At 44.3% G+C, this 121,192-nt stretch overlaps 1 protein-coding gene across 5 annotated transcripts; it reads left to right on the top strand.

Moving 5' to 3' along the window:
- The first annotated feature begins 20,360 nt into the window (after window positions 1-20,360).
- On the top strand, window positions 20,361-81,843 carry TFAP2B (transcription factor AP-2 beta). Of its 5 annotated transcripts, XM_028721937.2 has the most exons (10): window positions 20,361-20,451; window positions 24,885-25,343; window positions 32,667-32,727; window positions 43,964-44,026; window positions 50,190-50,409; window positions 55,435-55,553; window positions 59,947-60,088; window positions 71,579-71,838; window positions 73,580-73,642; window positions 81,683-81,843. In XM_028721937.2, the coding sequence occupies exons 1-9, from the start codon at window positions 20,371-20,373 to the stop codon at window positions 73,618-73,620; spliced, it is 1,446 nt and encodes a 481-aa protein (XP_028577770.1). In that variant the 5' UTR covers window positions 20,361-20,370; the 3' UTR covers window positions 73,621-73,642; window positions 81,683-81,843. The 5 variants fall into 5 exon arrangements, with proteins under 5 accessions (XP_028577770.1, XP_028577769.1, XP_028577775.1 ...); XM_028721936.2 differs by having other exon boundaries at window positions 73,580-81,843; XM_028721942.2 differs by lacking the exon at window positions 43,964-44,026 and having other exon boundaries at window positions 73,580-81,843.
- Window positions 81,844-121,192: the final 39,349 nt, after the last annotated feature.

The following is a 121,192-nucleotide window of genomic DNA, read 5'->3' as shown; positions in this document are numbered from 1 at the left end:
TCTGCTTTACTGCTGAACAGCTCTTAATGTCAGAATTTCCCCCCAAATGTTTAGTCGGACTCCTTTCCTGTAACTTGAAGCCACTGTTTCGAGTCCTACCTTCCAGAGGAGGAGAAAACAAGCTTGGTCCACCTTCCATGTGACAGCCCTTGAGATATTTGAAGATGGCTATCATATCTCCTCTCAGACCCACCTTTCCAGGCTAAAAATACCCAGCTCCTTCAACCATTCCTTATAAGTCTTGGCTTCTAGATCTTTGATCATCTTCGTTGCCCTCCTCTGCACATGATCCAACTTGTCAACATCCTTCCTAATTTGTGATGCCCAGAACTGGACACAGTCTTCCAGGTGTGGTCTGACCAAGGCAAAATAGAGTGGTACTATTACTTCACTTGACCTGGACACTATCCTTCTGTTGATTCAGCCTAAAATATTGTTAGCGTTTTTTGATTCTGCAGCATGACCCCGTTGACTCATGTTAAGCTTGTGGTCCACCAAGACCCCTAGATCTTTTTCACATGTACAGCAAGTAAGCCAGATGTTCCCCGTCCTATATTTTTGCATCTGGTGATTCCTGCCTTATATTTAGCTCTATTGAAATTCATGTTGTTACCTTGCACCCAGTTCTCCAATCTGTTACGGTCATTTTTAATTTTGATTCTGTCTTCTGCGGCATTAAGTACCCCTCCCAGTTTGGTGTCACCTGCAAATTTGATGAGCATCCCCCCCAATTCCTTCGTCCAAATCATTTATAAAGACGCTGAACAACAATGGATCCAGGACGGAACCCTGCGGCACCCCTTTTTCCCATGATGATGAGGAATCATGAATGAGCATAGCTGTCAACTTTTCCCTTTTCTTGTGAGGAATCCTATTCGGAATAAGGACATTTTCCTTTAAAAAAGGAAAACATTGACAGCTATGTGAATAAGTACTCTTTGGGTTTGGTGAGTCTGCCAGCTACAAATCCACCTACCAGTTACCTCATTCATCCCACATTTTACCAGCTTCCTCACAAGAATAACATGGGGGACTTTGTCAAAAACCTTATTGAAATCAAGATACACTATGTCCACAGCATTCCCCTGATCCACCAGCCTTGTAACTATCAAAAAAAGAACTGAGATTTTCTGGCATGACTTACTTTTTAGAAATCTATGCTGTGTCTTAATAATCACAACATCCTTTTCTATATGCTCACAGACCGACTGTTGAATTCTCTGCTCTTGGACTTTTCCTGGTATCAATGTCAAGCTCACAGGTTGGTAGTTACCTGGGTCTTCTTTTTCCTCTTTTTGAAGATGGGGACAACATTTGCCTGCCTCCAGTCTGCAGGAACCTCACCTGTTCTCCAAGAATTCTCAAAGATCATAGATAAATGCGCTGAAATTACATCTGCAAGCTCCTTTAGTACCCTTGGGTGCAGCTCATCAGGCCCTGGAGATTTGAATTCATTTAAAGTACGTAGCTAGGTGTTCCCTTACTACCGGCTGCAGCTCGTTCACATTATTTATTCTGTTATCACCAGGTTGGGCATCACTTTCCTTATGGGCGAAGACAGAGGCAAAGTAGGTCTTGAAAGGTTCTGCCTTCTCTCCGACACACAATAGCTTTTCTCTGTCTTCTCCGTGCAGAGAACCTACCACTTGCTTATTCTTCCTCTTACTTTGGACATTGCCAAAGAAACCTTTTTTATTTCAAGGTAGACCGACAACATGACTGGACTAATGAGCCATATTTTAGTTTGTAGGTTAGAGGTAAGCAGGCTCTTTTCTTGCAAATGCCACAATCTCCTCAATTTCCCTATTGCAGGTTTACATGGATTTACAACATGGTGTTTATAATTAGCCATAGCTGAGGTAGCTTACAGTGCAACTGAATTGATTTCTAAATCAACCGCATATGAAGGTCTCTGCTCTCCTATAGCACCAAAACACACATTATCGGCCTCGTTTTCCAACACCTCATTATAAGATGGCTATGATCATTTGCTCACTTTCTTCTCCACTACAGTATGCAGTCTTGAAGGAGAACACTGCATGTACTACTGCCCTCTACTGGAATATATAAACCACAACAGCTCACCTATACAGTATTGTCTGCAAGAACACTGCAAGTACACAGGCTCAGAAATAATAAGGCAAAGCACTCATCATTGGCTTTAAATAAGGATCAGAACTTTGTTTAACTGCCTTCAGTGATCTGAAACTGTAGAAGCACATTTAGTTTCTCACAGGGCAGGCAATCCCCTAGCTGAGGCTGCTGAGGTTGCATTTAAAGGCATAGTTTGGCTGAGGCTGAGATGAAATATAAACTGTATGATGAACTATACAGAAAATCTCCAAGCTGCCAATGGATCTTGCATATATGCATACCCACACATAGAGATGAAAAGCAGCTTAAGCACTTCACCTTCTGCTAGTAATTGCAATATGTAGTAAAGGTAAAGGTACCCCTGCCCGTACGGGCCAGTCTTGACAGACTCTAGGGTTGTGCGCCCATCTCACTTAAGAGGCCGGGGGCCAGCGCTGTCCGGAGACACTTCCGGGTCACGTGGCCAGTGTGACATCGCTGCTCTGGCGAGCCAGAGCCGCACACGGAAACACCGTTTACCTTCCCGCTAGTAAGCGGTCCCTATTTATCTACTTGCACCCGGGAGTGCTTTCAAACTGCTAGGTTGGCAGGCGCTGGGACCGAACAACGGGAGCGCACCCCGCCGCGGGGATTCGAACCGCCGACCTTTCGATCGGCAAGCCCTAGGCGCTGAGGCTTTTACCCACAGCGCCACCCGCGTCCCATGCAATTGCAATATGTAACTCTTGTCTTTTTTTGGTTTTGTGTTTCAGAGATAGTTGGATGAAAGTTCGCAAGCCTACTGGTAAAGAACTACCAGTTAACAACTTCTTTTGCTAAAGATCAAAGCAAGTTTGGTAGCTTGTCAAAAACAAAACAAGAAATCAGCCTTTCCTGCCCCTATTGCTTCAAGACAGGAGTGGGGCAGCTTGTCCAGTCTGAGGAGCAAATTCCCTCACTGGGAACTTTCCATGGTCTGTGTGCCAGTGGCCAGAGGCAAACATTGGTGGAGAAACGGATGTGACTCTGACCTTTGTATTATATAGACTATATTGCAGGGCTGAGGTTTCTACACAACCATAGGCATAGCCAAGGGGCAGCTGCCCCCCTAAATTAAGCAAATCAATAAAAATACTTAACTGAGGTTCTGCTCCCCCCCCAACATGAAGTCTGCCCCCTAACATAAATCCTTGCTTCACCCATGTACACAATATAGGGAAGCACAGCACATTTCATTAGAGTGTGTACGATTTTTGTTTATTTGCTTATTTATTTCAATGTGAAGGAAGTCGCAAGGGGAGAAATCAACAAGACAAACAAATAAGGACAAAATTTTAAAAATCCTTCCAGTAGCACCTTAGAGACCAACTTAGTTTGTTATTGGTATGAGCTTCCGTGTGCCAATCACCCATTCCCACTACCCTTCTGAGTAATACCCCTCCCCACCCTCTCACTATATATAAGGGTCTGGTGACTTCTGTTTCAGTGTATCTGAAGAAGTGTGCATGCACACGAAAGCTCATACCAATAACAAATTTAGTTGGTCTCTAAGGTGCTACTGGGACGTGGGTGGCGCTGTGGGTAAAAGCCTCAGCGCCTAGGGCTTGCCGATCGAAAGGTCGGCGGTTCGAATCCCCGCGGTGGGGTGCGCTCCCGTCGTTCGGTCCCAGTGCCTGCCAACCTAGCAGTTCGAAAGCACCTTCCAGGTGCAAGTAGATAAATAGGGACCGCTTACCAGCGGGAAGGTAAACGGCGTTCCGTGTGCTGCGCTGGCTCGCCAGATGCAGCTTTGTCACGCTGGCCACGTGACCCGGAAGTGTCTTCGGACAGCGCTGGCCCCTGGCCTCTTGAGTGAGATGAGCGCACAACCCCAGAGTCTGTCAAGACTGCCCCGTACGGGCAGGGGTACCTTTCAGCGGCGTAGCGTGGGTTGTCAGCACCCAGGGCAAGGCAAGTAATTTGCGCCCCCTAACCTGTGGATTTGCGCCCCCTAACCTGTGGATTTGCCCTAACCCCAGATGTTGCGCCCGGTGCGGCCGGCCCCCCCTGCACCCCCCACGCTACGCCACTGGTACCTTTACCTTTAACTTTAAGGTGCTACTGGAAGGAATTTTTTAATTTTATTTTGACTACAGCAGACCAACACGGCTACCTACCTGTAACTAGAAATAAGGACAAGGAAGAGGTAAAGAGGCAAAAAACTAACATACCAACTACAAGTGGTCAGGGATCCAAAGCAAGATATTCTTTCTTACCAATAAAAAGACCTGTGTCCATAGGCATAGCCAGAATTTATTTTAGGGGGGCAGACTTTATGTGGGGGGTTGGGCAGAAACAAGTTATCTGTGACACAACTGGTCAGTTAGTTAATTATTTTTATTTATTGATCGGGGGGGGGGGGAGCTGGCTATGCCCATGCCTGTGCCAGTGTGCCAAGCTGATGAGATGCAGGGCAGTGGCGTAGCGTGGGGGGTGCAGGGGGGGCCGGCCGCACTGGGCGCAACATCTGGGGTTAGGGCAAATCCACAGGTTAGGGGGCGCAAATCCACGGGTTAGGGGGCGCAAATCCATGGGTTAGGGGGCGCAAATCCACGGGTTAGGGGGCGCAAATTACTTGCCTTGCCCCGGGTGCTGACAACCCACACTACGCCACTGATGCAGGGCACATCTGGAGAGTCAAGGGCAGGATGGCTCCCCTTCCTCCTCACTTGTGCTCCACAAATTAATATTAATATTTTAAAGTTTACTTCAGTTATGCAAAATAAAGTGAAAAAAGAAAAAAAGTGCAACATATGCTATTATATATATGACTCTTACATATGCTAATACATATGATTATATTCTGTATAAACTCATTCCAAATATCAATATATCTACCCAAACAATGTCTAATCTCTAAGCAGTCTGTTCATATGCTGTGAGTGCTGCCATGTCTCCAGTCCATTGATTAAAGGGGAGTATATCTCTGTTCTTCCAGTTCATCAATCCCAGTCTTTTGGCCATTATTAGGGCACATAGAATCCATTATCGCACTGCAGTTGTCAACTTCCATATAATAGGTAGATGATTCAAAAAATAGTTTCCTCTGAAATTTTTATATTTTCCTGTACAGTACAGTCAAGTTTACACAGTTCAACACTTTCTTCCAAAACTTAGTAAGAATAGGACACTGTAAGCATGGGTGTAGCCAGATGGGGGGGGGGGGGCAGATGATGGCAGCTGCCCCCATCAAGTAAATAAATAAAAATACTTAAGTAACTGACCAATTGCGTCACAGATAACTCATCTGATGCATCTGAGAAATTATATTTATCTCCTAAAACACTACACGTATAAAATTCATCTTTTGCTGACTGGGAGCAGTTGTGGACCACTTGGATTAAATTCATGGCATGTAATGCCCTGAGAGAGAATATTATGAAAATGATGTACAGGTGGTACAGGACCCCTTGTTAGCTAGCAAAAATCTATCATTTGCCCGATAATAAATGTTGGAAATGCAAAGAAATTGAAGGGACATTCTTTCACCTTTGGTGGACGTGCCCGAGGATTAAGGCTTTCTGGGAGATGATTTATAATGAAATGAAAAAGGTACTCAGATACACTTTCGTGAAGAAACCAGAGGGCTTTCTCCTGGGCATAGTTGGCCAATTGGTGTCAAAGAAGGATAGAACTTTCTTTATGTATGCTACGGCAGCAGCAAAAATACTCATCGCAAAGCATTGGAAGACACAAGATCTACCCATCTTGGAAGAATGGCAGATGCAAGTAATTGACTACATGGAAATGGCGGAGATGACTGGCAGAATCCGAGACCAGGGAGAAGAGTCGGTGGAAGAAGATTGGAGGAAATTTAAAATCTATTTACAGAAATATTGCAAAATGTATGAATGCTGATGACATTGAAATGAAATGAAGGGGTTCTAGTAATAAGATAGATAGAAATTACAAATTACAAATTTGGAATTTAATATAAGTAAGGATAAATGTAATAGGGTATGAATTTGCTGAACCAATTGTTAAAAAGGGATACAAAAAAGGGAGGTGTGAGGAAGTCGGGAAAATAAGTTATCAAAGATAAGAAAATAGAAAAGAGTGATTTGTGTTTTACCTTTTTGTGTGTGTATTGATTTTTTCTTTTTCCCTTGTTAGTTTAAATGTTTGTAGTTTTGTATTGGGAAATTTTGTATGTTTTATATTGTTTTTGTGAATGTTCTTTTTTTTTCTATTGCCAAACTTAATAAAATATTAATTTTTTTTAAAAAAATCATCTTTCTCATCTATCAGTTGATCCGAAGTCAATATGCCCTCTTCCATCCAATTTTTCCAAATTACCATCTTTTTTCCAGTTTATAAAATTGGGTTTCCCCACAAGGTCAATTTACTGTGTGAAAATGGATCAAACTGGTTTTTATTAGACATTATGTTCGATATCTTTCTGGCTTGTCTCAACAGTCTCCCAAATTTTCAAATATCTTGATCCTAGTATTGTCCAACCAACTAAAGGTGCTGTATGTGTGTGTTCTAAAGTTGCCCAAGTTGCACAGTTAACACCAGATACAGTGAAACCTCAGCTGTCAAACGCAATCCGTTCCGGAAGACTGTTCGACTTCCGAAATGTTCGACAACCAAGGTGCGGCTTCCGATTGGTTGCAAGAGCTTCTTGCACTCAAGCAGAAGCTGCGTCGGACATTCAAGTTCTGAAAAAACATTTGAAAACCGGAACATTTAATTCCAAGTTTTTGGCATTCAGGAGCCTAAACGCACCATAACAAAGGCATTCGGGAACCGAGGTTTGACTGTAGTAGGTTTCCAATATTTAGTATTTGACAATAAATAAGCACAATGGTCTAGTTCCAAATTCGGAATACCAAATCCACCTCCATTAATTTGTACAGTGGTTTCATTTTTTACAGGGATATTCTTGGAGTCATGTGAAGCATCCTACTAAAAGAACATATACATTTTTCTCAAGGGTCCATCAAAAAATGTTCTGCTGTCAGGGACCATGCTGAGGAAGGCTGCACTGAGGAAGAAGGGTGGGAGCCACCCCCTCCCCCTGATCCTGATCCTGAATTTCCCAGGAGCAGGAGGACAGTATAGATTTGGAACAGTGGTTTGCAGAGGGGCATAGTTCAGAAGGCAGAAGTTGGGAAATACTGGAGGGGAAACAGCTAGGAGAAGAAACACTGGGAGAGAGAGAGTTAACAGATTCACAGTCTCTGGACAGCATTCCTTCACCACCCTCTCCAAGGTCAAGAAGAGCTCAGAAAGTCTCAGAACAGAAAGCGCTGAGATTACAAACTCAGATTACAAACCGTAGGAGTGACATAGATTAATAGGGACGGAGGGAGGGTGCCTTAACTGGGAGCACCGCCATTCTAGGTAGACTGGTTCTTTGTCTCTCACTGTGATTATTAAAGAATCTAACTGTTAAGACATTCCTTTTGTTCGATCTCTTCTTATTTACTGCCACGGGAGAGGAAGCCGATTCCCCAAAGCCTAAAATCTGCCTAGATTATTTTCTAATACCATTTTTGCTATATCACCAATATTGTAGCATTGATATTAGTTATGCATCAGATCTTAGTGCAATTATTTTTATTATTTGTAATGCCTAATAAAGGTTTGGTGAAACAAGTAAGCAATTATCTTGAATTGTGTGTTTCATAAATTGGATAAGGCATTGAGAAATTAGTATTTTAATGTTTCCTTATTTAATGATAATTAATTTCTACAACAAATGTGGGCAGAGACCCTACAATATTTTGAATTTAATTTCAAGACATCATCTGCCTGAATATTTGAATGGGAAGCATATAAAACATATACTTGGGGCCAAATAATTGCACACTCATCATAAAAAATAGACTTTAAAATAAGAGGGAAAATACGTTGAGAGATGAATTGAAAGACCTATGGGTGCAAATGGTTAGGAATCCAACTGCTGCATTGTATAACGAAATACAAAAAGGAAATATGAATTAAACAATAGATTATCTCAGCAAATAGAATGTATGCTCATCTGTGTAAGTAAGACAGAGATATTGGGAGAATGGTGAACAGCCAGGTAAAAGTTTGGCTAATTGATTAAAACAAAAGAAAGATAAGGCAATGATCCCAGGAGGGGAAGATGAAGTCTATAAAAGCTCAAAAGATATTAATGATCTTTTTTATGTAAAAATGGAATTACTGGTATATACCATACCAAAAGGGGATGCGGGTGGCGCTGTGGGTTAAACCACAGAGCCTAGGACTTGCTGATCAGAAGGTTGGCGGTTCGAATTCCCGCGACAGGATGAGATCCCGTTGCTCGGTCCCAGCTCCTGCCCACCTAGCAGTTCGAAAGCACGTCAAAGTGCAAGTAGATAAATAGGTACCACTCCGGCGGGAAGGAAAACGACATTTCCGTGCTCTGCTCTGGTTTCGCTTAGTCCTGGATTCAGGCTTAGTCCTGCTGGCCACATGACCTGGAAGCTGCCTGCGGACAAACGCCGGTTCCCTTGGCCAATAAAGTGAGATGAGCGTGCAACCCCAGAGTCGGTCACGACTGGACCTAACGGTCAGGGGTCCCTTTACCTTTACCTTTTACCATACCAAAAAATGTAGTGGATGGTGATATAGAAGCTTTTTAAATTAAATTAATCTACCACATCTAGATGATACACAAAAACAAATGTTAGTTGCACCAATATCAGAAGCAGAGATTAAGCAAATAGTTTTTAAAATGACAAGTGGTTTTGAAATAAATAAAAGAATGTCATCAGCAAATAAAATCAATTTATATTCAACTGAATTGTAAATTACTCCGTAGATCTTGCTATGTTGTCTACTAGAACAAGCCAGGGGTTCTAAGCAAATATTCAAAAACAACAAGAAGGGTGACAAAGGAAGTTTTCTAAAGCAAGCCAAATTGCCAGAGCACTACACATTTCACACCAAAGCATATTTTAAGTTTGCTTAAAATACCAGGACCAAGTGCATAAGTTCAAGGTCCCTGAAAATGCAGAAGCCTATCTAGTTGGGATCAAATCTACAGAGGGCTAAGCATATGTACAGGTGGAAAGAAGAAACATGAAGGCTTTGAGGAACACCCCCCACAGCAACCGCCCTCCTCTTTGCAGTTTTGTTTGGTTGATTTTTTTTGTTAGCTTGCCTCTGCCACTAAAGCACACTAGCTATTTAGGCATTTGGAGAAGGATGCCAGGTGAACATTCCTTTGCTCCCTCTTAAAGACTCAGTCTGATAAGCTTCTTAATTTACTGCCAACGCGGGTGGCGCTATGGATAAAACCTCAGTGCCTAGGACTTGCTGATCGTATGGGCGGCGGTTCGAATCCCCGCGGCGGGGTGAGCTCCCATCGTTCGGTCCCAGCTCCTGCCCACCTAGCAGTTCGAAAGCACCCCTAAGTGCAAGTAGATAAATAGGGACCGCTTACCAGCGGGAAGGTAAACGGCGTTCCGTGTGCTGCGCTGGTGCTGGCTCGCCAGAGCAGCTTCGTCACGCTGGCCACGTGACCCGGAAGTGTCTTCGGGCGGCGCCGGCCCCTGGCCTCTTCAGTGAGATGAGCGCACAACCCTAGAGTCGGTCACGACAGGCCCGTACGCGCAGGGGTACCGTTACCTTTACCTTAGAAAACATTTTGCTGTTAAACGCTCAGAAGAAGCGTTCTGAAAACTTTCACAGTGTAGAGAGAACCTTTTTTTGTGATGCTGACACATTCAGGAAGTCATATTTTTCCTTTTTTATGGTATTTTGCTTACTATTTTTATTAATTGTTGCACTTTCCTATTTCTTCTAATTTTAGGTTTTTTCTATTTTTCTTTATTTTTCTTTTGTTTGCTTTTTAATCTTTTAAGTTCTTTTTTATATTTATACTTTCCTTTAGTATTTTTTTATATCACATAATCATGCCCCCCCTTTTGTTATTGTGGATATATATATATATATATATATATATATATATATATATATGTATTGCATTTACACAATAGGCTAAACATCAATAGAAGACATATATCTATAAGCAGTGTTTTTTTCTGGGGGGACGCAGGAGTACGCATACCCCTAAACATTTTGTGAATCTAAGTTTGGCCTCATTGAGGGGCAGTACTTCAATATGAGTAGGAAAATGAGAGTACCCCTAAACATTTTTCTTAGAAAAAAAAGCACTGTCTATAAGTGATACCATTAAATCCCTCCTTTTTTGGCCAAATCATTTTTATTAGTTTTCCCAATTTTACCAAATCAGCCACGAATTAAGACAAATTTAATACAATATCTCCAAAAACTGGTTTCCTGCACTCCATTCTTGATGTGTCCAAACTTTCCTCTTGATGATGCTTTATTTTCCTAGTTGTTTCTAATTGACATTACATTCCTTACAGTTAACATCATATTCCAATAGTTTTTCGTTGTTTTAGATTTTAGTTATCCTTAACCATCAGTCATCTTTGTGCTCTGCTTCTGCCACCAAAGTAGCAGGTTGGATAGAGATGTTGGGTCTTGAACTCTCCGTCGCAGAGACAACAGCCAGCAATAATCCACTCTGTCCCACTGGTATATCACAGAACTTCCCCAGCTGAAAAGAAAATGGCAAGGAGTGGGCTGTTTTCAAGCAAAGCACGCCGATGATTAAATACTCCTTTTCAGCTCACAAGAGCCCCTGTTGCCTTTTTTCCACACCCCAGAATTTCCTTTGATCTTTACATCTAAGATTTATTCAATTTAAATTACATTCCAAGTCTTCTTCCTTTCCCTCTTGTTTTATAGAAAATGGAGAGTAGGGGATTGGCTCTATATTTCCAACATAATCCATTCAAAAATCAGAGTTTTTCCCCTCCCCCCCTACTTCATTTCAAATCACACACAGTCTCCATTGTTGCTATTTGTAATCTCATGTTACGCCCACTTCTTCCATCCTCACTCCTCTCTCTCTCTCCCTAACTTCCAATCTGCCAAATAATAAATGTAGAGAAGAAACTTAGTGGGCTTTCCTCTCCCCAACCAACTTTCCAGAGCACATGCAGGTGAAATCCCATTCCTACCATGCCCCAAGAAGAATTCAGAGAATGGTTTAGCCCCCACCATTCTCTTTATCTGCGTCTCCCTGCAATGTCGAGGGAGTCGTCCATTCCTGGCACAGACCAGAAATGGAAGCCCGAAGATAGATAGTCGTAATGTGAAATGGCTGCGAGAACCCAAGAAGCAGAATGTAATCCTAGTATATTTAAAGTCACTGAGAGCAAATATGGTTTTCTCCAAGAAATTCATCTAATGGATCAAGATAAAACAAGTAACAGAATGAGAGAAGTATATGTGACAAATAACTCAATCAATACTTTAAAAATAACACCTGTTTTTCTTGGGGGGGGGATGCTAATGGAGTGACTTTCTTGGTGCAGAAAGGATTTTCAGTGGATGTACAATGGACCATCACTGATGATAATGGGTGCTATTTAATTGTATGTGCTAAAATAGCAGGAAATGTAATGGCTATGGTCAATATTTATGGACCTAATATGGGTTCTCCTGATATGTTCTATGAATGTTTTAGAAATTTAGAATGAGTGCCTCCTTCCCTTCAAATAAAAAAGTCTTAGAGCAACCCTGAAAATCACACTTTTGAGTCTCATATATCAGCTGTTCCTGGACCAGTATTAGTTTTGAGTTTTCCACACACACCACAAACTTGAGGGGCAAGGCAGAAACATTGTTAGTCCTCATTTTAAAGTAGGAAAGTGTAAGTAATTTTCGGGGGGGGGGGCATTATCTTGGGCCTATTATACAGTCTACATTTGCACATACCTACTTTCTCCTTTTTATACTCTGTCCTTTACCACAGTACTAATATGGACATAACGGGACGCGGGTGACACTGTGGTCTAAACCATTGAGCCTACGGCTTGCCCATCGGAAGGTCGGCAGTTCGGATCCCCACGACGGGGTGAGCTCCTGTTGCTCGGTCCCAACTCCTGACAACCTAGCAGTTTTGAAAGCACGTCAAAGTGCATGTAAATAAATAGGTACCGCTCCGGTGGGAAGGTAAACGGCATTTCCGTGTGCTGCTCTGGTTTGCCAGAAGCGGCTTAGTCATGCTGGCCACATGACCCAGAAAAACTGTCTGCAGACAAACGTCGGCTCCCTCAGCCAGTAAAGCAAGATGAGTGCCACAACCCCAGAGTCGTTTGCGACTGGGCATAACTGTCAGGGGTCCTTGACCTTTACCTTTTTAATGAGGACATACTAATTTCTGACCTCCTTTTTGGGAGTTCTCCAGTGCTCCCTACTGGTAACTTTGCACTTCTTTACAGTATCAACTGCTTTTTAATTAAATTCACAAACTCCTTCTTCTTCTTCTTCTTCTTCTTCTTCTTCTTCTTCTTCTTCTTCTTCTTCTTCTTCGGTGATCACTCTTAGCTGAGTAAGATTGTCTTGCATGAGCATGTTCTTAACAATGAGTCCATAAGTGACTGTGGAGGCCAATTCTGGATCCACGCATCCTTTGACAGTGGGGACACAGGTTTCCAGGTGGGAGTTGATCATGGGGTGAGGGTTTGCCAAATGTGCCTTCCTCTTCAGCTCAACTATACTGTAGTCCACAAACTAGAGGTGTGTGGGTGCTATGACTGAGGCTGCTTTCTATTAATATCATCCATGCTCACTTTTTATTCATCACAGAAACTTGGCAGCTGCTATCTGTTCATATCTGAGAAGCAACTGCTGTAGTGAACTCCCTGGAAATAGGACTTGGATTCTGTAGGCTATGGAAGAGAACCTGCTCCATTCTTTCTGCGCATCTTCAACTGCTGGCTTCCAAATTCCATTCAAGGGACTGCTTAGCATCTCTAAAGCCAAGTGCCTCTTGAGCTGGCACTTCTGACATGGGTTGACCCTAGTGGTAGAAGTTCCAAATTTTGAAAGCAACCTGGTGTGCAGTGGAAGCTTATGCATGTCTACTCAAAGGTAAGCTATACTGAGTTCAATAGGACTTGCTCCCAGGTAAGTAGGTATAGAATTTTAGCCAAACAGCACAATCCAATCCATCTCTCCCTCTGCTGCAAAGAGATGGCCTGTCTCTGCCTTGTTAAGGGAGGGAAGAGCCCAGTGGTTTTTACAAAATCTTTTTTTTTATTCTTTAAAAATTCTTTTTAAAAGCACTATCCTATGCATGTCTAACTGGAGTGGGGCTTACTCCCAGGTAAGTGGGTATAGGATTTAAGCCTAAGTTCTACACCTTAATTTCTAAGAACATCATTTGAAGTTATCAGACAGGTTCTTTTGCAGAAAGTAGAAGTCTGAGAAAAACAGAAAGGAAGCTTGTAAAAAAATTTATCATCGGTCATAATCATTTTTCTGCATAGGTTACTTCAAGATTATATGGATTGATTGATTGATTCCACTTACTCATCAGTCAGGCCACTTGCTGCTATTGGTACATGCAGATCTGTTGAATTCTGAGTAAATGAACTCCTAAGAGAGAGGAATGTATGTATAATAGAATTATTTCATTTCCCCTCTTGGAGTTTCTGCTGGTTTTGTGTAAAATGTTTTGCTGTTAAGAATGGGTTTCTGTTGTTTTCAGATGAGGTAAGTTAACTGAAATGACATAAGTCATGAGAAAATTTGGCAGCTTGAGCTTGAAAATCAGATCTGCAGCTGAACTTTGTTTTTCATGTGGAAAATGTTAAATATTATTCAAGAATGGAAGTTATAAAGTACATCTTGGACAAAATGAAACAAGGTTGTATTTTAAACTATCAAACAAACAGATCACACAACTATGTGAGAGAGGCCAACTGCCTGAACCTATGCATTCTTAAACTAAGTTCAACTGAATTCAATGTTCTGAATGAACAGGCCCAGGACTAGATTGTAAACATACTTGCTTGAAAACAGGGCTCAATGACAGCCAGGCCCAGAATACATTTTCTTAGTGCCAGAATTTAGCAAATGGCACCTATGTGTGAATAATTAAATGAGTGCTTTTGAACATGCACAGAGTGCGTTCCTTTATTTTTAATTAACAGGATTTACATACCAGTTAATAACCAAAGATCTGTAAGTAGTTTACATAAAAAGATATAGGTTAGTCAATAAAAATGCCAGGTAAAATCAAGTGTTATCAACAAGTTAGTTGACCTAAAAGTCATCAAAATATAAATAAAATCAGTTTGAAACAAATTTTCATAATACATAATAAAATAACATTATATGTTGAAATCCCATGTCTGGGTGGGCTTGCCTAAACAAACAAGGTTGTCACTTTGAATCCACGTGAGGGGATGAGCTCCTACTGCTCTGTCCCAGCTCCTGCCAACCTAGCAGTTCAAAAGCATACCAGCATGAGTAGATAAACAAGTACCGCTGCAGCGGGAAGGTAAACGGCGTTTCCGTGCGCTCTGACACTCGTCACAGTCCTCTGTGCGCCAGAAGCGGTTTAGTCATGCTGATCACATGACCCTGAAAGCTGTCTGCAGACAAACTCCGCCTCCCTCAGCCTGAAAGCAGTGATGAGCACCACATCCCATAACTGAATTTGACGGGACTTAACCATCTGGGGTTCTTTACATTTACCTTGAACTATTAATGGGCAGGGAGTTCCAGAGAACAGGTGCTGCCGCCCCAATGAAGTATTGATTCCTTACAAGTGCAAAATGAAGATTCTTAAATGTCCCAGTTTTGCAGATTGAGGCAGTGAAGTGGGCACCTATGGGGTTAGGCGATCCGTCAAGCATACCGGTCTCAAATACCGTATTTTTTGCTCTATAAGACTCACTTTTTCCCTCCTAAAAAGTAAGGGGAAATGTGTGTGCGTCTTATGGAGCGAATGCAGGCTGCACAGCTATCCCAGAAGCCAGAACAGCAAGAGGGATTTCTACTTTCGCTGTGCAGAGATCCCTCTTGTTGTTCTGGCTTCTGAGATTCGGAATATTTTTTTTCTTGTTTTCCTCCTCCAAAAACTAGGTGCGTCTGGTGGTCTGGTGCATCATATAGAGCGAAAAATACGGTAGTTGGCATCTTATATACTAATGATAATATCTTCAACTGCACACCACTAACAAATCAGGCAGCCAGTGCAGATCTCAGAGCAGGCATGTAACAGGACATCTTTCCTGTCAGCCGTCATCCTGCAGCATTCTGCACTAACTGCAGTTTCCAGATCAAGCAAAAGGGAAGCCCCACATAGAGAGCATTGCAGCAACCCAGTCTTAAAGTTGCCAGTGCCTAGACTACTCTAGTCAAACTCTCCAAGAACAGCTTCTGCTGTTGTGGCAGCTGAAGTTAATAAAAGATGCTTCTAGTCACTGAGGCCACCTGGGCCTCCAAGGACAAATCTGGATTCAGAAGCACCCCCAGACTGCATACCTGCTCCTTCCAGAGGAGGCAATTGTCCAGGGCAGGCAATTGTCTGATTTCTCAGACATGGAAATGACTCATCTAACGTGCTTCTGACTTGCCCACGATTCCCTCATCCTGTTCAGCACTGCATCCAAGCCCTGACCCAGGGCTTGCCAGGCTCTTCTGATTCAGATGTTATGGAGAAATTGAGCTGAGTGACCTCAGCATACTAATGACTCCTTGCCCCCAGATCCCTGAATGATCATTCCCAATGCCTTCATATAGATATGAAATAGCATTAGGGATAGACAGTGCCCTGCGGCAGCCCATATTCCACATTTCTGGGATTACATAGAAGTGAGGGCTTTCAGAGTAGAAGCTTTCTTTTATATAAAAAAAGGTTTTGATCCCCCACACCTCTCATTTTAGAAGATAAGGCTTCCTTGGATATAAGATGCATTGAAACCAATGAAACACGGTTCTAGTTAGGAAGTTTAATCATTTCGACCAGTATTGTCTGTTTCTCTAAGGCAGAATTTTTCAACCCTTTTGAGTCCATGGTTCCCTTATCCAAGTACATTCTTTCTGGAGCACCCCTGTGGGGCTCTCAGGAGCCCAGTTATGACACCCCTTGCCTGCAGAACTGGCAGCTCCTCACCCCTTTTCGAAGACCCTCCCTTGTGGAGTGTTCCCTCAGCCTCCTCTCCTCTCCCCTCTCCTTGGGAGGCCTTTGGGCAGCTGCCGCTGCCATCCCTGGTCTCTGAGCTGCCCCCCCCCCACTCCCAAAAGAGAGGTGCCTCCCAGAGGCAACATTCACAATAAACAGCTGTGAAAGCCTTTGGGAGGCAGAAACACCAGAAGGCATCAGAGGAGGGAGGGAAGGAAAGACAGACAATGCCAGTGTTGCCCTGACCATCATTCAAGGCACCCCAGGGTGTCAAGGCACACTGGTTGAAAACCACTGCTCTACGGGTTAGATTGTGGTTGCAAAATATGTACAATCTGTGACATGATGATAATGATGATGATGTATTTCTAAAAATCACTAAAAACATCTGGAAAATGTTGCTAAATAGGATTCAGTTGTAAAGGACTTGTCAGGTGTCGATTCTGAATGTAATAAAATGAAAAGAGAGAAATTCAAGGCATACACAAAATTACAGTGGGAGGGCACTAAGTCAGGCATCCCCAACCTGAGGCCCTCCAGATGTTTTGGCCTACAACTCCCATGGTCCCTAGCTAACAGGACCAGTGGTCAGGGATGATGGGAATTGTAGTACAAAACGTCTGGAGGTCCGAAGGTTGGGGATGCCTGCACTAAGCATTAAAATTATGGTGCTAACGTTTTATGTGACTACCAGCAGAGGGCGCCGGAATAAATCGTTGAAAAAAGCCAAGAAGACAGCCTAATTCCAACACCTGCCATCCCTAGTTATATAGATACACTTTGGCTTTAGCAGCGCGCGCGTGCACGCGCACACAAAGAGTGCGTGAGAGAGACCGAGACTGAGTGACTCAACACAACTGAATGAGTATGCAACATCTCAACGAGACCTTGCAAGAACAAAGTGTTCTACTGGAAACAATATATTTACCTATTTATTTATTAAGTTTTATTTTTTTAAAGCTGATGGAGCAGACGACGGTGAGGACGATGTCTGTAGTTGCACCCGCCCCATGAGTATTACGGCTGTGTGTGGACCTGCCATCAGCTTTGAGTAAAGCCTTCTTTTATACATCAGGCTAGTAACACTTAATCAACATATAAATGAAAACAAGCCTAAATCTCTGTATAATATTTGCAAAAGAAAGATGTACGACTCCATAGTTGCTCACTTTATTTTCACTTGGTAATTTCTTTGAAGCGATGCGTGGGACAACTCTTTATAGCTTACTGCTTATTCATCACAAAAGTCCTCATTCTTTTTTAATAAATTGAAAGACTAATTTTAATTATACTTGTATCAACACTAAAGGGAAGAGCGGTTTCGCCGCGGCCACCGCAAAATATCAGTGTCCTACAGAGGGCGCTGTTACTCTGCTGAATGATCGTTTTCAGCCGTTCTCTTGCAAGCCTTCCATTAATAAGGGTTTTAGGGTCTCTATAAGCCGTCGAAAGGCAGCTCCCCTCGACTGCAGTTCTTCCAAAATGCTGAATGTTCCTGCTTGGGCAAGTCAGTTAAAAGTTACGTACACGCGATCCTAAAACAAAGCTCTCTTATGCGCCAGCCCTAAACACCATTCCTTAGGCAGAAGTCTGCAATTTGCCTGGACTCGCTTGCCAAGGCATAGGCTTGAGGCGGGAACTCTTAGGCCTCAAATAACTTGTTCAAATATTTTCCCGTGATATCAAATTTGCGCAGTTTGCGAATCAGTCTTGCCTATAAAAGCGCGGTTCTTTCAAAAGGAAACCTGCTCATTTGCGTGGCGAGGGCTGCCTCCTCGTGAAAAATGTTCAGATCCCGCCACCCGCCAATTAAAGCCTCAATTTCCAAAGTCTCTATAGCTGTAAAGAGAAAAGATGATCGTGATGTTTTACCGGCAATTGCTCTTCTTGCACTTCTTTAGCTATAATAATAATAATAATAATAATAATAATAATAATAATAATAATAATACGACTTTTAACTTATTCAGCGCCACAAGAACTTCGCCAAGTTCACTTGGTGAGTTGTGCATGAAGAGGAAGACTGTTCCTTGGGTCTGATGCGTAACCCTTGTGGTGAGGCTTTATTTTGACATCGCTAAGCGCGCCAGAAGCTCAGGCTCTTTAGTCGCGAAGGGGGTTCTTTCCTGCAGCTCAAGAGAACGTGGAAAGCCCTTAAGCTGCAGGCATAGAAGTGAGTGAGTTTGTGCGGGTAGGCTTCCTTATATATGGTGAAGCCAACTCTACGGCCAACAAGGGGTTGTTGGTGAATCGACCACCGGCCCCTCTTTCCACGCGTGGCATTTCCATCACATCAGAGCCCAAAGTGGCAGCGCGCAAGAGCGCAGCCGAGAGAGGGCGAGGAGTGGAAGCCAGCGGCCAAGCCCCGAGTCCCAGAAACGTGGGCGTCAGATCCATCCCAAGCCCGCCACGGAACTCGCTTCCGAGTCAGAAGGGCCGGCAATCTTCGGCCCACTTGAATCGGGAGGAGGAGATTCTACTGAGCACACAGCGAAAGGGACCTCCGTCGGATTGAGATGAGGCTCCATTTGTGTGAAAAGTGCCCCCCCTGTCAGATTAAGGAGGAAAGGGTAGGTGGGTGGGTGGAGTGCGCGCGCACCCACACCAATGAATATGCACAGCTCCCAAGAATGCATCCCGTTCTGTTTTGATTTCCCTTCCCTGGGCTCATTCTGCATTCGCTGCTCTGCCTGTGTAGGAAGGCTCCTTCCTAATGCTCTAAGATGCGGTTGCCCTTTCTTCCTCCTCCTTCTCCTCCTCCTTCTCCTCCTCCTCGTATGCCTCTCCCCCTTGTCCTCCTCCACACACACCCCGCCACCATCACCGCTCAGCAACGCATATAAGACAACCTTTGCTGCGAATTCCTCTTACCAGCCATTCTAACTTCCAAGCAAACGCCAACTTGCCTGACTCCTCTCCTAAGACCAGCCTACGTTCTGCGCCTTCCCTGGAGGAAGACCCCCGTCTCTCCAGCTCCTGCTGGAAACGGGGGTTAGCGAGGAATGAGGAAGAGGAAAAGTTGGTTGTTCCCCTTTATTTGGTGGCCAAGGAAGCCCAGGGGCAGTTCTCACCTCCCGCCCTGCCTCAGGTCCAAACGATCGATTTATTTCTCGATATTGCAAAGAAACTCTAGGGATATATATACATATTCTCCTACAAGGTCACATGGAGAGGTAGCCAAACATGCGTTGGAGGGGCGGGGGTGCGCTTTTAAAGAGAGCCTGAGATTCTAAGGCAAAGGCCTCCACATCAGAGGCTTTTATAAAATCTTTCCAAGGGGCAGAAAAATCGGTCTTGCCTGTTTGATCAAACTTGCTTTGAAATCCTGATTGCAAAATAATATTGAGCAGGGAAGAGCGAAGTCGTAGCTCAAACGGACAGACCGGCGCAAAAAAAGAACCAAAACTATTCACAACCAGGGTATTTTAAAGTGTTTGTTGTCTGTTAAATACATCCAAATCGAGATGTTCCTAAATCTTTGGATTGCTTCGGTTTTAGATCCGTGGGGGCGGGGGGGGGGCTCGTCTAAAATTGCCGAAATTAAACTCGTATGTTCCAAATGTACATGATCAGGTTTAATATTCTCTAACGTCCTGGTCTCCCTCTCTCTGCGTTTATCAATGAATCGGTAGAGGATCTGTAAATCTCTACACGTCCCTCTTCGGGGTGGGAAAGCATCTTCCCTCATCTCTCATTACAAATAATTAATACTCCTAAAGGGTAGGTTGGTTGGTGTATTTCCCCCCCTTTTATTGAGCCTAGTCTTAAGGAACCTATTCATGCACAAATCTGTGTATATCTGCATATAGCAGCATATATTTCTACTAGTGTATCTATTTTAATAATAGCAGACATGTAAACAAATCAATACCTATAGCTATCTATTTTGCAATGCATGCTCGTCCTGATCAAAAAGTCCACATTAACATTGACTCACTTTCTTATATGCATATACGGATGTGTGGCTGTATATTGATATATTTATATTTATCATGGGTGCGTGCGGCTGTGTGTGCCAATATAGAGTTGTGTGTGCATCAGGGGTGTGTAATTATATGCATAATATATGTGTGTTCAATATGTCTATGTGTTCTATATAAACTGTGTAGATGGGAATGATTTTCCTATCTGGCTGAGGTTTACTTCTCCAGCCTATTGTTTCAGACAACAGATATAAGTTGCGATGGGAGAGGAACGTCGGGTTTGGTGTCTGTCCCCCATTTCCAATTATAGATGGATCATTACAGACAGAGAAGTACTGAGAATCCAGACATCTGCTCTTCACATGAATGCACTCACCTCCTAGAGAACAGCCCGCCATCATGCTCTGGAAACTGGTCGAAAATGTCAAGTATGAAGATATCTACGAGGTAAGTATAGAGATAAGAAGCATGTTTTTGGTGAAAAGAAGGAACCTTAGATTTAGAGAAGTGGGGAAGTGCCCGCTTATACGTTTGGATTTATTTCTGAGAGAGATTCTGATGCAGGCGGGCGCCCGGACGCAGACACACGAGCCGCGTTCAGGGGCGACAGGACTTGGAGAGGCTGGTTTTACGCCGTGTTTGTTGTCAAAGGGAGCTGCTTTTTTTTTTCAAAAGAAGAAGCCGAAAAAGAAGCCGAAGAAGAAGCAGACGAGATTTAGACATCAAAGCACGGAATGATCTGGGGGATGACAGAAAGCAACTTAAACGCTGCAGTTTGTTTAGATCTGGAAGTCGGTGTAATTCGATTAGATGCAGCCTAATGCCGTTCATTACATATATAATAGGATAGGCTTTCATTTTCTTCTTTAGTTTTCATCCCATCTTTTCAGTTCCTCAGTGGGGAGACCACCTAAACTGGCCCCTTCTGTAGGACTCTGCACAAGCCCAGATGCAGAAAGACTCTGGAGAAGAGAAGCGGTGGTGCTGGTGGAAGGTGTTCGCTCTGCTTTGGGGTTTTTTTTCTCGTGAGAACGGTACACGAGGAGAAAAAATCTTTCTTTCTTTCTTTCTCTTTCTCTCTCTCTTTCTTTCTTTCTCTCCCTCCCTCCCTCTTGCGTCTAGAAACATCGGGGATCCCCTCAGCTTCTCTTAAAATCGATGCTTGGCTCTCTTTTCTAGTTTTTGCTTTCCATGGGAGGTGGACTGCCCTCTTTCCGAAATATCCGGGCTCCCTCCTAGCTGAGTTCCAGAGCAGGTTAAGGGAGAATTTAGTGGCGCGCTGGTCTCTCTTTTTTTCCCCTGCCAGTGGAAGGAGACGAGGGAGAGAACACCGTCTTTCCCTTTCCGCCGTGGAAGTTTGGGCTGCAAGCGGGGGTTGTGGAGCAGCCTGTCCCCCCTTTCCCGACCCGGGCAGGGTTACTGGAGTGTGGGCCAGGAGGGCGGGCGGGCGAGCAGAGCCGCCGGCCGGTCTGCGGAGTTTCCAACTCGATTAAGAAAGCCAAGAGCCGCGTTTTGCCGGCGATGAGTTAATATTTAAAAGTGCAGCCGTCTGCGGAGGAGAAGGGTGGAAGGGAGACGCCAGGGCAGGCGAGGCGGGAGGCTACTGCCAGAGAGGGCGCCGGGGGGATCCCGGTGGGTAGCCTGCGTCCGACGACGAGCAACGTCTCCGGGGCTGTGTAAAGCTCCTGTCGGGGTAATTATCTACTGAGCGCCGGCAAAATCCAGCCCGGTGTGGGGATTTGCAGCGCCCTCCTCCTCGGGTCCCATTTCTCCCTTCCAGCTCACAGAGCTCGGACCTCTCTTGCGCGCCCTACTCTCCCCTTCTCCCCAAACGCATTTCCAGTGATTCCCTTCAGGGCGAGCTCAGGGCGCCCTGGGGGGACCGAGACCTGCCTCGGAATCTGGCCCCTCTCGAGTGAAAGGGCGGCAGGGTCTCCTCTGTGAAATGGTAACGCTGAGCCTAAGTTGTGGCTCGCAAAGGGGGTCCTCGGCTTCTTACTGCGCTTTGACCGCTGGACTCCGGGCAGAAATTCACGCCTTGGGAAATTCGTGGCTAGGAATCGAAATCCCAGGATTTGTCTCCGAATCCTGCGGGAAATATGCGATAGACCCGCTCCCAAGGCAGCTATATAGATCTGCGTGGATATATATATATATATATATATATATATATATATCCTTTTCTATCTTAAAATAAAAATAAAAAGCCTAAAAGGTGAAGGAACACACGTCCACCCATTAGATCGGATCGTTTTGATAACTGTAAACATATATATATATATAAATGCGACTTTTCCCCCTCAAAGAGACGCCGCTGCTGAGAAGGCAGGGAGCGCAGCGCAGCGCGGCCAAGTGAGAGTGGATTTAGGCAGGAACGTTAAGTTGAACTTTAACTGAAATGGCAGTCAGGCCAGTCGAACGGGTTCTGGGAACATCAAAAAGGTTCTTAATCGCCTCTGGCTTCGCCTAAGAACTATAAATCTAGTATCCTTGCAAATTCATTGCGTAGATTTTACATCTAGGTGGAAATAGAACGCTTTTTTGGCACAGCCAAAGGAAAGCTGTCTATACGTTTGAGATGTGTGTGTGTGTGTGTGTGCGCGCGCGCGTGTGTCACACACACAAATAATGACAGGCTAAATAGAAGCCAAGTGCTCTGCACCCTCTCTGTATAGCTTTTCAAAACGAGGGCAGTCTGTAATAACTGGTAGTATTTTAAGTGCTTTAATTACTTCTGTAAACAAACAAATCTCGCTGGCTGACTTAAAAAAAAAACACTGCCGGATTAGAGAAGCCCTTTTATTATTTGCTTTAAAAATTAGAACAAAAGCACCAAGGGCAATCGATTTTCTTTCGTATTTGGAATGTATAATTAAATGTAAAAGAAGGAAATATGATTTCCCCCTCCCCTCTTTAGCCCCTGGCGCGGCTCCAGATCACTTCCTAGCTCCAAATCAGCAGTGCCTCGTTTACACGTCTTCCTCTGCTCGAGTTAATTGAAGTTCTGCCTCTTCCTCGCTCAACTTTTTTTTTGTCCCTTCCCTCTCCCCCAACTCTGCCTCCGCCAGCCCCCTCGTCTGATTACATCTAGTAATTCTCCACTGAATGAACGTCATTTACAATACTAGGGGAGCTCTCGAGCTGCCTGCAAAGCCTTCACGCTCCATTTGGTCCTGCATTCTCCCTTTAAAGTAGTCGTGTAATATTAATAGTCATGAATATCAATTATTATGAGGCGTTGTAGGGAAGGAAAAGGAGAAAGGGGCGCCGGAGCAGTCTGAACCTCGCCTTGGGTTGAAGAGGATTGCATTTGGAAGCTCAAAGGGCCGGGAGGGGGGACAAGAGAGCGGAGCCTTTTTAATACACACACGCACACACACACACACACACATACATACACACACACACACAGCTTTTGGGGCACTGGCTTTTTTTCCTTCTTCGAATTTTTGTTTTGATGGATAGACTCGGAAATACCTCCAGCGGCTCTCCTGGGTGCTCCGCGTTCCCTTGCAGATCTCCTTGATACGTCCCCTCCCGTTGATACTGTTATTCTATCGCTATTTTATTTTTAGCTGTTTCCAGACTTTTTTTCCCCTCCAGATGTTAGTCCACACCTATTCCGCCATGGTGAGTTGGCTCTGTGTTGTGATTTAAAATTGCCCTCTTCTCTCTCCCTCTCCCTCTCTCTCTCAGTCCCTCTCTCCCTCTCTCTCTCTCTTTCTTCCTTTCTCTCTTTGAACGCCTTTGGCTTGGTAATTTAGCACAATAATTGGAGGAACCTCGCAGCTGCTTCTTCGGTTTTGCATTGTGTTCTCGGTCTGAGCTAGGGGGGTGAGGAGGGGGGCAGAGCGAGGGGAAACTTTTTATAAAACAAAATTGCTGTCGGGGATTTGAACGACTTTTTTTCTGGAATAGATTTTGTGCGTGTGTGTGTGTGTGCGTGCGTGTAAAATCACAGCTTCACTTCGAATATAGAATCCAGGATTCAGAAGAATATTGATTTGGATTGTGACTCTTTTTTTTAAAAAAAAAAAAATTAAATAGTGTTTTGTTTTTTACAAAAACTTTTATTCATTATAACGCCAAAAACATTTTTGTTAATTTTCTTTTTACAGGCGTGAATCAAATATTAGAAAAATATTAATAAATTATATTCTGAAGGCCCCCGCTTCACTGGCTTAATCCTAACTTTTTTCCTCCGATTTTGAGATCGATTTTAATAGGAGAAATGTTGTTTCATATTATTTTCCATACAATCTTCCAGAACGAACCTAGAATCGCATCTTTCCAGTTCTGCCACGGGCAAACGAGCGGGTGGCATGTTTATTTGTTTTCATCAAAAGCTCTTCCTAAAGCCATACAGTGTTGAATAAATGTATATTTGTTCGTGCTCTTGCGAGATTATTCGTGGGGAAGAACCATGGAATGGGTGGAGAAATTCACCCCAGTCCTTCGTGGTTAGAGTTAAGGGGTTTTTTTAATTCCTCCACTCTCTTTTAAAACCAGACTTTTTATTTCATTTATTTTTTGCCATTGTCGCTTGCAGTCGAGAAGTTCGTGGGAAGTTTTGGAACTTAAGGAAAGGAGACAGGAGTTATTCTTCCGTTTTCCTAATTTGTTGATTTTTCATTCTGCTTTCAATTATACACAAACCATAAGAGAAGCTTTATGAAACGCCGGGCAGTCTCTTCGGCGCTGAAAACGAGCGGTGCCGAGGGGTGATTAATCTGAATAGGAGCCGTTTGGATAGGCACCTTTTAAACTGTATTTTTTTGAGAATAATAAATTGGGTGTTAAAATCCCTTTCCCAATCTCTCTCTCTCTCTCCTCTCTCTTTTCTCCTTCCTCTCCCCTCCCTCCGGTTGTCCACCTTCCAGGACCGCCACGATGGCGTGCCCAGTCACAGCTCTCGGCTGTCCCAGCTGGGCTCGGTCTCGCAGGGACCCTACTCGAGCGCCCCTCCGCTGTCTCACACCCCGTCCTCGGACTTCCAGCCGCCCTACTTCCCGCCGCCCTACCAGCCGCTCCCCTATCACCAGAGCCAGGACCCTTACTCCCATGTCAATGACCCCTACTCCCTGAACCCTCTGCACCAGCCCCAGCAGCACCCTTGGGGGCAGAGACAGAGGCAGGAGGTGGGCTCGGAGACCGGCTCGCTGCTGCCCCAGCCGCGGGCGTCGCTGCCTCAGCTCTCGGGACTGGACCCCAGGCGGGACTACCACTCGGTCAGGCGGCCAGACGTCCTGCTCCACTCGGCTCACCACGGCCTGGACTCCGGCATGGGCGACGCGCTTTCTCTCCACGGCATCGGGCACCCGGGGATGGAGGACGTCCAGGTAATGCGCTCGGGAAGGAGCACCCAGCTCCCACGCACACATGCGGGGGTCGCGGGCGGGGGGCGTGCGCGGATGGTTTTGCTGTGCTATAGAACCTTTCCCAGGATCATTGCGAATGTGATCGACCTCTACTCAAGGTCTGTTTTGGAATAGTGCGCCCCCCCCCAACCCCAGGAGGCTTGCATGTTTAGCAATCTCTGGGGCTTTTGTTTTCTGGAAGACGGAACACACCCAGAGTTTATTCCACTCCTTTCTGTCTCTGGTAATACGTTCCCGGCTGCTTCAAAGGACTTGAAACAAACTCTGTCTTGCAACTTCCCTGCGCGTTGCTTGGAAGTCAATGAGTTGTGAGTTGCAGCCATCAATGATCAGCTGAAGGTTGCAGCCCCAAGCTGCCAGACAGCCAGGGGCAGCGAGAGGCAGACTTCTCTGGGATGAAAGTCCCACCGAAATCAATGGAATTTATTTCCGTGTAGACAGCAAGGGGGGCAGCTGGGGGAGCCCCAAGAACTTCGATGGAAGTCATGTGAGTTCCCAGGATACGCACCCCGCCCTCCTCTTTGCAAAAGTTGAAGAAAAATTCAGAGACATGTGCTAGACAGAAAGTTGGAAATAAATCCACGCACACAATGCACTGCTCTAGATTTTATTTTATTTTATTAATAATACTAAATTCTAAACTAAAATACTAAACATGTGTTTCAGAGAACTGGATGACGCGCTAAATTTCTTTTCTCCTCCAGTTCGACAGTCAAACGATCAAGGGCTACTTTTTTGTTTAAGACAAAAGCCTCGCACAGTGTCTTGAAAAGAGGTGGCAGTGGCCTATAGGATTAGTTATTTGGGGGGCTACATTCTCTTCCGGCGGGTGGGCGTTCTTTTCTGCAGATGCCATCGTTTCTACTAGTGCATTTATTTTATTTTGCACTGAAGACAGATCCTCTGAACGCAGAGTTATCTCTGTCGTGAACCTACGTGATTTCTGAATTTATTCCAAGAGAACCTAACTCTAATCAACGATTTTCCATTATAGTAAATAATGACAGTACAGAAATTGCTCCAGAACGAAGTACCGTAATTGTTGGTATATAGAGTGAACGAAATCCGTTGGGTGTTTCGTTAGGAACTCCCCAATTGCACGAAAGCATGATGGAGCAGAGAGGGTTAAAACGCATCTGATTATTTTGGGCGGTTTGCGTTTATTGCCAGCCTTTATGAACTAAGGCAGAGGGGGCGTCAGATTCCGCGCGCATCAAGCGTTTATGTGCATGACGCAAACGATCCGGAGGAGGAGAGGGACTTGGCAGGCCCGATCCTGCGTTTTTCACTTAAGCGACTCTCCCTCCAAATACGGTCACTGAGGGGGCAGAATGTATGAGTTTGTGTCCAGTGACCAATGGAGAACGAATTAGAGAATCTGGGCTGAATGGAGAAATTTCATGGCGTGATCCGTATTCTGCTTTGAAAATGGGGTGGTGATGGGGGCCAAACATTTATTTGAAAATGGCTCCTCTGAATTCGAATGCAAAGGAATGGGAACTCGGGGCAAATCGCTCAGCTATGTGAAAACAAAGGAAAAATGCAGAGCATCAGTCATAGGGAAGGTTATGGCCCAGGTTTTAGCTGAAGGAAATGTGCTAGGTGTGCGGATTGTTTTGTTCCAAAACAAACCTATTCTAGGCTAGGAACCAGCTCCCTTGAAACCGCCTAAGAGGCAACAGCTATTCTGAGTTATGAATCTTGTGAGTAATGTGCAGTTTTTGGGAGACAGAAAAAGGCAGGTGGAGCAGAAGCAAGCGACCCTGATGGGGAGGAACTTTGTTTTATTTGAAATGCATTTGCTTCTAAGGGAGAGAGAGGGAGGAATTGTCCAGTCTCCTTCCATTATAACTTACTCTTATTTGGGATGGGGGATACACCATAGAATTCATTCTAAACTTTGTAAGAATAATCCAGTTTACCTTGTACACAAATCCAGACGTTTACAAAAAAATCACACGCATCGGTTTCATTCAGTTTCTCGAATAACAAGAAAAGGGTTATGCAGAGGGGAAACGGTGCCTGCGTCCCGCCTCCCAATTTCTTAAGCTGTCTGGACAAAAATGTGGTTGACTATAACTGGGGGGAAATAAGGCAAGTAGAGACAGAAAGAAATTAGGGAGAAAATATATAATTATAGAAATACAAACCGAAGCCATGTGTAATCCATTGTTCATGGACAGAATGAAGCGTTTCTTGTAACTGGAGAGTTTTCTGTTGCAGTGCTGTAAACATGTTGCTGTCCTTGGGAGCCTTAAATTCTGCACTTGGTCACGTGCGGCCCGATTCTATGGGTGTTTGCTCTGAAGCAAGTAAATGGTCCTCAAGAGAGGAGCCACGCAAAGGGTAGAGCATGTGGGCGGGCAATTGATGTAGTCCACAACTTTTACATGAACACCTCTCTAGTAAAGGGAGGGAGCGTGCCACCTCCGCCATAACGAATGACTAACTATATGGGAAGATTTCCAGACTGTCCTTAAAAGTTCAGCCTGCTCATATATTCTGGGAAGTTCTGCTGAAATCAGTAGGGCTTGACTTCCAAGGGGAAGTGTTTAGGATCTAGGGACCAGTGACTGAAGGCAGGGGTGGCAGGGTAGCTGAATAGTGAGTGGATGCTGGTAACCTTTGTCTACTGCAAAGATTTATTTAGGAAGATGGGGGATCCATCAAACTGCGTGGGCGTTCTTCCAAATCCTGGCACATTTAGGCAGTTTTAAGTCCCTTGACTTCAGTGCGAGGGGTGAGAGTACATCTTTGCATCAATCCCACTGGAATCAGCAGAAGTTCTGCTTAATTGTAGCTGGATCGTAGGTGTATATATTGTTAAAGGGCGTGCAAGAGTGCTCAATAAATCCATTTCCTCTTAAGTAATCCTATTAGATGTGAATGTTATGGAATAAGTGAAGAATGTTCTGCAACGTATATGCTTAATGGCATGTTTGGAAAGGTTGCACATCTTAGCGTGCGAGTCTACATGAAATTGATATCTGGCTTATTTGAATTAATGGAATCTACTAGAGCTAGATAGATACGTCCACGAAATTTTGATTCTTCGTTTCCTTGGTGATGCATTTCCTTGATAAATAGCACCATTGAGAAACTATTTCCTCAGGAATACTTTATGAATTATTAGCAGCCATTATCTATTATTAGAGCGAGGATACTTTCATTTGGTACGTTCTGTGTACATGTGCAATTAATGTTTACTGCAGTGTAACTAAGGTATCAGGTGGATGATAAGAAATTTGTTTCTTCTTAATGTCCTTAATAAATTAAGATTAGACAGAGAGATCGATGAAGAAATAGTTATGATATATTCACGGCTATATGCCATTAATATGTCTGCAGTTGCTCCCTATCTTTAATTGAAACTCGAGTATTCGTGATACCAAGTATGATATATTGCAGCGCTTTATTTTTCATCCCCAGCAATATATTACGGGTTAATATTTGATGTAATGTTTTCTTGAAATACCTTATTGTTCTCTCATTAAGCACATCAGTTCAGGTGTTCGCAGGCGAGCAAACTCACAGTCCTGCGAATCCAAAGTATTCGGATTTATGCAGTTTAAACGCTGCTATCGTAAATCAAACTGAAATCAACCAGAATTGCTTACAAAGTCGTGTTAATCGGAACAGGGGTGCTTCGCTTGGAATTGGTGGCTCTGAAGCCTTTTCAATAAGATTGCTTCGGCTTAACTGGTTTCTATATCAGATTTGCTTCAGGGTTTAAGATTCAAAACTACTTTTCCTCCCAGCATTCCTGAAGGCAATCCTGTATCCTTCTTACGCCTCTGTGCGCAGGAGCCAGCCCCTTGAGTTTAGTGGGACTTTTCCAGTTAAGTAAGTGCACGCAGGCAGAGTTACACGGAAACCGGCCCCATTGTTAATGGACGGGACTGACTTCCGAGGCACGTATTAAAGGCAGATCCCGGTCTCGCTGAAATCAATGCGCATTCGTTCCCCGTAAATCCCTTTCGAACTGAAGTGAGACCTGCACTACTAGGCTTTTCTTCCCTCCCACCGCCTCCGTTTATTGCTCTCGATATGTCAGGCGGCGATTGGAAAGTGTTAGCTTTTTTTATTTAAAATAAATAAATAAATGTGTGCACTTTATAGCGGGGAATGTCCAAGACTGAATTCCACCCCCACCGTCTCTTCTGAGAGGCGCTGGGGATCCGAAGTTAACTTTGCACCCATGCAAAGTAACCCCTGGTATCACTTTTAACTAAAGAAGTCTAGTAATTAAAAGTCTGAGTTGTGTGTGAGTGTGCGTGTGCGTGTTTCCGCATGCAGTCCTAATTAAATCTTTACGATCCTCTCTGTGACTATTAACTGCCAGCATGCTGCGCGAATATCCTGTACAAAAACCCAGCAGGCGGCCGTAATTAGATCGAAAATCAGACAAGACTCTTCTCATTAACTACAACAGCTCAGGCGCGCTGCTGATGAGGAGGCGAGCAGCGGAGGGTGCGAGGAACAGGTTTCCAGGAGGAGCCCCGCCACCGCCACCACCCACCGCGCCTCCCAGGAACTGCGCCCCTAGAGCACAGGCACGCCCTTCGGGGGCACTTAATCCGGATCAACGCCAAGCCCGCCCCTTTACCTGAGCGAAAGAGGATTAGAATCCCCATCCCTTGCAAGAGCTGCGGATGAGCACCAGGGGGTGGGCGCTGCCTCTAATGTTCTGCTCGCGAGCTTCCCAGGAAAATCAAGCATGGCCACTTTTTTGGGGGGCGGGTGTGTGTTCTTAGACGTCCAGCCGGGGTTGTTCAGGTGGGGAAGAACCGTTCCGAGCTAATTATTTTTTTGTTTAGCGATTAGGGGCTTGTGACACCCTTCCCTTGCCCCCAATAAGGACGGAGAACGTGCCCCGGCAGGTATTTATTCCCGCTGGTTGCGTCTGTAAGGTGAGAGACGCGGTCCAGCCGCTTGCTTTTTTACAGAGCCATCCTCGACGCGTTTTACTTTGAAGTAAAGGCACTAAACACAAAGCGAGATTTATGCCCGAGTAAGCGTGCGTAGGCTTGCCGCTTGGAAAAGGGGGCGAAAGGAAGAAGAAGGACCCTCCCTCTCCTTTTGTCTAGTGCTCTGCCCTGCGGCTACTTTTGAAGCTGAGGGCTAGCGGACGCTTCTCTGGCAAGCTCTCAGTGCCATGACCACTCGCGAGGACCCTAATTCCAAGTAAACGCGCTTAGCACTGTAGTCAGAGTGGCTGGCAAGAGACCGCTTGACCCAGTTACGCAGAAGCCCTTGAATGAAATCCTTCGCTGAGGCCATCCTCAGCAGAAGAGTGGGAAATGTTTGTTAGGTCGGTCACTGTTGCTTAGGGATAGAGTGCCCTGGCTTCTGTTCGCTCTAGACACCCTAGCCTAGACTCAACATGGTCCTCATTGGGAGAGCAAGTGAAATCATCGAGTTAGGCAGCATCAGCGCCGCTGAATTCAATAGGTCATACATCCGAATAGACCTAGGCAGTACGCTGGTAAAACTTTGGGGGAAACATCGGCATTTAAACCCAGACTCTGTGAAGTGAGAGGGAGAGAATGCAGGGAGGCAACCTCAGCCCAGTTTTGCTATACATTTTATATGAAATGATGCAAATTTATTTCCTTTCATTTGTCTTGGAAACCTAATGGTTTTTGTTCGTCTGAGTAACGGTGAAGGAGGGGAGGAATCCTTTTCCTTCATAAGGAGTTTGAAACGCCTTATAGGACTCCCTTTATCCCATGGACTGACTTGTGGGCGCGCATCGCGGTAGCTGTGATGAGGAGGAACTCCTCTGCTTTTTTGAAGATTATGACAATATTTCCACTTACTAAGACTTACTAGGGTTGGACAACAGGTGAAATTATCTTCAATGGGATGGGGAAATAAAGGCTGCGCCGCCATGCATGCTAACTGGGAAGGAAATCCCGTTAAACTGAGGCCCATCTTTCATAATACAGAGGACAAAGTCGGAGGCCTGGTCGTGCCTTGGACCGTACCACTTCAGGCTGCGGGGGGGGGGGCGGTGTTGCTATCCTGAAGAGCAATTCCCGCAGATAAATCTGTGCAGTGGAGAAGGATTCCAAGGTAGTCGTCTCCCCTCTGTGCTAGTTTTCTACGTCCGGGGACTTTTTCTAATGAAGGGACTTTAACCATGCGGCACACCGCTACCACCTGTTGCCTTAAAGAGGTATGGTCCAAACACGGAGTTGGCACTCTTATTCCAGAGAACCAGGCCAGGGTAGGATTTGCTTCCGAGCAAGCAGTAAGCAAAACCCAACCTTTTCTCCCCTTTGAGCCCTAATCAGAACATGCAGCCACACAATACAAGAGCCTTCTGCAGTACCTCCTCTGTGTCCAACCATGCTCGCTCCTGGGCCAGAAGATTGTTTTTTTAGTTGAAGAAAGACGTGCTATGATTACAGGTGTGGCTCCTAGATCATAGCGGGAAGGAGAAGGCTAGAGGGCCATAAAAAGAATTGGCTTCGGTAGACAATCTATTTTAATCGCCTATCAGAGTATCAGTAAGTTGTTGTTTCCCGCCCCACCCTCGTTTCCTTCTCTCTCCCCCCCCCCCCCAATATACGGAAATAAATGCGAGTTGCCCTTCTCCTCCTGCACAGGTAAGGAAGTTGTTCCAAAAGAAGAACGATAGAAAGCGAAGATCTTGACAGCGTGGGCTTTACATTAAACTTACTTTGTGCTTTACTGATGGCGCTCATCCTTTACTTAAACTGGCAACCTAAAGCACGCTTGCTCGGAAGTAAGCCCAATTGGGTTCAATACCATTTACTTATAAGTAAACATATAAGATCGGGTTGTTTCGAGATCGTCGACTTGGCTAAAATAGACCCACTCGGAGTGTGTATTCCTAAATTCCAAGCAAACTCGCATAGAATTATTATATTGTGAATGTGCGCTATTTCAAATGGTCTTATTGTCTAGCTAGGACAAATAAAGGAAATTTTAGAAGCTTGAAGGAATAAAGTCGGTGTATAATTTAGCTCCTTTTTTTTTAAGCAATAAAGAAGACAAAAAAGCCCAGGTGTTTTGCACCTCTTTCTATTAGATCCTCTAATCTGGGAGCGCTTCATTGCCCTGTCGATTTAATAAGGAACGCCTCTCCTTCCCTAGTGAATTAATATAAATGGTAATAACAGGAATTCCAGATCCTGGGCTGACGTGATGTCGTGCGCGCGCGCGAGTGCATATGTTTATACCTACGTGTACGTTGTACTCTGCCGGCCAGTCAATTTGAATAGTGATACCCCCTCCCCTTCTTTTTTGTATTCATAGTCAGTAGAAGATGCCAATAACAGCGGCATGAACTTGTTGGACCAGTCTGTCATCAAAAAAGGTATGGAAAACATTTCAATACTGTGTGTACGCGCGCGTATGTGTGGCATTTGTTTCACAGTTTGGGGACAATCGATAGTCCTTCCAAGTAATGAATATCCTTTTTCTACCTACTTGGAAGTACTTATTCCACTGGGGCTTACTCCCGAGTAAACGTGGATAGGCTTGAATTGCACGTTTCACGTGGAAGAGACAAGAATACGTCAGTAAGAAACAAAGAGAACAGAGGGATTAATAAAGGCAGATAAAGGAGGGAGGGTAACGGAAGCAAAACTCCCTAATGATCATGTGGACCACACTTGTAATCAATGAAATTTGCTTCCTGGGAACCACAGCTGTGATCCTAAGAACACGTCATGAGCCTAGGAATGTGCCTGGGAAGCAACCAGTTTAATTGCGCAATGGGGCTTGTTCTCCAGTATGTCTACGAAGAATCCTAGCCTCGAGCTCTGTGCACATTAAGTTGGGAGTGAGCCCCATTGTAGCCATCGAAACTTCCGTCCCGGTAAGCATTCATAAGACCTGACTGTTGATTGGCTGCATCTCTGAAATTTCATGGAACCATTTTGTAGGCAAACGTTTTGAGGATTGTGATGTAAAAGCGGAATGAACGGATCTTGCATCTAAGTGAGGTTACTTCCCTTGGTGTGGGAATGAAAGGTTTCCTAATTCTGGAATGTATCCCCCCCTCCTCCACTCAGTAAGGGAAAGTCCAGTTGTGAAACGGCCGCAAATCATTTCATAGCTTCCACCCCCCACGTCAATTCTCGTTTTGCGTAGAACAATGGCTCTGGCTAAATAACAAAATTCCCATGATCCTTGGCGGTTGCGATTCGGGCCCCTTGTTTATGTTGCCTCCATGCTGCTTGCCCAATGGCAGCCTTGATTTTGAGGCTGAGCCTTGTGCACAATTCACTTGGGAGTAAGCCTCATTGAACCGAGCGGACAACTCCTGAGTAAACGTGCACGGGTGTGGCAAGAGCTTGGTTGTAAGGGGTTTTCCCAGCCTGTGGACACACACACACGCACACACACGCACGCACGCCTGTCCTTCGGGAAAACATGGGATGGGGAGGGTTACGAATCGCACATGCTCCATTAAAAAACAAATCTACACATGCAAACATGATTTAGTGTAAGTGTAGCTTCGCCCCATACTGTTAGAGGGAATGTGATATTAACAAATGTTTGCAATCTCTTGTACAGCTGTAAGCAAAATAATTAACTAATTAAACTAATTAAATGTAATTACAATAACTCATTTTGGGCGTATTGCAGCTGCTTCACCCTTTCCCCAGCTTCCCCCGCCCCCCGTTTGAATTTCCCTGACAGACTCTTGAAAACGTGGGACGATTACGGCGGCAATAGACATTGAGCAGACCCTACTCCACGAAGAGAGGCGTGCTAGATTTAACGATCTCCGGAATTACTATTGCTAGATCCAGTTCTGAACTGCGCAGGATGGGCGTGGTAGCACTGGCTCTTCGGCGTCCTAAATGGCAGCCCCAATTGCCGGGGCTCGCCTTACTATTAAGAACCGCTCCGGCGAGCTCCCTAACAAAGCTCCCCCAGCCCTGAGCGGAAAGGGAAACAAAAAGCTGTCTTTAGACCCCGATTTTGAGAGTTCCTCTGAAACTCAAGGCTCCCGTCCCAAAATCTGCTTCTATAATCAAGGGAAAGGCGGCTTAAGGAACTAAGTTTAGGAGGAAGTATTTACACGTGCTGAACGTGGTATCCCACTGAAGAAAGCTGAGTGGAAAGGACGTGATTTGTTTCCTTAAAATCAAATCTGTGTGGCTCCAAGGTGGAGGTGGATTAGCGGCGGAGAGAAGAGCTTCGGGCCCTGTAATTTCTGCTGCTTTCATCATGGTGCAAGGCTGCGTGTGGGCGCAGTCTCCCCGGCTTAGGAGCCAACTCTGAGGGTCTTCGGCCCCCACAATAAAATATTTGAGGGGTCGGGGCCCCACAAAGTTGATGGGCATTCCTATTCAAATGGTGTGTGTGCACTGCATTACATGGTCGATTATGTGGGGCGGGGCTTAGCTGGGCCCCCACAACATTTTATTCAAGTTGGCACCCCTGCTCTCCAGTAAGTCAAAATCCCGATGGGACGGGATCCTGCTGGTTTTAGTGCAGGTGACTTTTACCCAGTTACATAGAACTCAGCCCCACAGATGTGGGCGGGACCTGCTCCCGAGTAAACGTCCGTAGAATTACTGCTGCCTTTATGGGAAATCCTAAACTGGAATGAAGCGAAAAGGAAGGGCACAGTTCTGTTCATGATTGGGATCAGAGCAGGCAGCCCTCTTCAGCTGACTGGCTTGGGCAGGAAAGGTAGATTGCACGTAGATTGGTCTGCCACCATGGAGCTCATAAGCGCGTTGCTTTTTCTCGGGTCCTCTTCGTTAACTGATAGCCCAGCTTCGAAAACGTGGCCTCAGCCTTGGCGCACTTTGCTTGCGGGAGCAGGGTACTTGCCCCCTTCAGCCCGTGCGCTCTTCCCTTGCCTTGAATGGCAGTAGGATCTCTCCTGGGTTGCACCGTTACAGCCCAGTCTTATAGCACAAGTCTCTTCCGAAGGCAGAGTACTTATTAATAACTTGCTCGGGAGGGAAGTAACTGCATATTTTATAGAACGGCGTCGTATAAATTTCGATAATGAGCAAGCCAATCAATTTAAGGCCGCGGCGCTAAACAACCGAAGCCAATGAAACAACTAAGTAAGTGTGATTGAGGTTGAGGAATGAGGATGAGACTATATATCCTCCAAATGTTGTTGGATTCCCTTTCGCATCGGCCCCAGCCAGAATGGCCAATGTCTAGAGATGATCATCATCATTTATGACTTGTACCGCTGCGAATTGGAGTCCGGCGGCATCCGCGGACACCACGTTGACAACCCCGGCTATTGTCGCCTTTTGCTAGCGAAGTCAGTCCAGTCGAACTTAGTCCTAAGGAGTCCTTCCCTCCTGCCCCGGTGTGTTTGTTTGTGTGTGTGTGTGTGTGTCTAACAAATCTCTCTACATAGGAGCAAACTCCTAGAGGTCAACGAGTATTTGCCCCCTGCCCCCCAAGTTGATTGGCATTGCTTTTCAAATGGTGTGATCGATTATGCAGGGCGGGGCTTACCTGCCCCCCCAATATATTTTATTCAAGTTGATTACTCGTAGCACGATCTTAAGTATTTTTGGTTATATTGCCTTCCTTGTCACCTCTACTGAGAAGTGAGCTTCTTGAGTTCAATGGGGCTTACTCTCAAGTAAGTTATATAGGATTGCAAGCATAGATGCCAATTGTATAGTATGCAGAATCCGCTAACCCAGAAATATTACCTCAGGTTAAGAACTTTGCTTCAGGATGAGAACAGAAATCGTGCTCTGGCGGCGCAGCTGCAGCAGGAGCCCCTTTAGCTAAAGTGGTGCTTCAGGTTAAGAACAGTTTCAGGTTAAGAACAGACCTCCAGAACGAATTAAGTTCTTAACTAGAGGTACAACTGTATAAAGGAGTGGGGTATCTGTTCCATTGGAAGCCATAGTAACTGCGTTAGAATCACTGCCCAGAATCGCATTCACTACTCTTAGAAAAGCGTCCTGTTTTTAAAATCAGATGTGTGGACGACTCCCCACACCTTCTGCACACACAATTCAAAAGTCTTGGGAATTCAATGTTTTCCTTCCAGTGAGCCTTGTCTGAAATCCCTTCCGAGAAATATGGCTGGACAGGTTTCTAGTAGCAAAACAACGAAAGGCCTAGGGGCATCTGTGGCTGCCTGTCCTTAAGCAGATCCTAAGAAGAGGGAAGCTGCAGGGGCCGCGAGGTGTTTGCGCAGATAGTTGCAGGATCTGTGGCAGGGAGAAGGCCGCTCTCTTTCTTCTGGCTGGAACCTAATGCCAAAGGGATCGTTGCAGCTGCAACCCTCTCTGCTACGTGTGAACGGATAGAAAAGTGGAGTGACGCTTCCTATTTCACACAGAGCGGTGCCCATTTTTCTAGGCAAAAATATCCCAGTGACAAAGGAGATGCGATATGGAGATAAATTATTAACACATTCAGCTCATCCCTTAGCGCCCATGTCTTACGATCTTTGAGGCCTATGAAAGTAATGGCGATATCTGTCATCTTTTATTGCCACGCTGGTCCCAGTGTGTGACACTCCCCCCTTTTTTTCTTAGCGTGAGAGGGAGGAGAGGAAAGACTACACGGTAACCCTCTTCATTCCCTCTAGTCTGTTTAAAACCTTGGTACCAACCAGAATAAAATTCAGTTCACATCTCCACCTTGCACACATCCGGCTGGTGGCAAGCTTCACTGGAACTGGGTGGCTAAGAGATGAGGTTCGCATGTGCGTGCTTGATTCTGAACTGCTGGGAGGCCTGGTGGAAGAAGCCCCTGCGGACAAATGGCGCATCTCACCCGCAAACACGCAGTTCCGTTTCAATTCAGACAGTTCACACGTGCAGCTGCAATAATAATAATAATAATAATAATTAATAATTAATAATAATAATTTATTATTTCTATGCCGCCCATCTGACTGGGTTGCCTCAGCCACTCTGGGCAGTTCCCAACAACAAACAGTAAAAGCTCAATACAACACACACTAAAAACTTCCCTGAACAGGGCTGCAAGGCAGAAAGCGTGGCGTGAATAATCAAGCAATGTATTTGAACGAATAAATCAGTCCTCAATACCCAATAAACCTGCTTTCGGATCTGGGTGCGAAACTCTCTGCCTGCCTGTCTAGTTTCTTTTGAAGCAGTAGCAGCGGCAGCAACAAAAACCAAACCTGACCTGCGTGTGCTGTGGAGCCTCTGTTGTGTTACGTACTTCAGAGTCCGATGGCTGGTTCTGCTGAAGGCCCCGTGAATTTAATTTAATTTGCAATCCTAACCCCGTTTGCCCGGCTGAATTCAGTAGGAAGTAGTAGACATCCTCGCTTCCATAGGGACTTCAGCCTTAAGCAAACTTACTAGAGCGCGAATCCCACTGAGTTTAGTAGGAGCTTACTTTGTAGTAAAAGTGCGTTGGGTCGAATTGTTAATTTAACCTAAGACTACTTTTCATAGTCAAGTTCTGTCTTCCTCGCGTGTCGTCTTTTAATTGTTTATTTTTATTTCGTCCTTCCTTCCTTCTCCATCTACTCATCTCGAACTGAAGTAAACAGATGGGTTGTCTATACTCCTCTCTCTCCCCCAGACCTCGCTGTTTCCTGGCTGAGGCGCTTGACTCCGTCGCAGAAACACAATATGTTGTGAGCTGCACACTGTCTCCCTCCCTCCCTCCCTCCCCTCTCGTTATGTTTGCGATCTGGGCTTCCTTGACATTTCTGAGGTAATTTAGTTAAGAGGAAATGAGTTGTTCCCAGTAGAGAGAGCAAACGAGTGGAGTGGAGGTAGCCAGCGTGATAAATGGCTCTTTCATTTGGAGATCTCCAGAGCTCGTTTAAGGCTAATTTTCTGTATTAGCCCCCTTTGAGCTATTAATGCAATAGGCAGGGACCGTGGCCCCTTGTCTCGGAGCTGCCCCATTAGAGCCAGCATTAAGCTGCGAAGCCGGATCTCCGTTGCTGGGGTGCGGGTGAGGCTATAATGAAAGGTGCTTTTTGAAAGAAAAAAAAAAGGAAAAGAAAAGAAAGACAAAAATGAAGAAAACGGGGGGAGGGAGAAGCAGTTCCTAATCTAAAGTGGCAGAGGGTGGTTAATACGATTTGAAGGGGGCTGGTCAATGAGCAATCAATAAAGTAATAATGAGAGGGATGCGCTACATTAACAGGCTAAAAATCCAACGAGACATTAAAAAATCATTCGTAACTCTTATTTCCATTAAGGCAGGCGGAGGGAGGCGGCGGCGGCAGTCCCAGCTTTAGAGAGCACTAAGCGCAAAGGGTGACAACGCAGAATCTCCTCCACCAAAGTGGAGTTTGGGATTCCGTCGCGCCCTGCGATGTTCTGCAGTCAAATCCTCAGCAGAAAACCCTGTTGCTAACGAAGGGAGGCATTCCCAAGTCACACACTTCGGGACTGCAGCTTTTGCGACCTCATGGCAGCCCCTCCCACCCCCCCCTCAGAGGTGAAATGCGGATTAGAGGCCATTCAAGTCCAACTCTAGAACAAGCAACCCTGGAACACCCCTGAGCAAACTTCACCGCGTCTTTTAACTTGTTTTACTTTATAGCGAACCTAATTGTTTCTCAGTCGAGCTTACTTCTGATTTGGAGACTACTTCCCTAAGGTTAAGAGTAACTAAGCATTGCAGAGGGTTGGACTAGATGACACTTGGGAGTCCCTTCCAAACGCTTATGATTCGATAATCCGGGTTACCTGAGTTGCCAGATCGTACGCTTTCATTTGCGGGGGGGGGGAGGGGGGGAGATGTATGAACCCTTCGCCCGGGCAGACATTAAATATTAGCAACGGCCAACGCGGAGCAGGACCCCCCCCCCCAGCGGCTGGAATGGCTTTTCAAACACCGGCATTGAGGGTGGGGCACGTTGGCTAAAAGGCTGGATGAAACGATGGTTTGATTATGCACGGAGCGGTAAAGCGGGGGCGAGGAGACTCCCTGTCCCGGTCGCCTCTGGGTGGAGTCTGCCGGAAGTGCGGAGCCGCGTTGAGGGAGACTCGCTGCAAGGCTTTCCTAAAGGAACACGTCGCGTGATATGGATTCTCTCCCATCTCTGCAGACTTCATGGCTGGTGGCTGGTCCACCCTCAACCCGAGGGCTTGGTAGTTTATTAGGCTGTTTTGGATGTGGCTCGTAGGAAGCCCTCTCCCACTTGAAATTGTCACTGGCAGTTACTTCGGGATCAATATGTAGATAATTGGACCTCAAAGCGGCAAACGCATCCCAGCAGCAAATGCGCGGGATCGTATCCTGACTCCCCACTGTGGGCAAACCCCTGGGAACCCAACGGGGAACTGTCCGCCACCCTGCTCGCATTTTCTTCCTCTGCGTGGCGAGCGCAATTGTAGTTTTAAAACACAGAGACACATATAACCAACGTACCTTCAATGCACGCAAGAATCCTGGCAACCTTAGACTTACAATTCCCGGTACCGATACCAAACCATAGTTCCCAGGATTCTTTGAGGAAAGTCGCGCCCTCTAAATGTGCGTTGGCTGTGCTTGATTTATGGTGTAAAGCGCAGGAAGGGGCCAATACGAGGGACCTGAGCAGTTGGAAGCCATTCTAAGAAGTAGTGTACAGGGATGGACCCTGTGGTTGGTTCAGCAGTGGTCAAGACTCTCACGAAAGAAGCCCACACGTTATATGTATAGATAAGATTAGATACCATTTTGCAAGGAACGGTGAAGGGAAAATACCTTTCTGGGCCATCGGCTAGTATTAATTCTCCTTCGAGAAAAATCGCTTTTGAATGCAGCGGGGCAGGTACGGCGGGTCAAAGCTTAACTCTTTTTGCCCGGGAGACATTCTAAGGCTGCCTTTTGGGATCCAGTTGAATGCAGCGCTTTCTGTTGACGCCCTTGTCCAACCCGTGTGAAAAGGGCAAGGGGCGTCTTGAACTTGCCGAGTGTAGCGATTTATGACTTGATATCCCCCCCCCCCCACACACACAGGAGCAGGGAGGCGGGTTTGTAGGCCTGCTTGAAACCTGTTTGCAGGAGTAGCACCACGCCTGCCCAAAGCCCAGAGCTAAAGGAACTTGCTGCCAGCTAAGAGAAGGGACAGGCAAATCTGGAATACAGTAGAGAGAGAGGGACAGAGAGAGCTGACCGCATCGGGCAAATATTTGCTAAAATCGCTTGAGCTTTTGCCAGTCATTTCAACGAAACTCACAACATGCAAAAACTGAGCTGAGTCGAGAAGGAACTTCCTCCTTTTTCTTCCAGCTGTTGAGTAGTGCGGTTTAAGGTTGCGTGAGATCCTCGGCAGGTCTTTACAGAGGGCTAAATCCCGTTGCGATATTCTAGGCAAGTCTTTTAGGATGGCACTATAAACTGCTTAAATCGAAATACCAACTGGATAGATGAATTCGAGAGCGTGTAGGATTCCATTCAGTGAAAATGGGTTTAACATTAAAGTTTCCCGGAACTGAAGCTTTGTAGCCTTCCACGACTGGACACATACTTTTTTTTGGTCCTAGAAGAGACACAATAATATAAAATAGGGAAAGAAAGCTCTCTGTGTCGTTAGCGGTTGATGTGAAGAAACCTGCCAGCAGATTTACAAAGGGAAGCAGGGTCGTCGGGTATGGTTTCAGATTGGATGGGGAACCGTGTGTGGATGTTCCTGCACCACAGGGGCTGGGCCAGATGACCTCTGGAGTCCCTTCCAACGCTGTGATTCTAGATTTATGTGTTTTTGCAGCTTGGCTTGGAAGTAAATGTTTATTTACACCGAAGAAATGCTTTCCACCAGGGCTGTTTAGCACGTGCCCTCCAGAGGCTCCCAGCACCCTCAGCCGTGGTGGCCCGTGGTCGGGTCTGCTGGGATTTGTGGCCCACAGCCTTCGGAGGGCACAGCCTTGGTTTCCTTGGGCCTTGCTGGAATATTTTCTTCCGAGAAATGTGTGCGCCACGTGGGATTGAAGGCCAAGCCGTTGCTGCACCTTCGAACACTTAACTGGTCGTTGAAACCCGCGGGACTCACTTTTCAGCAAGTATCCAAAGATCTCCAAGTACACTTGTCTATTAAAAAGAGGGAAACTTTCGAATTATTGCGCGATCATTACTTGACACAAACAGATTTTAATGAGACTTCCGGATAAATTAGCACAATCCGCTTGCTGGCTACTGGTCCGATTTATTTTAAGAGGATTCCTCGGGAGCAAATGGGTCGTGGCTTTGGGTGTTGCTCCAGAAAACACCCACATTACATAAGAACAATTCCACGATTCCCAACCCTAATTGTGCGTGTATTTTTTTTTTACGTATGATTAATATATAAAACGAAAATAAACAGAAACTCAGAAGCGCCATAAATCTAGGCTTGTGATCCTATCACAAGGTATTTGGGTGCCCCGTTGCTCCGGAATCGCCCCCTTTTAGTTTGTTTGTTTGTTTGTTTGTTTGTTTGCTTTCTGTTGTGTGGGAACAACCCAATGCAGAACCGATTTTCTTTTCTCCCTGCCCGCCCAGCCTTAATATATGCGTGGAAAATGGTAAACATGTAAAGAAGCGAAAGTTTCACGCTGGGTTGCTGCACGCTCCATTTCCTTGCCGTTTCCTGCTGTCGTTTCAAAGCGATCTTGCTCGACTAAGAGCTCCCGTTTTCGGGAACAGGATTGTCGTTCATAATTACTAGCAAACCAAGCGGCTACTGCGGCTCCCTCGCTCCTATTGATAAGCTCAAGAGAAAGGGAGGAGGGGAGGGAGGAAGAGGGGGAGCGAAGCGGGGAGGGCGGTCCCTCCCTTCTGTTAGAAATTAAAACAAAAGCACCCACCTCGGTTATAATATTACATCGGAGTGGCAGCGGGTGCGGGAGGAAGCGCTCTCAAGGAGACGAGAGAGGAAAAGGCTCTTGGGTTTGAGAGAGGAGCTGGGGGGGGGGGTGTCTCTTCCCCGGTACAGCAGCCGAAGCAAAGGATGTAGGGGCTGTAAATCGCCTTGAGACCTTGTCAGGGAAAAAGGCGGGGTATAAATAAATATGTGATAATGATAATACGTGGAAGAAAAGCAGCAATTACTTAACTCCCCTTTCCCCATCCGCTCCCCAATCTTAGTGACTTTTACTTGGGAGTAAATCCCATTGACTTATAAAGAAAGTAGATGACTAGCCAGGAACGTGGATTTGCTCGGACGGAAAGACCCCGCTGAGTTCTGTGGGGGCAAAGTGTGTCTGGGTTGATGGCCTTACGGAATGGGGTGGCGGATTCAACTGGGGAGTTGCAGGTTAGGGTCACGTTTCCGGACGCCGCTTTGGTGGCCTGCACAGTTCCCTGCCGTTAATAATGTTGGCGCTGAGGAAAGAGGCTGTGCAGAACCTTTTCTCTCTCTCGTGTGCTAGTTTACCCAATTCAGAGCCATGGGGTTACTTTGGGGAGCATTCAGAAACGGCACACCCAGCCACACTTCGGCAATTGAAATGATACCAGTCCGGAATTCCAGTTCTTCCCTCCATATAAAGTGAAGAACGATCCTTAATATTTTATGGGAAGTAAATTCTATTGCATTCAATGGCTACAGAGAAGTAAAACAGATGTTAATAGCGAGGAGCCAACTGAGCTCTGTCCATGCTCAGAGTCACTCTGCCTCTGAAAAGTTTCGGGGCTGAGCGCTAGAATCAGAAACAGTCAGTAGTTTGAGCTAACAGAAGAGCCCTGCTGGATCGGGCCCAAGGCCGGCCCAGTCCGTTATCCTGTTCTCATGCTAGCCAACCAGATGCCTATGGGAAGCCGTCGAGGAGGACCAGAGCACAACAGGTCCCTCCCCATTTGTGGTTCCCTGCAACTGGTGTTCAGGGACAGTGGAGGTACCATGGCTGGGAGAGTAAAATCGTTGCTACGCTGAACTCAAGAACAAAATAAAGCTCCTCTGGATCATCGTAATCATCAATAACAACAATAAATGGAGGAGGCATTTAGGTTAAAATTCATCATGAGCTGTGTGCTTTCTCTGTTCGTTGTGCTGCGTACGCCCCCGCTCTTCTGGGGGGGACCTAACTGAAATCTCCAAATTGCATTACATTTTGCAATAGCTTTAATATAAAAGTAATTATACAGCTCTGGATAACTCGATCCCTATAGTTTCTTCCATGGGAGGCTCACTTTTTCCTTTCCTTTCCTTTTACCCCTTCAAAAAGAGAGAGAAGAATTAGGTAATTTACAAAAGATGGACCTGGAGATTAGAGCGCACATCTCCGGAGCTATGAAATTGCAATGGATACGGTTATGTAGAAGTTTGCGGGAGCTCTCCGTGTATTTGGAAACGTTTGCCCAAGTCATCTTGCCCTTTACTAAAGGGCTGCTTCTTTCAAAGGGACTGTAGCAATAACAAGAAGCAGCAGACAGGCGCCATAATACCTGTTAGACGGTACCTACATGGGAAAATGCTATGAAATGCATTCGCTTCAGTTATATAAGCGGGCAAAGCGACAAGTGCAATATCTGTTTAAACTCCCCTTGCACGATCAGATCTACTTAGAGGCAAGTTCCGTTCATTTTAATGAGGGTCCCTCTTGTGACTTAGGATCGCAGCCTCTGACTCAGATGAATATTTTCTTTACATCAAGTAGAGTGTGTGTGTTCTTGTTTTGTTTTTTCCCCCTCATGTCCAGCCCGATCCTATGTATGTTTACTCGGAAGTAAGTCCCAGTGTGTTCAACGGCGCTTACTCCCAGGTAAGTATGCACAGGGTTGCAGCCTGAATGGTCTACTTACTTGGAGGATGGGTTTGATGAGACACTGGCATCCAGATCCACCGCCCAGTTGGCTGCAGGACTCGCGCTCCGACCTCAACACATTTAATTGGAAGCACATCCCCACGTAAGGAAAGGGTGAAAAGGATCCTGGACGTGAGAATGGTCCCAACCAAATTAAGCAACTGGGGAGAAAGTGCGGTTGGGGTTAGGGTGGGGTCAGGGCGCCTTTTGGAGCCCTTGCTCCCCGGAGACAACTTTAGGATGCAGGCTGCTGGACCCTTGGATCTGGTCTCCTGGTCACTATTTTAATTTAACCGCCCCCACCCCGCAAAGTAAGTCCCATTGTCTTGGACTGACTTCCAGGTAAGGCTGCAATCCTGTGCATGCTTCTCTGGTAGCAAGTCCTATCGAACGTGGTGGGACTTGCTTCCGAGTAAATATGTATAGGGATCAGGCTTCGTAAGAGTACTCAGTTCCAACGCAAGTCCTCTTAAAGCTGGAAAAAAACCCGTTTCCTGAATGTATTCCTTCAGCCACAACCCAAGAAATGTAGGATACCTGCTGCTAACAATTATGGCAAGATACTTCCAGATTTCACAATGCAGGAAAGATGAGCAGCGTTAGGAATAGGGCATCTTTCTAGTTTTGCTATGGTCTTATTGTAAACCGCCCTGTGATCCTCGGATGAAGGGCGGTATAGAAATTTAAACAAACCAACGGACCCCACCAGCAGCGCCCTCGTAGTAGTGGCAGTCCTGGAGACAGGCAACCTCTTTCTGCTGAAGACAAGGGGGCAGAACTGCATCGCAGGCTCTTTCATTTACATCCCTGTCCTTCCAAAACTCTTCGGGGCAGACGAATGGTTTGTTGGCAAGCGCGTCTGAGAGCATTGCGGCTCAGACCTATGGCTGCGATTCCAGCTGTAAATATGTTTCAGCGCCTATTAAAAATGCTTCTCGATCGATAAAAGGGAGGGGGCGCTGCCACTTGTAGAATAAGGTTGAGACCCCCCGCCGAGGCTTGCTTCGGAGTAAATCTGTGTAGACCTGCCCTGTAAGCGTGCAGTTTCCTCGCGTGAGGATGCAACTAAAAAGCAAGTGGTGTGTAAGGGGATCGTCTTCGTTTTAAAAATGTGACCCCTTTCTCTTGGCGTGACCATGTTGTTGCGTTGCCAGTGAGAGCTGCTATGACGTCCTCGCTAAGCCAGTTAAGCGGCCGGGGGCGGCAGAGGCTGAAGGCGGTTTAGGATGGGGGTCTTTGCAGAGGACGGCCAGCCAAACTCACCCCCAGACTTATTTTAGGCCTGGTCAGCCGAGATCCCAAGGCTGCTGCTCCCACTCTGTTTGATGAGATTGGACCTTTTTCGTTTCTTTCTAATTAAATGCCTTCTGTGATTTGATATTTTATTTTCTGGTCATGGAAGGCGTTCAGGAGCCTTGATAGACTGAGGAGCTAATATAAAAATTTCTAAAATACAGAGTAGGGGTGGTAAAAAGGAGGGAAGGGAGATTCATTCTAAATACATCTCTCGGAAGGAAGGTCTGGTGAGGACTTAAAGAATCTTAGTAAAAATCAAGTTTAGGATCCAGCTGAAAGATTTATGAGACCCCTAGAACTTGTTTTACAAAGCCGATAATAAGGTCTAGAAGATGCAGATTAATAATAAAGATAGTCCCTTTGAGCATGTGCAGAGTGCATTCACCTTATCCACAGGGCGCAGTTAAGCCACAACTGAGTCACTCAATTGGGATTGATTTCACAGATAAGCCTCTGCAACACCTTGCCCTAGACGAGTCATAGATCGATCAGATAGATAGATAAATAAATAAATAAATATCTATGGACTTTTAAATGGGGGCGGGGCGGTTTACTGTTTTAGTTTGTTACTATGTTATGTATTTTTGTGTTTTTATATTGTAAACCGCCCTCGGAAGAAGGGCGATATAGATATATATTTAAAAAAATAATATAAATAATAAATCGAACTGCGTGAAATAAGGAAGATAAAATATATGAGCGAGAAGAGCAAACGGAAGCCGAGCCAGCTTTCGCTTCCCATGAGGCAAAACCACTCAGTCGTTTACTTTGAAACCTCCGTCCAATCCGCACCAAGCAGCACGGATCTATGAAATCTAACACGGGCTTGGGACTTCTGTAGTTGTTACAGCGCTTTAGTGTGGGATTCTGGTGTGGTGGAAGGAAATATTTTGTAATAAAACCTGGACGAAGGCTTGTTCGGTCTACTCCTTCCCTTGAGGTTATTGACTTGCCAATTTCCTTGGTAAGCCAGTTAAGACACTCGATTTTACACGTTTGGGAAGCTCGGGAGATTATGTGTATATAATTAATATATATGCAACGCGCGCACACCATACTCCCGCCCCTTTTGCCACTAAAGAGTATTTTCATGAATGGGACAACAATCCTTTTCCTAGGGATACAAAGCTGGAAATAAAGAATCCCGTTGAAATAGCTCAGATTGTACTTCACACCTGGCTGAAACTCTAGCGCCAGTATATGATGATATTAAGAATCCTTAAGGAGTTCTTAAAAGTTGGCTTTCCTCTCTCCTAACCAATTATAGATGCGATTCATTTTGAGGCATGAAAGTGTCATAGAAAGCGGAGACCTGGTTCTCACAAATAATAGTTGTGGTAGCCTCCTTACAGGAGTGTACCACTTCAGATTGCAGGCGGGCGGCTCAAGCGGTGCAGTGTTTTGCCTTTGGATAACATCCCTAAGTGTAAGAAATCTAGCATATCAGGAAAATGGCTAGGTTCCTCTGACATTTAGTTTCCTATATCCAGAAATCACCCCCCCCCCCCAAAAAAAAACAAGCATTCACCTACAATCTGAAGTGGGACAGTCCCGACACAGGTTTACCATTTCATCTGCTCTATATAAGAACGAGTGTAAGGTACAGAATCTGGACTTGCCATATATTTGGCTTCCTGCAGGGCATGTTTGGAGAATCCAAATGTCTCCTTCCCTCCCTTTCGGAACTTGAGAACTCGCTTTGTCTATTAAGGTAACACCAGCCTGCAGTGATCTCAAGGAAGCAGCAATAGCAGCAGCTGTCAGCCCTTATTAACTCTTGCATGAAGCGCACCTTAAGTATGGTTTGTTCTCAATTACAGGCAGCAAATGAAACAACTGGGGGAGGGATGCAGTAAGTCTCTGTATAAATTACAGTGATTGGTTGATTGATCAGCGCACCTGCTGCAAATCAGAGGGATTTTTAAAAAAGTTTAGTAGCAAGCAAAATATATCATTAATAATTTCCTTCTATTTGTTTTTTTTTTTGGGGTGTGTGTGTGCCCTGTTTAATAACTTTATACCCAAGTCTACTTATAGTTGGTGAATTTGCTCTAATTCTCTTAAAACAGCACTCATTCTTGAAATAAATTGTTTGAGCAACTTGGAATCTTAGGGAAAAGCAGCTTTTCAGTAGTGAGCTCGATTTTCATTTGGAATTAGAATGATTTGCTTTTTCTACACACCCAGCCCTCCCAGTATGTCTGTTAAATAAAAAATAATGTTTTCATCAATTCCAAGCCAGGATAAAGGGTTAAAAACCCCAAAATATACAAGTTTTTATGAAACCAGTGCAAAAATGATCCAGCTGCTAAGCTTACCAGTTTAGCAATTTATTGGATTCCTTTCCTTTTTCTATTTGTGAATCAGTACTAAAAAATAATGAAACAAATATTTATGAGTAATAAGTATTTATTTATACGGTGCACAAAGTGTCTTACAGTTTATATGTAGAGAGAGAAGCTACTGACCAATCCAAACTCTGAGTGCCCATTCTAGCAAACAGGAAATGCTGGACTTGACTGCTCTTTCTGGATATCCCACAAATATTATTAAGAACACTGATATTTTTTTCTTTGGCTTGTCCATTATAATCTACGGAGCTACACTAAACAGCTCAAAAGCTTACTTCCCTCTTTTTAAAAACTGTATTTATAGATGTGATCCAGGAACAAGTTAAACCAAAATGTTTCTTTTGAATGTGATGTCCCAATCACTTCACGGTGCCTCAATGAGCTTTCCATACAAGTTTCTCTGGCTCAATGGGTTAGTGGGTCAGGCTGTGAATCTCTAATTGCCCTTGTTTCATATTCTGTTTTACCATGTGGTTGTAGTAAAGGCCGCCTGCTGTCTCCAACTTCTACATAATTACAAATATACTTAGAAACACCAGGGCAACTTCCCCAGAGATAAGGAAGAATCTATGAAGGGTTAATTGGAGTATTGTTGCAACTACCCTGGGGTTAAACTAATAGATTCATGGGTTGGTGTTCTAAATATCTAATCTGTGAAAAAGCTTGAAACAGTCACTGGCCCAGAGAAAGATATACAATTGTTGGTTTGAGATTTGGAGAGACAACTGGGTGACTAAATACAACAGGGATAGTCTTCCCCACCCTAAATATCGTGCAGAAAATTAGCTTCAGCAGGTGTGGCCTAACATGCTATTTAGCCCGGAAAAGACAATTAAGAGGTGGTGATATGACAAGCATCTTAAAACATGGAGCTAATTTATTTTCTGATGCTTTAGGAAAGGACCTGAAGCAGTGGGTTGAAATTACAATATTGGTGATTTTGACAAAGTGTTAGGGAAACTCCCTTAGAAGATGGAGGCCTCTCCTTCATTGGAGGTTTTCAAAGCTTAATTGCCACCTATCCAAGATGCTGTAGCAACAGCAGCAGATTAGATGACCTTTCTGGTCCCTCCCACTCTATAAATCTAGTGAAATGCCCTTCCCACTCCATTTAAGGGTTTAGGGCATAGGCTCCATGTCACCTTAAAAGAGAGAGTGGAAACTCAGAGTTCATGAACTAATTAAGATGAACACAGATTTTAAAATTAAAGAAAATGGGACACAACAGCTGTACTCTGCTGAACTCAAGTTGACCAATAGAAGCTGGCTCCCTTCATAGACATCCACCTGTTAAACCTGGCTTCTCAGTGATGAGAGGGGTTCCTCACCCCCCTCCACCTTCCATTCCTGTGCCTATTGTGGATTATGAATAATTAAGCAAATGAGTAAGTAAAACTAGCACCCAATAGGTAGATATAAAATGATCGAAATCTTTCCCTGGCATGGGGCAGCGTGTGTGTGGGGGGGCACCCTTAATCTATTGCATTTCTGACTATTATGTAGGTATTTACTAGGAGTTGTGCAAGAAAACTAGTTGGCAGCTTCTGCTGCTGGAGAAGGCTTTCCAGCCCAACCCCATGGCAGCCGAATGTTTTCTGATAGACATGTAAAGGCAGTATGCCAACTTTCAGTGCACCCCTTCCTTCTTCTGAGTTTTTAGGTGATCTCTTTTGGAGAGCTTAGAATGACCCACCTTTGTATTATACTGGAGACTTAGTATCCAGGAGCACAAAATATGTGAGCTATCAATTGCATAGGAAACAGTAATGTTACGTCTGGTAGTATTGTAGGTATTGACTTATTCCATATGGGTTGTGTTCCCTTCCCTTCCTAGTTCACCTTGTTGTCCTGGGACCATTGCAGCATGTCTCCTTTCACTACTTCCATGGAAAGAATTTGCCATTTGGTCCTTTTCCATGGAGCCTGAGGCAATATGGGACTCTTGCCAACATCACCTTCAGCAATGTGGCTTCTTTCTGTGTTGTAGGAAATGCCTAATGTCCGAGACTGACTCCTCATTATTATGCCACAGTTGCTCCTTCCTGAAAGAAGAGTCTCACTGTCCTGGAAAGGAGCTCCTCTGCCCACAGCTTAGTCTTAGAGTGACTTCCAAGAATTACTGTGAGCCGTAAAGGGTGGAGTCAGGCTGCATGGCAGCTGCTCCCACTCTGTTCACTGTCATTCTGGATGGGGTCCTTTGGCCCCTCTCAGTTTAGCAGCTCTCATGTTCCGAGGATAATGCCCAAAGGGTCTTTCTATGTGAAACACTGCTAATGTGTCATTGGGGCCTGTCATGGCAGCTCTATAAAAACCATCCCTGTGATGGGATCCCCCAAATGACTCTGAGCAGTAAGCCATCCAAACAAAAGGTGCTGAATCAATGGGACTGACTTCTGGTTGAGCAAATGTGGTCTTATGACTGAGCCAGTCCCTGAAGTGTGCTTTTTCCCACACCTACTTTTCTGTCTCCCCAGTTCCAGTTCCTCCAAAATCTGTAACTTCCCTGATGATGAACAAAGACGGCTTCCTTGGTGGCATGTCTGTGAACACAGGCGAAGTATTTTGTTCAGTACCTGGGCGGCTCTCCTTGCTCAGCTCAACTTCCAAGTACAAAGTAACTGTTGGAGAAGTTCAAAGGCGCCTCTCACCCCCAGAATGTTTGAATGCCTCGCTTCTTGGAGGAGTACTTAGAAGGTAAGGCCTTGGAATAGGTATATGTGTGCTTATGTGTGAGATTTATTACGTGGTGTTACAGGGATCAGCTCTGTGCGTATCTGTTGATGTTGATGCATGTAGAAGACCTCATAGGACATATACTTAACAGTCTGGCTACCACTATGCATGCATGGGCCTCTGAGGACTTCTTGGAAAAAACCAGTTGGCTGCAAGGCTTTTGACTGGGACTGGTCATGTGCAACACATCTCACCAGTTCTTAAAGGACTACATTGACACTGCTTTTCAGAGCACAATTCAAAGTTCAGGAGCATATCTGTCAGGGGCAATGTACTGCTTGGGACTCAGGTTCTTCAAATGCTCCCAAATGAATCTACCCAAATGTTAAGATCATCTTCTGGGCCTGGGTGGCTGTGCCTTTGGAGATGAGGTACGTAGCAACTGAGAAAAACTCTTTTCAGCTGTGGCACCCCATCTTTGGTGTTCCCCCAGTGAGGCTTGCCTATGAGCGAGTCTCTCATGTCCTTTTGGGACCTTGTCCTGCTCAGGTGCCCTTTGATTTTTGTTTCCTGTGATATGTTAATTTGTTGTTGTTGTTGTTGTTATCAATAACCATGAAGCATAGAATCATTGGGTTGGAAAGGGTACCAAGAGTCATCTAGTCAATTCCCCTGCAATGCTGAAAACTCAAATGTCCTATTTTTGCTTTGATCTATTTTTTAAACATTGTTTTAAGTAAGTTTTACTTGAAGGGTAGGGATGATATGATAATGTATGCATATTCAGCACTTTAGCTGTTGTACTGTAATAGCCTGGAGTTAAGTTCTAGTTACAGGTAGGTAGCCGTGGTGGTCTGCCATAGTCAAAACAAAATTTTAAAAATCCTTCCAGTAGCCCCTTAGAGACAAACTAAGTTTGTTATTGCTATGATCTTTCGTGTGCACACACACTTCTTCACTGAAGTGAAGAAGTCACCAGACCCTTATATATAGTGAGAGGGTGTGTGTGTGTGTGTGGGGGGTCTGTTGACTTCTGTTTCAGTGTATCTGAAGAAGTGTGCATGCACACGAAAGATCATACCAATAGCAAACTTAGTTGGTCTCTAAGGTGCTACTGGAAGGAATTTTTTTATGGAGTTAAGTTGTGAGCCAGGCATTCTAGGGGTCAAAATACATTAGGTGGTTTTAGGCCAGGAGTGGTTAGCCTGGGCTCTTCCAGATGTTGCTGAGCTATGAGCATAGCTGTCAACGTTTTCCTTTTTTAAAGGGAAATTCCCTTATTCCGAATAGGATTCCTCGCAAGGAAAGGGAAAAGTTGACAGCTATGGCTCTGAGTTCTATCATCCTTGAACATTGGCTATGTTGGCAAGGGCTGATGGGAGTTGGAGTACAACAACATGCTGAGTGCTGTCGGTTAGCCATCTCTTTTAGGCAAAGCACTCACTTTCAACCTTAACTTCCCCCTCCATGAATTCATAATGCTGGCTTATTTTAAAAGGTTGTTGTAAGAATTGCTAAGGCACATGGCTGACCCAAGACATTTTGTCACACAACCACAAAATGCTGCTTCCCCCCTCCTGCCAGGGAAGAAGGAATGAGTGATGATCTACCAGCGGTGAAGGGTGCTCCCACTGCTCCTGGGGTGGACACATGTCCCCTTGTGGGGGGGGATGCAGGGGGGGCACAGAGGGTGAAGGAGCCCACTGTGTCTGGCCATCCCTCACTCCCAAAGCAACACCAGCCATTGGAATGACACTGCTTGGGGCTGGTATCACTTCAGTGGTGAGGGCTGGCCTGCCACAGTTGGCTCCGTTCACTCTCCACACCACTCCACGGAAACACACCAAAGCTGCTTGAAGAGTGTTTCCATGGTGGGGTGTGTTGCTCCAGTGGCAAGGGCTGGCCTGGTGCAGGGGCTGCATTTGCTGTTCACACCCCACCATGGAAACACTCCTTACTTTCAGCTAATGTGGTACATCTCTTCAGTAAGGGCTTCATTTGAGCCTGAACTCTGGTTCTTTGAGAATTCCATTGAATAAGTGTATAGTGGTGACCTGGTAGATATTGCGTAACTCTAGCAGCCATGGAATCGGAGGATGGGTCCTCTGATGGTACCTGCTTAGAGAACAGGAAGCAGAGAATAAGAATAAATAGATAGTCCTCATAGTGGACTATGAGGTGTATACATAGGTGTATAAGACCTCACAGGTATCTGCATAGGGTCTGGATTATTTTTTTTAATGGTTCATAAATGATTTGGAGTTAGAAGTGAGCAGTGAGGTGGCCATGTTTGCTGATGGCAATGAGATTGCAAGGAAAGAGCAACCCAAATGATCACTGGGTCACAGCAACTCACCTGGGAGGAAATGATACCGTGTTTGGGGATTTTTAGTTTAGAAAAGGGTGAGTAACGAGCAATATGAGAGAGGTGTTCACAAATATTTATGATGTGGAGATAGTGGATAGAGATGTGTTTTCGCCTTTCCCATGGTACTCAAACAAAATGAAGCAAGGTTCAGGCAGACAAAAGGAAGTCATTCTTCACACAGGGCATACTGAAGCGACGGAATTCACTGCCACAATATGTGGTGATGATTTTAAAAGGGGATGAGACCAATTCATGGAGGGCAGGCCTATCAGTGGCTACAATACATGATGCCTCTAAAGAACAGTTATGGGGAAACAACCAGAGGGAGAGGGCTATTGGCCTTGTCTGCTGCTTATGTACTTTTGATTGGCATCTGGTTCACCACTTTGTGAAATGGGGTGCCTAAGTATATAGGCCAGGAGTCAGCAAAGTGGTGGGCCGTAGTGTGTGTGTGCATGCGCACACACGCATGTGCAAAGACTATTTCCGGGGCTCCTTCTGGCGCAGAGGAGGCATGTGCAGCTTCCCATTGGCTGCAGGAGTTTCCTGTAGCCAATGAGAAGCCGGCCAGCGTTGTGGATGGTGGTCGCTGCTCTGCTCCGCGCCGGTTTAGCGCGGCGCACTGGAGCCAACCAAGCAGGCGGCAGGGGTCCCTTAGGGGGCGGCGGGGGTCCATGGGCCAGTAAAACGACCCCCATGGGCTGCTTGTGGCCCATGGGCCTTAGGTTGCCGACCCCTGATATAGGCCTTTGGCCAGACTCCACAGTGCTGCTTTTGCAACTGAAGCCTAACATGGTGCCATCTGGATGTTGCTAGACTACAACACCCACCATCCCTGACACATCATGCTGGCTGGGACTGATGGAAGTTATAGTCCAACATCTGGAGGGCACCACACCAGCTAATATTAAAACCTAATTTGACTTCAGGAAAAGGAATAAGCACCCATGAGCATGCAGACAACCTTCTAGCTTTTCTGATAGGTCTTCTCAAGCTGGCCTAGGATCCTAACATCTCTTTCTTTACATGTAAAGAAAGGGTGTGGAGCTCTGTTCTACAGGATGGCTGGTATGTCTTTCAGAAGAGAGGGTGGGAAACAGTGCAGAAATCACATCTCTAATGTAAGATATTCACAGTTGTAGAGTAAGCCCTTTCCTTCTTATCCCCCCCCCCCCCGACTTTTTTCCCTGTAGTATGAGACAATGTGTCATTTCTAGGTGGGTTAATAGCCATGGATATTAAAGGTAAAACTGGGGCCTCCTCAGCCTGTGTGAAGCTTGGGCATGTGGTCTTCAGCATGCATCCATCTATGCTCATATGCACACATGCATCCTGGCCAATGGTTGCCATTTGGTTGATGAAGAAGTGAAGTCCAGAAGTAGAGGTGGGGTCTTCCTCTGTCATTGCAAGTCGAATCTGTTGCTATTGTCAAATGAATGGAAAGCAGCAATCTTTTAATTGCTAGATCAACTAGTGAAAGCTTCCATTCCTTCAGTGGGACCCACTTTTAATTGGAGAGGACTCATTTTTAAAAAAGCAAGGCTGCTAGTTCTGTGGGCTTTTTTGATTTGTGGTATGTTGCGGAAATGGATAAGAGGTCTTTTTCTAAAAGGAATGGTAGATATTGTTAAAATGTGCCTGCAATACTGAGATTTCAATAATAGGCAAATATATTTAAATTGGTCAAAAGGTTGTCAGCTGCAATTAAAAGGCACACACTCAGAATCAATACTAAACTCTTCACGTTGCTGAGGGCAGTTGTACAAGCCGTCACTCGCCTCTCCACAGCCACCTGTATCCTGGAAGTCTTGATCTCCTACTTCTCTGACCTTTCCACCTTTCCAGTTTTATGGTCACGGAGGTGTTTCTCAAGGCTAGACATTTGCTTTCCTTCAAAACTAATAATCTATCCCACGAGCGTAGCCAGGATTTTTGTTAAGGGGGGAGGCAAGCCTTTTGCTGGGGTGGAGCAGAACCGCAGTTAGCTATGTATTTTTTTATTGATTTTTATTGATTGGGGGGCAGCTGCCCACCAGCCCCCTGCCTCCCTTGGCTATGCACATGGTCTACCCATTTACTAGGAGCAAGCCACAATGAAACCAGTGCTCAAATAAAAACTCATGGAATCGGGCTGCTGCTGCTGCCTTGGTTGGGCGCTACCAGACCCCATCTCCTTTTGCTTTCCTGGTGCAGAGTCCAACCAGTACCAGTGAGTCATGTGTTTCGGGGGGGGGTTGGACTAGATGACCCTTTGGGACACCTTCCTACTCTACAAATCTGTGATCCCTCAGCATAACTCTTCCTCGGGAATCATTATGTCTCCCTCCCCTCTCCTTTCTCCCCCTCCTCAATGCCCATCTCTCGATCTGTCTGTCTCATTGCTTCTCTCCCTCCCCCCACTCTCCCCTCCTTCTCTCTCTCTCTCTCCTTCCTCGTTACCTGTCTGTCTCTCATTACTTCTCTCTCTCTCCCTCCCCCCTCCCCGTTTCTCAATTTTGTCTGCTAGAACTTCCTCAGTCAGCTGCAATTCAGACACAGTCACGCGCGCTAAAGCCCCTTCCAGCTCCGGGGATCTGCCTCATAGTCGCTCCCCCCCCCCAAAAAAAAAGTTTCTTTCCTGGGAACATTCCTTCAGCTTCGAATCAGCACCTTCTTTTCCCCCCATTTTGCCATTGCAGAGCCAAATCGAAAAACGGGGGCAGATCGTTGCGAGAGAGGCTAGAAAAAATCGGCTTGAATTTGCCAGCCGGCCGGCGCAAAGCGGCAAATGTCACCTTACTCACCTCCCTGGTGGAAGGTAAGCAGACGCGGCCGGCGCGGATCTCCCCCGCGGCGCCCCCGGGCGGCTCTCGAGGGCGGGGGAGCGGGGACATTGCGCACGAGGCTCGTGCATTGAGTGGAAATCGTTGCCGGGGTAGCACCGAAGCTCCGGCGCGCAGGAAGCAGGAGTGTTGAATAAAGAACAAAGACCTCAAGCGTCATGAAGCTCGGCCCATATCTCCACTCTGGGGCGCGTGTAGATCTCGCCATCCGAAATGGCTTGACTTCAGCCTGTGCTTCGGAGTGAGTCCCACTGAGGACAGCGAGACGTGCTTTGGAATCAGCACGCCTCTGATCGGACCAGCCTAGGGGTCACAACCGAATTCACCCTAAGATGCAACTGCACAGACTCAAGAACAGTAAATTAATATACCAAGAGGTGCTGTGTGAGCGTTGGGGTTAAGCAGCAACTCTTCCTTGGGATGGAGGAGATTGGAGAATATAAAAACAGAAATTTTAAACATGGGTGGATTTTTTTGGGAGGGGAGGGTGGGGGAAGGTTGGCTGCTTGCATTGTCTTATTATGAAGGTAATACCAATGGAACTCCATTGATGCTAGTGGGAGGTTTCTATTGCAATTGCGCTCTGTGTGTGTGTGTGTTTGTAGGGGTATTTTTTCAGGGTTGCAGAGGAGGAAGGGGAGTTGCTGCTAGATTCCAGACTAAGCTCCCAATCCTATGCATATTTACTTGCAAGTAATCCCTTCAGTGTTCAGTGGCTGGGCCCCAGTCAATGTGGATAGAACTGTGGAAAATTTAGTTCTGGGTTATAGAGAGGCATGCTGGCTCAGAGAAGAATTGGAGGCTTCCCCTTGACAAATACTTGCATCTGACACTAATAAGGACTCACAGGATTCTTTCAAAAGCAGAATTAAAAAAACACCACTGGGTATCATTAGTATACTATATGTAATTATTGACTTCAGGGTTCCAAAATCTGGTTATTTGAATGTGATTAAGCTGTAAACCTGAATGAAGCCATTAGAAAAGTCAGCATACCTACTTCAGGAATAAATGTATTGGTACCAGAGGCCTTTGCTAGTTACTTGACAAAATTCTGCTTCTGTTTGGATCTGCAAGATATCACTCAATTTCCTGGTTCCTAAGTTATTGTTAAAAGAATAATGATGATGAAGGTCCATTTCAGGAGAGACATTTAATGAGAAGTGAAGATATTTTAAAGTTTATAAAGTACGGTAAATAGGAAATGATCGCAGAAAATGGAGAGGAGAGGGATGAGCTGCTTGCTGAGGAAAGCAGCCCAAAGGTCCCTTAAGACTGAGATGGACAGCAAACTTGCACATAATAAACTGCTGATACTGTATGATTACAGTCCATCATGCATTACTCAGGTGTCATTTCTGTGTTGGACCACGATGTAAGAGTATAACTCCACCCAAACCCTATTCAAGTGCTTCAGGAATTCTCCAAGTTAACCGGGAACTAGAACTGTGCATGCAACTATTAGAGTGAGATGCATTTGTGTTTGTGAATATTGGAGTGAGATGCATTACAAAATATACAAAATTGTTGCTGAGCAAGCCAAACAGTTTCCCTTAAAGAACTATCTCTTGGCCTATCCTACTGAATTAGCAGCTGCTTCAGCAATATCCCACTCTCTTCCACTGCTCTTCCATTTTATTGCCTGTGGCAAAAATGTTTCATTCATCATTGTTCAGGATTCACAAGGGGCAGGGAGTCTGGTCTTTATCTTGTAAGTTTCATAAGGAGAATTAAACATCCATGGTGAATGGAGATTGGATGAAGGTCATCTTTCTCTCCCACTTCCTTTCCTTTTCAAAATAATATGTCATTAGGATTATTAGACATATTTGTTTTTATAGGTAACAGTCTCTGGGGTTGCCTTGATCCTCCTCCTCCTCCTCCACTAGGTTTAAACTACAGTGTGGTATCAGTAATCAGAAAAGGGGCAGGTATTTAAATTTTACAATAACTTATTTTGTAATATTATAATTACCCCCAGTACCATAGCTATAATCCACACTGACTGTGGTTGGACTTAAGGATTGTTTGTAAAACAGAACATTCCCAATTAAATGATGGTATTTTGATTAGGACAGCATTGTGCAGATGTTGTAAAGCTTGCATCCACAAGCAGCAACAAATCCACTATAAATTCCCATGTCAACAAGCCCTTACTGTTCCTGAACACATGTACACAGAATTTTATCTTACATGCTACGTTTTGAGGGAGATGTAGTGAGTGAAGGTATCTATTTTTTATTTTTCGGTGGCAAAGGGATAAATTTCAGTGGGATGCAAGCACTAACACATGATGTTTTATACTGGAACACAGTCAAAAATATCAAAATACAAAATGAGAACACAAAATACATAACAAGCAACAACAACAAAATGTATACATGTGTTGATTGTCTGCTGTTGTATTTTTTGGTGGCCTGTTTAGGGGTTCAGTTCTGTTTAGGAACCCAGCCTGAGACTTGCACTCTACTTCCTTAGGGTAGGGCTCAGTCATGTTAACGGGGTGCTTTTGGACTTCTGTTGTGTTGAACAGAAGGTTTGGAGAACTTTGTACTATCCATTCCTGCATATCAACAGAATGCCCAAATTTACTTGCAACAAGGGAGGAAAAATGCATGCTACAAATGCCCGAGGCACAGTCTTGTCCATTTTTCATGTAGTTCAGGACTGAGCATTTGTGCTTGGAGGCTAGACAAGACTTAGCTCAACTTGGAGTCCTAATATAATGCTAGCATCCAATGATCTAAAGCTCCTGAGTCCTTATTCTTCCTAACTGCAACTCAGTCTGTAACTTCTTACAATAGCAATACATTGCTTTGTATTTATGACAGGCTGGATGTCCTGAATGTTCTCCAAGTTGTGAATGTTAAGTGAGGCTTTGCTCAGTCAGTATCCAGGCCTTCTACCACAGGGGAAGAAGGAACTCCTTTCTTTGCTTGAATTTCTCTGCCAGCTTTACTTATTAGAGAACCTACAATGCTATGAGAGTCTAGAACACTGTTTTTCGCTTCCTGGACTCTGGCCTATTGAAAGAAGGTCTTACAACAAGTGTGTAAGCCTGTTTGTTTTTAATTGTTTGCCAATTAATTTTATGGGAAGGTAGAGAAAGTAGTCTGAAGAAAGTGTACATGAAGAGCTCAAAAATAGCTCTTGGGAAAGAGAATAATAAAACCCAACTGTATTTTCCCCCAGCATTGTACTCCAAAGGTACAATTCAGTCAAAAGTAAGCGCTATAAAATTGGACTGCTCTCAATAGAAGAAATAAGTGTGCATGTCAGTCTCTCCCATTGAAATAAATGGGGCTTCAAAGTGCTTAGCTGAACAGCTCTTTCCACAATATTGCCAGCACAACCTTGGGGAGTAAAACTACTTCTTATCTCAGTCTTAGTGTAAGGCTGACCCCACGACTAAGTGATATCATTATTATGGCACTTAACAGTCACAGCTTCCTTCAAAGAATTCTGGGAACTGTAGATTTATTAGGAATCTTTAGATTCCCATCATAGAACACCTTTCAGGGGATGGAATTGTCGGGTTGGCCAGGGGCATGGACAACCCCCAGGCAAATGACAGGAATGTTTCCAGCCTGTCTCTCCCCCCCCCCCATCAGCGTGCAGCTGTAGGGAGTTCCAACAGCCTTCCCCGACAATTTATAGTGACTCAGGTCTTGGAGACATTGAGCACACATCCAGAGTCCAGCAGAGATAAAACCCAGTCAGAGCTAGGCTGAGGTTGTGAGCATGAAGCTGCTTTATTAATCATAAGGCAGAACAAAATTAAACATGTCTCCTCTCTCTGGTCTTCCTTGGAGAGAAGTCAGAAGTGGAAGCAAAAACAAACGGAAACAGAGTACATGTAAAACATCCGCAGCCGTGATTCCAACAGTCGGTGCTGGAACGCATAACACAGACATGTGATGAACCAATCCTAAACAATATCTGCACATTGAGAGGAATAGAAACCCAACAGGAATAACTAATTCAGGTTTGCTGTGTAGACATGCACAATGTGCATTTCCTTGTTTGTGTGATTCAACTTGCTTGCTAACAGCTTCAGCCAGCATCTAGTTGAGCTGATGTGGTTATATTGGTTACCCTTTCATAGCCCAGGTCGCAGACATTTAATGCTCTAGAACTCTACTACGTTCAGTATGACCAATGGCTTAATGCAAAGCTAAGGATGAAGGTGCAGGACTTCTGCAAATGACTGAAGAAGAAGATTGTGATAACTGAAAAATTAGTTTTTGGTCTGACAGATCTAAGGATCTGACTATATGCCAGTCTCACTCAGTTAGTATTCACTTGGCTAAGAAGGATTGTGTCAATGTGGTCGACCTGTGATGATCAAAGCTGCTCATCTTTCCCCAGGAGAAGCTGTACATTTAGCTCGGGATTTTGGATACATCTGTGAAACTGAGTTCCCAGCCAAAGCTGTTTCTGAGTACCTGAACAGACAGCACACAGACCCTACTGATCTCCACTCCAGGAAGAATATGCTGCTTGCCACAAAGTGAGTAGGAATGACCCTATAATATACTTTGCTTTCAACATTCTGGCCCTGAAACTGATAGTTTCATGTTGATACTTTAGCAGGTTGTTTTCGTGGGATCAGTAGATCTTAAATTACAAAACAGATCACACTGTCACAACTTTTGCTCCCTGTGGATTTTATCCCCTTGGTATAATTTTCAGATTAACAGATACGTTGTGGTAGTGTTCACATATCAAGCTCAGTTCAGATTTGTCTACTGCTGGGTTATTTATTACATTTGATATATTGCTTTCACTCCAAAGAGCTCCAAGTGGCTTATATATGGTATCCAGGAGGTCTCTCATTCAGGAAGCACCCAAGGCGGAACAATATTTTATGTTACAGCAAAGTAGTAGCGAAGTATCAGCATGAAGGCATCCCCTCCAAAACATGAAAGGTGGTGTGGCCAGGACTCTGGGAACATGGTCTCGCTTTCATTATTAGAATCCTACTGGGGTTGAAGGCCTGAATAGGAAGGCCTGAGTAGGAAGGCTCTTGTGACTTAATGAGCATGCGTATTGTGTACAGTACCATGTGGACTCATGAAGACATCTGAAGGCAGCCCTGTATTGGGAAGCTTTTAAAGTCTGCTGATTTTTTTGTGTTCGTTTATATTCTGTTGGAAGTCACTCAGAGTGGCTGGGGCAACCCGGTCAGATGAGTGGGATACAACCAACAAACACAAACAAACAATTTTCTGTAATACAATCCAAATGTATTGTAGCGTTTTGTTTGCTTAGACATTCTTTTCCGTTCTAAAGTGGTTGGCTGAGGTGCTCTAGTGCTGGCCGGGGGTGGAGGTGGAAGGAAGGCACAAAGCCAGTCAGAAGGGTCTCTATAGTAGCAATTGACTGACTTTCTCTGGTTCTAGATAGAAGCAGGGTTTTCACAAACCAGAGGAATTAAGGGAGAGTCAGAATGAACAAAAAGGTAAAACCGGAAAGGCAAAAAGCTGCAGAAGAGAGGTTCCTAAGACCCGGAGCACCCTATTAATGTGAAATAACCAGCAACATCTTTGCCTTCAGGTTTATAGGTTTATAGTATTTTTGCATTACGGAAGCTATCAACATTCAAAACAGTTGGCCACAGGCTCATTGCAGTGCATCAGACAACTTTTTCTGTGTGTGTTTTGTTTAAGAAGGTTGTGTGGATTGATTAAAGTAGCGTGGATAAAATTGTACATAGTGAGTTGCTGTATGCAGATGTCTCTCTCTTGAAGGCAGCTTCTGTGATTTGAAAAGATGTTTTCATGTGGAAGCCATATTTTGGTTTTGGTTAGTGTTGTCTCCAGCTTTTAGAACTGACATTAAATCCAGGGTGCTTTTCTTTGACCCAATTCTGATCTTTAGCGTATTTACTTAGAAACAAGCCCCTTTGATTTCAGGGGAGATGATATATGGTATACCCAAAACTTGAAAGGTCCAGATGTGAAGCCCTTTCAACTGGATAGCTCAGTTGGTTAGATGGTGGTTCTGATAACACCAAGGTTGCAGGTTTGATCCCCGTCTGGGACAGCTGCATATTCCTGCATTGCAGGGGGTTGGACTAGATGATCCTCAGGGTCCCTCCCAACTCAACAATTCTATGATTCTACCCCAAAGTGCTGTATAAATGTTTAACTTCTGAGGACTTGACTTTGTGAATCAACACAGTTGGTCTTCCATATTTAACAATTAGTTTCAGGCAACACAACATTTTGACAGATGGGATCATTTCCCATTCATCCCACCCCCAGAAATACATGGAAAACCAATTCCAGTGGGCCTTCCCCACACATGCTTATGAAATCACTTCCAAAAGTCATACTATTTACCCCCGAATTCTCAATGGGTGTTAGATACAGTATTCTCTGTACTAATTTGCAATTTCTTTAACAACCCACCTATACTTCCGTATTCCTTGGGCTCTAATAATTTGAATCTTCAATTCTGTGAGTGGGTGTATCACTACAGTGATTTTGTAGCTGTTGCTTTGCTTAATTTCCCCCTCCTGATGTGGTCCAAAATAACAAAAAATCAATTAATATTTTTGCAATAGCTTCAATGAGATTTGATTCCTGTGCTTCCAAATTTCTTCTGGGTGACTCTGGTGTTATCTGCATGTGTACATTTTCCCATTTCATCTGTGTTCAGATATAGTTAATTCAGGATGGTGTTGCACATCCTTGCTGTTTCGTCCTGCTCTGCTTGGTTGTGCAGATCTGTCCACCTGGAGATGTGTGTCACTTGCTTCTTTAGAATTGTGATGCTGTTAACTGGGTGGGCCTAGTAGTTGTGTAGCCATGGTGAAAGCGATTGTGTGAGGGCTAGACACAGTCCTTTTCCTGTGGTGAAAAAAACTAAGGACTGACTGTTTCTGTATCAATGCATTAGTCACTTCCTAGTAGCCTCTTCTCTTGCTGTTCTAGAAATATGTGTGGGCAAGACCCACACATATTGCTATCTTTCTTGTCTGATTGATATTGATATTTGCTTTCTTGTCTGATTGATATTTGGGTTAGAAGGAAACAAATAATTGGTGTGCCACAGTTCCTGCATCCAGGCATTGTCAGATCCATGTCGATGGGGGATAAAAGTTGAAGATGGTGCCAGCCATGTGGTTTGTGTATAGGGTTCCTACAGTGGTTACTTCCTACAATGGTGGGGAAGCTGTGGCCCTCCAAATGTTGGGCTCAAGTTTCCATGAGTCCCTGCTAGCATGGCCAATAGTTGGGGATCATAGGAGACATAGTCCAGCAACATCTAGAGGGTTACAAGTTCCCCAGGGACGTCCCTTCTTGTCACTGTAAGAGGCTGAGCCGATGACATTAAGGTCCAGGTGCAGTATAGTGTGGACAAGGATGTGTCCAAAGCTTGCCTTCTGGGGTTTTGGCCTTGATGAAGGAGCTGGCATTGGATTGTGCTGTCACTTCAACCTGAGCAAAATACACAATTCAGCTCACACTTATTGCATGGCTGCAAGGTTGCTTAATGGTGTGGGAGGAAATGTCAGTTTAGAAATGTCAGTTGTGATGAATCAAATGGTAAAACTGCATTACCATTCTCATGCCAACAGATGAAATGCACTCGTTGCATTAATTTTTGCAAAATTGGTTTGCCAAAATTGGCATAACATGACCCTCTTCTTTGTCAACCCATCTTTCCCTATGAAGGGTGACCTTGGGCCTAACCCCCTGTCAGCAGAAAATTCTTAAGTTGATTTCCATAGGATTCTTGGCTATCCATCCAAGATGACAAAAAATAAATTTCACCCCACGCCTTCCAATGTTTACTGTTAATCATCCATATATCTGACGCTTTTACAGCAGCAGCTTGGGGGGCAGCAGGGGGGTGGAATATTAAATCTGCTGCTATATTTAGATGTCTCTCTCTAGCTCATTGAAACTTTTACAATAGCTTTTCTATTTGTTTGATTTATGCCTCCCTTTGGCTCCTGTGCCATATTGTTTGGTGTTTTATGGCAGGCTTAGGCCTTTGGTAGTGTAGGGCTGCCTGTTTCCCCCCCCACACGTTCTTTCTTGCAGGCAGGCCTCAAACAGATCTCATTTATTTCGTGCCCTAGGATGTGGCTTTCTCCGTTGACAGCGTAATTTAAAGAAATATATGGATGGCTGAAAAATCATTTGCTCAAATTTGTCCAGATGTTTTTTAGACGTGATTGGAATTTGATTGCCCTTTTCCGCAGGGTCAAAAGATATTAATGTCCCAGAACTTTAATTGCTCACAGAGCCTTTGCTCTTTGAAGATGGAAAAATATTTGGCCTGCAAATTTGACATTTCTACTTTTTTCTCCTTTTGTTTCCTAATGGATAAGACTCACATACAAGAACTTTCTCCATCATCTGAAACATTTGATCTGCTTTCAGTTTCAGGACTGCAGAGCTGGACCATCCTATTAAAATATGGCTTTGTGCCTAACATAACTACCTGACTACTTCACACCATTTATGTCTCATTGTGAACTCTTATCTCATTTGTCATGAATTGGGGCAAATGTTTTTTGTTTAATCATACAACATTTCTTGGCTTAGCAACGGTAAGAAATTTGTGTTAGCAACAGACTTTTTTGTGAATGGCTGCTGTCAATTATCACAATCTTTATTTTCTGCATTTCCCCCGTTTTGACACGAATGTTTACAATTCCACCCCACTACTCCACTTGTGTATGTATACTTCAGGATAACCCTTAGTTAGTGCATCTGGTGAAGTGGACTGGTGCCCATAAAACCTTTTCCCATGATGAATTTATTAGTTTTAAAGTGCCACAAGATTTGCTGTTCATCTTGTTCTGTTTAGAAGGTGCAATATGTATTCATCACTCCTGCACCTTATTTCTAACCGTTTGTATGATAAATAGATTTGGGTGAAATCCATGGGCTTTAAAGGATCATGGTGTGGGAATGTTAAGGAAGGTAGGAGAGGATATATTGTTTTGATATTATTCCTCCTCACTCACACTAGTGAGTAAACAGCAGAGCACATTCCCTTTGCAACTTATTGAAAGCAAGTTGATGATTCGTTAGAATCCTTTAATTAAGCAATCCAGTTTGGTTTGTCCAGTCTGGATTGTTCCTGGTAAGTTTCTCATTTATTTCCCTCTTAAAATAATAATAACACATTACAGTCTTCTTTAAAAGTAAGAATAAAGTTTTACTCACATTCAGTTCACAGCAGTAATCCGAAGGCAGACTTTATCATGTGGTTACAGTGAAAAGAAGTCTGAGCTGCATCTCAGACTTTCTTCTTGTGGGCTCCATCCTATGTGAAGGTCGAGCCATGCACTGGCTAAGAGCCAGAAGAGCGAAAGTCCAAGAGTAAGAGTAAGAGAGTGCGAGTCCAAGAGAGAGATGGCTGCGCAGCCAGCCCTTTTATCTGGTCAGCTAGGGCCCTGCCCATCTGCCTGGTCCACACACAGGGGAGGAGAATCCAGAGCAGGTATGACAGGAAGTCCTTCTTGTCTGGAGCCACATTCCCCTGTGTGTCCATTCTAGGCAACAGGAAAATATGGAACTTGACTGCTCTGGCAATAATACACCCCACACATGGTACCCTACCTCAGTAAATAAATTAGATGGGCTTTCACTCCAGATTGTAGATTGCATCCATTTGTCTGCTTTAATCAAACATGTGTCATATATTCGCGAGCTGTATTGCATTTAGAAAAAGGGTTTAACTTTACTTGTCACACACTTTGCTACTTTACCTGAAGTGGAGCGTTGTCAGTGGAATGTTAATGAGCAAAAAGGGCTGGTATTCATCCTCCAGGCCCCAATGTGGCCAAATAGTGGTGTATAGAAAGGCAAGCTTGTAAACATCTGTGTGCCTACCTATCTGCTAGCGGAGCCTTAGAAACAGGGGATGGAAACTAGGATTGTAATTTCGGCAGAGGTGAGGATTTTTTCCTCCTATATGACAAATAAATGAATAAATAAAATGTGCCCACCTTTCCATTAAAGGTATGGAAACGTAGCACTATAAATAATGTTTTTCCTTGAATGTTCTTTGGTGTTTTTGGCTTTGGAACAGCAAAATGATGGTATTCAGAACATGTATTACTATGGCAAATGCAGCAGACGGTCCAATTTGATGAGGGATTTGTACTCTTGCCCCCCACCCTGTCACCCCACATTTGCCATATTTTTATGGGGCTGCTTCCTATTATACCATAGAAGTCTTATACAATAGAAGAGCTTACCATTCTGAACATGTTTAATTATCTTCCCATCACCTTGCCCATAACTGATCAGTGAATAAAATATCCCCATGGTTTTAAAATCTTTTTTCATCATGCGCTAAAGCATTCTTCCTGGTTTATCCTGGTGTGGTTTTTGCTTTCATGCTCTATGGTGGTCTGTGTTGTAGCACATAATGTTCACCACATTGGACTTCAACTGTGTCCTGAGCTGTGTTGGGCATTGAGCCACATCAGAGTTAGCTCTGCTGTTTTACTTATTTGCGTGTGTTTAGTTTCTCAGAGACAGAAGAAAAATAGTTGGAGTAGGGAAGAGAGGAAAAGTAATGAAAGATAGATGTGTAGTGGTACAAATGTAAAAGCAAAATGTAAATGTAAAAAGGAAATGTAAAAGTGTTTCCTGTCAACAGACTGTAACTGGAGCTCACCAGGGATCTCAGGTTGATGTACAATGATGCTGGATATAAAACACCTGTCCCAAGACTCGGGGTCCTGGGACGGACCCTTAAAATAAAGTCTGAGCAAAGTTGGTGAAGCAGCAAAGGTTCATTAATTACTTGCAAGGATGGGTGTCCAAAGCAGGCACACCCAAATTCAGCAAAACACAAGTTTATATCACCTTCCTTTGAGCGAAAAGTTCCCTCCCCTGTCCTCCACTGGGTTACAGCCTATCACAAGCTCCTAATTAAAATACTAAAATCTCCTCCCCTGTTGGCATCTCCCATTCCCCTGAATTCAGGGACCATTACCCTTAATTACTTTTGCTGAAATAAGGAAGTGTGTTCCTATGCTCTCACAGATCTACCCAAGCAATAAAGCCACATCCTGACCACCCCTTAGGCGTACACGAGTCCTACCCTGCTGAAGCGTCTAGATAAACCACATTCTAGCAGCAAGCCGCCCTGTTTTCCCATCCCTATCACCTGAACCAGTGCCTATCCGCAACCGTACAAGTTGTGACGATTTGCTACACGGCAGACGAAAACCCAAATGGCAAGAGCCAATCAGCCAAGTGGGGAAAATTCCTGCTGTGCCCCTGTCCCAATGACAGACGACACACAACGGCATAGCAAGGTCAATCGCAAAATTGCTCTAAAAGTAGGGAGAGGTGGGTGGGTGTTCCGATGCACGCACCGAAAGAGGAAGCTCTGGGTCACGTGCATAGGTATATATAGGTCCCTCGATCTGTTTGGACTGTGCCCCATTGGCCAGATTGAACCCAACATCGAGGGACCTACCAATGGGGTGCTGTGGCTGTCCAATCTCACCCACCCACAACACAGGAGTTTGGTCTCCAGGTCTCACCGCAGTACGTGCCCTCTTTTAGGAAGGACACGGTTTATTGATTTTATACCACTTAATATATAAGAATATCTCTATGTGGTGTACAGAAAATCAAAGCAACAACATACAACTTAAGCAACAACAAATTTTACAATATAAAAATGTTACCTTGGTACAAAATTACTAATACTATAAACTGATGTCTTCTCCTCTCTCAGATTTCTGGCTCTCACCCAGGGCCCATTGCCTAGTCTTTTAGGCTTGTTTTCTATGGGCAGGCCCAAGGTGGATGAAGCATCCTCAGGCTGCCCACAACCGTATCCTTTTCAGCAGCCAGCTGTCCTCTCCACACCCAGTTCCAAGTACAGCAGCTTTATGAGTTTCCAAGGGTGAGAAAAGGATGCTTTCCCACTCACCGTTCTTTTTCCAGCCTTTCCCCTCTTCTCCTTCTGCTGCTTTTTAAACTAAGCTTATAAACTATGCAAATTACAATGCTTCTGAGTTCAATGGGAGATGAATAGCAACTTATGATTGCAGTTCTGAGGATAGGATACAGGGAACCAGGCCTTCTTGGTAGTGGCAGCCATCCTGTGGAACACCCTCCCGCCAGATGTCAAAGAGAACAACAACTACCAGACTTTTAGGAGACATGTGAAAGCAGCCCTGTTTAGGGAAGCTTTTAATGTTTGATGCATTACTGTATTTTAATATTTTGTTGGAAGCCACCCAGAGTGGCTGGGGAAGCCCAGCCAGATGGGTGGGGTATAAATAATAAATTATTATTATTATTATTACTACTACTACTACTACTACTACTACTACTATGTGTGGCAGCATGAGTCAGGGTATGGCGTCAAAAGAGAGTGTCAAAAGAGGTACATTCATTTAAATATACCTGAGTGTACCAAAAGCTCCTTAGACTTTGAAACTACAGTTCTAAAGATGAGAGAGGGTGCACACACACTCCAAGTGTGTATCTGTTTGCTACTTGCCTTCTTTTTTTCTCCTGGCATCACAGCAGATAATCATAAAGGGCCAACCAATAAACAGAACCACATAAAGGTCTGGTGAGACAGAATGGATCCCTGTGGGTTAGACCTGCTAGTGTTCAGCTTCTGTAACCTGTCACCCTCATGTGCTTCCTTGACTATATGCCCAGAATTCCACACCTGGAGGCATGTCTGTCACAATTCTCCCCTCCCCTTTGAAATCTGTCTACCCCTGGAAGATATTTCATGTTAGGTCTTGCACTACTGGGCTGCTATGGAAGTAATTATAAATTACTACCTCCCATTATATTAGATCAGGCATGTCCAAAGTCTGTTTCGGGGGCCTAATCTGGCCCGCCGGTCAGTTTAATCCGGCTCCCACAGGCAGTTTCTTCCCGGGGTTCTTAAAAAAAAAGTCAACAACTTTGGGGTAACATCCTAAAAAGGTCAACAACTTCTTTGGTCGGCCCTCATGCATGTTCACTTCATAAAATCTGGCCCTCTTTGGAAAAAGTTTGGACACCCCTGTGTTAGATTAACACTAGTGAGAGATCAACAAATCCCAGGCTCAATGTGTGGATAAGCCCTGTTGTCACACACAACAAACGTGGTGATGAGTTTTACCACTTCTGACTGCAGGCCTAGGCTTCCTTCACCTTGGGCATTTCTGCTCACAAAGGGTTAGCTAGTCAGAAAGAAGGCTAAGTAGAATGGTTTGCTCCCTAGTTTCCGCACCACCAACAAATGCACAGAAGACAGTGAGATTCTGTAACTTGTTGCACTTAATGTGTAGTCCATGACCCTTGTGCTAATTTGATAATGCATTTTTGAAAAGAATGGGTTGGGAACAGCAATTAAAACAATTTGATTTGCTAAGACTCCTCTGCTGGCATGGTAACTCCAGCTGAGCAGAATGGATCCGGTCTGTGATGTCATGTGAAGGAAGCATTGTGAGCTACTGCTCTGCTTCCCTAAGGTTGGTGTTTATTTCAGATATATGTGGCTAGCTACTTGGGTTCATTCCGTGGTCCTTCCCAGTTCAGCTGTGTGTGTGTGATATTTTGACTGGGACAGATTTGACCAGGAGACAGACTCCTTGCTTACTCCATTCTATGAGTCAGTTGATCTATAATGCCTATGTGGCAACCATTATACTCCCCCCCCCTGCAGACTTTGAATTTATTTGGGGCACCTCACCTCCTACCATGTGGTAGGTTATCCTTCTTTTGCTCTGACTGCCCTGAAATTTGAATGAGAGATACCACTCATGCAGTTTAGGAATGTTTTTATTGAATTAGGGAGGTTCACTGCTGCAGACTTTGAGAATCCATTGCATTTTATGTTCTGAGATCTATGGAGGAAGGGAGGTATACAAAATTAAATAATAATCATTGTAATAGATAAGAGTAGCTGCTGTATTCAAACTACTGCTCAGCCATGGGCATCTTGGGTAAGCTTGTACAAATCTGTGTTCCTGATCTGTAAAATAAAAACTATAGTGGCTTCTCTCTCTGAGGGTTTGTTTTGATGATCAATCATCCTGAAAATTATTCCTCCTCCTCCTCCTCCTCCTCCTCCTCCTCTTCTTCTTCTTCTTCTTCTTCTTCTTCTTCTTCTTCTTCTTCTTCTTCTTCTTCTTCCATTAAATCCATTGTAGTTTAGTACCATAACCACTGCTCAGCATGTGTGTGCATGGCTTGCTTTCTCAATAAGTTTAAGAATTTTGAGGAGGGGAGGGATTATGTGTAAGGAACATATCAGTTCCAGTGCATGGCTTGATTTTTCTCACTAATATTATCTTCAGATACCTTTCCCTGGTGTGTGAGTGGTGTTGCCTTGAGGAAACTATTTGACGAAGTTTATTTTATTTAATCCATTTCATCACACACACACACACACACACACACACACACACACACACACACACACACATCCAGTCTTTGCTCTGGGGGCTTTTGGCCCCTTCTAGCAATGGATTCCCCTTCTAGCAGAAGCTCTGTGAAATGTACTGGAGTTGACATAGAGCTCTGGATCAAATGGTATAACTCCAGCACCTGCTAGAAAATGCTGCATATTTGCAAGTTCAGGTGAAATATTGGCAATGACACTTGTAATGATCACATACAATGCAAAAAGGGGAAAAAGAACAAGTCTGTGTTTTGAAATGACTATAAAATGCAGGTGTGTAAATCCTTCAGGATATGTCAGACAGCGGATAACTGCTGCAAGCAGAAAGCCAGCAGGCAATAGCTCTTTCCCCTTAGAACAAACAAGCCCCCTGAGGACTGGTGTGGCAGAGTGGACTGCGTGTGGGCATGGAGAGGGCCTGGTTCAGATCCCACAAGGAATCCTGGGCTTAGCAATTTCACTTGTTTATTTGTTGATATTATTGTATGGTTGGATGTTTAAGACGTAAGGCACCTTGGCAGAGTATCACTTGGAAAGGCAGCTTATACATGTTTCTTTAAACCCAATCAATTCCCTGGTATGCATGAGGCTCACTGTGGGTGGTGGACAGTCCTGGATCTCCTGCCTTTTAATCTGCCTATAGAGCCATTGAGTCTCCCACAATCTTCATTTGCCCAGAGACCCTTGACTTAATATAAGCAGCAGTTTTTGCTAACAGACTGCAGGCCCAGGGCATCCTGTCTTTACCCCACAGCCCTGACAGCAAGTTCTTATTGTACTTTTATTTGATCTTTATTTGTATTAATAAGTTGTTTGGTTCTTTGGTGGACTTTGGACCAAAATGTGGCCCTCTGCATGTCTGCCTATATGTACCTCTATAGTATACATATAAATACATATGCAGGTGTTATGTCTATGCCACTGAATGCCAGTAGCCAGAAAACGCAGGTGGAGAGAGTACTGTTGTGCTGAGGTCCTACTTTTAGTCTTCTCAGGAACATCTGGCTGACCATGGTAAGAACAGGATGATGGGCTAGATGGACTTTTGCCTGGTCCAGGAGGGCTTTTTCTTGTATGTTCTATGGCAGGGGTGTCCAACAGGCCGGCTGCGATCTACCTGTCAATGGCGTGATGTACCTGGTCGATACTGGTTGATCGCAGGACCCTGATTGTCCCCCAAAGAAAGCTCAACAACTCTGGTCAATCCAATGGGTAGATCACTGCCAGTTTATTTATAGTGGGAGTAGATCACAGTCTCTTGGAAGTTGGACACACCTGTTCTATGGAGTTTAAATATATAAATTATAAATATATAAATTAATGTGTGCTGCTTGCATCATGGGCCTCTGCCCAGAGCCATATTTTAAGCAGCTAATAAGGCCCCTGTCAGTCTCTCAACCTGGATTGTTTGAGGTTAAAATAGGACTCTCCAGCTCCTGAGCTGCTCAGTGGAAGAACATTTCCCTTACATGTTGAGAATTATTTTTATAATTGTAAGGTTGTGCTAAACATGTCTTACAAAGTGTTGAAAATGAAATGGTCTGATCCTGACCAACCTTGGCTCTTGCCATCTGCTCTTTGTCTTCCTCCTCTGCAGGCAACTTTGTAAAGAATTTACGGATCTCTTGGCCCAGGACAGGACACCCATTGGCAATAGCAGGCCCAGCCCCATTTTGGAACCTGGGATTCAGAGCTGCTTGACTCACTTCAGCCTCATCACTCATGGCTTTGGGTCCCCAGCCATATGCGCTGCCCTGACTGCTCTCCAGAACTACCTGACTGAAGCTCTCAAAGGCATGGACAAGATGTTCTTGAACAACAACTCTGCTAACAGGCACACTTCTGGGGAAGGACCAGGTAGTAAAACTGGAGACAAGGAAGAGAAGCACAGAAAATGAAACAAAAACAAAAAACAAGGAAGCTAATGAAATTAGGGGAAAAATAAATAAAAGGAAAAGCAGAGAGAGAAATCTTTTTAAACAAACATTTTAATTTTAGCTTTAAAATATTGGATTGGGCTTTGGAAGAATTATACTAGGTAGGTCACACCCACATTATTTTATTTTAAAGGAAGTAAGGTCAGAGACGCACAATGGAAACAGGAACACAGAGGCTCAGTGGCTTTTGCAAAGGAACTTTTGAAGACAACTTCAAGGAATTTCCACTTCTGTTCTCCTGCAATCTTTTTGTGATAATTGGGGAGGGTGTGTGTGAAAAATGTCAATAGTAGGTAAAAACAATCAATAACTTATTGGAAGAATCTTTTTGATAATGTTGATATGTTGGCTGAGATACATAGTCTGTTTCTGTATAATTGTTATTTTTCAAAAAAAAAAGTCTATCTAAAGTAGAAAAATCAAAAAAACTAAGGGATAGATTTATTTTATATGGGACTGTCCCATTCAGAGCAAAGTGTCCTGTTTTCAGCTCAGACCAACTGTAGCCCCCTGACTTGGGTGATGTCTTGCCATTGCCACTCTGTGTCATCAGAATACCCAGGCCTAAGCTCTACCAATAGTCTCCGGCTTGCAGATTTCTTCACAGTGGGTTGAGGTAGCAGGAAATGAGAGCTCTGGGTCTGTTTAGACTAGAAACCATTATGGGGAAACCTAAAGCAGTGCATTTGCCTCTAACAAGTTCACATTCTGATGAAGTTAAAACGATACTTACTTGGAAGAGTATTTCAAATAAGGTTAGCTAAAAAGACAGTTATCGAGTGTCCCTATTTCAATGCAAACTACCTAAATTTCTGGGCTTACTGAAAACTAGATACTTTACATATTTATTCCTAAAATTCTGAAGCTGCAACTTTGCAAGTTTCACTGGCTGTTAGGATGTGTAAAGTTTGCATACAGGATCCAATGAGATTTTGATAACAAGGCGGTGAACTAACTTGGAATTAGGTGGTAACCTCCAGCATAACCTTTTTTTTAAAAAATGGAGATGTACATGTGAAAAAACGTTATACAGGAATGCAAAAGCTCTGAACACAAGAGGGGAAGCAAACTACATTCTCCTGCTTCTGGGTGATTCTTTTTAAAACCAATATGCACATTTTGCATTCATATATAACTTTTTTTATGTATTTATTCTCCATGAAGGTCAAATGCTACATCAGAACTGATCCTATGTTTGACCTATTTCCAAGTCCAGTTGCTGCAGTCTGACAATCCCTTGTAGATGCAGGACTTCAGATGTACACACAAATCTCTCCTGTTTGCAAGAGTTTCCTTTGCATTGCAATGAAACCACCTATCTCATTTGAGCAGATAGCTCAGTGGGCCCCACGAGAGTTGTACATGGAGGTGTGCCACTGAAGTGAACGGGAGCTTCTTGTGTGCATTCAAGTGCAGAGAACTGGCTGTTCTAAGACTGGGAACAATATGCTTAAGACAGAGGTGCCAGTCTGCTAATTGTTACTCTGAATGGATATTGGCTAATTCTCAACAATTCAGTTTGCTCTTTTTAATATGTCTCAGACTGCTCTCTCTCTCTCTCTCTCTTTTTAAAGAAGTATTAGTAACAGGAATGTCTTGATGAGTATGTGATTTCCTTCTCAGGAGTATGTACCCTTTTTATTTTCTTCTGTTTCCCAAAGCTTTGCCCGCTTGGCTTATGAGCTTCTTCAAAGAGGACTAGAACTCCCTACACATTTCATCAGGTACAGAGATGAAAATCCACAATTCTGACACTTTTCTTTTCAAATCAAAGCCAGTTGTTTTGGAATTCTGCAGGTGTACTTCTTTAAAGAAGCTCAAAGGGAATAGATTAAGCAAGGCAAAGGCAACTGAATGGGCAATGTCATATTGATAGGCAAATGCTAATTTATCCAATATATAGAAAAGATTTGGGGAGGGCCGATAATATTTGATGCACAGAATAACACAGGTTTGCTAAGTGTCTTTAGAGGAGAAGGAGGGGACTGAAGGTAAAGAGGATTCTTGAGCAATTTCCAGTAGCTTTGTTTAAGGAAATCTCTTTCCCCCAGGTTATTAAATGAGTTTTGCCGTTCTTGGTTTAGAAAAAAAACACATGTCTTGGGATGAGGGAAATCAACCAAATTCCAAGCATTTGCAGAAATTTAAGTGCATTACAGTATATTTTTAAAAGCTCCCCCCCCCCCCTTGTTTGGAATACCTACTAAAGTTATACTTCAGTGAAAGAAGATGAATTTTACCTTGCATGTTATCAGCTTGGAAATACCTTGTTGACTTGATAATGGCTATGGTGTTCCATGCATTTTGAAAAATCATTTCCCTTTTGTCACAGCAGCTTATGTCTATACATCATTTTGACTTAACATACTGAATTCATGCTAGGAGACGAGAATAGGATAAACACATTACCATGGCTGTAACTTCCATTATTTTTGGTAGAACTTCGTTCTACTTAAGCGAACACTTATGGATGGGGTCCATCTGTTTCACAGGGTAGTGTTTTACATTTGGAATTCAGTTTTCAAAAGCAATTTGGGTCCATGCAGTTTCTAATTTTAAAAATATGAAGGGTTATTTCTCACAATGTAAACTTTAAGAGTACAAGAAGTGACCAGTGCCCTAATTGAAATGGCTGCACATGTCTGTTTCACCATGTGTATAAATATTCAACACATATTCAGCATATAGCAGAACCATGCAGCCAACTGGGGTTCTGTACGGCATATACACACAGTGAAATATGCATGTGTAGTTGCTTGAAACATGAAGACATACATTCTGAATTCATCACCTCCTGTGTTCCAAACAGTATCATGCACAATGCAACTGCTGAATTATGTACACTGTGTTTTAGAACTGGTCCCTAAGATCTTATTTCCAACCTTTATAAACCATAAAGTACTTGAAATTAAGCCAATACTTTCCCATTGGATATTTCTGCCTGCACCGTGAAGTAAACTGTGTGTTGTTATTTGTAATCAGACATATTCAGAAGGTGATTAACTTGGAGTAGCTGTATATTGGATGTGATCAATTATCTAGGAAGCAAGTTTAATCAAAATGAGTAGAACTTCCAATGGGCCTTGGTCTAAATCGAAGTATTTCAGTTCAGCTGTGAGTGGAGCTTTACACACTGATCCTAAATGCACACCTGTATGCATGGGGATTTGCAACATTGCCAAGTTATGGTGCTGGTCCTCAAGTTGCTAATTTTAGAATGTCACTAGAACAAATTATGCAGGAGAGATTGGGCATAGTATTCTACAGCAGTATTGGAACCCAGACTGTCATACAATTCATGAAATGAGTTGATTAATCATATGAGTTTTAGTTGATTCATTGATTAAATGTTGGCCAAAACAATTGCCATGAAGCAAGAAGCATAGGTTTGCTTTTAGATAGTGGACACCATCTTATCTGATGCATTTTCTCCTATTTGAGAGAAAAGCAAGAATTAAGATGATGTTTAATATGGTGTATTGTTTTAATACTTTCCAAAGAATCAGGAAACGTTTAAAATATTAATTGATTAAATTCAGGCCCCCTAGTTGGAACTACTATTAGTGGGGCTGCTTTAGTTCAATAACTTCAGGCACATCCAACCAAAGTTGGTCCCATTTAGTTTTGGGGAGAATCAAGCATATGTTTAACTTGTTCCTATTGAAATCAATGGGACTGTAATGTGCTTAACGTTGACTAAACCTCACCCCATACTTTTTTGCTTCCTATATTTCTGAAATCTACATTCTGTACACTATACCATCTCAAAAGAGGGAGGAAGAAAGTAAACACACCTTTATTTGCAGTTGTTACCCTAAAGGGCACTTTTGAGGAGCTGAAGACAGCTGTGATAGTAATTAATGCTTTCCTGTTCTCATATTTGTTAGGTCTGACTCCGTACACTATCTTGGACAATTTATAAATGTAACAAAATCACCTTTATGCATCACAAGAATAATTTACTATGTTTCAGTCCACTGATCTGAACAAGAAAGAACCCAAACTTAATATCTTTAAAAAGGCCACCTGAAGAAATATTTCAGTGACTAAAAATAAAATAAAATAAAATCTAGGATAATTATTAACACTGAACTGAGGGAAACATTGTGGCACAAAAAGCAGAAAATCTACAAAGTTAAATGAGGAGATGTTTTGTCCTAATTGTAGTCAAACTGTCCTTAGGATGTAGGTACTGAGGCGGCCCCTGTGGTGTCCCCTCCAGATGCTGTTGGACTGCAACTCCCATCAGTCCTGATCACTGGCCATGTGGAGTAGGGCTGGTTGGTTTAGTAGTCTAGCCACAGCTGGGAGGCACCATGTTGGCTGCTCAGTGGTTACAACACATCACAAGACGGAAGCAAATCTCAGGGTTCTCCTGCCTCCTCTTCATTTGTCATTTTCCCCAGTTAAAGCGTCTGTGTTTACAAATTCTTCCTTAGCATTGACACTAGAATGGAGCTTAGAATCCTAAAATCATGGAGCAGTGTGCACATGCTGACCGAAAACCATAGGGCTGGGGTTGCCAACATGGCACAGAAGTGCCCTTAAGAATAGCCAGTGGCACTCACAAAGTCTCTGAGACCCCTCCCCCACTGACTGACTGTCCTCTTTGTCATTAGGTGGCATAGCTTATTACCTCCCCCCGCCACTTGAAAAGCCTATAGAGGAAGGAGGATGTTGGAAGAGCCTTAGCTCTTTCCTATTTCTGTTTCAGCTCCATGTGCTTCTTAAGGCTCAGGTCAACATGTGAACAAAAAGTCGAGCAACCAAGAAGGCAGGAGGGACAGGAGAGCCATCTAGGAGACGGGGGCAGGAAAGGAGAATAGCCAGAGGGGATAAAGTGGTGCACCACAGGAACTGGGAGAGAAAATGCCACAGCATGAAAGCATGGACCCTAGGCATGGATACTCATATTTTTACACCTTTCAAAATGTGTCCACAGCTGTGTTCGGTGATTTGGGTGTGTTTGTTGGCATCCTGTGTAAAAACCGTGAAGATCTGTGCCTTCGATGTTTTTGTAGTGCTGGAAAGTACCGGATCTGTAATTTTTTTTACTGTGTAGTCTGCCACTGTAAGCTTTCATTTCTTGACTGTGCTTTTTGTTGGGAGGGGGTACACAGGGTAAATTCATGGAAATTCAAGAGGCCCTTTAAAAATTCTGCTGGAACCAACTTTAACTCTCACCTGGAAAGACTGAACCAGGGAGGGAAGGAGAGAAGCAGCCACAGAGGATGTTGCCCACAGAACTCTCTCAAAATCCCCAATATGCCTGTGGACCCAAAAATCTTGGTGATGCCTGCCCATAGGGACATATACCAATTCTGAGCATTACTCCATTTAACTCACTACTGTCTATAGCAGCTTTCCCAAAACTAGTGCCCTCCAGCTGTTGTTGAACTATAATCACATCAGTCCTCACCGTCAGCCATACTGGCTGGGGCTGATGGAGAGTGGAGTCCTACAACATTTGAAGGACACCAGGTGAGGCAATACTGAACTGCACGGACTGGCAGTCTCCAATGTTTCCGATAGGATTCTTTCCCAGCCTTCCTGAAGATGACTGGGATGGAACCTGGGACCTTTTGTGTGCACCCAGCATGCACTACCAGTGAGCTACATCTCTTCCCTACACTTTATAATAGTTTTAATCCTTATTTCCAGTGTGCACTCAGTTGTCTCTGCTGCTAAAAGCTGATAATCTGACTCCTCTTTCTCTAAAAGCTATGTATGTTGTTTTTCCTCAAAGAAACCATATTTATCCAGTTTCATAGATACCTTGAGTATGTGGAGAGTCTATATAGTACCAGAAATTTAAAGGGTCACATTATATATACCCTGGCCTGGCTTGCTGCAACAGCAGCATTTTAAAATAATGACCATCTACATACCTGGGGGTAAATGGATGCCATCTTAAAGTCATTCATGAATAAATTCCATTGGTCTAAATGAGATTTATTCATGGATAAATGATAACTCTTGGTACTTTTTTATTAAAAAGACAAGCAAAAAAACCAACAACCCATGAAGTGAATTTAAGCATCTCCAGTCTCTGCAAACAACATGGCACCTAAGCACAGCCTTTACAGTTCTGCTGACCACCTAAAAGGATTTACATAGCATCACCAATTCTTGGGTCTTGCTTCCTACATTTCAAGGGATGTTGCTAAACCATTCATTTGGGTACCTCCATAAATTGCATTTATGGCATCTAGTGGCGGTGGAGGAGGAGCATAAGAAGTTGCCTCTTCCACTATCGTCCAGGCAGCTGGAAAAACTTGAACATTTTCATTTTAGAGTGGAGAACCTAACTTTGATTGCCAGCAACGTCCACCAAAACATTAAGTTCTAGACAGAGATGCCAACTGAGCAGAACCCCCCAAAACTACTCTGACCTGCTTGTGAATCTGCAACAGCCACCTGGTATGCAGGAATTGCGAGAAGTGTGAGAAGATGAAACATATCGCTTATTCATTCTCACATATTAAGTTGCTACTAAAGGCACAAGTACCAGGGCTGGTACAAAAGCTGGCAACCCTAGTCCCAGATAATCATTTCTACTTAAAAGTAATGGAATTTAAAGCTATGATTTACACACACACACACACACACACACACACACACTGTGGGGATGGCTGGTAGTAGCAGATAGCCACTGATAACCTTGCTGAATTTGTATACAACCTTTTTAATGGCAGAGCTCCTGTGCCTGTTGATTAATGGAAATCCAGAATGGGAAGTTTTCCCTTTGCTGCAGCTGCCTGCTGGGGATACTTTACCTGTTCAATTTCTACCTGCCTCTATCATTAATGGGGCTATTAAAGGAAGGGGTGGGGAGAGCTGACCAGGTAAGCTTCTTATAAATTTTCATATTTATCCAGGGCCTGTAGACACCTACGTTTCTCATGAGGTGTACATCTAAGAAACAGGTTTTGTCCCTCACTGGAGAGCCAGAGTTAATCTCAGTGGCAAAATTGTTTTTATTGTTGAGTAACAGGTAAAATGGCTCCTAGTTTCCAAAACTTGAAAGTGCTGCATAACTATTAGTAGTGCAATCTTACACATGTCTACTAAGAAGTAAGTTGCACTGAGCTCAATGGGACTTGATCCCAGTTACATATGTATAGGATTGCAGCTGAAATTACCATGCATTTCCAATGTCCTTTTTACACTCCCTCCCCCACAACTCCTGGTAAACAATTTCCACTGTCCCTTCTTCATTTCATTATCCTCTGACTTCCTTATTCATTCCGTCTCCTCCGAAACGAGCACACACACACACCTGCCATTTTAGGCTTATGCTCCATGCATTTGACAAAGTGAAATTTAGCCCATGAAAGCTCATGCCATTAAAAGAAAGCTGGCCTTTAGGATGCCACAAGATCCTTCATTCTTTTTGCAACTCAGTAGAGGACACTTTTGCTATCACTGCTGGAAAAAGCTGTGCTGGTTAGGTTTTTGCCAGTTAAAGAACTGTCAAATGTACAAAGACTCCATACTATGGGAAGGACCCTAGTGATCAAGATTGCCCTGCTGTCATATTGGAAGCAAATGGATAAATTGTGCCTTTTTAAACAATGAGAAGTAAGGTTGTACTGTTACTTTTGCATCCAGTCCTAAACACCTTTCACTTGGGAGGGATTTGGTTTAAATAAAAATTCATTTCAAGGCTATGCATTTAGGGTCATGATGTGCTCATGGACAATAGTGCAGTGATCCTGATCTTAGTAATCAAACTACCTATTATATGCAGGCAGTATGATTTCTTACCCTCCACCCCAAACTTTAAAAAGAGAGAAAGAAAAGGGAAATCAGTAATCTTATGGGGAGGGGGTGAATAGAAAGGGACCATTTAACCCTTTGCTCTCATGACAATTTCCCATTCAAAATTGCCCCACTCAAGTGTCTCTCCAATGTTAATTACCGGTAGGTAGTCTCCATTCTTCACTAGGGAAAGAAGTCAGAGAAGTAATTGCTTGCCCCAAGGCCAGAATGAAGGAAGTTGAACTTGCACCTCTCACCTTTTCTGCTTTCCTGCTCAGCCCTTTTCTCCTCCTCTTCTTGGCACCTTCCATTAATACATCTCTCTAGTGCCATCTTTGCCAATCTGGATTTCTCCAGATGTTCTGAACTACAGATCTGGGCCACCACAGCCTGGGGCAGATGGAAGCCGTAGCCTGAATTATCTGGAGAGCACCAGGTTGGGGAAGGGTGCTCTAGGAGGAGAGGCCTTGCAAATAGTTGGAGAAACAAAGAACCCTTGAAGGAGAAGTGCATATGCCCTTGGCAATGCCATTTGCCCCTTTAGGAACAGATACAAGAACAGCCAAGCGCCAGTGTCCATTCAACTTTCCTTTTTGCTAGATTATCAGTTAGGCTGCAGCCTTATGCCTGCTTTCCCTGGGAGTGATCTACTTGCATTTAACTGAGCAGGATTTACTTCTGGCTAGGCATGTATACAGTTAGATTGTTAGTTCACAGAGCACCAGTTCAGGGCTGAGCATTACCAATCCTGTGTCTGGTTGCTAAGTGACTTGCTCTCTTAGGAGTGTGCAGGATTGCAGCTAAACATCTGAATAAACACACTTTTAGTTGATTGCCTAAGGTGTTTTCTTGACTGTTTGGCCAACGTCCACCACCAGCCTCCCTCTGAGAACAATGTAGGCCTCCCTATGTGTCTAATCAAATGCAATTTTTCTCTTCTGAGTCATGATGAAAATAATTTCTATTCCTCTTTTTTGGAGGGAGGGGTGTTCTTAAAACCCGTCTTGTTGAATCAATGCATGTACATAGTTTGTTTTGGGATTTTTTATTTTTATTTTGAGGCCATCAGCACTGAATACCCTTTTCTGAAGGACAGCTCTGATTAAAATCAATCTTCTACTCTTAACATTTCAATATATGCAATTAATGAATTAATGTTTTAATTGCACTGATGAATGTTCTTGGCCATGTTTATAAAATATTATTTCTCCTGGTTGACGTTTATTCCAATATTATATCATGCTCATGTGTTGTTGTTTTTTTTAAAAAAGTTTAAAACAATCATGTGACTTAGAGAACTGCAGATGGCTAAAGTCAACCTTCATAGTGTAACCCTTTGTGTGCCAGCGTGTCTATCGCCACTCTATTAAGCTCATTTATGTGACAGTAAATCACGTTGCATTCAGTGGGTTACACATTCCAGCAATGAGTTTTAGGAAGCAAGGTTTGAAGCTGAAATTATAAGACAAATAGATATACCGAATATAGGAGTGTGAAATCTACAGTCTCTCCTTTCTATGCCAAAATCGAGTCCTTTATTTAAATCAAAGCAAAACCAACATCTACTCTTCTTGAATAGTCTTTCCATAAAAATGAAAAAATGTCATCGGTTTTAGTGACTCTTAGAAAAGAAGGGGGGGGCAAACGCGGAGAGGCATTCAATGATGAGTTTGTATATATTTATTTATGCTTAATTTAACGGGATTGTGTAAATATGGCGAGCAAGTAGTTTTGGGGTTATTTATCTGTGACTATACCTCTGTGAATGGGTGGGGAATTTAAACCAAGAAGAAGAAAAACGATCAAAAAGACAAAAAAAAATTACAAACGCTTGACTCTAGATAGTACCCAATCTGATCTTTTTTCTGTTCTTTATAGACAAGCTGTTATGGTAATGGGTAGAAATTGGTTTCTTGTCCAGTGATGACCTGATTTACATAAATAATAATAATACGAATTTTAAAAAAAAAGATTGTTGTGTTTTGTTGTATTTTCCTCTTCAGATATTTTTTCCCCTTTTTTAAAAACTATGTTGGTGCTGCTTCATTTCTGAAGATGGATTTACTTCCGCAGCCAAGACAAAATCTTTTCTTTCCCAGTCTGGACTTTGGGAAATTCAGGACCCGGTTCTACAGTGGAAAGAAATAAACGTTGCTTCTCAGAAGTGCTGCCCCGTTGACTGTGTCTGATTCCTCTCCCAAGTCGCCTGCGACCCTAGGCCGCTGCCCCCCTCCCGCCTCGCCCCACACCTCGGCTTTGCTGTCGCCTCCGCAGCGCAGACTTGCCTGGAAGGCGGCTCTTCGCGAGCGCGTTGCCTTCCAGGGATCCCGGGGAACTCCGGTCCTCGCTCGCTCCAGGCTCGGGGCGCGGCGGACTCCAGCTGCGCTTTGGACGCGCGCTGGGCAGAAGCCGGCGGCGCCCGCGAACTCCTTTGGCAAAGGAGCAGGCCGGCTCGCTCCCGCCCAAAGAGCTGCTTCCAGTCTAATGGACACATGCTCGGCCTCTTCATCCTCACCAGCCAACGAAAGCACCGCAGATTAGGAAGGCAAGCCTTCCAACACACACAGCCGGCCCACCCCGAGGCAAGGTGAGGCAAGCGCCTTAGGCGGCAGCAGTTTGAGCCTCCAATGAATGCATGGCCTCCTACCACTGCCCTTAGGGCAGCAACAGCTGAGGGGGGCTTCTTGGAGGCCGGATTCCTTCGCAGCCCCTCACCCCCCTGCTGCCTCTACAGCGCCTCTTGGCGAAGAGGAGCCACTGCCAGTCTCCTCCCACCCTGGTTCCAGAAGTGGATCTTCACTCCTTCTTCCCTGGTAGGGGAGAAGCGCACCATTTTGCGGTTTGCCACACGGCCACGCCCCCTCTCCCCCTCTCCCTCCCCACACAGAAGAAAGCCTACTCCGAAGCAAGTCCCATTGAGTTCAATGGAATTTACCCCAAGTCAGAGTTTCTGCATTGCAGCATTAGTTTCCTAAACGCTCCATTCTTCATCAGGCCTAAAAGAACAAACTGTAAACACAAACACACAGGGATACCTATAACCATACAAACAGCACCCCCCACTCCCAGTCCAGTGTAAAAGGATTGGTCAATCCAAACAGAAATATTCTCGGAACTCCACTCCGGGCCCTAAACATTCTGAAATAGAGGTCCAATAGTCTTATATTGTTTCAAAGTACGCTACTCAGTTCAGTTTGTTGGCCTGATGGCACAATCGCCTGAGCAGTTGCTCACCCCTTTTGCCATTAAAGTAGCTTGAATATACTGCAGCCTCGTCCACGTTCTGGAAAAGGTTCACACGGTCGGTCTAGATTCAGCGAAGCCTGCTCACCCCTCATTCGGTCCCGTTCAGTTTTAGAGCCAGTCAAGTTAAGGGAAGGTTAGAGAATTGATTGAAAGCGTTACCATTTTCCAGCCCACGAAGAAACTCTCTCCCTCCCCCCCCTTAATATTCTCCATTATTCTGTAGGATGACTTTATTGCTCAATATTCAAAATATCACGCAGAGAGAGGAGGGTCGGGGGGATTCTCTCCAGTTTTATGAGACTGAATCCGAGCAACGGTTTTTTGTTGTTGTTCTGTCCCCGCCAAACATCCCCGCGGCTGGTGTCACGACGTGACCTACTTTGAAGCCTCTGGAAAGGGCCACGTTTGCATTTTACAGCTGCAATAAAGAAGGCACATATTGGGAAGAATCCTGTATAGTAGACAGTGGAAGGGAGCGATTACTAGGCGAAGGTAACCAGGTGAAGCTCAAATATTTGGACTTAGATCCATGTGCATCCCGATTCTAAACACATTTGCCAGGAAATGCGATCGATTTCCATGTCAATGCTTAGAATCAGAGAGAGGGAAAGGCGTCTAGTCTAACCCGATGCAGGAAATCCGCTCTGAAAGATGTTGACCACCCAACCCCCGAAGCAGAGTTCTCCACCGTCCGAGGCAGTTTGGCCCACAAACACAAATACCCGCCTAGGAAAGGCTAACGCAGGTTCCTGAATCTTTCTGATTTCTGTTACATTGTAAATGCGTTTCCTCTTTGCTAGTCTCCGCAGAGCGTCCTTCCAAATACGGTTGGTTTCCTAGGCAGCGGCCTGGAAAGGCTGAGATGCATCCTAACCCTGCCGTGCCGGCCTCTACTATCGGCGCGAGACTTGTTGCCAAGGGCTTCAGGCGCCCCAGTTTAGGGGCAAGGGATGCGCTCTCCTTTTTAGGCTGAGCTGTAAGGGCTGGGTATACACGACCTTCAGAACACATTCCAAGCACACTGGAAGAGTTCTGGGTACTGTAGTTTAGCCTACACAGAGTTCCAATTCGCAGCAACCCTTAACAGGCTACAGCGCGCAGAATTCTCTGATGGGCTCCGAATGCGCTTTAAAGGCATCGTGTGTCCGCAGCAAGGAAAACAGCCGATGGCGTCGCCCGCAAAAGCGAGAGACTCAGGCGTCCTTTCTCACCCCTGTTTCCCGCCTTGCAGCAGGAATGGTTCTGAAGGGAACTTTCTGAATGGAAAGCCCCCAAAGGACGCCGCGCTCCGATTGGCTGGCAAGCACGAAGGGAAGTTTGGTTTGAGAGCCAGTGTGGTGTAGTGGTTAAGAGCGGTAGTCTTGCAATCTGGGGAACCGGGTTCGCGTCTCCGCTCCTCCACATGCAGCTGCTGGGTGACCTTGGGCCAGTCACACTTCTCTGAAGTCTCTCAGCCCCACTCACCTCACAGAGTGTTTGTTGTGGGGGAGGAAGGGAAAGGAGAATGTTAGCCGCTTTGAGACTCCTTAAAGGAAGTGAAAGGCGGGATATCAAATCCAAACTCTTCTTCTCTTGTGAGCAAGGGAAGGGGTAAAAAGCGAAAGCAGTGAATGAGCTGCCCAGTCCTCTGTCGTCCCTCCACTCTGAAAGAAAAAGGGCGCAGCCGATTTAGAGAGGAGAGGAGACCCATAGAAACCCATAGGCTTAAGCTGGTCGCGATGAAGCGACTCTCCTTAGATTGCATCGCAATAACAATTTAATAGCGCCGGCACGGAGAGGGGAATATTCTTCCTCGGGGTTTTGTCCCCCACACTGCCCCACGGTTACACTAAAGTTGGTGGGAACCTGATCCTCGGCACCACCATCAGAAGTACCTCATAAATGCGCATATCTGCGCATCAGTAAACGCCTCTCATTTTAGAGTGACTAGCCTAGCCGCCTAGACGGGTGGGCGGATAATAAGTCTGAAAAAGTAATTGAATAATAATAAAAAAAAGTGTCATGACTAATTTTGAGGGATCTGGGCCACCAGTGTATGAGAGTTAGGAGAACTGGGTTTTCAGCTCTTTCTTTCTTTCTTTCTTTCTTTCTTTCTTTCTTTCTTTCTTTCTTTCTTCCTTCCTTCCTTCCTTCCTTCCTTCCTTCCTTCCTTCCTTCCTTCCTTCCTTCCTTCCTTCTTCTTTTCTTTTTAAAAAAAGTTCTTGAAAAAGTATGAAGGTATTTTCTTATTTTAACCTGGCAGTACGTTCCACTGAAATAAAACAAAAGGCCCCGATCTAGCCATTATTTGTGACCCGAGTCCTATCGGAAGCAATGGAGACCAGCAAGTTCCTGGCAGCCGGCTTTGCCGCATTGTTTTCTATGGGACGGTCACGACTAACTTAAGTGGACTGGAGCTACGTGTTTAGGATCCGGATGTAGGATCAACATTGGAATGAAACGTAGAGGTGAGCCGCCCTTCTCTTAATAGGAAATCCAATCTTCCTTTTCATCCTTACGGCTCTGTCCCGTTCGTTTTATGTTATGTTGATAGAACCCCACCAATAACTTACCTTTGTCCGGAATTGTTTTCGGGACTGTACTAAATTTCTAATCTATTTTCCACACTGTCCCCATAAAAGATCATTTATTTTCTCTGTTCTGAATTAGCAACTGGCAGCGCAGGCCTAACCACGTCTACTCGGAGGTAAGTCCTACTGAATTCAACGGGGCTTACTCCCAGGGTAAACGGGCTTAAGACTGCCACCTCAGACGTTTTCCTATAGCGAGCCTTCATCTTGATTCCTGCGGTATAAACAACGTATTGTGCCGCCGGTTTGAAACACATCTGGCGTTCTGCTTCTCTCTGAATTTCTGACTCCGTCTATTTGCATACTCTTTGACTGAGTGGCCCATCCTCGGGAACTGGGTAGCAGTCAAATCGATGGCAATGTTGATGCGTTTGGGACGCGGGTGAGAGATCCTAAGCCTGACTTCTTGTCATTTGATTAAAGAATTCTCCGAAGAGCCAAGCTGATTTTTAAAACCGATTAATAGGTTCAATTGAAATGCACCTGCTTATTAGGAAAACCTAAATTTATGTTTTCTTCATTCTCCCCCAAAGGTATGAAAGTAACACCTTTTCGAGAGAATGAAGAAAATGTACTCCTAGGAGTAAAAGGGGTCGGGATAGTGTTTAGCCTCACTCATTAAAATTGCCCTCCACTGATTAATCAACCAAAATGTATCCATAATTTCGAACATATAACTCTCCCTTCCTCCCCAAGAGGAGCCCATGGCGGTTCACAATAGACACATTAAAACAATTTAAAACGACACTATGACGTAATGATTACAGACAGCAGTGAAAACCAGCAGTGTAAAACCAACACTAGTTGCCTATTACCCTCCCAAATGAAAGGACTCCAGCTTGCAACTGTAAAACAACAACAACAACACAACAACACCCTTCAGGTGTAAATCAGCCGTGAGCCTCACACTCGAATGTCCTCGTGGCCACTAAGTCACTTCTAAAAGGTAGATTGGCCCCATTAATGCTTTTCAGCTGCAACTACCCCACAGCCCCGGAACGCATTGGCTTCATTCAGGCAGCGATAAGTGCAAGAAGGGGCTGGTGGATCTCGGGGCGCCATCCCAGCCCACGATAGACTGTGGGCGGACACCTCTGCTCCGTCTCCGGGCTCTGTGGTAGACACAGTATGCTTCAAAGCACACTTGGTGGCACATTCTTTCCCTAGAATTCTGGTCGCTGTAGTCTACCCTCCACAGAGTTACCCTTCCCAGAAGCCCTTAACAAACTGCAGTGCCCAGAATTCTTTGGGGGAGAGAAAGCGCGTCGAATGTGCCTTATAAAGGCTGGATCTGGGTGACTATTTAAAACTAGCTGAGAACACAGAGACATTCAGGATCCCATGCGAGGTGCCTGGGAAGCCAGAACCATCACTTCCACTTCCGTGTGGAACAAAGCCAAACAATGAGAACAGAAATCAGCTATAAACAAGCTTGCTAGTAGCTGGCCCCTTTGGAGCAGGGCTGGGGAGGCTGTAGCTCCCCAGATGGGGCCCCACTGGCCGGGTTGGTTGGGGCTGATAGTTGGTTGGGGCGGTAGTTCTGTCCTCCTGCAACGACCGATGCATGTTTCCTGCATTGCAAAGGGTTGGACTAGATGACCCTCAGGGTATCTTCTAACTTTATGATTCTATGATCGAACTGCCCGCTCCAGGTTTAGCTCCTGGTCTGCAGGGACAGCCTGGAAAGTGTCGCACTTCCGGGTAATGCTTCCTGCATGCCAGTTCAGCAACTCTCATAATTGCGAGCGAGAGATATTAATTTGTCTGGAAATTCTATTTGATTTCCACGGAGAGAGAGAGACGTAACACCATTTAGAGATGTATCATCCCAGGTAAAATCTGTTTTTGGGGGGGACTCGCAGACGATTCTTTTAACGAATGCAAGCGAACGTCGGGAACTGCGGAGTAATTACTGTTGAGGTTTCTAATTGCAGCGGATAATACACTCTTTAAATGCTTCAGGCACTAATAAAACGGCCTGCAAGACAATTAAGACGGTCCTTGGATTTTTTAAACCTAAATCCCATTTGATTTCCCGGAAAGCCTGCTTCACGCTAAGCAGCTGGGTATACTTCACGTCAGCGTGTTTAGGGTCTAGGTGCAAATCCAGTTAAAATAATCTCCACATCCGAAACTCACAAGGTAGTGGGATTTGCTTCTAACTAATGCGATAAGGAGGAGGAGGCGCGTATTAGTTGAAATCGAGATGAAGAAGCTTAAGTGGCTGGAGGATCCATGCAGATTTCAACTCCCCACCCCCCTTCAGCTAAGATCTGCTTTGGATGAAACCGAATTTAGGATACAAACTTTTAAGTGGCGGCAGCAGCATCCATGAATGTGATCGTTATTATATTCGCGCCTTCTATCCAGGTCAGCGATAAAGTGGCCTGGATAAGAGGGAGTCCCGCTTACGCCTTGATCCTGAATATGCCACACCGATCCTAAACTCACAGAGTTTGCCACTTCGCGCTGGGAAGAGATCTGCCGTTTCCACTGAATGGAAAACTATAGCAAATTACGAATGTAGGTGATAATGGTAAATAGCAATAATGACGCAACCAATAAATCTCTATAAATTGCTAACGTTACCAGTGGAAAGACATTTAGGAATCCGGGTAAGACATCTCCACCTGAGCAAAAGATGGAAGAATACTATTCCTGCTCCAGTGACAGCAACATTCAACTAAGTCAGACTCCGAGGAAGCCCACTGAAATGAGTGTACTTAAGCCTACTGGTTTCAATGGGTCTGCTCCGAGTGTGACTTGGTTGGACTTCGCCCAATAATCTAGGCGAGAGCGATCGGCTTTGTAGAGCTTACCTCTGGCGAATGAGGCACTGTCGTAAGAATACTATACGCTTGGTCATTGTGTTGACTAACGGTACGAGGCGAGAAGTCCCTGGTTCGAATCTCACTGAGCGACCGCCTCTAAATTGCAGACCACCCTGCTCCCCTCCTCCATTTCCAGTTTGGGGAGGATGCTAAATTAACCACACCACAGAAGCCCTCCTAAAGTTCCCTAGATACTATACAAACACTCTTGTATTTGTAGCCCTGGTGAATGTACAGGAAATGCCGGCCCTTGCCTCCCGCATGATTAGACTTGCAGGAGTGTGAAACTGAGGCGCTTTTGCTGTTATTTCGGGTCATGAAGAGTTGCCTGTACACAGCTAATCAGCTGACTTCTAAACCCAACCGCCCGCCCCCCTTGAAGAAGAAAAAACACATCACCGAGTGAACGTGAACACTAGATCGCTGCCGCCTTTTCGTGTAGGCGTTTGTGTTTACAACAAATTCGTTTTTCTGTAGCTTCCGGAACTTCGTCTTTTTCTTAGGCTTTGCTCCCATGAAATGCTTCCCCCGCCCCCATCTGCGGCCAAGCGGTTCCAACCTTTTCTTCTTTAAGGAATCCCCTTGATCGGACGTATTAGCTGGAACAAGGTGGATTTCCCTGGAAACCCACACAGGACACAGTTATTACTCCACGGCGGGTGGGAGGAGATGATGCAGGAAGACTGCAGCCTAAGCCTTCAGGCTAAATCTATCCCGAGCCGGGACGGCTATTGCTTTGCCGGCGCCAGTTAGGTGTGAGCACTACCTGCCTGCCTGCAGACATTCTTCTGACTTTTGGGCAGCCCATTCATTCCAACCTGCGCGCGCCTGCTTGCAAGTCAGTTGTGATCAGTGGACGCGGTTGGCTGCTTTAAGTAAAATCTCTCAGGGGGTGACGAGGGGCGCACACACTCTGTGTATATCTTCCCCAATCGATGCCCCTCTGCTGACTTCGGGCAGGATTTGTGGGTGAAGGAATGTGCGCAAGCGCCACATAACTTCGCTATATCAAAGCGCACCCAAGCCAAATACGGTAATTCTGTGCGTAATAGAGGCAGCTCCCCGCTTTTTATTAAATGGAGTCAGGATCAAGCCCCAACGAGAAGCGTTGCTTTGTATCTAGGCACTCATTCGTGCATTCAGCAGCCACATATAGCCCATAGCATTTTCGCATATAACCCAAGCCGGATTTACTGGAAGTGAGCGTCCAAAGTCGTTTGGAGTCCCAGAGAGAGCGAAAGTCCGGGACGGATTCCTCCCCCCGCGCCCTACGCTTCCCTGCACCAAGGCTGGCGGTTTAGGCACGATCTGGCCAAAAGTGAAGCCCCGCGGAGTCTCCTGGATCTGAGAGCGAGGGGCGAAGCGCGCGTCCTCCCAACCCAGCGAAGAGCGCCGAAAGGCTGTCTCTTTTGCGCAGGCTCTCGGGTCCAGCCTGAAGACTTCCAGAACGGATTTGGGGGGGGGGGGGAATGCAGGGCGTAAAGCACGGAACTTTGCGGTTGGTTGGCTTTAAAAAAAATTTCCTCGTCTCTCTGTATCTTTTTAACGCTAACTTGCAAAAAAAGAGGAGAAATGGGGTGTGAGAATAAAACATTAAAAAAGAAAGAAAAAGTGGGGAAGGGAGGAGAAAAGAAACTCTGCGGATATGCATTTGGGGCTCTCTGGTTCCTTCCAAGTCTTTGGACTTTCCATCCTTAATGTTTGCATTCCGTCCCCCTGTCTATTATTCAGCAGCCCACAAGGTGATAACTAGATTGTCCTGCCGACTCCCCTCCCCCTCCCTCCCTTGCCAGCTTTCTTGGGCTCCCCCCGTCCCTCCCCCCAGTCCATTCTGTCAGGCAATAGGCTGTATAATAGTTATCCAGCCCAGCAGACAGGCAAGCGCCGTTTGAGAGTAATATTTGCCCCCAGCGTTCCGCCCGGGGCAAAGCAAGCGTGCTCTCTAACTGATCAACCTGGATATTTCATTATTCATTAATTTACTGTTTAACCAAATCCCACTCATTATCAGAGGCAACGCTTGGCAGAGCCCAGCGAACAGTAGCAGTTGGTGTCAGGCGTGGAGAATTGGCCCATTTGATCCTGGGCTGTTTTATTATTCAACACCACCGACTGAGAAAAAGGCCCATGAATAATAAAGAGCCCGAGCGTGTTTGAACTGAGAAGCATGACACAGCCTTACAAAACAGCACTTAGGAAACGAAAGGCGAGGTGGCCTAGGCTTTTGCCTATTGTGATCTGGCTGTGGGCACATTCAGGGCACAGACAGGGTGAGGGGGGGTGGCCAGGAGCACGAGACTTTTGAGAAGAACTGAGAGCAAAAGGACCATCACTGATCCTAAAATTGATAAGTCCAAAGATATTATCAGTCTAATGGAATGACTGCATCATCCTAGCTACAGCTTTTTCCTTCTCCAGTTATACTGAATCAAACTTTACAACACAAACTACTATTACATTCTCATCTCACTCCCCTGACTACTTCTGTTACTACTATATCAGCCCAAGTTTTGATTCTGCTTGTTTTACCTCCGCCTCTTTGACTACTGCTATAATGACTCCTGGGACTACAACTACAATAAATCCGGCTATTGCTTTTACTATGATCATATCCTCCCCCTATGACAGCTCCATATCCAATTACTGCACAATCTACAACTGCAACAAACTATCATCCTGTTCTTAATGCCACACTGCTCTTTGGGCTCCTACTATAACAGTTACATGCTGCAACAATGGTTACCCTAACGAATCACCACCATCACTCTGCTGCTAGTATCACTCTGCTGCACAATCACTGTGCTTGGTGCTGTATATAACATGGAACAGTCTCTCTACCCAGAGGACCTACAGCCTAAGTGAGCCAGGGGGAAATGTCAATATTGCCTAGTCTCAGTACTGGTTTTCTAGAGAAAGAGGTGCCATGAACGCCTCCCTCATTCTCTTATAATGGCAGTGGCACCCACTTGAGAGGTGCCTGTGAGTTACTGATGAAATAAAGCTCACCTGTTCTTAAAAAACAAAGAAACAAATCCACTACTTCTCTCTAATTGATAATCTCAGTAATCCTTACAATAATTTTGTAAAACAAGTCTCCAGCTTTTCATAAAAGTCACCCATAACCTAGTGTGTGTGTACATACATACATACATACATACATACATACATACATACAAATCTAATATAGCAAATAAAATATAAGAGAAAGGGTATTGATGCTAAGTGTACTGAAGCAGTCACGAAGTGTCAGGAAAGGACTGAGGAGTTTAAATCACCACTCAGCATATGAAGTTCGCTGGATAACCTTGGTCCAGCCACGATTTATCAGCCTAACCTACCTTTACAGAGTTGGTGTGAGGACAAAATGAGGGTGTGTATATGTAAGTGCTATGTTATACCAGAACTTGAGAGGGTTTGGAGGTGAGGGAGGGATTGATCAAAAGCCAATGGGGAATGGATCCGGAGGGAAATCAGGTGGCAGTGAAAAAGGCGGTTCTTAACCTGAGGTACCACTGTACTAGTTTTCTAGAGAAAGAGGTTGGGCTTGCCCTAGGGTGTGGTTGTTCGTTTGTGATTGGCTGTGGTGAACTTTGTTTTTGTGTGTGAGTGGGGTGGGCGGGTGTTTGGATCAGGTTAGCCATATTGATTCATCTGCTGTTGGTGGATTTTTGTTGTTTTCTTATTGGGCTGCGTATGTGATAAAGGGGAGCCATACTGGGGTGAAGGCATCTTCTTCTATTTGTCCCCATGTCAGTTTCAGTTTATTGGTTAATTTTTCTAGTAGGGCTGTTTCCCATACTATTTGGTACCATTGGCCCCTGCTTACTCCTGACAGGTCTCTCCAGTGTCTGGTTATGATGTTTCTGGCTGCTGAGAGTAGGTGGTTTATGAGTTCTTTGTGATGTAAATGGGCGTTATTGTCTTGGAAGATGTTTAGTAGGGCCAGTTCTGGGGTGATTTCTAGTACTTGCTTAGTATTTTTACATATTTATTGTATGACTGTTGTCCAGAATAGTGTTCAGGGATTGATCTGAAGACTTTTAGCTCCAACAGCAGTTAACAGACTGCCACAGATTACAACACTGATTACACAGATTACAGCCTACCAATATCCAGTATACCACTAAATCTCAAAATAACACAACACCCTAGTGAGAGGTGCACCCTCATAATGCACTATAACAGCAGAACAAGAACATCAAATATGCAAGATGTCCATCATTATATGGTGACATATAGACAGAAAACAAAGGAAAAACAGACTCTGGAGAAATAGTCTGGACAACCAGCATGCATCAAAATCAGAGCAACTACCATCCAATAAGTTTAAAGTTAAGCTAAATGGGAACCTGACCAGTGGGGAAAAGAAGAAAGAATAAACATACGTAGTATGTACTTGTCATTTTTTTACAGGTGGCATTATTTATTTCCCCCATCATTTATGAAGAAAGCATGGAATGCAGCCATAAAAACAAAGCCACCGCCGTCAAAACCTCACCATTCTCATGTCTAGGAATGTGACAAGCAACCCGATATATGCTGACTGTGTGTGTATGTGAGCATGAGAGATGGACAGTTCTGGAGGTGTAGTGTTACTGTTGTTTGAATTGAATGTGAATAGGAGAGAGTGATTGTAATTGTGTGTGGGTTGCTAATGCAGCATTAACGGGAGTGTGACAGTGCAGTTGTTGTTAAAGGTGGGTGTTGCATTGTGAGCATAACAAGATGTGAGTGCTGCAGAGAGTATATGTAACTGAATGTGAAATTGTCCGAGAGAGTATATGTTAGTGATGGCGAGAGGGGGGTGATGGTAACTGAATGGGAATGTAATATTTATTGGGAGTGTGCTTGACTTATATGTGACTCCCATTGGGCTTGTGATAGAACACCAGCAATGAATGGAGGTGTGGAACTGCAGTTGTGAGAGAGCATCTGGAGCTGATTACGTGTGCAAAACATGTACTTATGTAACATAATCTAAACATTAGTGTGATTACTGGGACTGAGGATTTGTCTGTGTATACTTCCACTAAGTTAGCTAGTTAGTGAAATTTATCCAGCAAAAGCTTCTATTGCAGAGTAAAATCCCCCCACTTTTCTTTTATGTAAACAAGTCTGAGATCTTTTGCGATGGAGAGTAGCACATAAATTTTGGAGAGAAAGTCTAAAGGTAAGAAAGTGATGGGGCTAACAAGCAAACTAAAATGTTCTTGAAGGGCTCAAAGCAGGCCTTATGAAAATTTATGGACCTAACTTATGCCCATTAGTTTCAATGAGTCTCCTCTGAGCAAAACTTTGCTGAGTACCACTCATACAATCAAAGATGACAGTGGTCACTTGGAATTACTGTCTCTGACATCTTGTGTACTGAAGTCATTTTGACTCCTAAGTATCCTTAACAGTTAATTGCTGTAAGATTGCATTGGAAAAGAAAGGAAATGCTTAAATAGCTTTTTCCTTCTGACATGGACTGGTAATTTGAAATTTAAATGATTTTTACACTTACACTGTCTTCTGGAACCTCAAAAGGCTAGCTTCACTGAGGTTTTGCAATATGTGCATTCATTTGAACATACTAGTTAAAAAAGCACTTCACAAATCTTCCTCTGATTCATACTCTATCACTTTCTATTAGGGTCTTAACTTGCTGGATTTATGTTTGGTTCAGAATTTAGCTGCAAATAAGGGGCGATATCCCCCGTTAGTTATACTCAGAGTAAAGATATTAAATAAACTGACATAGGACCTTAAACTCATCAGAAGTGAGTCCCATTGCTGCTCATAAGACTTACTTCCAATGCTCAGGATTGTAGGCTTAGGTCAGGATCCAAAGAGTTCAATGTACATATTCAAAGTACATCTAGTCTGCATTCTGAACTAGCCTATTTGTGCATTTGGCATCCATAGGTACTGCATTATCAAACAGAGCTAATGTTCATATCCATCATGCTTTGCTTCTTGATGTCTGTATGTCAAGATGCTTTGAAAGGCACAAGAGCAGGTCAGACACCTTCTCCCCACTCCACCCCCATCAGTTGGCAATCTGAACAGCAGCCCTTTGTTGGCTAATCCAAACAGCAGCCCTTTGTGTCTCCACAGTACCTGAGGGGAGAAGCTTTCTGGGGAGGGCAGACAAACAGCTTTATTCTCCAACGGTAGTAAAATGGGCCTGGATTCTGGAGGAATAGCAACAGGGGCACCAACTTGAATAAAATGGGGGGGGGGGGGACACAGGCAAGCCCCACCCTGCATAATCGATCATGCGACACAGTGTATGCACACCATTTGGATGGTAATGCCCATCAACTTTGGGGCCCCCTGACCCACTCAAATATTTTATGGGGGCCCTGAAGCCCCCTCGGCCCCTATGGGGCAGGAAGGTGGGTGGGAGTTGCTGCTGTTTCCCCTCACACCTTCCAGCATCTGCCGCCTGTGGCAGCTGCCTCACTCTACCTAATGCTGGGGCACTTTGGAGCTGAGGCTTAGAGCATATATATAATCAAGCACTGCCTGCATCCCTTCAGTACTTTCCTGGGACTAAATCCCATTCAGCTCATTGGGACTATCTTACTTCCGAGTAAGTATGCACTTGATCTGACTGTCAACCTAATAAGCCCTGGTTTGAGTGCGGGTTCACTTGTGGTCTGCATAAAATAGATTTGGGAAAATACATTACTGCATGAAGCAGTAATCCTGGTTGTGGCCAATGTGACGAGAGGTTTATATTTCCTGACCATGGAGGCCATTCCACAAAATGAAAAGGATATCCCAAAGTTTTGCCAGCTGGTGGTTCCAAGTGTTTATTTAAAGGTTTTTTAAAAGGCCCGGGGAGCCTTTTCCTTCCTTCCTAGTGGTAAGGTTAAAAAATAAATAAATACAACTCTTCTCTGATTTTAGTTTTCTGATATAGTATGAGAAAGGACATACATATTGTTTGTAAAACAATGCATTTTGAGACCAAATTATTTATTCAAAACATTTATACCCCCTTCCTAGTGCTTGCGGCAGATTACAAAACTACTTTAAAATACCAACAGCAGAAAATGAGAAAAACCACATAAAAACAAACACAAATAATAAACTGATAATCAACAGCAGCAGCAGCAGCAGCAGCAGCAGGAAAACCCCACAAATGCCACTCCCAAACACCTGGGAGAGCCCTCAGGTTGAAATAAGCCCCCCCGCCCCCCACCATGTTAAAGTGTGCCCCTGACTTGCCATCCATTCAGTTTTCTGCAGCAGAGTGGCATTTGCTGTTGCAATTCCTCCTTCTAAGCCTGATACAATTCATGAAATATCACTTGTTCATCCCAAGCATTCTTTCTAGTTGAAGCCATATAAGCCTTTTAAAAAATCCTGATTAAGAACTTCAGAAAAGCAAAGCTTGTGTGGTCCATTTTATGGTGAAAGTAATTTAGAAAAGCAGGGTGGGGTGGCGTGGGGGATGGCTGAAGCAAATTTTACCCTTAGCAAAATTACGCCAGAGGTGAATCCTAAATTTAGTGGTACGCTAATAACTGCCACACTGACATCAGTTTCCTTTTTCTTTAGGTGTCAGCCTGACTGCATCTGTTTATTTGAAACATAAATGAAAGAGAAAGGATGTTGTTAAAATAGTAAACCTTTAAATACCCCTGTTACCAGAAGCACACTGTTAGCTGTTAACAATAATCCAAGCTGTTACAGCATCTGATCCTGCTGTTGTTATTATCTGCAGGAAAACTTAAATTATTTCAGTGGGAGTCAGATCAGTCCATAAATTCATTTAGTGCCATGCCCCATCAAAGAGTGATTTGTTTCCTGTTATCCTGAAGCACTGTAATTCTTGTGATTTCACTGGTAGGACTTCGTTTCACTAAGACACTCTTCTCCTCCCTCCCTGAATTAAAATGGAAGGCATACTTCACTGTTACACCCAAAAAGCAGGGCTTCATGTCCTGTTTCTGGACTTTGCATAGGCATCGGTTTTCTCACAGCTGGGTGCTAGAAGGGATGGGCCTTTGGTCTGATTCAACAGAGCTTTTCTTGTGTTCTCATGGTCACACACCTACAGTGTAAGAACACAGCAGGAATTCAGAGATACCCACTCCTGTGTTTCTGAGTCCTGAAAGGAGGCAAATCATTCAATCATTCCCAGCAAAGAGACACATAGGAGCTGAGGTCCCTTCAACCCTACCCCCCATAAAATATTTGATGGGGCTTCCCCCAAAGTTGATGGGCATGCGCCATGTCATGTGATGTGATCGATTACGAGGGTTGGAGCTTATTTGGGCACCTCTGACCTAGACTGAAGGGAAGAAGACACTGGCAGAACTGTGAGGCCAGGGCACAAACATTCAGAGACAAAACATGTAGCCTCTAATGTGGGTAGTGAGCTGGGAGCTTTTAATTACATAATGAATTTATTTCCATAGCAATTATGCTATGGGGTCTCAAAGAGTTCTGTTCTTTCCCCCATGTTGCTTAAGATTTAACATTGCTGGGAGAGGTCATCCAGGGATATGAACTGAGGACACCCAGTTTAATCTCTGTTTACCATCAGATTAGGAGGGGTAGTGGCCACAGTAATGAACTGGATGAGGGCAAATAAATGACTAAAGCTCACCCCAGACATGACACAGGTACATGTATTGGGTGGTTTGTCTGCTCAGGTGTTCTACTGGTACTGGGGGGGGGGGAAGGGTTGCACTCCCCTTAAATAATCAGGTTTTGCAGTTTGGGGTGTTGATTGATCCACCATTGTCATTAAAGGCACTAATGACCTCAGGGGTATGGGGTTCATTTTATAGCTTTGGCTACCGCAGAGAGTTCTGATGGTGCTTCTGGGAGGTTAGGGAATGCCCTCTGCTTAATTTTAGATCTGCTCTTAGTGATGCTGTATTTCTTTCTGCTGCTCCTATTTTTTCCTTTTCCTTTTTTCCTTTATTGGTAGTTACTGTATTTTAATGTTTTACTGTTGCAAGCTGCCAGAGATGCTGTTGCTGGGTGGCATATTACACATATTGTAAATCAAATAAAGACATGGAAACGGATCCTTGTGGATTTCTACTTGACTCTTTGACAGGTGTGCTCTGGGTTCACTTTTTCAATATGTATATGAACCCACTGGGAGAGTTCGCTCAGGGATTTGAGTGGGGTGTCATCAGTATTCTCTTTCCCAATCTCATTCTTTTTGCCATCTAAACCAGGTGGCATGGTAGAAGTGCCAAATCAGTGCCTGGACGTGGTAATGGGCTAGAACAGGGGTCACCAACCTAAGGCCCATGGGCTGGAAATGGCCTGTGGAGGTTGTTTGACCGGCCCACAAGCCGCCCCCAAACTGAGCCGCCCACTCGCGTGCTGCGATAAACCTGCACAGCGCAGCGCAGCATGGGGACTTGCTTCCGTGGCGCCGGAAATCGTGTCCCCTGGAAATCCATGGGACCAATCTGGTCCAGGCAAGATAAACCTTGCTGACCCCTGGGCTAGAAGATGACTAATAATTATGAAGTGCAGCTCAGTCCCGACAAGACAGACGTTCAGTGGGCAGATGCTTCCTGTGATTAAAGAGACGTGTTCAACCTGCTGTAGATGGAAGACTCGGGCTCACTGTGGGGGTTGTTCCTTGATCCAGCTTTGTAACTGGAGGTTCAGTTGTTTTCAGTGACATGATGAGCCTTATCAGCTGAGACTGGTGCACCAACTATGGCATTGCCTGGGGAGGGCTAGCCTGCCTATAGTCATCATGCTCCGGCAACTTCTCAGTGAGGCTACTGCAATTTGTTGCATGGAAAGATGGTTTGGAACCTGCAGCTAGTACAGAATATGGACACAAAACCTCTAACCTTTTTTAAAGGTTTCACACCATTTATATGAAAGGTTATAGTGACAATCTTTATAACTGTAGTTACAGTTTGTAATTGCAAAAGTTCTAATATACTATTAATATTGTATTGCATGACAAGCTATCCTGCTGGTAGTCTCACTTCTGCACAACTATCAGTGGTACATGAGCTGCTCTCCTCTTCCACATCTGGCTACCTTATGGACAAATATTAGAATGGCAATTGTTTCAGGCATACACCTGCAACAATGTTGTGTGCGAAGAGTCCCACAGGTTCAAACTTTATTCCAGGAACAGTAGTCAAAATTGCTCTCTTAGAAAAAGGCATGTTAACTGGATGGAACTGTTTCACAAGTTGTGAGTGTTTTGGTCCAGTATGCTGAAACTCAGTACTGAGTCTTAGGCTGCTTCATAGCAGTCCTGGCATTTTTAAAAAAATGAAAACACAATAGTAATTTACCAGTTATGACTAATCTTTTTGAGGCATTGTTTACTCCAGGGCAGTTGACATACACAGCCTGGTTTTGTGTCTACTCAGAAGTAAAATTTGCTGTGTTCAGTATGACTTATTTCCCAATAATTCTGTTTAGACAGAATTGCAATCTTAATCACAACATGAACGTCCCACTTTCTTGAATTCTTTGGAGAATGCTGTCATAGACGAGAAGTTAGAAGGAATGCTTGTTGGTTTTGCTGTTAGCACAGAAAATCAGCCATGGGGGACACGCTGTCTTTCAGGAAAGCTTGCTCACTATCACTGATGTACCCAGGAACTTTGTATTTCACCAGCACCACTGCTTGGAAGCCACTAACTTGAGGAAAAAATGGATGTTTCTGAGGAAGCTGCCCCAAATGGGACATTCCAGTATTTGGGCAATACTGATTTAAATGTTTATACCTCTTTCCATTCTCGCTACTAACCAAGTTTGGTAATACCACATTATTCAGCCTATCTCTTACTATGCTCATAGGGTCAGCTCTGTAATTGCCAGGAGAAATGCTCCATGAAAAATATCTGAATCTGGATTTGAAATATAGTTTTGCCTCCTTTTGCCCAAGGGGCTTATGCTAAATGGTTTAAAAGGTACCATAAGTTAGAAGACTCTCTGGTCTTATCCACCTTGCATAGGACTTTATGAGCAGGAAGGAAGGTTAGGGCAGCTTTTCATTTCCTACGAGAATGTATGAGCATGGAACATAATAGAGTCTGGAATTGCTCTTCATAAAAAAATGTTGAAATTATCAGCAGAATAGAAGGGGAGAAAACAGCAAGTGAGATCAGAGATATAAAAATAATTTTCCTATTACAAAATAGTTTTCTTTCTTTAAATGGCTGGAGAGAGCTAATCCAGTGAATAGCCAAGCAATGTATTTTTCTAGTAATATATTTCTTGCAAATAATTGCATCCTATATTATTCTGGTGAAGCATTTAGGGAAGTTACCCAGCCTCAGTATGGTTTACAATGCTAAGGAAAATGGTTTGCTCCATGCATGTGTCTGACAGTGCATTGAACTTAGAGGGCAGAGGTCACTGACTAAAGGAGGGCATTTTGAATTTGGGGATATTCCCAGGGCTAATTAGAGCTGGAAACTTTTTGCACCTCTTTTGAGAGGGAAAATGGACAGGTTAAAGGGAAAATGCAATTCTAGCATTCCTGGATGATTCAGCCCCACTGCCCACAAAGACTTGGCTCCAAAATAAGAATCATCTGGTAGATTTTAAAGTCTCAGCAGATGCCTAAGGTCAATGGTTAATTCACACTATACCAAAAAAGCAGTCTATTTTGCTTAAAACACTGTCAGAGGAACACACAGCCTTCCCAAGTCTGACAAAATCTTTCTTTGAGGGGAAATTTATTCTATTAGAAACATGTCTGATCATCATATACACACACACTGGGGGAAGGGCAGTTATTTTTTAAAAATGAAAACTACTATGAAGCTGCCTTCTACTGAGTCAGATTATGATCCTTCCCACTCAATATTATCAATTTAGATAGGCAGTGGCACAGTGGCAAGTTTTTCCCTGAGCTTTTTACTACCTGGGACTCTGAGCATACAAGGCATGTGCTTCGCCCTGAGCTATGGTTCTTCCCAAATAAAACTGCAGCTCCAACCCAAGCCAGTCAAAACAGAGTCCTTGGAATGAAGTCAGTGCATTTTTTACAAATGAATTCAAATGCAGGCATGGTTTGTCATCAGGTTTTCTAGGGAGCTTGAAGAATTTGTGGAATTTTGCAAAGAAGGGGTGGATAAGGGTATCAGAGATGTTTTGTTCGGCACTGAAATTAGAAATATGTCTTCAGCAATGCTGAAGGTTTTTACGATCAGGAATATTCAGAATTCCAGCTCACTAGTCCATATGTCTTCATTAATGGCTGATTCATGTTTAAAACAAACACATGTGCCACAAAACCACACTCAGAGCATCATACACATTTTGCTGGATATATATTTTCTCTGCTGGATACAGCATGATCATTGTGACTCTCCAATACAACCTACAGTTTGTAGATAGTAATTAAACTCAGTCGGTAGAGCAAGAGACTCTCAATTGCAGGGTTGTGGGTTCGAATTCCACGTTGGGCAAAAATATTCCTGGATTGCACGGGGTTGGACTAGATGACCCTTGTGGTCCCTTCTACCTCTACAATTCTATGACTCTAATACATTATGACAGGGCTGGTTCAAGACATTTTGGTGCCTGAGGCCAAGGAAGAAGAGGTGAGTGAAGATCTATATCAGGAACAAGCGGTAAGGTAAGGAGCTATGCTGGAACTCAGCCTGCCCCCAGCATTTGGAAATCTTATTTATCAACTCCTCTGGCTGCTGGCCATGGCCACACTCCTCTGCAAGCATATCTTCGCAGTCACAAAGATGGACTTAGAAGTGGGATCTTCTTAAAATGAAAGCTGAGATTCTCAGGGAACTAAATTATATGACCAGTATTATCTTTTCTCCAGCAAACAGAAACCCACATCCTGCTCACAGGATCCCTTCTGGCTCGGAGTCACTGCACATTTTTGGTGATCCTAGGATCCAGGCCTCAAAGTGATTTGTCAGTGGAAGCTACAATAGTATCAATAAAGTGCTCATTTAAATCAGTGTATCTGAGTATCTCTAGCCTTTCCCTCAAGTGTATACCCATGCAAATTCCTTCCCAGCCTCATCAAGTACTTCTGGAACAAAGTAAATATGGCAAAGATTTCAGACACTGTCCTCAATGTATTTAAAACAGTCTTGAAAGCACTGGTAATAAAGAGCACAAAAAGCTATTTATATAATAGAAAAGGCTATATAGAAGGAAGTGGCAATAAAATATAACAATAAAAGAAAATATAACAACAACTTCACTGATAAGTCTAATCAACATGCCCTTTCTGCATGGCAAAATATAAATGCAGAATAAACTTGGTTAAAATGCATGGCCTGGGATGCTGGAACATCTGGAACATCTTATATATTCATGAAGATTGTGCTTTAGATTTGAAATGCTGTTCAAACAAGTGTGTTGAGACACAGAAGATCTACTGTATAGATATATCTATTTAAAAAAGCATCATTGTTAACAAGGGTTTCTGAATGGCTGCCAACATTTTGCCAGCTGGGGACACACTGCACATTGTTGCCACGTCTTACGAAAGCTCTCTTTGAAATGGGAACTCCCCCCATGCTGGTTCAAAGGTTAGATTTGGGTCTGGTTCCTGTAATAATATGTAATTTGACATAGCATTGAAAACATGGGCTTTCTTTGATTCCTAAAAAGGGGCTTTACATGGGAAATTCTCACATGAGATGTTATGTTGATCTTAACAGAAGTGATTAGGTGTTGATCCACAACATTTCAGAAAGTTCTTCAAAGAAAAACCCCATTTGCCAACTGTGACAGACAGCTGAGCTAAGACCACAGTCTGGTGGTGCAGTGCCTAGGAATTCCACCAGAGGGCCAGAGCCTCTCCCTGATTGGCTACCAAGACAGTCAGCCAGAAGGGGTGGTGCCATCATTTTTTTGGGGGTAGGGGGAGAATAAAAAGAGCTGTTTTTAAGGGAGGGCTCAGATGGGGAGATGGTTGAAGAGAGAGCAGGAGGGAGAGAAGGAGAGCGAAAGAATTAGAGAGTTGGTTCTGGTCTGTGTGGAACACCCAGGCGAGGAAACATATATAGCTAGAGAAAGGAAGCTTTGAGCTTAATGTGAAGGACAGTGTTTAGTGTCTTGTGAGTGTATTCAGACAGCAGATAACTGGAAGGCTGAGTTTGAGCAAGGAGAGGTAGAAGCTGTGAGGACACTGTCTCCTTTGGTCTCATATCAGTCAGGAGGGGAGAGATCTTCTAGAAAGAGAAGACACCCATACCAGTTCAGAATGGTGTGGGGATCCTTTAGGTCTGTTGTACTATTTGGAGTGCCTCAGGAGTATGATTGTCAAAAGCTTGGGTAGCTCACTATCACATTGTTTAAGAACCAAAGTATTAAGCTGTAACATTGTTGTAAATAAGTTTAAGAAACTGAAGTGAAATAACCGGAAATAAGCTAAGCATTTACTATCTAGTCTAGAAACCTGTAACATATAACTGAGGAGTAATAACTGAAGTAAGCAACTGACATTAAAAGAAGCTGTGTGTTTGCTACCTTGTTCAGAAGCCTTAAACATCCGGTAGACTTAGTATACCGTATTTTTCGCTCTATAACACGCACCTGACCATAACACGCACATCGTTTTTAGAGGAGGAAAACAAGGGAAAAAACATTCTGAATGAAACAGTGGATGTATCATTTTTGTGCTTCATGCTGTGGCCACAGACATGTGATCTGATGGTGAATTTGGGGTGACCCAATGCAAAGATCCTGAGAATCCCTGTGGATCCATGCTTTGTAACCATGTTTTTGCACCATTGCAGCCCCAGGCAACAGTGGGTGCGTGCTTTTTTTGGTGCAGGCTGTAGCCATGGACATGCTATGTGATCTGATGGTGAATTTGGGGTGACCCAATGCAAAGATCCTGAGGATCCATGTGGATCCATGCTTTTTAACCACGTGTTTGCACCATTGCAGCCCCAGGCAACAGTGGGTGCGTGCTTTTTTTGGTGCAGGCTGTAGCCATGGACATGCTATGTGATCTGATGGTGAATTTGGGGTGACCCAATGCAAAGATCCTGAGGATCCATGTGGATCCATGCTTTTTAACCACGTTTTTGCACCATTGCAGCCCCAGGCAACAGTGGGTGCGTGCTTTTTTTGGTGCAGGCTGTAGCCATGGACATGCTATGTGATCTGATGGTGAATTTGGGGTGACCCAATGCAAAGATCCTGAGGATCCATGTTGATCTATGCTTTGTAACCACATTTTAAGTGGGGAGCGAAGGAAAAACAAAGAAGGGACATGAGAGGGGTTGTGCAGAGAAGCAGCTGGCTAAGAATGCTGGAGAGGGATTTAACGGGTGGGAGGCAAAAGTTCCCCCCCAAGCCAGCCATCTCTCTCTCTCTCTCTCTCTCTCTCTCTCTCTCTCTCTCTCTCTCTCTCTCTCTCTCTCTCCCTCTCCCTCCCCCCCTCTCCCTCTCCCTCCCCCACTCTCTCTCCCTCTCCCCCAGCAGTACCGGAGCACAGAGACGACACTTTCCCCTCTGCTTGCCTGGAGGGGAGGGGCTTTCCCTGCTCTTTGTTCCGTTTCAGCAATCACAGCAACGAAACAGGAGGGTGGGCAGTAAGACCCTGAGGCAGAATACAGGAAAGCTGCCACTTCCTCTTTTCAGGTTTCCCTTCTCCGTGAAGAGCGATTTGACTTTTGCTTGATTTTTTGGCTCCAGGGACCACACATTCGCTCCATAACACGCACAGACATTTCCCCTTCCTTTTTAGGAGAAAAAATCTGCGTGTTATAGAGGGAAAAATACGGTAATTATTAATAAGTTAACTGTTTCCTGAAAGAACATGATCTCACATCTTTTACGGTCAGAAAGTTCATGCTGATGTTTAGTCAGAATCTCATTTCTTGTACCTTGAAGCCATTGGTTCAAGTCCTACCCTCCAGAGCAGGAGAAAACAAGTTTGTTTTATCTTCCATGTGAAAGCCCTTGAGATATTTGAAGATGGCTCTCATATCTCTTCTCAGTCTCCTTTTTTCTGAGCTAAACATATCCAACTCCCTCAACCATTCTTCGTAAAGCTTGGTTCCCAGACCCTTGATCATCTTGGTTGCCTTCCTCTGTGCACATTCCAGCTTATCAAAATCCTTCTTCTAGCAATTTAGCTCTTACCTGGTGGTGGATATCTCATAGGGGGCAAGGGGCAGGGTGGGACACGCAAGCAGAGGGGTACACTTTGTTGCGGCCAAATCTCCCTTCTGCAAGTGGCATGGGACCCTGGCATTTGGGATGTGGCTGTGACACCAACCTTGCTAGAAAAAGAAACACACTGAGCATGTGCAGTTTCAACACTTTAAACTCACTTATGACTACAAGAATAAAACAGGGGATGTTTCTGCTGCCCTGATGCCGAACACGTTTACTTAGGAACAAGCACTGTATTATGGTGGGGAAGGGTAATATATGTGTTAAAATAAAAAATAATAAAATGCGCATCTGCAACCACATTCTGTACAGTGGAACCTCGGGTTGTGATCATGATCCGTGCGGGAGGCACGTTCGCAACCCGCAGCGTTCGCAACCTACAGCACCGCATCTGCACACGTGATGCGATTCGGCGCTTCTGCGCATGTGTGAGCGCCGAACCTGGAAGTAGCCCGTTCCGGTACTTCTGGGTACAGTGCGTCCATAACCCAAAAACGCGCAACCAGCAGCAACCGCAACCCGAGGTATGACTGTATATGCATGGCTAGCCAACCCTGGACTATAAAAAAGTTTTTAAAATAAGAAAGGATGTTGTGGTGAGCAGGGCCCATCCATGCCCATGCCCAAGCAGTTTAAGGAAAGAAAAAGGTATTGAGATACCCAGCCCCCCCATTCCCCACATCTAATCTAGTTTGGCCCTAAATTGGCCTGTGTACACGATTTCAGTGTGTTAAAATACTTTGAAAACTTCAGACAGCTTTGTAGAATTTCAGACTTTCCTGAGTAATTCCTGTTTGTTTGAACGGGCCTTAACACAACCAGAATAAAAGATTGCATTGGAAAGTCCATACGTTTATGCTGGAAGAATCTCTTGTGAGAAAAGCCTCTCCTTTATTTTTATTTTTTTAACCACATCTGCTTCCTATCCAACCATGAGAACTGTAGGCTTTCTGCTAACTTTGGCATTTCCGTTTCCTCTCCTGGTTTTCCATAAGAAGGAAAAGAACATTTCAGAATCACAACACAAATCTGGTTTGAGTTTGTGTGTGCAAAATGGACAAATGTTCATCTGTTTTGTATCTTATCTGAACTGGTTGCCTTCTCTAACGTTTTCAAGAGTATATGGGTAAGAACGTTTGCAAACATATTGAAAAGGTAGGTGTTTAATGGAACAATAAGATAAACAGTAACTATCCAGGAATCCACCCTCTCTGAAAGTTCATATCAGATGGGCAAATCTGAAGGAACATCAAGTAAAAGATTTGCTTGTGTGTGTGATAATTTGTACAACCACATATTGTTTTGCATGCAGAAATCTCCAGATTAATTTGGGGATTGGTTATTTATTTATTTATGGCGTTATGCCAAAAGGTGAACAGAGAAGGAGTCAAGCAGGCCTCCCATGGAATGGGGTCCCATAGTCTTGGTGATACACCACAACTCCCCCCCCCCAAAAAAAAACTGTTGTGTCTCATGCCCACAAACCAGCCTTCTGTTTAGACAGCAGAGAGACATGAAACGCAGTTTCAGAGTTCCGCTGCAGTGCTCAGGCAGTAAAGCCAGTTATGGATTCTCACTGTAACTTTAATCTATTTCAGAAACTCCAAGGCAACTGACTTTTGAGTTAGTGGCTTCTTGTAATATGGAGTAGTACAAGAACATACCACAGAAAAAAAAATGACTCTGCACCTATTTCCACTAACTCCAGTAGCCCACATCACACTTCCAGCCCTAGGCATTCTAGAATGTCACTTAAAACTTGGAAATGGGAGGGACTGATGCTAGCATTTGATTAAAACTTAATCACGTCTGAAAAGTTTCCTGTGTACTGTAATAGCAAAACCAGTCCAGGTCTAGTGTTTTAAAATGAAATAACTCCTTTGTGCTTTTAATTTTTTTATGGGCACACAGAGTTGTTATAGTTAGTATGATCATATGCAAAGACAAAGCTGCTGTACGTTTAAAAGATGTGTAAAAGAGGGAATTATAGTATGCACATAAGAGAGAGAGAAAGGGAGAAAGAGAGGAGGCTTGTTCTTCTTTACATGTGCAAAAATCCTTGACTTCAAGACTCAGTTGCACAACTAGGTCTCTAACCTCAGAAGAAGCAATTTCCCATTGTAAATAATAACTATTATGAAATCCAACTGGAAATAAGGAAAGACATTCCAATAACCGGAGCAAAAAAGCTACAGAAATAATGACCTGCTCCCCCCTCCTATTTCATTGGCACTGGACCTCATAACTTACTAACAAGAAAATTCCATTCTAAGGGAAATGACTAAAGCGGGTGGGGTGGGGGGGGGAGAGAAAGAATAAAAAGTGAGTGATTTTACAAGAGGGAACATTATAAAAGAATAATGAGATAATTCGCAATAATCTTTGGAATCACAGAAGATAATCTGTTAAGATAATGTCTAACAAAGTCTCAGACAGTCACAGGAAATTTTTGGCATGATTTTTTATGTATGTTTGGAGAGTTCAGCTACAAGGCACTTTTGACTGCAGCTAAACTAGCTCATATTCTTTAGATCCCAAGGGATACTCTAAAGGAACCAGAGACAAAGGTCGCTTGAGGAAAGCCCCACCCCCCATTCAAACTAACAGAAAATTCTTATTCTCAAGTTAACCCTCGTGGGTAGGATAGGATCACTTTTAGGTCATCCTGCAGAGACATCATTGCACCAGCAGGAAGCTATTGTGGCATAGCAAAAGGAGCAAAAGGTGGGCAGAGCAGTGGCACAAGGAGAGAGGAGCACAGCTACCATGGGAATCCTCACTCCTCCCCTTGACAAGGGCTCCTTTCTGCAAAGACTTGGCAGAAGTTAAATCGCTATATTTAAAAGTCAATTGACAGGCTCTGATGATTGCACCTCTTCTCACTACACAGTCACAGCACAGCTGAGGATGGGATTCTGACTGTACTATCGTTCACCCATTGAACGTGTGGAGATGAGGGGTCCACGTTGAGAACAAATAGCTGGACTTTCTGGTCCTTCCTCAAAGTTGCACTTCTGGGCTAGTGTGACCCCCACCTGCACATTGAACATGGAGATCTGAAGAGGAACCCCACCATGTGAGCAAGTCACAGATCTTCTGTCATAATGTCCAGTTTGACCACAGCTCCTGTGCAGAACAGTGACAGTACAAATCTGCCCACAGAATGTCTAGTGCATGCTCATTTAAATAAACCGAAGGCAGAACTAGGGTTGTCATTAGCCCTTTGTCCTTCTCCAGACTTTGAGGGGAATTTTATGCTCCAAACCTTTCTTATTCCTCTGTGTGCAGTTCCCTGCAAGCCCAAATCTCTGCAACTCTGACAATTGTGTTGTTGCTGCTGTTGCTGTTATATTAATTAAATTTGTATACTTCATCTTCATCTCAAGATCCCAGGGTGGTTTACAGCACAAAAATACAATTGCCTGAGAAATCTGGAAATACAATATAGATAAAGCCTATGGACTTTGGATTCCAGAGTCTAATACTTTAGCAACACAATTCAACAGTGTCACTGAGAAACTGAGACTTCGCTGTCTGAGGATATCACAAACGAGATCAGAATGTGTCCTATCAGCTTCAGTGACAAGGAATGCTGATAAAATACTTTAACGTTTAGGGTTTCCTCCCTTAAAAAATAAAGAGATGCCCTTCTGTTCAGTGGGGTTGGGGAGACTGTAGAAAGGCTGTTATCCGAAAGATTCCTTGTGCTACACGAATGCTTCCAAAGCTGCGTCTAAATGAGGCAAAAGGCATCATGGCATGATGGTATCCATGACAAGTTGGCAACTTTTATTCCCCTGACTTCAGCTGAATTTCTCATTCACGTACATTTTTATAATTGGCTCATGTTTTGGGTTTGTTTGGTTTTGGTGGTGGTTTTCTTTTTTCTCTGCCCCAGCTACTGAGCTCACAGAAGTAGAAGAAAGGCTGTTCTGAATCTGAACTTAACGCTGGAGGTCATTTGAAGGCTTATGTAAGATAACTCACCAAAAGACAGAGGGAGAGGTGGCGGGGGGAGTCTTTACATAGTACTGAAATAGCAGAGCATTTCTAGTACAGTGCAGGAATATAAAAGTGAAACCGCAGACCCAAGTCATTTGACAATTACTGACAGAATTGTTCACTGGCAGAAAATATGAGAGAATAATTGGAGCAGAGGGCTCTCCTTTCTCCCTTTCTTTCTCAATTTGCTTTGGTTGCAAATAAAGTGAATACATCTTGAGACAACTGAATACACGCGCCATTCTCTCCTTTGAATGCCTTCCCTTGCATTTATGAAGTTGGTCTAAAGAGAAAGAGGGTGCCATTGCGCCAGTGTGAATTAACTGATGGATGTTACAGTTGCCATTTCACAATCAAACTCTTTAGAATTTGGTATAGAGGCTTAAATGCAGACTGAGGGGCTGGGCCCTGCTTCTCCCTGCTGGGTTCATTTAGGATAAAGCCCAGGCTGTCCTGCATTTTGAGCTGGAGACTCACACAGTGGGGGTGATTGGACTTTCTCTGCCCTAGGCACAACATATGCTACTTCCCATCACTTTAATAGGCATTAGTTCCACAGACAGCACTGGTCAAATGTACATTATTCACAATCACTTTAATGCAAATATGCAAGGCTGAGAGAAAAAATATGTCACAAGGAGACAACCAACCATTTCGCTTCTTCTTCTCCTTCTTCTTTTTTGGCATGGGGGGGTGGGGTGGAGAAAGATTTCTTCCGTGATTTCTGACTCTCAGATATTTATTTTTAGATATTTATTTTCTGAAGAGCTTGAAGTCCTAATAACCTCATATCTTTATAATTGTCACTACAGCCCTGTGCACAATTAGACTCCTTAAATCCCACACCACCCGATCCTATCTGTGTTTACTCAGAAGTAAATCTCATTCAGTCTTACCCACATGTGCATATTACCTGTGCAGTCTGCTCCTGTCTTGAGTTAGGTGCACCTCCATGACATCAGAGCCTTATAGGCAACAATCCTATGGGCAGAGCTTTTTTTAAGCCGGAAGTCAATGGAACTCAGTGGGCGCCATTGCCATTATGAGAGTAGAAGGGTGATATTCATGGTGAGTTCCGGCACCTCTTTGTCTAGGAAAATAGCACTTTGTATGGGATACTTTTTTGGAGGAATCAAACTGAACTGTATGGGACTTACTTCTGACTAAATGCACTTAGCGTCTTAGTCTTTTTAAGTGCAGTCCAAACTAGCTTTTGGCAACACTGGTCTCGCTTAAGTCTTTTTGTTAGTTTCATGAGGTTTCAAAATAACCATTGTGTCCTACCATGCTTACTCATCCTTATTTTCTGTATGTGCATTATAAAAAGGGCAACATTACAAATAAAAAGCAGGGGTCTGCAATAGTGCACCCCCAGCCAAGCCCTTTGCCCTCCGTGCTCTATCATGCTCACCTCTAGAATAGTACAAACAGGGCTTTCTGGCTTCCATTGGCCTTTTTAATTGATTCCTTCAGCATTCTTTGTTTCAGTTGCCCTCAACCAGACCTAACGACTAGAGTTGGATCCATTACTTGGATCCATTCCAGTCTGGCTTCAGGCCGCGTTATGACACTGAAACTGCCTTGGTCACCCTTGTTATTGGGAGACAGATGAGGGGAGTGTGACCCTGTTCTCCTTCATGCTGGTGGCTTTCAATACTGTTGACCATCACATCCCTCTGAGGTGGGGTTTGGGGGAAGGTTTGCTCCCTACCACAATGCTTTCCCCTTTTTGGAGCACTGAAGGTCACACCATCTAGCCCAGCCTTTGCCAACCTAGTGCCCTCTAGCCCTGTGCTGGTTGGGGCTGATGGGAGTTGTGGTCCAAAACACCTGGAAGGCACAAAGTAGAGGAAGGCAATTCTAGCCACTCTGGACCACTTAGCCAGCAGCCTTTGTAACAAAAAGCACTGACCAGTATAGTCTTAAAGAAGACCTTCTCCCCTGTTAATCTGCAAATTTACAACAATATATCTTCAAATGTTGTTGCTATTTTTAAATCATGCTATGATGATATGTTATTATTTTTTGCATGCTTCATCAAGTTTTAAGATTTAAGGGTAATACTGCTTGTTGTTGTTGCTGTTGTTGAAGAGCTGACTTGTTGCAGAGCAAGGAAGTATATGCTGCATACACTTTACTGTTACAGACCATGGAGTTTCAAGGCAGCTTCATCTTGGATAATTGCATTTCTTTCTTTTCCAAAAAATGATCTTCCAATTGAGAAAGTCATTTATCTTCTGGACTCAGAGAGGGGCTTGATCTTCCCATTCTGGTGCTGAGTGATTTATATAGGCAACTCCTATTAATGCTAATGGAAGGTAAGTGCGTAAATCTCTCCTCCCTGGATGGATAACAGCCTCTTAAAAGTGGCTGTTTTGGTAACAAATCTAAGTAATGATTAAGTTAAAAGATGGGACATCAAACATAATTGAATACTTGCAGGGATCTGTACATGTGATGCACATAAATTAATGAATCAAACTAGTCCCTGGTGTAAGGTCCCCTGGAGCCAATTTACCAACTCATTCTACAAGTGTGCATTGCATCATAAAAATAACCAGTGGACATAAAAGCATGGGTGGGTCCACAATGAAAATACAGTGCAATCCAGGTGCATTCCAATCTGAAAGCTTTCCCCATTAAAGCCAGTTGTGGACAGAGTGCAGGAGTGAGACTAAAGCCTTGCCCACATCAGGGTTTACTGTGTATTCAAAGCTGTTTGCCTCACTTTTCTGGGCATCATTCTTATGATGCTGTCCTCAAACAGCACCCACTTTACTTTTTTAAAAGCAACAACAGGGAATTTGGATTTCCTAGACTGGGTCAAACTGAGCATGGAACACACACAGTCTGGTGGTAAGCAGTAATTTTTAAGTGAGTAAAAGGTAGAAAAGGGGAAAAAAGCACACCCTGTCATATGTACACACTTCTTTCTTTGTTCTACAGTCAGCTCTGATCAAAAAGGATTTATAGAGTGTTTATACACACTATAAAAACCTGCAAAATCTGGCATCCAGGGGCGTCAGGTATAGGGGCGCAAGGGGCTTCAGTCCCCTCAATATTTTGAAGCCAGGGGCCTCCATGCGCTCAAGCCCCTGCGCAGCAGCCTGGGAGCCAGGAGGGGCCTGGGATGAGTGAGGGCAAAGATCTCTCTCCACAAGTCCTGACCCCACCCAGTGTATTCCATGGGGAGAAGGAGGCTGTGAGCACCAGCATTGCGGCGGTGGGGTCGGGACACCCGTGTGGCCTGGCGTGGCACACGAATGCTAGTGTGCTGGGCAGGACACATCATGTGATGGGGCAAGTTGGCGCCCCTGCTGGCACATCTGTGTCAGGTTCCATCCTTTCACTTTCCCCTTGTGTGGTGTGATGTACTGTGCACTTCCCAGCTCCCCCAAGAGGCCTGCCATGATGTGAGGCTGAGACACACACAAGCACAATGCCATGGCAGAAGTGCCACAAGGCAACAAAATGGGAGAGAAGAAATCCAGACAGGGATAGCATTTTGGACAGCAATACTGTTCCAACCAAGGATAACTGGATGGTATGTCACCCAAGAGGATAGTGGAAGGGTGAAGACATTTATGCTGCAAGAGCTTCAGCTCCAGGAAAAGAAAACAACAACAATGTAATTTGTGTTATAATCTCTTAAAATTATTTACTATATCTGTCATCACTCATCAATCAAGCTTAAGCAGTGGTACAGTGGTCCTTCGGTTTACGAACTTGATCCTTTTCTGAAGTCCTTTCTTAAAACAAACCCATTCTTAAACTGAGGCCCGCTTTCCCTACTGAGGCCTCCCACCGCCGGTGCCCTTCCACCATTCGGCTTCTGTTCATAGACTGAGTTAAAGTTCGCAAACTACTTCCGGTTTGACAGAGCTTGTAAACCAAATAGTTCGTAAACAGCACTGTTTGCAAATTGAGGTAGCACTGTAGTTAAGATGAGAGGTTTAAAAAGATTTGGAGCAGAGTTCAAAAAATTGAGAGTTACCAGTGCATCACCTTCTCCCACATTAAGTGTATAACTGTCTTTCAAATTCTATCCTTCTTTTTTAGTCAAACCTGATGGCTGAGAACTCACATTCTTTCTGCCAGAGCAATGGGGAGCATTTTCTTTCTTTCTTTCTTTCTTTCTTTCTTTCTTTCTTTCTTTCTTTCTTTTTCTTTTTCAGTGCTGTTTGCATCTTTCTTTTCCTCACCCACAAGAGTCCTTTGAATAACAATGTCACTCTAGATAGAAGTAGACAGAGCTTGTTCTCGTGCACATTACAATCTACACTCAATAATGTTGCCCAGAGGGGATGGCGCTTCATAGGATTGTGAATTGCCTGCAGCATTTGGACGGAGGCAATATGCACAATCAAAAATAATAATAATCAAGGGCTTTCCCCACCCCCTTGAGGGTGACTTCTTGAACAGCTCTAGGGACAGCCACTATTTGCTTTATTGGATCCCCATGAAGTATTCTAATAGGCTTAGGTCCTTAAGGACTGGAGCACAGGGAAACTTCTGAAAAGAAAATCTTTACCCATGGAAGTCTTTATCCCTGCACAGGCTTGGAGTGTAGTGATTATGCACTAAAATTTCTATGGGAATAAATACACCAGTTCATATTTATTTATGCAGATGAGTAGCAACACACAGGGCAATTAAATAAGCCCCTACTAAGAGGTACTTGGAAGCCTACTGAAATCATGACGAATGCATTTAACAGCATATCTATGAGATATTTGAGATGAAAGATGTAAAACCTACAATTTATATATGACTTCTAAATGTTTCAAAGTGTTGCACACATATTATGTGAATACAATGCACCAGCAAGATGGGAAAGCAGAAAGTATTATTAACCCCATATTGAAAATGGGGAAGGTGGCTGAAACTGAGGGATACTGACGTACTAAAGTCCCTTAGCAAACTCATAGCTAAGGCAAGAATTAAACCACAGAATTACAAGCACATACTACACATTATTTAAACTACTGTACACACCATTTCAGGGCCAAGTACACATGATTTTGGATCATGTGTCTCATATGAGTTCCTTCCAGGGCAATGCTTTGTTCACAAAATAAATCTGTTTCAGACAGATCTACATACTTGCCTCTCCTGCATCCCCCCCCAACAGTTCAACCCCCTCCCCAAACCACATCTCCTTTTCTAGATTGGCAAAAAGTATGGGTGCCCAGGAGGGAACCTGCCCTTTTGGAGTTGGCTATTTGCCATCAGAAGGGCTAAAAAGCCTCTTTCCCTCTACATAGTGTAATGTTTACAAGACCACCCTATGTTCCTTTGCTGTTTCAAGTATGCCAAAATCTGGAGCAGTCGCAACCCAGGTTTTATCTAGGACTTAAGCATGTCCTACACAAGCGTTACCTGATCAGGTGTATTAGGAAGATTTGTGGTAGGCTCCATTTAATCACTTGTTTGATACTAACTTGGTAATAAAACCATAGGACCACTTCCCTGAATTTCCCTGGTCCCTGGAAAGTCTTAGTTGTATCTTGTGTCTTAAGAAAACCCTTCAGGGGCATGAAACCACAGAGTCTTAGATGATGGACTCAAGGGCATCCTGATCAAATTTGCAGATGACACCAAACTGGGAGGGGTGGCTAATACCCCAGAGGACAGGATCACACTTCAAAACGACCTTGACAGATTAGAGAACTGGGCCAAAACAAACAAGATGAACTTTAACAGGGAGAAATGTAAAGTATTGCACTTGGGCAAAAAAAATGAGAGGCACAAATACAAGATGGGGGACACCTGGCTTGAGAGCAGTACATGTGAAAAGGATCTAGGAGTCTTGGTTGACCACAAACTTGACATGAGCCAACAGTGTGACGCGGCAGCTAAAAAAGCCAATGCAATTCTGGGCTGCATCAATAGGAGTATAGCATCTAGATCAAGGGAAGTAATAGTGCCACTGTATTCTGCTCTGGTCAGACCTCACCTGGAGTACTGTGTCCAGTTCTGGGCACCACAGTTCAAGAAGGACACTGACAAACTGGAACGTGTCCAGAGGAGGGCAACCAAAATGGTCAAAGGCCTGGAAACGATGCCTTATGAGGAACGGCTAAGGGAGCTGGGCATGTTTAGCCTGGAGAAGAGGAGGTTAAGGGGTGATATGATAGCCATGTTCAAATATATAAAAGGATGTCACATGGAGGAGGGAGAAAGGTTGTTTTCTGCTGCTCCAGAGAAGCGGACACGGAGCAATGGATCCAAACTACAAGAAAGAAGATTCCACCTAAACATTAGGAAGAACTTCCTGACAGTAAGAGCTGTTCGACAGTGGAATTTGCTGCCAAGGAGTGTGGTGGAGTCTCCTTCTTTGGAAGTCTTTAAGCAGAGGCTTGACAACCAGATGTCAGGAGTGCTCTGATGGTGTTTCCTGCTTGACAGGGGGGTTGGACTCGATGGCCCTTGTGGTCTATTCCAACTCTATGATTCTATGATTAAATTTTTTGATAGCCAATGTGGTGCCGACATGGCCTGTGGAGCGGGTTGAAGGAAGTCCTAGTCCAACAACAACTGGAGGGAACCATGTTTGCAGCCCCTTCATTACAACCACCTTGCAACAAACTCCTTTTCAACCCTTTGGAACTTCTGTCTATCCTCCCCAAATCTTAGGAATCTTAGGAAGATGCCTTTCTGTCCCTCTGGAGCTGTGTTACCTACGGTTCCTGCATCTTTCACATCACTTGCCATACTCTTTTGGCTGGAGTTACCAGTGGTTAGACCTGGGATCTTCTGTATGAAGAACAAATGATCTAACACTAAGCTGTTGGCTGGAGAACATGGGTATTGACCCCATCGCCTCCCTGATGCAAAGGGAGCATTCTGTCGCTTGAGATAATTTTGCCACTGCTTTTGCAGCAGATGGGTCTCTCTTCAATACCACTGTGATTTAAAGGGAAATTAAAACAATGCACTCTAAAAATATCAAAGAAAAAATATTGTAGCTAGCTACTATCTTTTTGCTGTATCTTGTAAACAGCTTTTGCATCTACATGGTTGGAATGCATTTATGTGCTCTTTGTGATTATTTCCACTACTTCTACTGCTGGCACTATTAAAAATGTCTAAATTAATTTACTTAAAACACTAAAAAGTCATTGGTCTTAAAATTTTAACAGGAGTCTGGGCTTACTCCATTAAAAAAAAATTAATGTACTAGGATGTCTTTCATCACTGGAACTGTGAGGCTGGTCTCACAAATCTCTGCTGTAACTTTAGGATTCCTTTCACTTGGAGCGCTTTTATGAGCCTGGAAGGGAGGAAGGGAGAATCAAAAGCAGTAAAAGAACTTATATGATTTCTATCAGTAGCCCCCTTTTTCATAAAACGTTGCAAAAACAATCTCAGTACAGAAGAGCAACATACTGAGCAATAAGCTCCCATTGCAGGAAGTTCATTCCCCCGCCTTCTTGGCACGTAGCCCAGGACCATCAGAACTAATTAAAAACAGAACCATGCTGGTAGGATCTCGGCATTTGGGTTTTTACAATAACAGAGTAGCTAACCAGGGGGATGCCTAATGAGAATAGTTCCCGAGTTTGTTTTCTAGCATTGGGCAACTATGTCAATTACTCAACACTGCAGCTAAGGGCCAGCGCTCCCTGCCCCCCCGCCCCCCCTCTGAGCTGGGAAAGTATGTTATTTCAGTACAGATTGAGCTGCTGCATTGAAGCACGTGCCACTTCTTGAACAGGGGTGCTGCTCCTTGGCTCTTGGCTGAAGCAAAAAGGGGCTGGTGCCGCCCTACTCTTCAGGCAGGGGAACATCATTAGATTAGACTTTCTTCCACCTGCGTTATTAAGATAAATGACAGCAACAAATGCAAGCAACCCACAAAGCAAATGTGCTTATTTTGTCATGTGCTTATGCCAGGAAAAGGATAATGCAAGGGAATTATCTCCGTTGTCATTGGAGAAGGGCTCTGCCACCATCGCATGGGTGCCACTGAAGTTCCAGTCAGGGTTCAATCAGCCGTAAGTACTCTTAGCACCTGAGATGCTTCCTGTTTTACGTGCGGCACCACCTAAGGCTACCGAATCAGAGCCCACAAGGAAAACCATAGGGAGGAAAGCACAACCTCTCCCAATCAGTTTTACAGATTTTCACACTATGCCATAATAAATGTCTTTTTGTAAACATTGTTTGGCCAGCAAAGTGCACAGAAAAATGAGGGTAAGAGCAAATTTTGAAGCATAGCTGTGTTTGCATACTGTTTCAGAAAGTGCAAATTTGTTAGATTCTGTTTCAGGTGAGACCTGAATCTAATTTGTTGCCTTCCTTCAGAGAGAGAAAGAGAGAGAGAGAGAGAGAGAGAGAGAGAGAGAGAGAGAGAGAGAGACAGAGACACCCTACTAAAGACTTCTGGAGGAAAGAGAAACTAGCTCTTGCAGTCTTGCCCAAAGCTATATATCTCCATCACACAGAGTAAATTTTTTAAGGATATTTATCCATCTAGGGATGGATGAATATGTCAACTTTGGTTTCTTTCACTTTCCTGTTTTTGCGTTCCTGTTTTCTCATCATTTTCCAGGTTTTTTTTAAAAAAAGAATTTGCATGAATTCACATGCATTTATCCTAATATGCATTTTTATACAAAATTTTGCCAAATATATGCATTTTTGCAAGGAATCTCCTCAGTTCTTCTTCCAGATCTATATTAAGCACCTTTGCTGAGGACCAAGTCTTACAGTGTTCAGTGGAACTTAACTCCTAGTCAATGTCCTCAGCATTGCAGCCTCTGTCTTCCCTTCTCCTCCCCTCCCCTCCCCTCCCCCTCCCCTCCCCTCATAAAACAGCTTTTAGTCTTGCTTTGTGTAATAATAATAATAATAAAATCTCAGGCCAAACTATTTTTCCAGACCGTTCAAAATTGGTCCCTTGTCTATTCTGCTAAATGACATTTTATGTCAACAACGTATTAGGGAAAATGCTCTATTAAAAGCAATAGGATGCTGCTCTGCTAAGGTCAGGAACAAATAGCAGATGAGTGTTTAGGGGACCATAATGTTGTCAAATAAAGGCAATGGCCATATCTTTCTGAGCGATATTAAAAGTACAGTGTCACAGGGCATCCATTTGGAGAAATGGCTGGGTTCATTCCAGTGGGTTATGAAAAAATGAGGAAGGAATAACATTTTCACCACAGAAGAGTCACACTGGCTGCTAGCGCAGTGGCAAGAGAAGAGGCAGGAGGGAGCTCAGCTCACTTTCTTTTTGTGAGCAAAATGTTCTGCTACCATTGAAGCCACATTATAATGATTCTCAGATTGCCTTACTAGGCATGGGGAGGTGGGGTTTTTTGTCTGTTTTTTAATCCCAAATAAATTGGGTCCGTGGTGTTTCTTTGGTTCACCAACCTGGGCTCAAGTCACTACTAGTGGTCTTAGCAACAAGGGATGGGTCACAGTCCCTCACCACCTCTGACTGGTGCCCAGAACTTCACTGCTGAGTGACCATAAGCTGCCTCACATCATCTGGGATCTTGCAGGCATGGCTTAACCAACGCCTCCTTCCCTATCTGACAGCAATGGCTCAAGCAACTCCATCTACAGCCATAGTCCCTGAGCATTGGGGGCTGCTTGAACAAGGCATGAGGTGTAGCCTGGTGAGTGCACTGCCCAAGGTTCAGAGCCTTCTTCAGTGCAGAAAGGAGCAGGGTGTTGTCATAGAGGGCCCTGCAATTGGCCGGTGGTGTGAAGCCTCTGCTCTGGCATTCTGCTTTTGTACTTTCTGTTTGCTGCACTGAGTTCAGGAAGCTAGCCTAGGGCACCCATGTAAGCACTGCCAAGAGAGCAGCGGTGTAGCGTGGGTTGTCAGCACACGGGGCAAGGCAAGTAATTTGCGCCCCCTAACCCGAGCCAAGGCAAGTAATTTGCACCCCCTAACCCGGGGCAAGGCAAGTAATTTGTGCCCCCTAACCCCTAACCTGCCGCCGCTGCCAGCTTCTTCTTGCTGCTGCCTGGGCTGGGGTATTTACGGTAAGGTAGCCACGACGGCGGCGGCGGGTCCGTGTCAGGTGATCTGAGGTGAGTTGCCGTGGGCGCTGCCGCCCAAACGACGCCGCTTGCCCGGAGGAGGAGGAGGGCAGAGAGGCGAGGAAAATGCAACATGGCCCAGCAGCTGCAGTGGCAGCGGCGGTGGCGGGGCTGTGAGGAGGGGCTGCCTGGCGCGCCCTCCGCGGCCCTGATGCGCGGGGACCGTGGCGAGTGCTGAGAGCCGCTGCCAGTTCGTCGGTTCCGTGAGACATGGGGCTCTGCTACAGCCTGCGCCCGAGGCTCTTCGGCGACTCCGGAGGCGGCGAGCGCCCCCCCCCAGATGTTGCGCCCGGTGCGACCGGCCCCCCCGCACCCCCCACACTACACCACTGCAAGAGAGAAGAGAGAAAGGGAATGTATCACACTCCCACCCCCACAAAATGAGGCACAGATTTGCATACAATGCACACACGCTGATTCATATGTACAGGTGCCAATTTACAAATAATTGCTGCAATTTAAATTGGGCTGGGCATCCTTTTCAGATAGAGGGCCACATTCTCCTCTGGCCAACTTTTCAAGGGCCACATGCCAGTGGAGTGTGGCACCAGAGGCAAATGTGGGTGGAGTATTGGATGTAAATATTGCCTCTGTACAGTAAGCTAATTTCTATATCCACTCACATGCCACCCAGGCAAGCAAAAGGCAATTCTGAAGTTCAAGGGCACATTCCAGCCCAGGGGTGTGTGAAGCAGAGCCAAAGGAAGTGTGGCTGGAGAGGGTGTGTGGCTTGGAAAGAGTCCTGAGGGCCAGATGTACCAGCCTGGAGGTCCACATTCAGCCCCCAAGGCCTGAGATTCCCCGCTCCTGATTTAAATAGAAATACAGTTCATTCTCGCCATACCATAGTGAGGAAAGTCTGTGACTGGAGGACTTGAGGGCCAGCTCAGTCTGCTGTCTAGGTGCTAACTATTGACAGGCAGCTTCAAGGCCCTGACACACTCTACTTATGGTTCTTTATCTTTAAAATGAGCTGGCCTGGGCAATCCTTCCAGCACTCCTCCGACAGATCCTCAAACAGAGAACCCTAAAGTTGGATACATGGCCACTCTTCGCTGATATTAAATCATGTTTCCTTTAGCCTATTGTAGATTTATATTATATTTTGAATGTTAATACTGTACCTGTTCTCAACAGCTTTGGACTGACAATTAGAATGAAGCGGTAAATAAACGTTGTGATAGCAATAAAATATATTGACCTCCAGGAGGTTGGATGGACTTGGGTGCAACCTTCCATGGAATTGGCCAGACTGGTTTGGATACAAAGCCCCTTTTGGGGGCCCACCCCAGGCTGATAAATGTAACATTATTTATTGATGTAGTGATACATTGTCCCACTCCCAAGCCTTTGATTAGTGCTACAAGAAGACGTAAGACTAGACTTAGGAATCTTGATTCTGCAGATATGTACAGTTTCAGTGGCACAAACAGGTCACAGCACACCTATTTCTGCACCCTGTTTCTCAGACAGAAAGATTAGTTCTTCCCTGGCCTTTTTCTCAAGGAAGATGGGTGCAAGTTCTTAAATATCTACATAACGTCTCCTCCCGTCTTCAAGCCAGTTCATTTCAAGGGTCCTTGTGTGGGCTGTGAATATGCAAAGACCAATTTCTATTTTGCTGTAATTTCACCCTAGGACCTTATGGTGAAAGCTGTGTAAGAAATCCAACCATTAATTTTACTTCTCCAGCAATGATACAGCAGTAAAACCTATGAACTCCATATGCACCTCCTAGGTGCCTCTATGACTGACAGGGTGGCCAGAGGAGGAGAGGGCTCTCGCACTTTTGTCACAGAAGATGGCATTTGATCAGGTTATCTTCAGACTTCTTCTGAAGTCAACTGTTAAATGTACTGGGGCCCTGTCATGTTTTGCATCTAGCCCCCCAAAGTAGAGATGCAGATGGAACTTCCATTCAGTCATGTGCCTTGGAGTGTACCTGCTATACTGTGTGTCTGCTGGGGATCAGAGGGATTGGGGGATAGGAGAGAAGGATCTGTGGGGATCCCCTACAGGTAAAGGTTAAGTCCAGTCAAATTCGACTATGGGTGCAGCGTTCATCTCACTTTCAGGCCGAGGGAGCTGGCGTTTGTCCGCAGACAGCTTTCTGGGTCATGTGGTCAGCAGGACTAAACCGCTTCTGGTGCACGGGAAACACTGAGAGTGCCAGAGCACATGGAAACGCTGTTTACCTTCCTCCTCTACAAAATACACAGAGCTGAACGTGCTGAAGGAAATGGATTAAGCACACAAATTTAAAGAAACTCAGCTTACTTTTAGTTTAGATAATCACATTTCCTGAAGAGTTTAAATGGAATTTTAAAAAAGATTCTATTAAAAATGTTTTGGTTTTTTTAGTAGAAATATGTTTTTCTTATTGTACATATATACATTGTTTTAAAAGAACGTTGCATTGTGCTTTGAAAATATACTCGTTTTAAGTTTGGAGAGCTGTGTTCCCTGTTGTGAGTTTTAGGGATGTTATGTAGCCAGAAGCATTCTTGGCCACTGTTCAGAAGTATCTATCTGATTTTTATTGAACCCATTCATCCTATCTCCTACAAAAAGCTGGCTTGCTTCTGCTTGTGATTTTATTCATTTGCCTCAGGTAGAAATCACTGTGCTATTGCTTGCACACTCTATACAACTTTTACAGAGGAAATCCATGTAATAATCCAAGGAGTCCTAGATT

Source organism: Podarcis muralis, chromosome 3, assembly GCF_964188315.1.
Source record: "Podarcis muralis chromosome 3, rPodMur119.hap1.1, whole genome shotgun sequence".
Lineage (NCBI taxonomy): Eukaryota > Metazoa > Chordata > Lepidosauria > Squamata > Lacertidae > Podarcis > Podarcis muralis.
Note: the sequence above shows the minus strand (reverse complement) of the source record. Positions and strands in the feature narration are given on the sequence as shown.

What these genes read in the sequence shown, in the direction of transcription:
- TFAP2B (XM_028721937.2), top strand. Translation starts at nt 20,371, where the DNA reads ATGCACTCACCTCCTAGAGAACAGCCCGCCATCATGCTCTGGAAACTG. An exon ending in CTTGGAGGAGTACTTAGAAG is followed by an intron (nt 50,410 to 55,434) that starts GTAAGGCCTTGG and finishes TTGCCATTGCAG; the next exon opens with AGCCAAATCGAAAAACGGGG. An exon ending in AATATGCTGCTTGCCACAAA is followed by an intron (nt 60,089 to 71,578) that starts GTGAGTAGGAAT and finishes CCTCCTCTGCAG; the next exon opens with GCAACTTTGTAAAGAATTTA.